The sequence below is a fragment of the Haliotis cracherodii genome, unplaced genomic scaffold (assembly GCF_022045235.1).
Source record: "Haliotis cracherodii isolate W230 unplaced genomic scaffold, xgHalCrac1.p SCAF_15, whole genome shotgun sequence".
In the NCBI taxonomy this organism is placed as follows: Eukaryota; Metazoa; Mollusca; class Gastropoda; order Lepetellida; family Haliotidae; genus Haliotis; species Haliotis cracherodii.
Genome location: NW_027266270.1, coordinates 8,401,071 through 8,545,249, shown reverse-complemented (window position 1 = coordinate 8,545,249; position 144,179 = coordinate 8,401,071). Strand labels below are relative to the sequence as shown.

At 38.7% G+C, this 144,179-nt stretch overlaps 3 protein-coding genes across 5 annotated transcripts; 1 reads left to right on the top strand and 2 right to left on the bottom strand.

Moving 5' to 3' along the window:
• Nucleotides 1-48,122: 48,122 nt before the first annotated feature.
• On the bottom strand, nucleotides 48,123-91,448 carry LOC139462231 (recombining binding protein suppressor of hairless-like). 3 transcript variants are annotated; one of them, XM_071243825.1, is made up of 14 exons: nucleotides 91,176-91,448; nucleotides 73,969-74,335; nucleotides 66,051-66,273; nucleotides 63,983-64,009; nucleotides 61,599-61,694; nucleotides 60,949-61,114; nucleotides 59,702-59,876; nucleotides 58,119-58,256; nucleotides 57,593-57,705; nucleotides 56,678-56,818; nucleotides 55,862-56,017; nucleotides 54,907-55,010; nucleotides 54,203-54,284; nucleotides 48,123-53,307 (listed from the first exon to the last, which is right to left on the bottom strand). In XM_071243825.1, the coding sequence occupies exons 2-14, from the start codon at nucleotides 74,225-74,227 to the stop codon at nucleotides 53,137-53,139; spliced, it is 1,851 nt and encodes a 616-aa protein (XP_071099926.1). In that variant the 5' UTR covers nucleotides 74,228-74,335; nucleotides 91,176-91,448; the 3' UTR covers nucleotides 48,123-53,136. The 3 variants fall into 3 exon arrangements, with proteins under 3 accessions (XP_071099926.1, XP_071099925.1, XP_071099927.1); XM_071243824.1 differs by lacking the exon at nucleotides 91,176-91,448 and adding an exon at nucleotides 90,283-90,606; XM_071243826.1 differs by lacking the exons at nucleotides 73,969-74,335; nucleotides 91,176-91,448 and adding an exon at nucleotides 67,577-67,691.
• LOC139462232 (ubiquitin carboxyl-terminal hydrolase MINDY-1-like) lies at nucleotides 91,437-139,510 on the top strand. Its single transcript, XM_071243828.1, has 9 exons — nucleotides 91,437-91,798; nucleotides 94,291-94,889; nucleotides 96,098-96,204; nucleotides 96,848-97,038; nucleotides 100,615-100,757; nucleotides 134,240-134,433; nucleotides 135,017-135,121; nucleotides 137,034-137,256; nucleotides 138,524-139,510. The coding sequence occupies exons 1-9, from the start codon at nucleotides 91,609-91,611 to the stop codon at nucleotides 138,536-138,538; spliced, it is 1,767 nt and encodes a 588-aa protein (XP_071099929.1). The 5' UTR covers nucleotides 91,437-91,608; the 3' UTR covers nucleotides 138,539-139,510.
• LOC139462233 (uncharacterized) lies at nucleotides 106,945-123,420 on the bottom strand. The gene is made up of 4 exons (XM_071243829.1): nucleotides 123,261-123,420; nucleotides 113,354-113,471; nucleotides 109,424-109,542; nucleotides 106,945-107,814 (listed from the first exon to the last, which is right to left on the bottom strand). Exons 1-4 carry the CDS (start codon nucleotides 123,322-123,324, stop codon nucleotides 107,729-107,731), a joined length of 387 nt encoding a protein of 128 aa, XP_071099930.1. The 5' UTR covers nucleotides 123,325-123,420; the 3' UTR covers nucleotides 106,945-107,728.
• Nucleotides 139,511-144,179: the final 4,669 nt, after the last annotated feature.

The following is a 144,179-nucleotide window of genomic DNA, read 5'->3' as shown; positions in this document are numbered from 1 at the left end:
TGGCGTCGTCCATCCTTGTCAGTACCAAACCTTCATCTGATTGGTTGTCTGGTGTCGTGACGTCACCAGGTGTCTGTGTCGTCAATGTTCGTGCTGAGATGACGTTTGTGTAGATATTGAGGAGAACGAGTGACGCTGCACAGAGGAAATCTGTAAAGTTGAAGGACAACATTTAATATACATTTTGGAGACACGGGTGGCTCAGTCGTCTACAGTGCCACATTTTGCTTTGAAGAGTTGTGTTCGTTATGCGTGCATTCTTGAATCAGTTTGGGTTTCCCTAAAATGGTAAAAAGCGGTTTTTAACCAAACTCACTCGTTATCAGTCATATTTTGACAAAACAAGCTTAAATGTCAAAAGAAGTCAAACTCGACAACTCACTGGTAGATGTCATCATTGTACGTTATTTCTTGCTGCTGTATAAGGTAAAAGTCGATGGAGTATTAACTTCAAGTCCTACTCTAGCAGTTACAACCAAACTAATGATGAGTCCTGTTCAGTGTATGTCTTTTATAGTCAAAATGAGGAAAACCTACAAATCTGTATTTAGTTATGAGACGGAAACCTCTCCGGGCATTCCCTGGTCTGGCTAATTCGTCCACATATCTCAAACAAGTGGAGGCTGGGATCACGGATGATGGTGGCTGCCAATCCTGAGTCCTGAACACACGGGCTGCAATCTGACTCGCTAGTCCTTTGATTGACATGGTGTTAGTTATATGGAGAGACCCATGGCTATCGATATAGCTTAATGTGGGCAGTACAATAGCATTGAATGTTTTTTTTAATAATGTTCAATGGTTTGCTTTTGGAAATGCGAACTGTTTAAAATACGATCTTCCCTATATGTGTTTTTAATTAATACACCTTTATCGAACGTTGTGTGATAATTTAGTTATGTGAAATGCTTTTCATATACGTCATTATTCCACTTAAACAAGGACCACAGGATGAGAGAAAGGGTACTGACCTTGCTGAAATATGTAACTGGGTTGATAAAATATCTTAACGGATTATGTACAAAATGCGAAGCTACGCTCTAACTTACAAACTCAACAAGTATTCATGGAAAATATTTCAGTAAAATTAGTCAGGCCAAGACAAATATCAATACGTCCCAAAGTGATATAATGTTTTGGGAGATATTGCTGTCTCATCCACGTTAAGACTTTAATGTACTCTTACTATTATACTGCTTATATTCGTATGACTTGTGGGTTATATCTTATCAATGTTATTATTTCCATATATGTGTTGTTAAGGGCCGACCATTTGATATTTGACACCACACACCACACACCACACACCGAACACACTACCGAATTGTTAAAGATGAATCACCTAATGCTCTTTCAATTAGCCCTTGCTCTGAAACTGATACAATATCTTACCATCAAGATTAGACTACGGTCGAAAGCCATGTATGATAAAAGGTTCAAACGTACTTTTATAGGACGATTAGGAAACATCTAGATCCAATGATCAAACGTTTTGCTTCGGACAATCCATGTCGTTCATGCTCCTATGTTGATCCTTGAGGGATAGTGACAATTTGTTTTTATGTCATGAACGAGTTTTGAATTCTAATAAAGAAATAAATGAACCACACCTCAAAGCCGCCTCAAATTGTACTATAGCTGTGTAAATCTGTTCGTGCATCGTGTTTCGTGTTTCGTATTTATATCCTTGGATGGTCAAAAAGTAACATTTGTTTTGTCAAAAAGAAACCTTAAGTTTTGTGTCTCTTCTTTGGGTGCTCACAAGGCAACACAAACAAAACAGGTATTTTTATTAACAAAATAAATTAACCACATCTCATGGCAGCCACACCTGGGCCCATCAAGCAGTGCGGAAATACGTCAGATAGACCGATGACTTTCAAAGTTCCATATTTAAAGCCTGTAAAGCGGAGAATATCAGAAATAATATCCGCATGTACTCGGGAAAACCCTGTCAAGATCTGTAATGGATCATCCCTGATATTATCTACCTAGCACCCCTTGTCATGATAATAGTCACAGCTGCCCAGTACATTTGTAGTCCTTTCATTTTTCGTTAAACAGGTTCGTTTCTATTTCGTTACAAAACACATCCATGTGGGAAAAATGAAACATAATATTTTAATGGAAGAATATAGATAGGATTTAATTAATTAATGAATAGATGATTAAGTTCCAGAACAAGCATATGATCTTTTATTGGATGTCTTTGCCGATGTCTGGGGTGTAATCTATAATTCTATAAAATGTTATACATTTCACGCATATATATTTTTATATCGTTTATTCCTAGTGCAGTTTAGATTCCATCAATGATAGTATTTTGATTAGAGGGGTATTATTGCAGGCTTTTCCCTTGTCATCATTAACTTAGCAGATATCAAATATCATCTGAGATTATGAAAAGAGGAGGTACGGGACTTTTGAAAACGAAAGATCGGTTAAAACATAATAACATGTTTTGACTATGCATTTCGTAAACCTTATAACATGGCATGTTAATGTTTCTTAAACACATTAATCAATAGGCAAATGATCATATTTTGCGTTAACCATCGAAGTGGAAATGAAGAATTCCAGAAAAGAAATATGCAAGGAGCATACATACCTGTTCACTTGGGCCCTGTTCAATAAAGCGATCGATGATGCAAGATGCATGCATACACATTCACCTGGGACTTGTTTAACAAAGGGATCAATGATGCAACATGCATACAAACACATTCACCTGGGACTTGTTTAACAAAGCGATTAATGATGCAAGATGGAAACATACACATTCACCTGGGACTTGTTTAACAAAGTGAATAATGATGCAAGATGCATACATACACGTTCACCTGGGACATATCTAACAAAGCGATTAATGATGCAAGATGCATACATACACATTCACCTGGGACTTGTTTAACAAAGCGATTAATGATGCAAGATGCATACATACACTTTCACCTGAGACTTGTTTAACAAAGCGATTAATGATGCAAGATGCATACATACACGTTCACCTGAGCATTTGCGGTGTGATGATCGTTCGTCCATTAATCGCTATGTTAAAGTAGGGCGTGCTGGTCACAGAGTTTACCTCTTTGGTGAAAACCACGACCATGAGTTGGTGCAGACAAACCTAGTAACATTATTGCGTCAAATCGAAATTTGAATCCACAATAATATGTTTCTGGCGTCCCCAAGGGACGCAAACCTGCACAGCGAATTGCGGTGCCTCCGACGACAGTAATTTTGGGTTGTGTCGCCTGACCATTGTCAAACAATTTCCCTGCTTCTCTGGTAGGTCAGGGTGTATTTAAAATATGTGTATATATTTAAATTCAAACACGTTTTTCTGCTGTTAATAATTTCAACAGTTGATGTATGATTATGAATGTTAAATGCCACAGTAACAAATATCTCTACAGGCAACATAAAACAAAAAACTACCTTTACTTCAAATTGACATACGACAATTGTAACTCTCAGATAGCTTTGTGGATCGGAGCTAAGACTACACATTGTCGACAAACATAGCACACTGGGGATCTATTTTTGCACCGAAATTCCAGTGCCATAAATATGCGATGGTATAAGTTTTGGAGAAATAGGTAAAACGAAAATGCATGAAAACATTTTCCAAGTGACATATCGCCTTCTTCGTTTCCGTTTCAGTCATAACAATCCCCCACCACCCCTTCGCAAAGTAATATTTCCTTACATGTGTCATAAGACTCTAATCGTATGGCATTAACGGATTAAATGAATTTCTAATTTAGACTTTTTCTCACCCTGAATTTGGGTCCTGTTTTCCGTCTGCGTGGGCTCAAAGGGACTGACTGTTAAAATACCACGTGAAGGTGATAACTAGGACCGCCCGTCGAAACACTTAGTTAAGATCTTGTTCAAACTGTCTCCAGATCACTTCAGACTGACAGTGCAGTTGATAACATGACCGTTGTGAATGGGCGCAAGACGGAAATTACTTTGAATATTGTGATGGCCATCATGACGAATGTATAATTATTAACGCATCATAATTGTAAAATGTATAGGTGTGACGGCTTGTTCATAATTAGAAAGCAAGAAATATTTCCTAAATATTTCCCTGTTGCCTTTTGATGGTCATATGACAGTGCAAGAAGTATATCATAACCATCCTCTTGGTCAGAAATCTCTCTAAAGATAATAGCGTGCTGTTATAGAGCTTCATAGTATACTGTCATCTCGTAAAGTAAGTATATGTCAGTGCCATCATGTTACGCATATTGTTTAGGATATGTCATCCTTCTAAGCATAGTTAAGCAAATTAACCATCAAATACAGATTTATCATACCTTCGTTTTAAAACAAACAGATCACAATCTCTTGGCAGCTCGATATTTATCCATATTAGTGTGAATTTGTGATCAGGGCTGAGCTACGTGTTTCGGTGACGACCGCTATTTTAATTTTGTGACAGCCAGCTTAGGTCACAAGAAAGTTGCTGGCTAAAGCTTAGCCTTTTGCATCATAAAGTTTTATTTAATCTAATGCATTATGTAAAAAGGAACCCAGAATCGTATTTGATCCTATGTCAAGTGTTATACCAACATGAATAAAAAAAGCTATCTCTTCCTTGAAAAGAAGTGTTTGGGTCCGGGCCGCTACAATCTAAAGGGTACCGATGGAGAAGCAAAGCGGCCAAGGTGTTCGATTTCCTGCATGATTGCATGATCTGAAAGCATTTCTCAAGTACCTTTCCTTTTGAGACACAGTCCCCAGTCGCAATTCGCCGTACGTCGAGTCAGTCATCTTTCAGTGCTGGACAACAAAGTATCAGATATATATTACTATTGTTGACACATATGTAGATGTCCGTTTTGAAAATATACAGGATGTTTACAGTAAGGTGTAGATAAGTCCATCTTACATTAAATTGGTCGATGGAGTGATCACCATGGTCCGGTGGCTTTGATAGCTGCTCATACTACCATCTCCTGTTCTCAATGCATAAGATGTCACTAAATCGACAGATCCACTGTCAAAGCAGAACCATGTCAAAGCAATGGTCATCTTTCCCATAATCCTGATTCACATGTAAGCTGAACGCTGATGGCTGGGTTTGAGCTAATTATTTATCAAAGTGTCGAAATTGCTCTGTTCGAGTGTTCATGATTATGTTTTATACATTGGCAAACACTTTACGACTTACCTGAAAAAACAACTTCTTGACAACTTATATTCTCAGAATCGCAGTTAAGCATCCACCATGTTTCATGGTTCCATGTGGAGGACATTTCCAAATTTAAGGCATGAGCGATGTCCCATGCAATTATCTATTTTGACTTGTATCATTTGTCCCGTGTTTTTTCAGGTGAACAATTCACTTGCCTTGTGTTTGTGTGACGCGTACCACCGGTGGAGCAGGATACGCTCACCTTTTCGCGAACACCTTGCATAGTGTACAAAATATTTGGTGTTGTAAAAGTAGCCATATGCCAAAAAAGCTTTCTTAAAGCCTATTTTAGGTTTCAAGTAGATGCGTTAAAAATACTCAGGGTCATTATTGAGGGGTCATGCAGATAATAAAGTATTGACTTTCACTTTCTGTCACTTCATTGGAGTATGAGCCTTTACAGTGTGAGGCCCAAACTGTATGAAACTGCTTGTTACCTCAAACGATGTAGGTCCAGAACTATACAATATTTAGTAGTGTGACTTCATTTTTACACTGACAGCCATACGACAACCAGCTGTATCGCGGAATAAAATAAATCCCCAGAAACAAAGAGGTGAGTGACATTAGCGCATACATACACAACTTACTCTTCAGCTGAGTTCAAGATTAAGGGCCTAAATGATGAGACAGAACGCGACTGTATGTATTCGTGCTGGGGAATTTCCAGGGTTTTCCCCAAGACTATGGCAGTAATCTGTCAGTGTTTACGTCATTTCAAGAACGTATGAACGTCAAATTATGTCGTTCATACACTTATGGGAACGACCACACGTCCAACTGAAAAGCCGTATATCGTGTAACCTTCAAATTAAAAAATCGTCGCATTTTTCACTTCAAGGAAAGCAGTTCAGTTGCATCGGGAATGAACCATTTTATACCCACATTGACTGTTACTTGTCATGTATGGCACGCGCAAGGGCTAAATCATTGCTTGCGTTCAGACGTGTGTTTGTGATAGCTGTTACATCACCTTTAATCGTTTACTTTTAATTCCTTTCAGTAGTCCTTGTCCATTTTTTCCAGTTTCATAAAGACATCCAAATAGTGTGACATAGGCAAAAACAACATGTTCTTCAACTGTTGATCACATTGTCAACATACATGAACTGACGCATTTTGACGTATGGTCATGTTATGACACTACATACCAAGAATATCTTTCAATTATGACGAACAGTGTAGTTTGGGAAATTATTTCCTCGACACAAGAATAATCCAAGCTTAGTCATTAATACTGAAAGGTAGATAACTCTGCGTTATATTTCAGATGATAAAATCAGATTCAAAACAGTTTTGTATCAAATAATTTATTATCAGAAAGTACAGACATGTTCTCTAAGATCAGAAGAATCTTCATTGAGATGCATTACAAAACCCATTTCCTCTAGAAAGAAACATCAACTGACAAAACTGAATCTCACAGAAAAGAAAAATATATTGAAAATATATAAGTAGCAAAAATATATAGACTTTCTCAAAACCTTTTCAGGTTTCAAATAGATGCCTTAAATCTGTTTGGGAGACTATGCCATCGAGACAAGAATGATTCCACCTCAGTCAGCTTTTCTGAACACATATTTTAGGTGATAAAATTAAACTCAAAACAGTTTTATAAAAAAAATAATTTACCGTCTCCACATTCAGGGACATGGTCTCATTACAAAACCCATTTGAGTATTGTAGGATACACAGGCACAAAGAGAAGAACAATGTCATAAATACATTGCAACTGCATTTCGGAGCTCTAATGAATTGATCAGGACGAATTGGAATGAATAACTTAGTTACAATACATGTTATAATGAAAACAAACGAATCATCTATATGTTTATGTTATTTCCACTCATATGTGTGTGAAACACCAATATCCAATAATACGGTATGCAATTTATGAAAGACATAAAACCTTATGTCAGAAAATGATTTCAATAAATAATGATGACGCATGCCAACAGAGATCTAAACTCCTCAATGCTGCCTCATGCTAGTATTCAATCATCCACCTCAAGCTGCTCAAACAAACTAAACCTGATGTCGATCAATAAATAAGAATGAATTCGAAGCATGAGAACAGATATCTACACCCCACTACTTGACTGCATTGACTCTTCTCAGGATATTCAACATTTGGATCCATGTATCATGTGCGGCAATGATCAACGCAGTGGGAAGACATGGATTCCAATAAATAATGGTTAATGTTATGTACACTGTATGACGATAACAGTGACAAAGGCTTCATGTTAACTTCAGTGCATTCTTCTCAAGGCGCTCACTATCTTATGTTTTATCCACACATGTGTGGATAACAGGTTGTGTGCTAAAAACCAATACCTCAATAATGTGTATAAATAACAAATAAATTAGACTTTGTGTCAAATGAATGATATCAATAAATAATAATGAGGCATGCGAACAGAGATGTACACCCTACAACGTGGATTCATGTTGAATTAATTTCCAAGGATTCTTCTCAAGACATTCAACATCTGGATCCATGTGTCTTGTGCGTTGGACAAAATGTACAGATCCCTTTGGTCTTGTATCGTGGGGTCAGTGATGACGTCATGAGATTCGGGGGTGGCAGTTGTTGGTACTGACAAACCGTTGGAGACAATCTGTAAAGTATATTGAAATAACTAATGTTTGACAAGCTATGAAACTTCATTTCATCATATTATAATAACATTAATAGATGATTAATGAATATTGGCCAATTCTTGTGAAAATATCCACAACTTCAAATCTTTCTGTGTTACATCACATGAACGATGACCGTTTTCACTGAAACTTCTGTACCACTGCAAAAACATTGTATTAAAGACAATTCCTAATAACTGTTTTAAGATCTCCTCTCTTTATTCTTTTATAAATAATATAGTTTGTGCTTTTTTTACTTACAGCACCAATAATAACTTCATCAAAAAATGCTTTAATCGGACAAAATACCAATCACTTTCTTTGATGAGACGTGACTTCCAGATCATAATGCCTTTATTTCAAACATGACAATGAAGGCAAGTCTCACCATTTGTTGCAAAATGAGCTGGAAACTGTAGATCCTGGTGGACAGAAGCCGAAGTAGACAGTACTTGGTGTCTCTTGTCCTCTGTGTCACACAGGAAGCACTTGATAATGGACACACACTTCCAACACACGCTCGTCTCTGGGTCTCCACCACCATCTGTTGAACTTGGAGCAGGTATTTGCTGGTTACAGAACATATTGTCTGAATCTCGTCCTGAAGTGAAATGAACGAAAAACATACACGGTTTTGTTTCGTTTCATTATATGTGATATGGGTAAAATTAAATGCGAGATATTCCATGGCATTTTGTTTTGTTTCTATAAATCTAACAAAAGTATCCATGCCCACTAACGGACTATTCTTGGCTGATAATATGAATTTAATATTGTTGACTTGTTTCATGTACAAGGATTGTTTACACACTTTACACAAACATATTGAAGTCAATTGAACTAAATATAGATACACACACTTTTCTGTTACCGACTTTTCATTCAGTTATTTATTCATCCATTCATTTACTTAGCCATGTTTATTCTATTTTTTGGTAAGAAGTATTTTGTTCTATTTTGTTGTAATCACTTTAATGTAACTGTTAACCGTTCGCTGGCACACTGCTGAAAAATCACGTACCAACTCTGCGACTGGCGTTTCTGTATTGGATGAAAGTGATGAAAGATCAGAGAAGGACTTGGCAGCCAGACGGATGTCATGGCAACATGTGCTGGACGAGTGGTAGGTGTCACAGAATGCTGTACACTGAAATACGAAAAACAGGCATTCATTACACTTCATCATATTAAGTCGAACATTATTTCAAGGTAGTGCTCTTTTGTCATTTTACAAAGTTATGACACAATTTGACTACTGTCTGGAGTAAAATACATTATGTATACACGTGCTGTATGTCTATCTATGTAAATTGTTACTTGACCAGGGTGCACGAATGGCTCAGTCGTGGTCGTAGAAATTCGCTGTGCGTCTTGATTAAGCTGCTATATTAGTCAACACAATACCCGTGTTCGCGTGCTTCCCCCCAAAATAGTTCACCGTTAACGACCTACATTATTTCGGGCTTAGCATCAACACGTGGTGACAAAACTAAAATAATGTGCAAAGTGCCATTAAACCCAACTCTCTCTCTCTCTGTCTTACTGGACTAACACACCATATATGGGAATACCTATAACCGTAGTATACAACGCAAAGACGGCGGTACGAAATTGAAGGTCTTGTATTAATGAAATGTGGTAGTAAAGCATACTTGGATATATTCCCAACGGATTTACAAGTATGCAAAGTCTGAATGGCGAATCCCTAATCAAGTAACCGGTTTTACTCACCAGTGTGTTGAAAGAGGTGTTTGTTGTATAATCTACATCTTCAAGGATGTTAATGGCGTCGTCCATCCTTGTCAGTACCAAACCTTCATCTGATTGGTTGTCTGATGTCGTGACGTCACCAGGTGTCTGTGTCGTCAATGTTCGTGCTGAGATGATGTTCGTGTAGATACTGAGGAGGAGTGACGCGGCACAGAGGAAATCTGTAAAGTAGAAGGATAACATTTAAGATATCTTTTGGAGACACGGGTGGCCAAGTCGTCTACAGTGCCACATTTTGTTGTGCAGAGTTACGTTCCTTATGTGTGCATGAACCGACGATCGTACGTTCGAATCCTTGAATCAGTTTGGGTTTCACTACAATGGTAAAAAGCGGTTTTTAACTAAACTCAGTTGTTATCACTCATATTTCGACACAACAAGCTTAAAAAAGATGTCAAAAGAAGTCAGACACGATCACTCACTGGTAGATTTCATCATGTTACGTTATTGCTTGCTGCTGTGTAAGGTGAAAGCCGATGGAGTATTAACTTCAAGTCGTACTCTAGGAGTTACAAACAAACTAATGATGACTCCTGTTCAGTGTATGTCTTTTATAGTCAAAATGAGAAAAACCTACAAACCTGTATTTAGTTATGAGACGGAAACCTCTCCGGACATTCCCTGGTCTGGATAATTCGTCCACAGATCTCAAACAAGTGGAGGCTGGGATCACGGATGATGGTGGCTGCCAATCCTGAGTCCTGAACACATTTGCTGCAATCTGACTCGCTAGTCCTTTGATTGATATGGCGTTAGTGATATGGAGAGACCCATGGCTATTGATATAGCGCAATGTGGGCAGTACAACAGCATAGGAAGGTTTTATTCTTAATTTTCCACGGTTTGCTTTTGCAAATGCGAATTGTTTAAAATACGACACACCACACACACACACACTACCGAATTTTTAAAGATAGATCACGTAATGCTCTTTCAGTAAGCCCTTGCTCTGAAACCGATACAATATCTTACAACCATCAAGATTAGACTACGGTCAAAAGCCATATATGATAAAAGGTTCAAACGTACTTTTATAGGACGATTAGGATACATCTAGATCCAATGATCAAACGTTTTGCTTTGGACAATCCATGTCGATCATGCTCCTATGTTGATCCTTGAGGGATAGTGACAATTTGTTTTAATGTCATGAACGAGTTTTGAATTTTAATAAAGAAATAAATGAACCACACCTAAAAGCCGCCTCAACTAGTGGTATAGCTGTGTAAATCTGTTCGTGCATCGTGTTTCGTGTTTCATGTTTCGTATTTATATCTTTGGATGGTCAAAAGGTAACAAAAACAAAACAAGTATGAATTCTGTTCATGTTTCGTGTTACTTCTTTTGGTGCTCACAATGCAACACAAACTAAACAGGTATTTTTATTAACAAAATAAATGAACCACATCTCCTGGCTACACCTGTAAAGATACCTGAGCCCATCAAGGAATGCGGAAATACGTCACATGGGCCGATGAGCGTGGACATTCAAAGTTCAATAATTCAGAAATAATATCCGCATGAACTTGGGAAAACCCTGTCTAGATCTGTAATGGATCATCCCTGATATTATCTACCTAGCACCCCTTGTCGTGATGATAGTCACAGCTGTCCAGTAAATCTGTAGTCCTTTCATTTTTCGTTGAACACGTTCGGTTCAACTATTATGGACACTTAATCCTTCGTTTCTATTTCGTTACAAAACACACATATGTGTGGAAAAATGAAACCTAATATTTTAACGGAAGAATATAGATAGGATTTAATACAAGTTCCAGAGCAGGCATATGAAATTTTATTGAATGTCTTTGTCGATGTCTGTTTTTTATAATTCTATAAAATATTATATATTTAATGCATGTATACTTATTTCTATCGTACATTTCTAGTGCAGTTTGGATTCCATCGTGGAAATGATGAATTTTAGAAAATAATATGCAAGTTCATACAAACATTTTCACCTAGGACCTGTTCAACAAAGCGATCAATGCAAGATGTATGCATATACATACACATATACATGCATATACGTTAACCAGGGACTTGTTCAATAAATCAATCAGTGATGCAAGATGCATGCTTATAAACTTATTCATTCGGATCTCTATTAAGGAAGTGAATTCTTTCTATAGGCATTAAAACCTATTGTGAGATTTTACTTTTAAAGCAAAACCTATTAAGAGGTTTTACTTTCAAAGTAAAACCCATTAAGAGGTTTTACTTTCAAAGTATAACCTACTGAGAGGTTTTACTTTCAAAGTAAAACCTATTATGAGGTTTTATTTTCGTTCTGGAGGTTTTACTTTGAATGTAAAACCTCAAAGCCCAGGTTAAACCAAGTAAATGAAAAAATGACTACAAGTAGCAATTCAAAATTTTAATTCAATTAAAATCGAATGGCATGTGTACAGTGAATGAAGACTTGGTAACAAAATGAAAGTCGTCGTCGCTCATCTTTCCACTTCAGAGTCTCTGGTGAAAGGACACCGAGGTTTCAAAGAACGTGCTTTTAAACAAGTGCTTATCAATGCTGCACAATTTGCACTGAAGTAACTGCTAGCCGTTACGTCACAACTACTTCTATGTAACAGTTGGATTGTTTAAAGTCGTAAATCTTGTAAAGCAAAAGACACCTTTTAAATTTGCGAATTTTCGTTTTGAAAAGTTTAAAAGAAGTGGAATATTGCAACAAAAACATTTAGAGACCGAAGATTTCACTTTCATTTAAAAGTAAGTATTTTAGTTGTGTTTTGTTGTTGACACATCGAAGTGCTCTTGAACGCCTGGCAAGTCAGCGAATTTCACGTGCAAGTTATGATATCACGTCTTCAAGGAAGTGCTATAATGAAGCGCCTCATTTATAGATGCTCGTTATAACATTTAATCAATATAGACGGTTTATAAGTATGGAAAAACATTTTCCCTCGGCTTTGGTAGACAGAGCATGCCCTGTCTACCAAAACCTCGTGAGCGTGTTTTCTCCCATCCATATACGTTTACCCGGTACTTGTACAACAAATCAATCAGTGATGCAAGATGCATGAACACGAGTTGGTGGAGACAAACCGAGAAACATAATCGGGGCAAACCGGGATTAGAACCGAAATCTGGCGTGCCCAAGGGACGCAACCCTGTACACCAACTTGCGGCGCCTCAGACGACAGGACCATCTGTGACCCCTCATGGGAACAAGGTAATTGTTGGTTGTCTCGTCTTTCAATTTTCAAACAATCTCCCTGCTGCTCTGGTCAGTCAGAAATCATTTTAAATTATGTTTATAAAAAAACATTAATGAATTGATAAAACTGTACATGTGGAGAAAAGACGATATCATTCACAGTTGATATATTTAAGTTCAAACACGCTTTTTATGATGTTAATGATTTCAACGAAAATTCATGAAAACCAAATTTTTCACATAGTTTTACAATCGTACCACAGTCATTAGACATCACATTTATTTTTTCCAAGTGACATATCGTCTTCTTCGTTTCCGTTTCAGTCATGACAATCCCCCTCCACCCCTTCGCAAAGTATTATTTCCTTACATGTGTCATAAGACTCTAATCGTATGGCATTAACGGATTAAATGATTTTCTAATTTAGACTTTTTCTTACCCTGAATTTGGGTCCTGTTTTCCGTCTGCGTGGGCTAAAAGGGACTGACTGTTAAAATACCGCACGAAGATGATAACTAGGATCGCCCCTTGAAACACTTAGTTGAGATCTTGTTCAAACTATCTCCAGATCACTTCAGACTGATAGTGCAGTTGATAACATGACTGTTGTGAATGGGCGCAAGACGGACATGTCTTTGAATATTGTGATGGCCATCATGACGAATGTATAATTATTAACGCATCATAATTGTAAAATTTTATAGGTGTGACGGCTTGTAAATAATTAGAAAGCAAGACGTATTTCCTTAATATTTCCCTGTTGCCTTTTGATGGTCATATGGCAGCGCAAGAATTATATCATAAGTATTCTGTTTTGAAATTCGTTTTGGTAAGAAATCTATCAGAGGATCATAGCGTGCTGTTATAGAGCTTCACAGTGTACTGTCATCTCGTAAAGTAAGTATATGTCAATGCCATCATGTTACGCATATTGTTTATGATATGTCAGTACCTCATAAGCGTCACTGTCAATAACGTGCCTGTCAAAACGATCTTGTTTACTTTTTCAAAAGTTTTCCATTGACCGTAAGAATTCACCCTTTTAAGCATAGTTACGCAAATTAACCATCAAATATAGATTATTCATACTTTCGTTTTATAACAAACAGATCACAATCTCTTGGCAGCTCGATATTTATCCATATTAGTGTGAATTTGTGATCAGGGCTGACCTGCGTGTTTCGATGATGCCCGCCATTTTAATCTTGTGACAGCCAGCTTAGGTCAAAAGAAAGTTACTGGCTAAAGCTTAGCATTTTGCATTATAAAGTTTATCTAATCTAATGAATTATGTAAAACGGAACCCAGAATCGTATTTGATCCTGTGTCAAGTGTTATACCTACATGAATAAAAAAAAGCTATTTCTTCATTGAAAAGTAGTGTTTGACTCTTTGTGACATCCAGATGATCAAGGTTTATCGGAAGTTTGGGTCCGGGCCGTTACAATCTAAAGGGTAGCGATGGAGAAGCAGAGCGGCCAAGGTGTTCGATTTCCTGCATGATTGCATGATCTGAAAGCATTTCTCAAGTACCTTTCTTTTTCAGACACAGTCCCAAGTCGCAATTCACTATACTTCGAGTCAGTCATGATTCAGTCCTGGACAGCGAAGCATCAGAAATTTATTACTATAGCTGACACATATATGTAGATGTCCGTTTTGAAAATATACAGGATGTTAACAGTAAGGTGTAGATAAGTCCATCTTACATTAAATTGGTCGATGGAGTGATCACCATGGTCCGGTGGCTTCGATAGCTGCTCATACTACCATCTCCTGTTCTCAATGAGTAGGATATCACTAAGTCACCAGATCCACTGTCAAAGCAGAACCATGTCAAAGCAATGGTCATCTTTCCCATAAACCTGATTGACGTGTAAGCTGAACGCTGATGGCTGGGTTTGAGCTAATTATTTATCAAAGTGTCGAAATTACTCTGTTCGCATGTTATGATTATGTTTTATACATTGGCAAACACCTTACGACTTATCTGAAAAAACAACTTCTTGACAACTTTTAATCTCAGAATCGCAGGTAAGCTTTCAAAATGTTTCATGGTTCCAAGAGGAGCACATTTCCAAATTTGAGGCATCAGCGATGTCCCATGCAATTATCTATTTTGACTTGTATCATTTGTCCCGTGTTTTTTCAGGTGAACAATTGACTTGCCTTGTGTTTGTGTTTGCGTACCTCCGGTGGAGCAGGATACGCCCACCTTTTCGCGAACACCTTGTATAGTGAACAAAATATTTGGTGTTGTGATAGTAGCCATATGCCAAAAAAGCTTTCTTAAAGCCTAGTTTAGGTTTCAAGTAGATGCGTTAAAAATACTCAGGGTCATTATTGAGGGGTCATGCAGATAATTAAGTATTGACTTTCACTTTCTGTCAGTTCATTGGAGTATGAACCTTTACAGTGTGAGGCCCAAACTGTATGAAACTACTTGTTACCTCAAACGATGTAGGCCCAGAACTATACAATATTTAGTAGTGTGACTTCCTTTTCACACTGACAGCCCTACGACAACCAGCTGTATCGCGGAATAAAATAGTTCCCCAGAAACAAAGAGGTGACATTAGCGCATATATACACAACTTACTCTTCAGCTGAGTTCAAGATTAGGGTCTAAATGATCAGACAGAACGCGACTGTATGTATTCGTCCTGGGGAATTTCCAGGGTTTTCCCCAAGACTATGGCAGTAATCTGTCAGTGTTTACGTCATTTCAAGAACGTATGAACGTCAAATTATGTCGTTCATACACTTATGAACGACAATTTCGTGGTCATGGGAACGACCACACGTCCAACTGAAAAGCCGTATATCGTGTAAACTTCAAATTTAAAAATCGTCGCATTTTTCACTTCAAGGAAAGCAGTTCAGCTGTATCGGGAATGAACCATTTTATACCCACATTGACTGTTACTTGTCATGTATGGCACGCGCAAGGGCTAAACCATTGCTTGCGTTCAGACGTGTGTTTGTGATAGCTGTTTACATCAATCGTTTACTTTTAATTCCTTTCAGTAGTCCTTGTCCATTTTTTCCAGTTTCATAAAGACATCCAAATAGTGTGACATAGGCAAAAACAACATGTTCTTCAACTGTTGATCACATTGTCAACATACATGTATTGACGCATTTTGACATATGGTCATGTTCTGACACTACATACCAAGAATATCTTTCAATTATGACGAACAGTGTAGTTTGGGAAACCATCTCCTCGACACAAGAATAATCCAAGCTTAGTCATTAATACTGAAAGGTAGATAACACTGCGATAACACTGAGCAGTTCAGCTGCATCTGGAACCATTTCATACCCACATTGACTGTTACTTGTCATGTGTGGCACGCGCAAGGGCGTTCAGACGTGTGTTTGTGAAAGCTTTAATCGTTTACTTTAAATTCCTTTCAGTATGTTCCATAAAAACATCCAAATAGTGTGACATAGGCAAAAACAACATGTTCTTCAACTGTTGATCACATTGTCAACATACATGTATTGACGCCTTTTGACATATGGTCATATTTTGACACTCTACATACCAAGATTACCTTTCAAATATTACGCACGGTGTAGTTTGGGAAACTATTTCCTCGACACAAGAATAATCCAAGCTTAGTCATTAATACTGAATGGTAGATCACACTGCGATATATTTCAGATGATAAAATCAGATTCAAAACAGTTTTGTATAAAATAATTTATTATCAAAAAGTACAGACATGTTCTCTAAGGTCAGAAGAATCTTCATTGAGACGCATTACAAAACCCATTTCCTCTAGAAAGAAACATCAACTGACAAAACTGATTCTCACAGAAAAGAAAAATATATTGAAAATATATAAGTAGCAAAAATATATAGACTTTCTCAAAGTCTTTTCAGGTTTCAAATAGATGCCTTAAATCTGTTTGGGAGACTATGCCATCCAGACAAGAATGATTCAACCTCAGTCAGCTCTTCTGGGCCCAAATTCCAACACATATTTCAGGTGACAAAATTAAACTCAAAACAGTTTTATACAAAAATAATTTATATTCTCCACATTCAGGGACATGGTTTCTGAGATCTGAGGACGCATTACAAAACCCATTTGAGTAGTGTAGGATACACAGGCACAAAGAGAAGAACTATGTCATAAATACATTGCAACTGCATTTCGGAGCTCTAATGAATTGATCAGGACGAATTGGAATGAATAACTTAGTTACAATACATGTTATAATGAAAACAAACGAATCATCTATATTTCCATGTTATTTCCACTCATATTTGGACTACAGGATGTGTGTGAAACACCAATACCCAATAATACGGTATGCAATTTATGAAAGATATAAAACCATATGTCAGTGAATGATTTCAATAAATAATGATGACGCATGCCAACAGAGATCTAAACTCCTCAATTTTGCCTCATGCTAGTATTCAATCATCCATCTCAAGCTGCTCAAACAAACTAAACCTGGTGTCGATCAATAAATAAGAATGAATTCGAAGCATGGGAACAGATATCTACACCCCACTACTTGACTGCATTGACTCTTCTCAGGATATTCAACATTTGGATCCATGTATCATGTTCGGCAATGATCAATGCAGTGGGAAGACATGGATTCCAATAAATAATGGTTAATGTTATGTACAATGTATGGCGATAACAGTGACCAAGGCTTCATGTTAACTTCAGTGCATTCTTCTCAAGGCGCTCACTATCTTATGTTTACAGGTTGTGTGCTAAAAACCAATACCTCAATAATGTGTATAAATAACAAATAAATTAGACTTTGTGTCAAATGAATGATATCAATAAATAATAATGAGGCATGCAAACAGAGATGTACACCCTACAACGTGGATTCATGTTGAATTAATGTCCAAAGATTCTTCTCAAGACGTTCAACATCTGGATCCATGTATCATGTGCGTTGGACAAAATATACAGATCCCTTTGGTCTTGTATCGTGGGGTCAGTGATGACGTCATGAGATTCAGGGGTGGCAGTTGTTGGTACTGACAAGCCGTTGGAGACAATCTGTAAAGTATATTGAAATAACTAATGTTTGAAAAGCTATGAAACTTCATTTCATCATATTATAATAACATTAACAGATGTTAAATGAATACTGGCCAATTCTTGTGAAAATATCCACAACTTCAAATCTTCCTGTATTACATCACATGAACGATGACCGTTTTCATTGAAACCTCTGTACCACTGCAAAAACCATTGTATTAAAGACAATTCCTAATATCTGTTTTAAAATCTCCTCTCTTTATTCTTTTAAAATAATATAGTTTGTGTTTTTTTTACTTACAACATTACTGATAACTTCATAAAAACATGCTTTAATCGAACAAAATACCAATCACATTCTTTGATGAGACGTGACTTCCAGATCATAATGCCTTTACTTCAAACATGACAATGATGGCAAGTCTCACCATTTGTTGCAAAATGAGCTGGAAACTGTAGATCCTGGTGGACAAAAGCCGAAGTAGACAGTACTTGGTGTCCCTTGTCCTCTGTGTCATACAGGAAGCACTTGATAATGGACACACACTTCCAACACACGCTCGTCTCTGGGTCTCCACCACCATCTGTTGAACTTGAAGCAGGTATTTGCTGGTTACAGAACATATTGTCTGAATCTCGTCCTGAAGTAAAATGAACGAAAAACATACACGGTTTTGTTTCTTTTAATTATATGTGATATGGGTAAAATTAAATGCGAGAAATTCCATTGCATTTTGTTTTGTTTCTATAAATCTAACAAAAGTATCCATGCCCACTAACGGACTATTCTTGGCTGATAATATGAATTTAATATTGTTGACTTGTTTCATGTACAAGGATTGTTTACACACTTTACACAAACATATTGAAGTCAATTGAACTAAATATAGATACATATACTTTTCTGTTACCGACTTTTCATTCAGTTATTTATTCATCCATTCATTTACTTAGCCATGTTTATTCTATTTTTTGTAAGAAGTATTTTGTTCTATTTTGTTGTAATCACTTTAATGTAACTGTTAACCGTTCGCTGGCACACTGCTGAAAAATCACGTACCAACTCTGCGACTGGCGTTTCTGTATTGGATGAAAGTGATGAAAGATCAGAGAAGGACTTGGCAGCCAGACGGATGTCATGGCAACATGTGCTTGACGAGAGGTAGGTGTCACAGAATGTTGTACACTGAAATACGAAAAACAGGCATTCATTACACTTCATCATATTAAGTCGCACATTATTTCAAGGTAGTGCTCTTTTGTCATTTTACAAAGTTATGACACAATTTGACTACTGTCTGGAGTAAAATACATTATGTATACACGTGCTGTATGTCTATCTATGGAAATTGACCAGGGCGCACGCGGTACGGATGGCTCAGTCGTGGTCGTAGAAATTCGCTGTGCAGAGTTGCATCCCTTAGTTCCCAGGACCCTATAATCATTGGTGCGTCTTGATTAAGCTGCTATATTTGTCAGCACAATACCCGTGTTCGCGTGCTTCCCCCCAAAAGAGTTAACCGTTAACGACCTACATTATTTCGGGCTTATCATCAACACGTGGTGACAAAACTAAAATTATGTGCAAAGTGCCATTAAACCCAACTCTCTCTCTGTCTTACTGGACTAACACACCATATATGGGAATACCTATAACCGTAGTATACAACGCAAAAATGGCGGTACGAAATTGAAGGTCTTGTATTGATGAAATGTGGTAGTAAAGCATACTTGGATATATTCCCAACTGATTTACAAGTATGCAAAGTCTGAATGGCGAATCCCTAATCAAGTAACCGGTTTTACTCACCAGTGTGTTGAAAGAGGTGTTTGTTGTATAATCTACATCTTCAAGGATGCTAATGGCGTCGTCCATCCTTGTCAGTACCAAACCTTCATCTGATTGGTTGCCTGGTGTCGTGACGTCACCAGGTGTCTGTGTCGTCAATGTTCGTGCTGAGATGACGTTCGTGTAGATACTGAGGAGGAGTGACGCGGCACAGAGGAAATCTGTAAAGTAGAAGGATAACATTTAAGATATTTTTTGGAGACACGGGTGGCCAAGTCGTCTTCAGTGCCACATTTTGTTGTGCAGAGTAACGGTCCTTAGGCGTGCATGAACCGACGATCGTACGTTCGAATCCTTCAATCAGTTTGGGTTTCCCTAAAATGGTAAACAATTTAAGCGGTTTTTAACTAAACTCAGTTGTTATCAGTCATATTTTGACACAACAAGCTTAAGTAACAATTGATATCAAAAGATGTCAAACACGATCACTCACTGGTAGATGTCATCATTGAACGTTATTTCTTGCTGCTGTGTAAGGTAAACGTCAATGGTGTATTAACTTTAAGTCGTACTCTAGCAGTTACAACCAAACTAATGATGATTCCTGTTCAGTGTATGTCTTTTATAGTCAAAATGAGAAAAACCTGTATTTAGTTATGAGACGGAAACCTCTCTGGGCATTCCCTGGTCTGGCTACTTCGTCCACATATCTCAAACACGTGGAGGCTGGGATCTATCACGGATGATGGTGGCTGCCGATCCTGAGTCCTGAACACACGGGCTGCAATCTGACTCGCTAGTCCTTTGATTGACATGGTGTTAGTGATATGGAGAGGCCCATGACAATTGATATAGCTCAATGTGGGCAGTACAATAACATAGGAAGGTTTTATTATTAATTTTCAATGGTTTGCTTTGGAAAAAGCGAATTGTTTAAAATACGATCTTCCCATATATATGTCTTTAATTAATATGCCCTTATCGAACGTTGTGTGATAATTTAGTCCTGTGAAATGCTTTTCATATAACGTCATTATTCCATTTCAACAAGGAACACCGGATGAGACAAAGGTTACTGACCTCGCTGAAATATGTTCCCGGGTTGATAAAATGTCTAAAACGGATTATGAACAAATGCGAAGCTTGGCTCTAACTTACAAACTCAACAAGTATTCATGGAAAATATTTCAGAAAATTTACCCAGGCCAAGACAAATATCAATAAGCCCCATTGTGATATGTTTTTGTAGATATTGCTGTCTTATCCACGATAAGATTTTAATGTACTTTTACTATTATACTGCTTATATTCGAATGACCTGTGGGTTATATTTTGTCAATGTTATTATTTCCATGTATGTGTAGTTAAGGGCCAATCATTTGACCCTTGAGGAGGGGGGTGGGTGATAAAAAATAATTTGTTTTAGAAACAAATGATTAAATCACGTTTTAAGCCAACTTGTTTGCTGGACAAGCTCGATCTCTGAAAAAATGTGACAATAATTGCATAGTTAAAATTGGTATGCAAACCTCAGAAAAGGTCAGTCTTGATACATCCTCACACTCCACGCACCACGCACCACATACCACACACGTCACACACACTACCGAATTCACGTGATGTTCTTTCAATAAGCCCTTGCTCTGAAACTGATACGACATCTTACAGCCATCAAGATTAGACTACGGTCGAAAGCCATGTATGATAAAAGGTTCAAACGTACTTTTATAGGACGATTAGGAAACATCTAGATCCAATGATCAAACGTTTTGCTTCGGACAATCCATGTCGTTCATGCTCCTATGTTGATCTTTGAGAGAAAATGACAATTTGTTTTAATGTCATGAACAATTTTTGAATTCTAATAAAGAAATAAATGAACCATATCTAAAAGCCGCCTCGACTAGTAATATACCTGTGTAAGTCTGTTCGTGTATCATGTTTCGTATTTATATCTTTGGAAGGTCAAAAAGTAACATAAACAAAGCAAGTATGAATTCTGTTCAGGTTTCGTGTTTCTTTCTTTGGGTGCTCACAAAGCAACACAAACAAAACAGGTATTTTTATTAACAAAATAAATGAACCACATCTCCTGGCAGCCACACCTGTTAATATACCTGTGCCAATCAAGCAATGCGGAAATACGTCAGATAAGCCGATGAGCGTGGACATTCAAAGTTCAATATTTAAAGCCTGTAAAGCGGAGAATATCAGAAGTAATGTCTGCAAGTACTTGGGAAAACCCTGTCTAGATCTGTAATGCATCATACTTAATATTATCTACCTAACACCCCTTGTCATGATGATAGTCACAGCTGGATTCAGTCAATATGGACACTTAATTCTTCGTTTCTATTTCGTTACAAAACACACATACGTGTGGAAAAATGAAACATAATATTTTAATGGAAGAATATAGATAGGATTTAATTCATAGATAATTAATTAATAGATGATTAAGTTCCAGAACAGGCATATGATCTTTCATTGAATGTCTTTGCCGATGTCTGGGGTGTAATTTATAATTCTATAAAATATTATACATTTCACGCATATATATTTATTTATATCATATATTTCTAGTGCAGTTTAGATTCCATCAATGATAGTATTTTGATTAGGGGGATATTATTGGAGGCTACTTTTCCCTTGTCATCAAAGTAATGTCATTAACTTGGCAGATATCAAATATCATCTGAGTTTATGAAAAGAGGAGGCACGGGACTTTTGAAAATGAAAGATCGGTTAATTAAATTAACAAATATATTTTGAATATCCATTTAGTAAACCGTATAACATGGCATGTTAATGTTTCTTAAACGCATTAATTAAAAGGCCAATGATCGAAGTGGAAATGAAGAATTCCAGAAAAGAAATATGCAAGGAGTATATATACCTGTTCACTTGGGCCCTGTTAAAGAAAGCGATCAATGATGCAAGATGCATGCATACACATTCACCTGGGACTTGTTTAACAAAGCGATTAATGATGCATGATGCATACATACACGTTCACCTGGGACATGCTTAACAAAGCTATTAATGATGCAAGAAGCATACATACACGTTCACCTGGGACATGCTTAACAAAGCTATTAATGATGCAAGATGCATACATACACGTTCAAGTGGGACATGCTTAACAAAGCTATTAATGATGCAAGATGCATACACACACGTTCACCTGGGACATGCTTAACAAAGCTATTAATGATGCAACATGCATACATACACGTTCACCTGAGACTTGCTTAACAAAGCTATTAATGATGCATGATGAATACACACACATTCAACTGAGACTTGTTTAACAAAGGGATCAATGATGCAAGATGCATACATACACATTCACCTGGGACATGCTTAACAAAGCTATTAATGATGCAAGAAGCATACATACACGTTCACCTGAGACTTGCTTAACAAAGCTATTAATGATGCATGATGAATACACACACATTCACCTGAGACTTGTTTAACAAAGCTATTAATGATGCAAGAAGCATACATACACGTTCACCTGGGACTTGTTTAACAAAGCGATTAATGATGCATGATGCATACATACACGTTCACCTGGGACATGCTTAACAAAGCTATTAATGATGCAAGAAGCTTAGATACACGTTCACCTGGGACATGCTTAACAAAGCTATTAATGATGCAAGATGCATACACACACGTTCACCTGGGACATGCTTAACAAAGCTATTAATGATGCAACATGCATACATACACATTCACCTGGGACATGCTTAACAAAGCTATTAATGATGCAAGAAGCTTAGATACACGTTCACCTGGGACATGCTTAACAAAGCTATTAATGATGCAAGATGCATACACACACGTTCACCTGGGACATGCTTAACAAAGCTATTAATGATGCAACATGCATACATACACATTCACCTGGGACTTGCTTAACAAAGCGATTAATGATGCATGATGCATACACACACGTTCACCTGGGACATGCTTAACAAAGCTATTAATGATGCAACATGCATACATACACATTCACCTGAGACTTGCTTAACAAAGCTATTAATGATGCATGATGAATACACACACATTCACCTGAGACTTGTTTAACAAAGCTATTAATGATGCAAGAAGCATACATACACGTTCACCTGAGACTTGTTTAACAAAGCTCTTAATGATGCATGATGAATACACACACATACACCTTGGACATGTTTAACAAAGCTATTAATGATGCAAGAAGCATACATACACGTTCACCTGAGACATGCTTAACAAAGCTATTAATGATGCATGATGCATACATACACGTTCACCTGGGACTTGTTTAACAAAGCTATTAATGATGCATGATGAATACACACACATTCACCTGAGACTTGTTTAACAAAGCTATTAATGATGCAAGAAGCATACATACACGTTCACCTGGGACATGCTTAACAAAGCGATTAATGATGCATGATGCATACATACACGTTCACCTGGGACATGCTTAACAAAGCTATTAATGATGCATGATGCATACATACACGTTCACCTGGGACATGCTTAACAAAGCTATTAATGATGCATGATGAATACACACACATTCACCTGAGACTTGTTTAACAAAGCTATTAATGATGCAAGAAGCATACATACACGTTCACCTGGGACATGCTTAACAAAGCTATTAATGATGCATGATGCATACACACACGTTCACCTGGGACATGCTTAACAAAGCTATTAATGATGCAAGATGCATACATACACGTTCACCTGGGACATGCTTAACAAAGCTATTGATGATGCAAGATGCATACATACACGTTTACCTGGGACTTGTTTAACAAAGCTATTAATGATGCATGATGCATACATACACATTCACCTGAGACATGCTTAACAAAGCTATTAATGATGCAAGATGCATACACACACGTTCACCTGGGACATGCTTAACAAAGCTATTAATGATGCAACATGCATACATACACGTTCACCTGGGACTTGTTTAACAAAGCTATTAATGATGCATGATGCATACATACACGTTCACCTGGGACATGCTTAACAAAGCTATTAATGATGCAAGAAGCATACATACACGTTCACCTGGGACATGCTTAACAAAGCTATTAATGATGCAAGATGCATACACACACGTTCACCTGGGACATGCTTAACAAAGCTATTAATGATGCAACATGCATACATACACATTCACCTGAGACTTGTTTAACAAAGCGACTCATGATGCAAGATGCATACATACACATTCACCTGAGACTTGCTTAACAAAGCTATTAATGATGCATGATGAATACACACACATTCACCTGAGACTTGTTTAACAAAGCTATTAATGATGCAAGAAGCATACATACACGTTCACCTGAGACTTGTTTAACAAAGCTATTAATGATGCATGATGAATACACACACATTCACCTGGGACATGTTTAACAAAGCTATTAATGATGCAAGAAGCATACATACACGTTCACCTGAGACATGCTTAACAAAGCTATTAATGATGCATGATGCATACATACACGTTCACCTGGGACTTGTTTAACAAAGCTATTAATGATGCATGATGAATACACACACATTCACCTGAGACTTGTTTAACAAAGCTATTAATGATGCAAGAAGCATACATACACGTTCACCTGGGACATGCTTAACAAAGCGATTAATGATGCATGATGCATACATACACGTTCACCTGGGACATGCTTAACAAAGCTATTAATGATGCATGATGCATACATACACGTTCACCTGGGACATGCTTAACAAAGCTATTAATGATGCATGATGAATACACACACATTCACCTGAGACTTGTTTAACAAAGCTATTAATGATGCAAGAAGCATACATACACGTTCACCTGGGACATGCTTAACAAAGCTATTAATGATGCATGATGCATACACACACGTTCACCTGGGACATGCTTAACAAAGCTATTAATGATGCAAGATGCATACATACACGTTCACCTGGGACATGCTTAACAAAGCTATTGATGATGCAAGATGCATACATACACGTTTACCTGGGACTTGTTTAACAAAGCTATTAATGATGCAAGATGCATACATACACGTTCACCTGAGACATGCTTAACAAAGCTATTAATGATGCAAGATGCATACATACACGTTCACCTGAGACTTGTTTAACAAAGCTATTAATGATGCAAGATGCATACATACACGTTCACCTGGGACATGCTTAACAAAGCTATTAATGATGCAAGAAGCATACATACACGTTCACCTGAGACATGCTTAACAAAGCTATTAATGATGCAAGATGCATACACACACGTTCACCTGGGACATGCTTAACAAAGCTATTAATGATGCAACATGCATACATACACATTCACCTGAGACTTTTTTAACAAAGCGACTCATGATGCAAGATGCATACATACACGTTCACCTGAGACTTGTTTAACAAAGCGATTAATGATGCAAGATGCATACATACACGTTCACCTGAGCATTTGCGGTGTGATGAACGTTCGTCTGTTAAAGTAGGGTGTGCTGGTCACAGAAGTTTACCTCTTTGGTGAAAACCACCAACATGAGTTGGTGCAGACAAACCTAGTAACATTATTGCGTCAAATCGGAATTTGAACCCACAATCATATGTTTCTGGCGTGCCCAAGGGACGCAAACCTGCACAGCGAATTGCGGTGCCTCCGACGACAGTAATTGTGGGTTGTGTCGCCCGTCCATTGTCAAACAATTTCCATGCTTCTCTGGTAGGTCAGGGTGTATTTAAAATATGTTTTTATGTTGAAATTCAAACACGTTTTTCTGCTGTTAATAATTTCAACAGTTGATGTATGTTTGTGAATGTGTTAAATGCCACAGTAACAAATATCACTAAAGGCAACATAAAACCATACACACTCATTTACTTCAAATTGACATACGACAGTTGTAACTCTCACATAGCTTTGTAGATCGGAAAGGTACAACGAAAAGTCATGAAAAGATAATGTTCAACATAGTTTTGCAATCGTACCTCAGTCATTAGACATCACATCTAATTTTTCCAGGTGACATAATGTCTTCTTCGTTTCCGTTTCAGTCATGACAATCCCCCACCATCCCCTCGCAACGTAATATTTCCTTACATGTGTCATAAGACTGTAATCGTATATCATTAACGGATTAAATGAATTTCTAATTTAGACTTTTTCTCACCCTGAATTTTTGTCCTGTTTTCCGTCTGCGTGGGCTCAAAGGGACTGACACGAAGGTGATATCTAGGACCGCCCGTTGAAACACTTAGTTGAGATCTTGTTCAAACTGTCTCCAGATCACTTCAGACTGACAGTGCAGTCAGTTGATAACATGACCGTTGGGAATAGGCACAAGACGGAAATGTTTTTGAATAATGTGATGGGTATCATGACGAATGTATAATTTCTAACGTATCCTAATTGTAAAATGTATATGTGTGGCAGCTTGTAATTAATTAGAAAGCAAGAAATACTTCCTAAGTATTTCCCTGTTGTCTTTTGATGGTCATATGACAGTGCAAGAATTATGTCATAATTATCATGTAAACTCAAATTTTAAAATTTGTTTTTGGTAAGAAATCCATCAGAGTATTATAGCGTGCTGTTATAGAGCTTCATATTATACAGTTATCTCGTAAAGTAAGTATATGTCATGCTATCATGTTACGCATATTGTTTAGGATATGTCACAACCTCATAAGCGTCAATGCCAATAACGTGCCTGTCAAAACGTTCTTGTTGACCTTTTGAAGATTTTTCCATTGATCCATTGAGGGATCTACTTATGAGAAAGCATTATGTTACGTGTTTACGCCAAATGGAATCTGTTTCAGCAGAAAATTTAGACAGGTTATTCTCTTGCATTGACAATTTATATTTATTTGAACGGATGTTTCTGCTGGTGGATTCAAGTCTTTGAGTTTCATCAGTTTCTCTTGCATTGACAATTCATCTTTACCCACCATATGAAAGCTTGTTATGCCCACATGAATAACAATACAACTATTTCTTCATTGAAAAGAAGTGATTCAGTGCTGGACAACGAAGCATCAGATATATATTAACATTGTTGACACATAGGCAGATGTCCATTTTGAGAATATACAGGATGTTTACAGTAAGGTGTAGATAGATAAGTCCATCTTACATTAAATTGGTCGATGGAGTGATCACCATGGTCCGGTGGCTTCGATAGCTGCTTATACTATCATCTCCTGTTATCAATGCGTAAGATGTCACTAAGTCACCAGATACACAGTCAAAGCAGAACCATGTCAAAGCAATGGTCATCTTTCCCATAATCCTGACTCACGTGTATGCTGAACGCTGATGGCTGGGTTTAAGTTAATTATTTATCAAAGTGTCGAAATATCTCTGTTCGAATGTTATGATTATGTTTTATACACTGGCAAACACCTTACGACTTATCTGAAGAAACAACTTCTTGACAACTTTTAATCTCAGAATCGCAGCTTCCAAAATGTTTCATGGTTCCATGTGGAGGACATTTCCAAATTTTACGTATCAGCGATGCCCCATGCAATTTCCTGTTTTGACTTGTATCATACGTTCCCTTGTTTTTTCAGGTGGACAATTGACTTGCCTTGTGTTTGTGTTTGCGTACCACCGTTGGAGCAGGATACGCTCACCTTTTCACGAACACCTTGTATAGCGTACAAAATATTTGGTGTTGTAAAAGTAGCCATATGCCCAAAAAGGATTTCTTAAAGCCTATTTTAGGTTTCAAGTAGGTGCATTAAAAATACTAAGTGTCATAATGGAGGGGTCATGCAGATGATGAAGAATTGACTTTCACTTTCTGTCAGTTCATTGGAGTATGAACCTTTACAGTGTGAAGCCCAATCTGGATGAAACTGCTTGATACCTAAAACGATGTAGGCCAAGAACTATACAAAATTTAGTACATGTTACTTCATGTTTACACTGATGGCCATACAACAACCAGCTGTATCGCGGAATAAAATAGTCCCTCAAAAACAAAGAGGTGACATAAGCGCATACATACACAACTTGCTCTTCACAAACATCTTACACAACACATGTATTCAAATGATATCACCATTAGATGAGAAAAGTCTGTTAAGAGCTACCTCAGTAAGTCAGTCACGGTGACAGCGAGTCGTAACACATTTATATCAACTACAAGACGTCAAAATAGCCAACACGATAAACGTGACGGGAGATATTTTGGAAATTGTTAATGGAGCTGTGCCGGTTACATGTTATAGTCATTATTGATCAGTTGGACAATCATTGAAAGGTATTCAAGATGTATCTCAATGTGTACCAAAACGCTGAGTTGAAGATTAAGGGTCTTAATGATCAGACAGAACGCGACTGTATGTATTTGTGCTTGGGAATTTCCAGGATTTTCCCCAAGACTATGGAAGTAATCTGTCAGTGTTTACGTCATTTCAAGAACGTATGAACGTCAAATTATGTCGTTCATACACTTATGAAGGTCAATTTCGTGGTCATGGGGCCGACCTCTCGTTCAATGGAAAAGCCGTATATCGTGTAAACTTCAAATTAAAAAAAAAATCCCTTCCAGGAGAGCAGTTCAGTTGCATCTGGAATGAACCATTTTATACCCACATTGACTGTTACTTGTCATGTATGGCACGCGCAAGGGCTAAACCATTGCTTGCGTTCAGACGTGTGTTTGTGATAGCTGTTCACATCACCTTTAATCGTTTACTTTTAATTCCTTTCAGTAGTCCTTGTCCATTTTTTCCAGTTTCATAAAGACATCCAAATAGTGTGACATAGGCAAAAACAACATGTTCTTCAACTGTTGATCACATTGTCAACATACATGAACTGACGCATTTTGACGTATGGTCATGTTCTGACACTACATACCAAGAATATCTTTCAATTATGACGAACAGTGTAGTTTGGGAAACTATTTCCTCGACACAAGAATAATCCAAGCTTAGTTATTAATACTGAAACGTAGATAACACTGCGTTATATTTCAGATGATAAAATCAGATTCAAAACAGTTTTGTATCAAATAATTTATTATCAGAAAGTACAGACATGATCTCTAAGATCAGAAGAATCTTCATTGAGATGCATTACAAAACCCATTTCCTCTAGAAAGAAACATCAACTGACAAAACTGATTCTCACAGAAAAGAAAAATATATTGAAAATATATAAGTAGCAAAAATATATAGGCTTTCTCAAAATCTTTTCAGGTTTCAAATAGATGCCTTAAATCTGTTTGGGAGACTATGCCATCGAGACAAGAATGATTCCACCTCAGTCAGCTTTTCTGAACACATATTTTAGGTGATAAAATTAAACTCAAAACAGTTTTATAAAAAAAAACATTTACCGTTTCTACATTCAGGGACATGGTCTCATTACAAAACCCATTTGAGTATTGTAGGATACACAGGCACAAAGAGAAGAACAATGTCATAAATACATTGCAACTGCATTTCGGAGCTCTAATGAATTGATCAGGACGAATTGGAATGAATAACTTAGTAACAATACATGTTATAATCATCTATATTTCCATGTTATTTCCACTCATATGTCTGTGAAACATCAATATCCAATAATACGGTATGCAATTTATGAAAGACATAAAACCTTATGTAAGAAAATGATTTCAATAAATAATGATGACGCATGCCAACAGAGATCTAAACTCCTCAATGCTGCCTCATGCTAGTATTCAATCATCCATCTCAAGCTGCTCAAACAAACTAAACCTGGTGTCGATCAATAAATAAGAATGAATTCGAAGCATGAGAACAGATATCTACACCCCACTACTTGACTGCATTGACTCTTCTCAGGATATTCAACATTTGGATCCATGTATCATGTGCGGCAATGATCAACGCAGTGGGAAGACATGGATTCCAATAAATAATGGGCACTTTATTGGGGTACTTATGAGGTACTGACATATCCTAATAAATAATGGTTAATGTTATGTACAATGTATGACGATAACAGGCTTCATGTTAACTTCAGTGCATTCTTCTCAAGGCGCTCACTATCTTATGTTTTATCCACACATGTGTGGATAACAGGTTGTGTGCTAAAAACCAACACCTCAATAATGTGTATAAATAACAAATAAATTAGACTTTGTGTCAAATGAATGATATCAATAAATAATAATGAGGCATGCAAACAGAGATGTACACCCTACAACGTGGATTCATGTTGAATTAATTTCCAAGGATTCTTCTCAAGACCTTCAACATCTGGATCCATGTATCGTGTGCGTTGGACAAAATGTACAGATCCCTTTGGTCTTGTATCGTGGGGTCAGTGATGACGTCATGAGATTCGGGGGTGGCAGTTGTTGGTACTGACAAGCCGTTGGAGACAATCTGTAAAGTATATTGAAATAACTAATGTTTGACAAGCTATGAAACTTCATTTCATCATATTATAATAACATTAACTGATGTTAAATCAATACTGGCCTATTCTTGTGAAAAAACTTCAAATCTTTCTGTATTACATCACATGAACGATGACCGTTTTTTATTGAAACCAATGCAAAAACATTGTATTAAAAACAATTCCTAATATCTGTTTTAAAATCTCCTCTCTTTATTCATTTAAAATAATATAGTTTGTGCTGTTTTTACTTACAGCACCAATGATAACTTCATTAAAAAATGCTTTAATCGGACAAAATTCCAATCACTCTTTTTTGATGAGACGTGACTTCCAGATCATAATGCCTTTATTTCATGACAATGATGGCAAGTCTCACCATTTGTTGCAAAATGAGCTGGAAACTGTAGATCCTGGTGGACAGAAGCCGAAGTAGACAGTACTTGGTGTCCCTTGTCCTCTGTGTCTCACAGGAAGCACTTGATAATGGACACACACTTCCAACACACGCTCGTCTCTGGGTCTCCACCACCATCTGCTGAACTTGGAGCAGGTATTTGCTGGTTACAGAACATATTGTCTGAATCTCGTCCTGAAGTGAAATGAACGAAAAACATACACGGTTTTGTTTCTTTCAATTATATGTGATATGACTAAAATTAATTGCAAGAAATTCCATGGCATTTTGTTTCGTTTCATAAATCTAACAAAAGTATCCATGCCCACTAACGGACTATTCTTGGCTGATAATATAGTTAGTTGGGTTTGTGTCCTTATCGATGTCACTGATTTCTCATTGCTGTCTTCAGATGTGTATGTTAATGATAATATAAGAAAAGTATGAACTTAATATTGTTGACTAGTTTTATGTACAAGAATTGAACGCCAAAAGTTGTTTGCGCACTTTACACAAACATATTGAAGTCAATTCGTGATTGGTTGAACTAAATGTAGTTGCATACACTTTTCAGTTACCGACTTTTCATTCATTCATATATTCATTCATTCATTTACTTAGCCATGTTTATTTTGTTTATTTGTAAGAATTTTCTTTTCTTTTTTGATGTAATCACTCTAATGTAGGTGTGAACCGTTCGTCGGCTCCTCACTGCTGAATCATCACGTACCAACTCTGCCCCTGGCGTTTCAGTATTGGATGAAAGTGATGAAAGATCAGAGAAGGACTTGGCAGCAAGACGGATGTCATGGCAACATGTGCTTGACGAGTGGTAGGTGTCACAAAATACTGTACACTGAAATACGAGAAATTGGTATTCGTTACTATTGATCATATTTAGTCGCACATTATTTCAAGTTAGTGCTCTTTTGTCATTTTACAAAGTTATGACACAATTTGACTACTGTCTGGAGTAAAATACATCATGTATACACGTGCTGTATGTCTATCTATGGAAATTGTTACTGGACCAGGGTGCATGGATGGCCCAGTCGTGGTTGTAGAAATTCGCTGTGCAGAGTTGCATCCCTTAGTTGCCAGGACCCTATAATCATTGGTGCGTCTTGATTATACCTATATTTGTCAGCACAATACCCTTGTTCGCGTGCTTCCCCCCAATACAGGGTACCGTTAAGGACCTGCATTATATCGGGCTTATCATCAAGACGTGGTTACAAATCTGAAATAATGACCAAAGTACGATTTAACCCAACTCTCTCTCTCAGTCCTACTGGACTAAAACACTATATATTTAAATACCTATAACCGTAGTATACAACGCAAAGACGGCCGTACGAAATAGAAGGTCTTGTCTTGAGGAAATGTGGTAGTAAAACATACTTTGATGTATTCCCAACTGATTTACAAGTATGCTAAGTCTGAATGGCGAATCCCTAATAAAGTAACCGGTTTTACTCACCAGTGTGTTGAAAGTGGTGTTTGTTGAATAATCTACATCTTCAAGGATGCTAATGACGTCGTCCATCCTTGTCAGTACCAAACCTTCATCTGATTGGTTGTCTGATGTCGTGACGTCACCAGGTGTCTGTGTCGTCAATGTTCGTGCTGAGATGATGTTCGTGTAGATACTGAGGAGGAGTGACGCGGCACAGAGGAAATCTGTAAAGTAGAAGGATAACATTTAAGATATGTTTTGGAGACACGGGTCGCCAAGTCGTCTACAGTGCCACATTTTGTTGTGCAGAGTTACGTTCCTTAGGTGTGCATGAACCGACGATCGTACGTTCGAATCCTTCAATCAGTTTGGGTTCACTAAAATGGTAAAAAGTGGTTTTTAACTAAACCCACTTGTTATCAGTCATATTTTGACCCAACAGGCTTAAAAAAAATTGATATCAAAAGACGTCAAACACGATCACTCACTGGTAGATGTCATCATTGTACGTTATTTCTTGCTGCTGTGTAAGGTAGACGTCGATGGAGTATTAACTTTAAGTCGTACTCTAGGAGTTACAACCAAACTTATGATGAGTCCTGTTCAGTGTATGTCTTTTATAGTCAAAATGAGAAAAACCTACAAACCTGTATTTAGTTATGAGACGGAAACCTCTCTGGGCATTCCCTGGTCTGGCTACTTCGTCCACATAAATCAAACACGTGGAGGCTGGGATCTATCACGGATGATGGTGGCTGCCAATCCTGAGTCCTGAACACACGGGATGCAATCTGACTCGCTAGTCCTTTGATTGACATGGTGTTAGTGATATGGAGAGGCCCATGACAATTGATATAGCTCAATTTGGGCAGTACAATAGCATAGGAAGGTTTTATTATTAATTTTCAATGGTTTGCTTTGGAAAAAGCGAATTGTTTAAAATGCGATCTTCCCATATGTATGTCTTTAATTAATATGTCCTTATCGAACGTTGTGTGATAATTTAGTAATGTGAAATGCTTTTCATATAACGTCATTATTCCATTTCAACAAGGAACACCCGATGAGAGAAAGGGTACTGACCTCGCTGAAATATGTTCCTGGGTTGATAAAATGTCTAAAACGGATTATGAACAAATGCGAAGTTTGGCTCCAACTTACAAACTCAACAAGTATTCATGGAAAATATTTCAGGAAATTTACCCAGGCCAAGACAAATATCAATAAGCCCCATTGTGATATTATGTTTTTGGAGATATTGCTGTCTTATCCACGATAAGATTTTAATGTACTTTTTCTATTATACTGCTGATATTCGAATGACCTGTGGGTTATATTTTGTCAATGTTATTATTTCCATATATGTGTAGTTAAGAGCCGATCATTTGACCCTTGAGGAGGGGGGTGGGTGATAAAAAATAATTTGTTTTAGAAACAAATGATAAAATCACGTTTTATGCCAACTTGTTTGCTGGACAAGCTCGATCTCTTAAAAAATGTGACAATAATTGAATAGTTTAAATTGGTATGCAAACCTCAGAAAAGGTCAGTCTTGATACATCCTCACACTCCACGCACCACGCACCACATACCACACACCACTCACACTACCGAATTCACGTAATGTTCTTTCAATAAGCCCTTGATCTGAAACTGATACGACATCTTAAAGCCATCAAGATTAGACAGCCATGTATGATAAAAGGTTCAAACGTACTTTCATAGGACGATTAGGAAACATCTAGATCCAATGATCAAACGTTTTGCTTCGGACAATCCATGTCGTTCATGCTCCTGTGTTGATCTTTGAGAGAAAATGACAATTTGTTTTAATGTCATGAACGAGTTTTGAATTCTAATAAAGAAATAAATGAACCATATCTCAAAGCCGCCTCGACTGGTAGTATACTTGTGTAAATCTGTTCGTGTTTCGTGTTTCGTATTTATATCTTTGGATGGTCAAAAAGTAACAGAAACAAAGCAAGTATGAATTCTGTTCAGGTTTCGTGTTTTTTTCTTTGGGTGCTCACAAAGCAACACAAACAAAAGGTATTATTATTAACAAAATAAATGAACCACATCTCCTTGCAGACACACCTGTTAATATACCTGTGCCCATCAAGCAATGCGGAAATACGTCAGGTAGGCCGATGAGCGTGGATATTCAAAGTTCGATATTTAAAGCCTGTAAAGCGGAGAATATCAGAAATAATATCCGCATGTATTTGGGAAACCCCTGTCTAGATCTGTAATGCATCATACTTAATATTATCTACCTAGCACCCCTTGTCATGATGATAGTCACAGCTGTCCAGTAAATTTGTAGTCATTTTTCGTTGAACACGTTCGGTTCAACTATTATGGACACTTAATCCTTCGTTTCTTTTTCGTTACAAAACACACATCCATGTGGGAAAAATGAAACATAATATTTTAACGGAAAAATGTACATGGGGTTTAGTACAATTTCCAGAACAGGCATATAAACTTTCATGGAATGTCTTTCACGATGTCTTTTTTATATAATTCTATAAAATATTATATATTATATAGTTTCAGAAAATAATATGCAAGATTCATACAAATATGGTCACCTGGGACCTGTTCAGCAAAGCGATCAATGCAAGATGCATCCATAAACATACACATATACATGCATATACGTTAATCAATCAGTGATGCAAGATGCATGCATACAGGTTCACCTGAGTATTTCCGATGTGATGATCGGTCGTCTATGTTAAATTATGGGCTCCAGGTCTCAGAAGTTACCACTTTGATGAAACTCATCAACACGAGTTGGTGGAAACAAACCGAGAAACATAATCGGGGCAAACCGCGATTAGAACCCGTAATCTGGCGTGCCCAAGGGATGCAACCCTGTACAGGGAATGTCGGCGCCTCAGACGATAGGACCATCCCTGACCCCCCATGGGAACGAAGTAATTGTGGGTTGTCTTGTTTGTCCATTTTCAAACAATCTCCCTGCTGCTCTGGTCAGTCAGAAAGTATTTTAAAATATGTTTATAAATAACATTAATAAATTAATAAAACTGTGCATATGGAGAAAAGACGATACCATGCACAGTTTATATATTTAAGCTCAAACACGATTTTTATGGTGTTAATAATTTCAACAGATGATGTATGTTTATGAATGTGTTTAATGCCACAGTAACAAATATCACTAAAGGCGATATAAAACCATACACACTCATTTACTTAACATTGACATAAGACAGCTGCGGCGCTAAGATGGCTTTGCGGATCCAACCATGACCACCCATTGTCGACAAACATGCGCACTGGGAACCTATTCTGCGCCGAAATTCACAGGGCCATAAATATGCGAAGCGTTACGTTTCGGAGAAATAGGTACAACTAGAAGTCATGAAATTATAATGTTCCACATCGTTTTGCAATCGTACCACAGTCATTAGACATCACATCTAATTTTTCCAGGTGACACATCGTCTTCTTCGTTTCTGTTTCAGTCATGACAACCACCCACCACTCCTTCACAACGTAATATTTCATTACATGTGTCATAAGACTGTAATCGTATATCATTAACGGATTAAAAGAATTTCTAATTTAGGCTTATTCTTACCCTGAATTTGGGTCCTGTTTTCCGTCTGCGTGGGCTCAAAGGGACTGACTGTTAAAATACCGCACCAAGGTGATAACTAGGACCGCCCGTTGAATCACTTAGTTGAGATCTTGTTCAAACTGTCTCCAGATCACTTTAGACTGACAGTGCAGTTGATAACATGACCGTTGTGAAAAGGCGCAAGACGGAAATGTCTTTGAATAGTGTTATGGCCATCTTTTTGAATGTATAATTATTAACGTATCCTAATTGTAAAATTTATAGGACGGCTTGTTCATAATTAGAAAGCAAGAAAAACTTCCTAATTTTTTTCCCTGTTGTCTTTTGATGGTCATAATTATGCTGTTTTGAAATTCGTTTTGGTAAGAAATCTATCAGAGGATCATAGCGCGATGTTACAGAGCTTCATAGTATACAGTCATCTCGTAAAGTAAGTATATGGCAATGCCATCATGTTACGCATATTGTTTAGGATATGTCAGTACCTCATACGCGTCAGTGTCAATAACGTGCCTGTCAAAACGATCTTGTTTACTTTTTCAAAAGTTTTCCATTGACCGTAACTTTGGAAGAATTCATCCTTCTAAGCATAGTTACGCAAATTAACCACCAACCATAGATTAATTATACCTTCGTTTTTTAACAAACAGATCACAATCTCTTGGTAGCTCGATATTTATTCATATTAGTGTGAATTTGGGATCAGGGCTGAGCTACGTATTTTTGTGACGCCCGCCATTTTAATTTTGTGACAGCCAGCTTAGGTCGGAATGAAGTTACTGATTTTGGCTAAAGCTTAGCATTTTGCATCATAAAGTTTATTTAATATAATGAACTATGTCCAGAGGAACCCAGATTTGTATTTGATGCTATGTCAAGAGGTGTATCAAAGTTACTGTTAAATCAGGAACTATGTAATCTTCGCTGTTTTCATGTGCAGCATTTAGCATCACTACTGTTGTTTTACTGTATTACCCTGACACTTGTCCATGCACAGTAAACCTTAAACCTCAGAGGGATCTACTTATGAGAAAGCATTGTGTTACGTGTTTACGCCAAATGGAATCTGTTTCGGCAGAAAATTTCTCTTCTATTGACAATATATATTTATTTGAAGGGAGTCGATGAGTCCCCGAGTCTCTTCAGTTTCTCTTGCATTGACAGTTCCTCTTAACCCATATGAAAGCATTGCTATACCCATATGAACAAACAAAGCTATTTCTTCCTTGAAAAGAAGTGTTTGACTCTTAGTGACATCCAGATGGTCAAGGTTTATCGGAAGTACGGGTCCGGGCCGTTACAGTCTAAAGGGTAGCGATGGAGAAGCAAAGCGGCTAAGGTGTTCGCGCGTTTTGCTTCAACCAAGAATCTATTTCCTGCATGATTGCATGATCTGAAAGCATTTCTCAAGTACCTTTCCTTTTGAGACACGGTCCCCAGTCGCAATTCGCCTTACGTCGAGTCAGTCATGATTCAGTGAAGGACAATGAAGCATCAGATATATATTACTATTGTTGACACATATGTGGATGTCCATTTTGAATATAAACAGGATGTTTACAGTAAGGTGTAGATAGGTCCATCTTACATTAAACTGATCGATGGAGTGATCACCATGTGTTGAGATTACTCTGTTCGAATGTGCATGGTTATGTTTCAAACATTGGCAAACACTTTACGAGTTACTTGAAGAAACAACGTCTTGACAACTTTTAATCTCAGAATCGCAGTTAAGCTTCCAAAATGTTTCATGGTTCCATGTGGAGGACGTTTCTAAATTTTACGTATCAGCGATGTCCCATGCAATTACCTGTTTTGACTTGTATCATTTGTTCCCGTGTTTTTTCAGATGAACAATTTACTTGCCTTTCCATGTGTTTGTATGACGCGTAACACCGGTGTGGCACGATACGCTCATCTTTTCGTGAACACTTGGTATCATCACTATTTGACAGTGATTCATAAACACATGCTCGTGATATAGTCGGAATCGTACAGTTGACTGTGCTTTCAGCAGAGATTTCTTATCAAACCAGATAACACTTTGCATTATAATGCCAGCAAAGCTTGTCAAGGGATATCATCCCACGCGACCTCTACTAATCATGTGTGACATGTCCCCATTGTCATATATGTTGGACAGAATGGCTTATGGCATAAGACAATATTGTGGTATGCGTGCTTCACATACGCGTGTTTCAAAGACATATCTAATGTATCACATGTGCTTTACAGTATGTTTCAGAAATAAACACCTATTGTCCAATAGGAGTTCACAAAATATTTGGTATTTTAACAGTAGCCATATGCCAAAAAAGCTTTCTCAAAGCCTACTTCAGGTTGCAAGTAGACGCGATAAAAATATTCAGCGTCATTATTGAGGGGTCATGCAGATAATTAAGAATTGACTTTTACTTTGTGTGAGTTCCTTGGCCTAGGAACCTTTACAGTGTGAGGGCCAAACTGTATGAACGTTGGTGCTTGTTACCTCAAAGGATGTAGGCCTAGAACTATACAATATTTAGTACGTGTGACTTCATGTTTACACTGACAGCCATACAACAACCAGCTGTATCGCGAACTAAAATAGTTCCTCAAAAAGTGAGGTACCATCAGCGTATGTATGCACAACTTGCTCTTCAGAAACATCTTACACAACACATGTATTCAAATAATATCACCATTAGATGAGAAAAGTCTGTTAAGAGCTACCTCAGTAAGTCAGTCACGGTGACAGCGCGTCGTAACACATTTATATCAACTACAAGACGTCCAAGTGGCCGACACGATAAACGTGACGGGAGAGATTTCGGAAATTGTTATTGAAGCTGTGCCGGTTACATGTTATAGTCATTATTGATCAGTTGGACAATCATTGAAAGGTGATTCAAGATGTATCTCAATGTGTACCAAAACGCTGAGTTGAAGATTAAGGGTCTAAATGTTCAGACAGAATGCGACTGTATGTATTTGTGCTTGGGAATTTCTAGGGTTTTCCCCCATGTCTATGCTGTTTACGTTATTTCAAGAACGTATGAACGTCAATTTCGTGGTCATGGGACCGACCTCTCGTCCAATGGAAAAGCCGTATATCGTTTAAACTTCAAATTAAAAAATCGTTGCATTTTTCACTTCCAGGAGAGCAGTTCAGTTTCATCTGGAACCATTTCATACCCACATTGACTGTTACTTGTCATGTGTGGCACGCGCAAGGGGGTTCAGACGTGTGTTTGTGAAAGCTTTAATCGTTTACTTTAACTTCCTTTCAGTATGTTTCATAAAAACATCCAAATAGTGTGACATAGGCAAAAACAACATGTTCTTCAACTGTTGAACACATTGTCAACATACATGTATTGACGCCTTTTGACATATGGTCATGTTTTGACACTCTAAATACCAAGGTGAGCTTTCAATTATGACGCACGGTGTAGTTTGGGAAACTATTTCCTCGACACAATAATGATCCAAGCTTAGTCATTAATACTGAAACGTAGATCACACTACATTATATTTCAGAATCAAAACAGTTTTGTATAAAATAATTTATTATCAAAAAGTACAGACATGTTCTCTAAGATCAGAAGAATCTTCATTCAGACGCATTACAAAACCCGTTTCCTCTAGAAAGAAACATCAACTGACAAACTGATTCTCACAGAAAGGAAAAATATATTGAAAATATATAAGCAGCAAAAATATATAGGCTTTCTCAAAGTCTTTTGAGTATTTGAGTATTGTAGGATACACAGGCACAAAGAGAAGAACTATGTCATAAATACATTGCAACTGCATTTCGGAGCTCTAATGAATTGATCAGGACGAATTGGAATGAATAACTTAGTTACAATACATGTTATAATGAAAACAAACGAATCATCTATATGTCCATGTTATTACTACACATATTTGGACTACAGGATGTGTGTGAAACACCAATACCCAATAATAGGGTATGCAAGACATAAAACCATATGTCAGTGAATGATTTCAATAAATAATGATGACGCGTGACACCAGAGATCTAAACTCCTCATGCTAGTATTCAATCATCCATCTCAAGCTGCTCAAACAAACTAAACCTGGTGTCGATCAATAAATAAGAATGAATTCGAAGCATGAGAACAGAGATCTACACCCCACTACTTGACTGCATTGACTCTTCTCAGGATATTCAACATTTGGATCCATGTATCATGTGCGGCAATGATCAATGCAGTGGGAAGACATGGATTCCAATAAATAATGGTTAATGTTATGTACAATGTATGGCGATAACAGTGACCAAGGCTTCATGTTAACTTCAGTGCATTCTCCTCAAGGCGCTCACTATCTTATGTTTTATCCACACATGCGTGGATAACAGGATGAGTGCTAAAACCAATACCTCAATAATGTGTATAAATAACAAATGAATTAACTTTTTTGTCAAATGAATGATATCAATAAATAATAATGAGGCATGCGAACAGAGATATACACCCTACAACGTGGATTCATGTTGAATTAATTTCCAAGGATTCTTCTCAATACGTTCAACATCTGGATCCATGTGTCCTGTGCGTTGGACAAAATGTACAGATCCCTTTGGTCTTGTATCGTTGGGTCAGTGATGACGTCATGAGACTCGGGGGCGGCAGTTGTTGGTACTGACAAGCCGTTGGAGACAATCTGTAAAGTATATTGAACTATCTAATGTATGACAAGCTATGAAACTTCATTTCATCATATTATAATAACATTAACAGATGTTAAATTAATGTTGGCCAATTCTTGTGAAAATATCCACAACTTCAAAATTGTCTATACTACATTACATGAACGATGACCGTTTTCATTGAAACTTCTGTACCACTACGAAAACCATTGTACTAAAGACAATTCCTAATATCTGTTTTAAACTCTCCTCTCTTTATTCTTTTAAAATGATATAGTTTGTGCCTTATTTTACTTACAGCACCAATGATAACTTCATCAAAAAATGCTTTAATTGGACAAAATACCAATCACTTTCTTTGATGAGACGTGACTTCTAGATCATAATGCCTTTATTTCAAACATGACAATGATGGCAAGTCTCACCATTTGTTGCAGAATGAGTTGGAAACTGTAGATCCTGGTGGACAGAAGCCGAAGTAGACAGTACTTGGTGTCCCTTGTCCTCTGTGTCACACAGGAAGCACTTGATAATGGACACACACTTCCAACACACGCTCGTCTCTGGGTCTCCACCACCATCTGTTGAACTTGGAGCAGGTATTTGCTGGTTACAGAACATATTGTCTGAATCTCGTCCTGAAGTGAAATGAACGAAAAACATACACGGTTTTGTTTCGTTCCATTATATGTGATATGGGTATAATAAATTGCAAGAAATTCCATGGCATTTTGTTTCGTTTCTATAAATCTAACAAAAGTATCCATGCCCACTAACGGACTATTCTTGGCTGATAATAAAGTCAGCTTGGTTTGGGTCCTGATCGATGTCACTGATTTCCCATTGCTGTCTTCAGATTTGTATGTTAATGATTATATAAGAAAACTATTAATTTAATATTGTTGACTTGTTTTATACACAAGAATTGATGGAGGAATAAACGCCAAAAGTTGTTTGCGCACTTTACACAAACATATTGAAGTCAATTCGTGATTGGTTGAACTAAATGTAGTTGCATACACTTTTCAGTTACCGACTTTTCATTCATTCATTCATATATTCATTGATTCATTTACTAAGCCATGTTTATTTTGTTTATTTGTAAGAATCTATTTTTATTTTTTGTTGTAATCACTTTAATGTAACTGTTAACCGTTCGTCGGCTCCTCACTGCTGAATCATCACGTACCAGCTCTGCGCCTGACGTTTCAGCATCAGTTGAAAGTGATGAAAGATCGGAGAAGGACTTGGCAGCCAGACGGATGTCATGGCAACATGTGCTGGACGAGTGGTAGGTGTCACAAAATACTGTACACTGAAATACGAGAAACGGGTACTCTTCATGATATTATATTTACAAATTTATGACTGAATTTGATTACTGTCACAAAATACTGTACACTGAAATAAGAGAAACAGGTATTATTCATGATATTAAGTCGCACATTTTTTCAAGGTAGTACTCTTTTGTCATTTTACAAAGTTTGACTACTGTCTTGAGTAAAATACATCATGTACATGCAACGAGCTATGTGTCTGTCAGTGGAAATTGTTACTGGACCGGGGTGCAGGGACGCCTCGGTCGTCGTAGACGTGCAGAGTTCCATCCCTTGTGCTGCTGTATTTGTCACCACAATACCCTTGTTCGCGTGCTTCCCCCCAAGAGAGGTTGCCGTTAACGACCTGGATTATTTCGGGCTTATCATCAACACGTGGTGACAAAACTAAAATAATGTCCAAAGTGCCATTAAACCCAACTCTCTCTCTCTCTCTGTCTTACTGGACTAACACACCATATATGGGAATACCTATAACCACAGTATACAACGCAAAGACGGCCGTACGAAATAGAAGGTCTTGCCTTGATGAAATGTGGTACTAAAGCATAATTTGATATATTCCAAACTGATTTACAAATATGCAAAGTCTGAATGGTGAATCCCTGATAAAGTAACGAATGTCACTCACCAGTGTGTTGAAAGAGGTGTTTGTTGTATAATCTACATCTTCAAGGATGCTAATGGCGTCGTCCATCCTTGCCAGTACCAAACCTTCATCTGATTGGTTGTCTGGTGTCGTGACGTCACCAGTTGTCTGTGTTTTCAATGTTCGTGCTGAGATGACGTTCGTGTAGATACTGAGGAGGAGTGACGCGGCACAGAGGAAATCTGTAAAGTAGAAGGATAACATTTAAGATATTTTTTGGAGACACGGGTCGCCAAGTCGTCTACAGTGCCACATTTTGTTGTGCAGAGTTACGTTCGTTAGGCGTGCATGAACCGACGATCATACGTTCGAATCCTTCAATCAGTTTGGGTTTCCCTAAAATGGTAAAAAGTGGTTTTTAACCAAACTCACTCGTTATCAGTCATATTTCGACACAAAAAGCAAAAAAGATGTCAAAAGAAGTCAGACACGATCACTCACTGGTAGATTTCATCATGTTACGTTATTGCTTGCTGCTGTGTAAGGTAAAAGACGATGGAGTATTAACCTTAAGTCGTACTGTAGGAGTTACAAACAAACTAATGATGACTCCTGTTCAGTGTATGTCTTTTATAGTCAAAATGAGAAAAACCTACAAACCTGTATTTAGTTATGAGACGGAAAGTTCTCCGGGCATTCCCTGGTCTGGCTAATTCGTCCACATATCTCAAACACGTGGAGGCTGGGATCACGGATGATGGAGACTGCCAATCCTGAGTCCTGAACACACGGGCTGCAATCTGACTCGCTAGTCCTTTGATTGACAGGGTGTTAGTGATATGGAGAGGCCCGTGGCTATTGATATAGCTCAATGTGGGCAGTACAATAGCATAGGATGGTTTTATTATTAATTTTCAATTGTTTGCTTTTGGAAATACGAATTGTTTAAAATGCGATCTTCCGTATCATATTTTTTTTAATTGATACGCCCTCATTGAACGTTGAGTGATAACAACGCCACACACCACAACTATGCTTGCCGTAAAAGGTGACTATGCTTGTAAGAGGCGACTAACGGGATCGGGTGGTCAGGCTCGCTGACTTGCTTGATGCATGTCATCGTATCCCAATTGCGTGGATCGATGCCCATGATCTCAATCACTGGATTGTCTGATCCAAACTCGATTATTAACAGACCGCAGTCATAAACCTGGAATATTGCTGAGTGCGGCGTTAAACAACAAACAAACAAACTTTCGTGTATTTTGTTTCGTGTTTCTTCTTTGGGCGGTAAAAAAGTAACACACGAAAAGTATTAATTCTTATAACAAATATATGGACCAAAACTCATGGCGGCCACACCTGTAAATATACCTGTATCCATCTGTTCTGAAGAAATGCGGAAGTACCTCAGATAGACCCAATAGCCTGGAGGGTCAAAGTTCAATATTTAAGCCTGTAAAGCGGAGAATATCAGAAATAATATACGCACGTACTTGGGAAAACCCTGTCAAGGTCTGTAATGAATCATACCCAATAATATCTATTTACAGTCTGCTGCAGAATCTTACAGATGAAATGCAAAATAGATAAATATCCGAAAGAAACAATTCGTCTTAAATGGCATAAAAGTTACTTATTTGTCCACACCAACTCGTCACCATAATTTCAGACACTGTCATGAAGTGTAGACAAAAGTTGTTCAGGAAACTCGCATGTAATTGTTTTCACGAGCACCTGGTGTCTATACTGTTTGATAGTGATTCACAAACACATACTCATGATGTGGTCGGAATTGTACAGTCGACTCTGCTTCATGCAGAGATTTCTATTGGACATGGAAAGGGTTTTGTCGCTTTAGTTAATAATGCCTGTTGTTACAAGGGGGTCTACAATGTTAACTGAACAGCCCTACATTCATATGTGAAATTCACACGTGCTAGGCTCAACTACTTCGATAATTTCTGTAATAAAATCCTGTCAAATGAAAAGTCTAAATCAGAAGATTATATTTCTGTTGCAGTTATAAAACGGAATATACAACGAGAATCTTTTGCGCTATGAGTGAGTGAGTGAGGTTTTACGCCGCTTTTAGCAATATTCCAGCAATATCACGGCGGGGGACACCACCAATGGGCTTCACACATTGTACCCATGTCGGGAATCGAACCCGGGTCTTCGGCGTAACGAGTGAACGCTTTAACCACTAGGCTACCCGACCGCTCTTTTGCGCTATGATCGTATGGCTATGTTAAAGTATGGGAGTACGATCGCGCCACTTGTCTGTTCTTCTACAGGATACACTGAACAATGTATGCGAAAGCATGTTATATAGAAAATCATATTTAAATATTTGTTTGCTCTACCTTGATGAGATATATAATAAATACACTAATTCTCAATACGTGCAAATTCTCTATCTTGCATTTTCTCTGGTTCAAGCAAGCACAGTGTTCATGTGAACGAGTGAGTGATTTGGGTTTAACGCCGCTTTTGACAGTATTACAGTTATATCACGGCGTGTCAGCTTAATGCGGGAGGAAAGCCCGAAGTGATACAGGTCTCAGACGTTTACCACTTCGGTGAAACCCACGAGCACGCGTATGGTGCTGACAAACCTAGAAACATAATCGGGGCGAACAGGGATTCGAACCCTCAATAATAGGTTTCTGGCGTGCCACCCGTGCCCTCTCATGTGAACGAAGGGACTATAGGTAGTGTCCGTCAGACTGCCCGTTCGTCAGGGCCATGGTAGTTTTAAAAAAAGATATATTGTGGCAGGGCGTGGAGTCGTCCCACAGATGACATCCTTACCATGTCAGTTTGCTGACGGGGTTAACCTCTTTGGTCATGTGGACAAGGCGTCCGACCTCGGTCAGAAGGTCCGTGGTTCGAATCCCATCACGGGACTCGGAAATTTTATGGCCGCTACAATATCATGCACAGTTTATGTACTTAAGCTCAAACATGCTTTATTTCACACTGTTTATAATTTCAGCAGTTGATGTATGTGATCGAAGACAGTTTAATGCAAAGCCATGCAACAATTACCATCCGATCGTCATTATTCGGCTCTTGCCGTCCGATCCACTATTAGTCGGCTCTAGCCTTCCGATCGTCATTGGTTGACTCTACCCTTCCTATCTTTATTAGTCGCCTGTAGCCATTCGATCTTCAATACTTCGGCTCTTGCCATAAGATCCATATAAGTCGGCGACAAACGTGGCGCACTTGAGACCTATTCTGCACCGAAATTTCCCCGGAGATAAATAGATATACGAAGGAATATGTTTCGGAGAAATGAGGACAAAGAAACCGTAAGCCGTCACATCGTTTTACAATCGTTCCATAGATTTTTCCCGTGACATTACATCGTTTTCGTTTCCGTTTCTTGTCAATGGCAATTCCCCCACCCTCGCAACATAATGTTTCCTTACATATGTCACAATATTGTAATCGTAAAGCTTTATTTGATTGAACGAATTTTTAAATTAGAAATTTGGTCACCCTGAGTTTTGGCCTTCGTTTTCCGTCCGAGTGGGCTTAAGGAACTGGCTGTCTAAATGCGGAAGATTGGGGATGATAACAAGGACCGCTTGTTGAAACACTTAGTTGAGATCTTGTTCAAACTGTCTTCAGATCTCTTCAGACTGACAGTACAGTTGATAACGTGACTGTTGTGAACAGGCGCAAGACGGAAATGTCTTTAAATACAAAGGGTGGCGATGGGGAAGCAAGGAGGTTTAGGTGAGGTGTGGTGAAATGGGGTTTAACGTCGCGTCCAAGATTATTGCACTTATATAGCGACATGCATGCACGTGTGTGTGTGTGTGTGTGTGTGTGTGTGTGGCTGCTTGTACTAGTCCGGACTGATGCCGATTTATAGTGCTAGCCCACTGAGATACCATGCGGCAGTTTAACACGAATACCCCACTCAGACACAGTATACTGACTCCGAGCCGACCAGTCCTTGTTTTAGCCCCTTAATGCCGAGCGCCAGACAGGGTAACAACAAGTACCATCTTTTAACGTCTTTCGGTATGACGCGGCCGGGGATCGAACCCCGGACCTTCCGCTCTCTGGGCGGACGTTTTTTGTAAATTGTTTGCTTGTTGTTTAACGCTGCAGTCAGCAGTATTCTAGCTATTTGACGGCGGTCTGTAAATAATCGAGTCTGGACCAGACAATCCAGTGATTGGCACCATGAGCATCGATCCACGCAATTGGGATACGATGACATGCATCAACCTAGTCAGCGAACCTGACCACCCGATCCCGTTAGTCGCCTCTTACGACAAGCACAGTTGCCTTTTATGGCAAGCATGGGTTGCTGAAAACCTATTCTATCCAGGATCTTCACGGGTCGGAAAGTTGTTTCATTTTGGTTAACCAACGATCATTGCTATGATACTGCCGACAAACCGTGGAATCATCATCATTATCATCATCATCAGGGCCAGTGGCTATTCAACCCACGTTCAGCAGAACCTGGCACGACTAAGGGACGCAGCTCTGAACAGCGATTTTCGCAGTTTATGCGACTAGACCATTAATAAGATGTATGCCTAGTGTCAAATAATACTTAACTTATGGTTCATAAAAATCTAAGCTTGGAAGTTATGACCATCAACAACACATGTTAATTTATTTGAGTGAGTGAGCGAGCCGCCTTTAACGCCGCTTTTATGTTTCTAGGTTTGTCTGCACCAACAAAAGCGGGATTCGAACCCACAATCATAGCTTTCTGACGTGCCCAAGGGACGCAATAATATATTTGAAATCAAGATCCTCTTGAGATCCTAAATATTGAATAGTGGGTGAAAGAGTTTAGCATTTCGTTGAACAGTCGTTTTGTTGGCACTGCGAACCAACGATCATAGGATCCCGGCTCACCCAAGGGACGCAAGTCCCAACGTATTAAGACACCTGGGACGAATGGGCTAAACGTGCCCCTTCAACTGGGATTAAAGTGTCAAATCTAAACATAATAACCCTTACGAACAATCTCAAAGACAACACATACGATGTAGAAATGTTGATCACATTTTAATAAATCTTATACAGAAGGCAATTACAAAAGCTAGGTCTGAAACTGTCTACACGTGTGACATATTTTGTAAGTATGTACACTTGGGAGGCATTAGAAAGTTTCACGGAACCCCCTGATTCAAACAACGACGAGGTTAAAGTTACGTTCTCTGTACACATAAACAATGCATAAACACAATAAAAAATGATAATCAGTTAAATATCGTCAATACTTCAAGGGTTTCTGTACACTATGTTCCTCGGTCACCCGTGAATACATGCGACCTCCATGTTGTGTAGTAGCTATTTTCAACCAACGAGACACGGTCTAGTTCAAACTTGGGGAAAACCACCGATGGCTCAGACCAATGAGCGCTCAGTTTACATCGAACAGTGACATAGCTTTACAATCATCAGCTCTACACTTACTTGAATATCAAGCAATGATAAAGTTCACGCAAAGTTCATGCACAAAATCGAACCAATCGACTTCCTTGGGTGATAAACGACCTCATATCATAAGTGACTGAAAATTTACGTCACTATTATGACATACGTCACTATGACGACGTATGTATTCACGGGTGATGGACGAACGTAGTGTATACAAATCCTGTGAGATACTGACGATAACGTAACAGCGTATGTCAATTAAAACACAGTGGAACCTTGCGCCCTGGGTCCCATTTCACAATGGCATCGTAACTCTACAACTGTCGTAGTAAGACCGATGTACGACAAGCGTAGCGCTACGATCCCTTCGTGAAACAGGGCACTGGAATGAACTTTGCCATGTATCCTATAAATATATAGAAATAGACATAACAAAACTGCTTACGTTAAAGCCAGTAATACAAAAATATCTCCAATGTTAATTAATCCTCAACTATCCTAAATTGAATCATGACAAGAAAGTCTGCCTATGTTGTCTACAACTTATTCTAATATACAAACCAATATATCAAGGTCCACTTAAAACCTCTTACTGACACTTAATCATAACAATATAATTATATAAAGTGTAGCACTAGGTATTAATTATCATGGTCAACAAACAGACTTAGCAAAGATTCTTTTTACTACGATGCGTTTATTCCAATCTTAGAGCAAAATCTTTGGGCAGACATCTTCGTGACCAAGCTGCCTGACCTATAAGCACATGGTGTGTCTATGTGACCATAAAATGAGCACTGTTTTTTGTTGTTACGATATGATGGTCCTCAGAGAAGACAGTAATATCATCTCAGGGAAAATATTCGGCACTTTATCACTTGGCTTAACCCTGCTTTGAAAAGTATTTCAGCCCGGAGTGATGCAGGTCTTAGACTTTACCACATGGGTTAAACCCAGGAGCACAGTTATGGTGCCGACAATCCTAGAAACATAATCAGGGCGAACCAAGATTCGAACACATGATCATAGGTTTCTGGTTTATCAAAGGGATGCAACTCTGCACTGCAAATTGCAGGGCCTGAGATGACTGGACCACTCGTGACCACTTTTAATGGTTAGTAGGTCTAATCTGTGAAAGGACAACATCTAATGGTGTACTGGGTCTGACCCTGTTTGGCACAGTATTTCAGTTATATCACAGGGTGTCAGCTTCATGTGGCAGGTACTATAATAAGCATCCCTGACATTCATCACTTTGGTGAAAAGCACGAGCACTGGCATGGTGCTGGCTGACAGACCACGATCAAAATCTGGGGAAACCTAATGGCTCCTGGAACAAGGAAGGGAGCTTACTCTGGGCACTGAACATCACTGCCTGTGCACTTCAATTTCTTAATTAATCCCACCTAGCACATATCTTCTTAATGGACACCAAGACACACTATTGCTACGATAATTTCTGTAACAATAAACATAATCCTATGTTCCTCAACAAATATCGTCCTTATCTACCACAAGCTAAGATACAAAAATGTGGTCTTGTTCAGATGCTGGTGAGTGAGTGAGTGAGTATGGTTTTACGCCGCTTTTAGCAATATTCCAGCAATATCACGGCGGGGGACACCAGAAATGGGCTTCACACATTGTACCCATGTGGGGAATCGAACCCGGGCTTTAAGCGTGACGAGCGAACGCTTTAACCACTAGGCTACCCAACCGCCACTCAGATGCTGGTGAAGCTACATTGGTTAAATATATGCCGACAGCAATAATGGGACTGAATTGATACTCTGGAAGGTGCCTATGTCATCTTCTTAAAAATAATTAGATCCATAAATACTAGAAATTACAACTTTGACTCAGATCTCACAAACAATAATGGTTCATTGGACATGCTATATGCCCTGAAAAAATGAAATTATTTGGCTTCTTTCTGGAAAAGAAATATGTGCCCAACAAATACTCCAGCGCCCTGAATTTTAAATGTTTGGTTGCTGACAGGACTCTCAATACAATATATCATTACCGTGGAGTAATAATAAATCTTAGTGTGACACACACAGACATGCCCTTAACAATTTGTTATCTCCACTACTACACATAAATAATTATACAAGTGAGTGAGTGAGTTTGGTTTTACATCGCCTTTAGCCATATTCCAGCAATATCATGGCAGGGGACACCAGCTGTGAGCTTTACACATTTTACCCATGTGGGGAATCGAACCCGGGACTTTAGCCTTAAGAGCGAACACTTTAACCACACGGCTACCCCCCTGCCCATAAATAAGAGTAACCAAGTGTATTTGAATATAAAATACTTAACCAAATAAATACATAACAGTTTCCATGTGCTCAAGAATATGTCTGCAAGTTAAGAATCATGACAGAAGTACAAGCACAACGACTATCTGTCTGTAAGATAAATGTGGCGTCAATTCAATGTGCTACATAACAAGACTGTTAAAATGGAGGTTGTCGTAAATAATAACCATACATATATAAATACCAGGATGATAATGACATAACTTGATAATATAAAACTGAAACCTTTGTGGTACCAAATACTGATATTGAAATTATCAATACTAATAACCATGATTTCTTTTGGTGACAAATGGTCATATAACATACATGATAAGCGATGATCACAAGAACAGGTTAAAGATGTTTCCCGTTTTTTAAAATGCAAATAACTACAATCTTAAAAACATTTTAAATTTGAAAAAATTAATCCCTTTGGCACAAACAATGAAATATCAACTTACAGAAATAAACTTCAGATAGATTTTCATAATTATCTACAAATTATTCAAGCTTTGGTGAAATTATTCGAGATTTAGCCAAGTCCACTACATAGAGTAACAAGAGTGATCTCCCTTACATCATGAAACCAAACGGTTTTCATCAGAGACCTGGTTTTAATATCCTGCCAACGGTGGCACCTACAGGAATGATGCCTAACAATATCGACATAAAATCTTGTACACAAGTGAATCCTAAGACATTGTCAGAAGTACAGCAAATGTTTGGTTCAGTCAGCATGATCTGTATTTCTTACAAAAGGACTGACTACTTCACTGTTATGAGTCAGTGGGTGAGAGAGAAAGGTTTTACTCTGTTGTTGGCAATATTCCAGTGATATTATAGCAGGGGACACCAGAAATGGGCTTCACACATTGTACTCGTGTGGGGAATCGAACCAGGGTCTTCAGTGGGACAAGCGAACACCTTCACCACCAGGCTACGCCATTGCCCCACCACTCTAATGAAGCCCACGAGCATGTGTCTGGTGCCGACAAACCTACATGCATAACCATGGTGAACAGGGGTTTAAACCCATGATCACAGGATCCTGGCACACCTAAGGGCGACAACTACACAGTAAATAGCCAGAGTCATGTCACCACTGAACCAAACAGTTACACATACTGATAAGCTAACAATATTAATGTCACAATCCAAATGATTACTGATGAAATTTATTTATTTTTAAATAAACAACTACGATAGTAAAACAGTTAAAAATGAGATGCTTCACATAATAATCTTATGGTTGTTTGAATCAGGGCGAATCTCCATTCATACTGTTATGACACACCTACCGATGTCTTTAAATACATACATGGTACGGCAACTTTGGTTGCCTATTTCATAGACCTACATATATATGGTAAAAATAGAAATTCTTCCATTTTACTTTTGTACATAGTAATGGCACAAGTCTTTATACAATTTACATGTTGCCCTTCAGGAAATTAGCCATGTACACAGCCGAGCTGTCTCTAGAGGCGCTATCAGCCAGGTTAGTACAGAGGGTTCGTGACGCATGGGAAACCTGCAACGATTGGCTGATTCTTGGCTGCCAAGTCACACCCCTTGTCCAAGGCACCCAATCACAGTTCTTCATATATACAGCACGGATGTGGTGATGTATGGAGCTTGGATAAAACAGTCTGGCATTGTCTGCAACCACAACCAAACTGACGGGGGTAACGAGTCCGGGTCGTAGACATGATTGCTTGTCGGTTCAACTGGCTTTCAGTGTCGGATACAGAATCCCAGCCAAAAGGCCTCTAAAAGAAATCGGTGACGAGGCCAGGAGGATGAGTTTAGCACTTATATATACGCCACAAAGTCTTGAGTTTTCTCCCATAAAGGCACTGTGCTACCAACAAAGGCACAGGAGATCGTAGCGCCGTCTACCAAGACCACACTCCCATTCACCACTCCAAGAGTCGTCTCCCCTATTTCCATTATTTACATGTCAGTGTTTTTATTTACAATTTATTCATAAAATACCATTATAAAAAGGCTATTCCTATATTCATAAATATTAAATACTTTTAAAAATTTGAATTTTGAAATCAAATTTCTAAAGGGAAACTAATCATAGTTACAATATTCTTTTCAAAATCCATATAAAAAAGTATCGATCTGTCTATAAAAAATAACCTACAACTCAAATGTAACTCTTTACAGAGGAGGAACATAAGAACTGGCAACAGATGAAGATGTCATAGGTGGACATATATCCAAATTGGAGGTGAGAACAATCGATGATTGTTAGTGTCACAACATTGTGATGGCATATCAGTTCTGTCTGTCCAATCACTGTGAGAATAGCTCCATCAGTCTTGTCACAACTGGTTATTGTAATTTGATGTAGAGTCCGGACTGGCCGTGGTGTTCCTGCCAAACAGTCGATCCACTTCTCGACTGTGTTGTCTGGGACCGGGCTCTGGGGTGTACGTGAAGGTGAGTCCCGTCGCGTAGATCACACCGTCGTTACGCACGAGGCATACAGGCACCTGCAGAAAGACGGTAAACATACTCACAAAAAAATAAAAATTATATTTAAAATTAAAATTAAAAGAGATTTTGAAACTTTTGAAGAAAAACTGTTTCAGGGGATATGAGACAAAGGCTTCAGCTTGAAAGGTCACATTCAAATTAAAGCCTGCTGTGATTGTTTGTTGTTTAACACCACACTCAGCGATATGACCACTGTCTGTAAATAATCAAGTCTGGACCAGACAATCCAGTGATTTGGCATAATGAGCATCGATCCACACAATTGAAACATTGTGACATGCCTCAAGATCAAAGTTCTAATTTTGCACATGTTATTTTTTATAACTAGGAAGTGTGTGAAGACAAGCAAACTCAGTGTCAGTCAGTGATTTTTTTAAACTATAAATGCATGTATTGTAGTTGACAAGGAAGGTTGGAATTGTATGTTTATCTAATGGTAGTTACATATGGACTTGTGGATTGGTCGGTGAGACTCGTGACTTAGCTGATTGTGTTTATAGCTGTCACTCCTGTGTAACAATAACAATGTGTGTACATAGATTGTGCTAGACTCCATACTCGAGGTGCGTTACCCCACTCATTGCATCAGCAGGCACTCCTTTATCATTCTCAGCTCCCTGGGGAGTATACAACCCAAGCTGCCTGTGAGGCGCAAGAAGGTTAACTGCCACACTACCATCTCAACCTACTGGGTACCAACATACTGCTGGGTAAACAGAGGCCGAGTTGAACAAAGTTGCTTGACTAAGGAGGCACCACATGTGCTGTATGTGCTTAGTGTGGGTCGGGACCAAAGCTCAAGAAACTCTCAGGAGTCAGCTGCGGTCACCCATACAATTATTCTTCGCGACCGATGTTGCTAAGTTCACCTGATTTGTGTGTAAGACTTACATGTAACTGCTGTCTGACCCACTTCCAGCCGGCGCGGAAGGCAGAGATGTCGGGGACTACACACAGCATGCTCTCGTCACTCCTGAAAGCATCAACATCAATATCACCATCAACAACATCAACATCCATATCAACATCATCATCACCATCAACACCACATCAACATCATCACCACCATCAACATCAACATCATTACCACCATCAGCATCAACATCATCTGCATCAACATCATCTGCATCACCATCATCCGCATCAACATCTTCCACAAGGAAGAGATTTAATAGATGTCAACTTCTTGATAATGATGAACACAACGTGCTTACACCTTCATCAGGTGAAGGAGTAAGTACTTACTCCGAAACATTGTGTTCCTCATAATAAAGAACCGCATCACAGTGTGCAAGACTTGCTGTTAGTCTGAACCTGGTTCTAACCAAATGTCACTCTGTCGCGTAAGCTGAGACAAAAAATCTATGGTTTTACGCCGCAATATTCCAGCAATATCTCAGTGGGAGTCACGGGAAAATGGGATTCATTAATTGTACCCATGTGGGAAATTGAACCCGGGTCTTCATCATGACGAGCCAACACTTCAACCACTAGGCTACCCCACTGCCCAAACATCTACAGGTAATGAGACAGGAAGAAACATTATGGGAAGTGCAATGTTACCTGTACATTTCCTACCTCACACAGTCACTAACCTGAACATGGTCTCTGCCTCCACATCGCCGAACCACACTTTGAGAGCAGGGGTAAAGTTCTCTCCGTTCAGTTCCAACATTGCAACATCACCGCCTCCATTCAACTGAAACACAAAGTTTACTCCTCTATTATGTGTTTCTAAATGACCATTTAATCACAAGGAAACTGTAATCATATTGGACTTCAGAATCGCATCTGAAGACGTCAAGAGTTGTCTCCCTTCCCATAATTCTACAAGACCAATTGAGTAAATGTTTTTGCTTACTGTGGTCTGCTAATCTAAAGCTGAGTCTTGCCCAAGGCTAGACGACAAACAAACCCTAACACCCGTCCTCTGCAGTGCCGTACCCAGGGGGGCAGTTTCCCCACCCCTCTGGATTTTTTATAGAATCATGAAAATACAAGATTGGGACAAGTGATACTTGTACAAATATTTGCCCCCCCCCCCTGTCAAAAAAAGTTAACTACGGCCTTGCTCTGCCAACTTAACTTTGCTTTCAATAACATTATTTTCGTGTTCATGATTACTTGACAAGAAAAAGGCACGTGCATGGTGATGTTAACCAAGAATCATAATCAGGTCAGATCTGGGTTTCAAACCTATGATCAAAGGATCCTGGCAAGCCTATCAAAGGGACACAACTCTTCATGACCAATTGTAATCAAATACAAGTCAGGGGTCAACTTAGCAATACAGAACATTCACAAGGGCAACCTGTTATTGAAAAATGAAACCTGATATTCATAAATACATGCACATAGTGCATGTACAAAAAATATTGTGTCTGACTGACCTCTTTTTGGGGGGGGTCAACACAAAATTGATTTTTGAACACGCACAATGCCTCTAAAGTTTATTTATCATACTACATCTTGCAATGTCATGTCATGTCATGTCATGTCATGTCATGCTTGAGGTCATGCTACATCCTGCAAGACCTGCAGTGTACTCACGTGTAGGCTGTGTACGACCGGGACAGGAGTTAGCGGGTTCTTCACTGGACCCATGCCCTCGAAGAAGGTGTATTCAGCCTTGTCCGTGCTGATGATTGTCCAAGATGCACCATCATTAATCATTTCCTTGTTTGGCTCTTTAGGACATGGAGTTGCCTGGAGGAGAGAAACATGGCAGCATTCAGGAACCTGGCACGAACATATCACCTCACCCTTCAAAGCTAATAACAAAACTGTACACTTTAAGACTAAACCTTTGTCGTAAGTAGATCACCATTTGTAATTAGCTCACCATTTGTATAATCTAATTATGTTTTAATTTTAAAATATCGCTACTGGGAACGTAGCGTAAGCAGTAATCTGAAATGGGACTTTTCATTCCATTTTGGAAGTCTTACAAGAACTGTAGGCCTGAGGTTGAATGCACCCTTAAATTGAGGAATAATATCTAGAATAATTGTTAAACATTATCAACATGATTCACAGCATGGACTTGGTGAAAATATATCATCTTTGGTGTTTCTGGTATATACTACTCAAAAGAAGTTAAGGAACACCCCATTCTTTCATATTACTTCAGTTAATGTGTCATCTTTTGGATTTACAGTTTACTATATAATTCCTTCCAATCACAAGCTAAAACAAGTGATTATTAATCAATTGTCAGTGTTAATTGGTTGAATGTTCGACAATGACTGCATTGAGGCCTATATCTAGTTAATAACATGTAATGATTTTTTTGACAATTCTGAATATATCTGAATTAATGGTACTGGGTGAAGTTACCCATAGTATGACCAGCCTCTGTACACTCACCTGAAACTGTATGATTCTTTCCTGAGACAGACACAGGTACATCCTCTCCGTGTCCTTCAGGTAGAATGAACATTTGTGCAGCTGTGACACAGGGTCGTCCGCATCTAGCAGCGCCGTCTGCTTGTCAACCTTACGGATTATCTGAAAGAAGAATTACTGCAATTGTCACAATCACATCAAATGCACATCTGGTGATTGGATTAATTGGAGCTGAGCTCTTCAATAAGCTCTGCAGATCGCACATGGATTTCTTAACATGCACATCTCTTGAACACTGTGCAACCAAAAGCTACATCTAACAGTAAAGATCCTTCACACACACACACACACACACACACACACACACACACACACACACACACACACACACACACACACACACACACACACACACACACACACACACACACACACACACACACACTTTTAAGGATACTGCACTTTTCTGCGATTTATAGCAGTAAACATGGCAAAAATTCAGGTACTTGTACTTGTGTGGTGGCAATAGGGCTTTCTTTAACTTAATAGAGCAGTTCTAAAGTTCAATGTACGATAAAAAGGTTATTCCCTACATTTTGAGACGTCCACCATCCAACGTCGAACTTAATTGCAGAAATATGGATATCCTTGAAGCGATTCTTTTGTCAAGCAAATCCTACGTAACAATGATTTCTGACAGTGAAGCAGAACTTTCGATAATATCAGGTTAACTGATTAGTTGTTCTTTTCAAACCCAAAATAAAAACGTATGTTTAAAAGCAAAAATATCAGAGCTGTTATTAATTTAACCTTGTAAATCCCAAGAAAAGCTGATTTTGTTGGATGGAAAACTTGACCATCTCTCAAAGAAATAAAGAATCGTATCTGACACAAACTGCTCTCCAATTATTCTACGGCAACTGAATCATAACTGACCAAGCGGGGCAGCGCCATGCCGGTGACGGAGCAGACCAGTTTGACGGTGGAGCCGTAGTGGATGTAGCCGTCCCTGACGGTGAACTCTTCAGACTCATCCTCATTGTCATCCACTGAAACAGGTCAATAAAGGTCAAGGTCAAGGTGAGGTTCAATCAGGTTAAATGTCTCGTTCCAAGATTATTGCACTACATAGCGACGTGCATGCATGTTTGTATGGCTGCTTGTACTAATCCTGACTAATGCCTGTTTTATAGTTCTAGCAAGAGATACCATGCTGCAACTTAACATGAATATCCCACTCACACATAGTATACCAACACTTGGCTATATTCCAGCAATATGATAGCGGTCTGTCAATAATCGAGTCTGGACCAGACAATCCAGTGATAAATATTATAAGCAACGATTCACATCTTAGGATTATGATGAGAGGGAATCAGCAAAGTCACCAAGTCTTACCACCTGCCCCAGAAGCAGCAAAAGGATATTAGACAATCAGAGCATGTTGTTCTCTGTGGCTTACATAAGTGTATTGTGAAGGCTCCCCACTGCGTAGAACTTGCATGGAAGTTGCCATTTTCCACATGGAGGTAGCGAGTGCTCACAGTCTGGGACCTCAGTCGGTTGAATAATGCAACTTTGGTCCCTGAAGCTATACATACTGAAATAAACAAACAACAACAAACTTCACAACATGTTTGCAGAGTGAGAGGACATCATCGTGAGCATCAAACACTTTCATCAACATTATCACACTTCAGACAAATCATAGATTCACATAAGAATTGAGTTATCTCCCTTTGACCATCCAGTCGAGTACTGAACTACTGAGTTGGACTATGAAGTACTTTTTTTTATTAATTGTAGCTTTGAAATACTGATATAAAATGTCTGGACAAAATTCTCTAAAAACTACATGCTAAATATCCACAAGAATAAATATTTACCTACACAACGAAAGTTGCTTCACAAATCTTAACATAAAAGACCCACGGAACAAATTACATGTCCAACACAAATTATTGATTCCGCAATTCAATAACATAACTGTTATTACAGAAAACATACCTCAAGATAACAACTCACTTGCATAATATTCTCATTTGAAATTAGGTTCCCTTGATCAAATTGAACATTTTAAAATAAACAAGTTTGTTAATAAGCCCATGTATCTGATCTAACCAACACTAAAATAACATTACCTAATCTCTTAGATATAGACACACATGGATTACAAACCAGCTTCTTATCAATAGCATGACTTAACAAAACTCTTCCTCTAGGCATATATGGAGACCAACAATTTCCAGACCATCCTCTGTTATCCAGGGTATTTTATCTCCCGTCTATTAGGATAAATACCCTGAGCCCACTCATCTCAATTTCTTTGTTGTAAGTCTGGTTCAAATGATGTGAAGCTAGTAATAGTCTTTTATGATTCACACAAGCAGTGATATCACCTATACTTGACTTTCACAAGCTGTCTCAAATACACTAGGTGCACAAGGACTTCTCCCACCGACCTCACTCCCCTATCAGTGTACTCAAGAAAACATCTTTTACAGCTAAAAGATCACTTGTAAGTCTTCTGATTTTGAATAAATTAATTTCAGGGCTTGCTTGGAGGAGGTCGTAATATTGAATGTATGTCTGAGCCGAACTTGCTTTACGAGGCATTTTCATTAGTTGTTGATTTCAAGCTGATGTGCGAGAGAAGTTCCGTGGTAAGTTGGAGATATGAGAGATGACGTTGGTGTCGTCACTTCAACAGTGAGTGACTGGGTTTGATTTACTCCACTTTTAGCAATATTCCAGCAATATCACGGCGGGGTACACCAGAAAAGGGCTTCAAACATTTTACCCATGTTGGGAATCGAACCCAGGTCTTCAGTGTGACAAGCGAACGCTTTAACCAATAGGCTACAAAACTGCCCCTTGAGTATTTATCAAAAGAAAATGGAGATATAACACTGGATAACAAGTGCTACAAACTGCCCGGCTTCTGTTGACATTAGACATCGATGCTAACAACAACATTATTCTTCAATGTAATGTAAAAATTGTGAAAGGAGAACTCTTGGAAAGTAATATAATGATGCAACTTACAATCTGCATTTTTAAGTGACTGCTTTTTCTTCGAGGGTTTTGAGATGACCTTAATCCGTTTACTGTGGAACAGCCCAATGTCTTGCCCATTTCCATGAAACATTTTCACAGACAACATAAAGTGTTTTCTCTTATCAGAGTCCGATATATACAAGGTTTTAGCTGCACAGTAATTCTGAAAAACAAGCCAAAGAAGACAATGTATTTATATACCAACAGGACAATGTATTTATATACCAACAGGACAATGTATTTATATACCAACAGGACAATGTATTTATATACCAACAGGACAAGGATGATTAAACAATGCATAACATGCAAGATTACCCAGAGCTACAGCTCATTAAAACCTTGTGAATTTTTAAGTACTGTTACCATGGTTACAGAATCACTCCTCTTGTATCAAGAATGTGAAGAAAAGTAAAAAAGTCTTAGATGTTTAGCACTATAGTGAGAGCAACACCTTTGACAACTGCCCCCATGGTATTATTGAGTTGTTTTACACAAGTCAGTAAAACCCACAAAGCCCCTCCTGTATGTCCCCCCTTCCCGTAAGTCTCCCACTCTCCCGTAAGTTTCCCCCTCTCCCGGAAATCTCCCACTCTCCCGTAAGTCTCCCCTTCTTGTAAGTCTCCCCATCTCCTCCAAGTCTCCCCTTCTCCAGTGAGTCTCCCCTTCTCCAGTGAGTCTCCCCTTCTCCCGTGAGTCTCCCCTTCTCCCGTAAGTCCCCCCCACTCCAGTAAGTATCCCCTTTTTGTAAATCCCCCCCTCTCCCTTAAGTCTCCCCTTCTCCCTTAAGTCTCCCCTTCGCCCTTAAGTCTCTCCTTCTCCCTTAAGTCTCCCCTTCTCCCGTAAGTCCCCCCTCTCCCTTTAGTTTCCCCTTTTTGTAAGTCCCCCCTCTCCCGTAAGTTTCCCCCTACTCCAGTAAGTCTCCCCTTCTTGTAAGTCTCCCCCTCTCCCTTAAGTCTCCCCTCTCCCTTAAATCTCCCAATAGTCTCCCTCTCTCACGCAAGTCTCCCCCTCTCCCGTAAGTCTCCCACTCTCCTGTAAGTCTCTCAACTGAACAAAATGTCTCCCCCTCAAAAAGTCTCCCACTCTCCTGTAAGTCTCTCAACAAAATGTCTCCCCCTCAAAAAGTCTCCCACTCTCCTGTAAGTCTCTCAACAAAATGTCTCCCCCTCAAAAAGTCTCCCAATAATCTCCCCTCTCCCGTAAGTCCGCCTTCTTGTATGTCTCCCACTCACCTTGCCCTCGAGGTTGAGTTGCACCATCTCCTGGTCGGAATTGCCGATGCCCATAAAGGCACACACTTGTGTGTCCTGCTCCGACGCCCCGTCTTCCTCCATCTGCTGCTTCTTCCTCTTCCACCCGTTGCCAAACAAATATATACATGGTGGCGGGCAGAAAAACCTGCACACAACAAACAAATATATACATGGCGGGTCTTCAGCGACATGAGCGAACGCTTTAACCACTAGACTACCCAACCACCCCAAATCATTAGTAGTAATAGTACATCAAGATAGCAAAATATATGCACAGCTGATATCGATTTCTGGCTTATTTCACACATCTGGCTTATTTTTATATGTTTCATTTCATACAGAGAGTTACCCACTCTCTGTGCGAGGAAATTGCAAGTTTCAGAAAATACTTGGAGTAAGTATGTCAAAAAAGGGAAGATACGTAAAACATGGCAACTGAACGCCAAGAGGAACACATCACCCTAATCCAGTTTGGGTTGAAGATTCCCGAGTGATTGTTCCCGATATTGCACACATTTGCAGTGTCCATGTAGCAACTCATCCGTCTCACAGCACAACAAATTGTATATGCTAAACACACACATCATATGTCCATTTCTACTAAGAAGTAGGTTGGTTTTAATAATTACCTTTTCTCATTTCCGTACGATTTCTGCGCCACTTTGGCATGTAATATCACAAGGATCTGATCTCCGCGATCTCGTAAGTACTTCCTCATGTTCTCTCTGGAAGACATCAACATCAACATCATATTAACATCACATCTAAAATACAAAAGAATTTAATTTTTAAAGGGTCCTATGATTTTGTTTGTGTATTTTGTAACATTAAACTCAATAATATTTCAACAATATGACGGCACATAGGAAATAATCCAGTGATTGAAATCATGAGCATCGATCCATGCTACAGAGATATGATGACATGCATCAACCAAGTCAGCGAGCCTGACCACCCGATCCAATTAGTCGCCTCTTACGACAGGCATAGTTGCCTTTTACGTCAAGCATGGGTTGCTGAAGACCTATTCTAATCTACCCCGGATCTTCACGGGAACGGAAAATTCTGAATGAAGGTCAAACGTCATTGTCACTACCCTAATTAAAACAGGAAGAGATGTAAGGGGTCCCCGAGGCTCAAATACTATAGCAGTAACCTTCCAGGACCCCAGCCCCTGCCAACAAACACCATAGCAAGGCGTGTGAGTGGTGACCATGGTGACGGTGACATTAGTCGTAGAGAAAGATGCATCAAGTCCTATCTACAGCTGTTACACTGACTACTGCTGGGTGAATAGAACACCATCTGTTATCAGCGACGAGATTATCTCTGTGAAACCCATGTACTGTGTCGGAAACAGTGAGGGGTGGGGAGGGCAAGCAGGTTGATTCTACGCTGATGGTAGCAATATTTCACCACGATCACGGCACGGTGCGTGACAAATGGGTTTCACACCACACATTGTATCCAGTTGAGGTTTTGTTGGTTGGTTGGTTGGTTGGTTGTTAAACGCCGCACTCAGCAATATTACAGCTATATGACGGCGGTCTGTATATAATCGAGTCTGGACCAGACAATCCAGTGATAGATATCATGAGCATCGATCCAGGCAATTGGGATCGATGACCTCAAGTTGAGGAGTCGAACCCAGACCTTCAGTGCCCTGAAGGAATGCTATACCCAGTGAGGGAGAACCATGCTTGTATAGCATTGTCTTATACTGGCATCAGTACACTCTTATAGCTTTCTAAATATGTGAATGAATGTTGTTTTACAACCTAGGCAGCAATATTCAGATGTCATGGCTGCCTCAGGGATTTATATTCAAATTGGGGGAAAAACATTATTTTGTTAACAAACAGGATTTTCTTTGTTTGCTCTATTGGTTCTGATACAAATCACCTCAACAAAGCCACAACTGAAGTTAGAACTATAATAACAGGGCTCGAAACATCCACTCGTCCGTTTGTACTGATAAGTGGCAGCATGTGCCAGGCGTGAAAGAAGTGAAGAAATGCTTGTCCTTCCAGATAATTCGAACCTAAAATATGTTTTCGTTTCGCGTATGTTCGTAGTCATAATAAGTACATGTCGCTCATATCATAATTAGACGGCATACTTTGCAACTGTCTGCTGAAGAAATAAACTAAAGTGTGTTTGCATAAGCAGTCTCAAAACAATTTTAAAGGGATGCAATTTTATTTATCATTTTGTTGTAAGCGACTCATTTCTGATTCTCAAAATGGTTGTTTTTAATTGGGAATGGTGGGGTTGACAAGAAAAAACATTATTTAATTACCAAACAGGCCAAAAAATTATTTTATTTTTAAAAAAAGTATGGCTGTGAAAAACAAAAACAAATGTTCATGGTTGAGTGACGCTGAACGGGCGAAAAAGAATGGCAGTGACTGAATTTTTTTGCACTGTCTGTTGTATATATATATACTCTCAACTCCATTACAGAAAATTTTAAAAATAACCGAGGACATAAAACTGTATTAAATTTAATAGGACAAGTGAACATAAAGCAGGAGGAGTACAGATTGATATCAATATGCCCTGCAGGACAAGATGGGTTTAAGACATTTTTCGAGCCCTGAATAATGTGACTTGGGGAAATTTGTAATCCCAAATTACATCTGGGGACAAATATTAGCTCTGAGCAGGTCTGAATAAATCATTGGCGTGGACATGGAGGTGAGTGAGTTATGTGAGTAAATACTTCAAATCACATCTGTCCTATCTCAACCACCTAGCAGCATGACACAGGTCGTTAACAGGTCTCAAATAGTGAAAAGATAAACACAGAACTACTGTGCCTTAGACCTGTTAAATGTCGAACATTTGAAAAAAACATTACAGTGTTATTAGATATAAGTACACAGCAAGCGTGGTAACATTGGCCTATTGGCCTTTTATCCCTGAGAACTCAACAGCTACAGTGCTACTCAGAGATAAGAGACTGGTCCAGTTTTATACTGTTAAAATATGGAGTAGGAACAGAAGCACTTACTTTGTTAATTTCATGTCTTGAAGAGCACTGAAAAAGGAGAGAATTGATTATTATCACAACGCTAAAATTTGATGACTGAAACACTTTTGTTGAGGAAGTTAATAATTCTAATTAAATGAGCTTATTACAGTACCAAATTCAGCTACCATAAAAAACTTTATAGTGACTGAGTGTGGTTTTACGCCGCTTTTAGCAATATTTCAGCAATATCACAGCGGGGGTACCTAACATGGGCTTCACACATTGTACCCATGTCGGGAATCGAACCCGGGTCTTAGGCGCGACGAGCGAACGCTTAAACCACTTGGCTACCCGGCCGCCCCAACAAACTTAGTAAGTTAGTGAGTTACTTTATCATATCCTAGCCATATCACAGCATGGACGTCAGACATGGATTCATATTTATTATCGACAACAGAGAATGGAACCCAGGTCTTAGGCATTAGGGTGAAACAACACATCAGTGCAACGGTGCATCGCAAGTTTTCGTGCGACAATACGATACACGATGTTTTCTTCTGTGTCAATACAAGACAATACACTTGATAAAATATATTACTTAACTCATTCAATAACCACCCAGGAATTCTGTACGTCAAATATCGCAAGATGTAATTTAATAAGCATTCCAAATTCTTTACTAAAAATAGTAGCACGGAACGTGTCTACAAGTAGCTCTTCATTCAGAACATGCTTCAAAATATTTATAGTCAATACGTTTCCATGCAATTTGAAGTAAATATGTGTATCGTGATACGTATTGTACTGTGACCTTACAGTATCATTTCATCCTAATTAGGCATGAAAAGCTAATTGTGTCTGGACCAGACAATCCAGTGATTGATATCATGAGCATTGATCCACGCAATTGGGATCGATGACATACATCAACCAAGTCAGCAAGTCTGACCACCCGATCCAATACGACAAGCATAGTCGCCTTTTACGGCAAGCATGGGTTGCTGAAGACCTATTCTACCCCGGAATCTTCATGGGTCGCAATAACTCAGACACCCATGCCCTGTTCTTTTTCCTTAACAGATGCGACACAAAGAACGCCCTACGCTCATTGTGATACTAATATAGGAAATCAAACACTTCAGAAGATTTCTACCCAACAATTAATAGTCAAGGGAACTAATATATCAGTTCACAACAAAACCTATAAAATAATCATCCACCATTCTAACACAGGTTCTAATTGTCTCCATTATCAGTTATTAACCAGCAGGCGTGTCCTTCAAAGGAGAAGTTAGCAAACACAAGATGTATCACGGATTTCACGTGGACGCAATGTCACACACGTCTGTCATGTGATACATCTGTGATTGTGACAAGGGGTAGCGTGACACCCTTGAGGGACAACCTGGACATGCCAGGCACAAAGCAGTTGAGAGTGATGACTCAGTTTGAACATGGCTTGGATAACTGCAAAAATAACATTCTCCTTTGCATCAAATGATTTTCAGAAAAAGTCATCGTGAGAAGAAGCTAGACACAAAACCAGTCCACAAATATTCCAAAGTAAAGTAAGTTGCATAGCTAACCAACTTCTAATGCTTAAGTGGAGGCCACAGTTGATATTGTTAATGTCAACATCTGACTTACATAATTCATTACTTTCTAAAGCCTATTTGAATTTGTTGAGATGTGACCGAACCGGTTGTTGTGTTAATGAGATTCCCATGACAGCATTTTCCCTTGTTCCATTGTGAGATTTATTATAACCATGGTTACCATCAAATGAGAACCAAAATCCATTTACAAATAAAATCTATTTTCCATTTCAATTAATCTCAATCGCTACAATTATAACAAGATAGTAGTAACTAACTAACAAATGCCTCCAAAGTTCTATTTTCAAATTGCCCTAAAAATATATATGATACAAGTAAATTTCAAAACATCATTAATTTGAGTTGGTGGAATTGAGAAATCAACAAAACGTGATGAAGGGTAGGCTTCCATTTGCACCATTTCCAGACTCAAACCAGGTATTAACCATTACAAGTGAACACACAACCTACTGCACTACCTCACAGAGACTTGAACCAACATAAAGTCTTACCTTGGAGGTGAGGGGTTATTGTAAGCTCCTGTGTGTCTGGGATCCATGTCGCCATGGTGACGCATCATGGGGGGTGAGGGGGTGGGTAGTGGGCTAGGTGGGGCCTGCATGGGGTGGGTGAGGGGCCCAAGCCCCATGGGGCTGGGGTTGTGGAGGGGCATCAGGTCACCATTGATCTTGTCTGGCGGCGTCAGGGAGCCTGTCATCAGATGATGGCTTCCATCTGAAATGAAAACCATTGACGTAAGACATTGATAGCTTCATGGTGGAGGATGGTGGCCCAATCACCCAAGGCACAAGAATTTGCTGTGCCAGAACCTCTGATGTCGGGTTTGAATCTTGGTTTGCCCTGCAGGTTTGTCAGAACCATAGCTGTGCTCATGGGTTTGAACAAAGTACTAAACATCCAAGGCCTGTACTTCTTTCGGCTCAACTTCCACATCAAGCTGACACAACTTGATACAACTGAAATACTATCAAAACAGCCTTAAACCCAACTCAATTGACTGTAATTTAAAGATTATTTTCTACTCATCAGAGAAGTTCATCCTTGTGAAGTTACAAAACATCATGTACACAAGTTGCATCAAGAAAAAGTCTTCACATAACGGCAGATCAAGTATTACTTGCATTCAAACATCATGGACAACATTCACCACTTATGTAATTACTAAACGTGCCTTTTACAATATTGGAACCAGTCATCAAGAACCTGGCTTTCTTTCAAATCCTACTCTTTTACATATTGTACAAACAGAACTACTGCAAATATCAAGCACTATTAAAAAAAAGTATAATGAATTTCTTAAAACAAATATCAACCGTCTTTCAACAACAAAAAAAGAAATTTGATCAAACCTGAACTAGGAATAAAGTCCCACGAGGAAAACGCTGATTGACTGAGACCGCTCCAATCCATTTCAACAAATTTCAAGAAAAAGTTATATACTAACACTCAATCATTATTCCACTGAACTTCCGAATGCTCACCGCAAGGAAATATGATCAAATGAAGAGCTTATTAAAAGCATTGCTTCATATAAATCCAATTGATCCTGTTTGTATTGTCCACGAGAAAAAAGTACACAGGTCAATTATCTTTCTACCTGGTTTAAATTCTTCACAAAATACTACGACAAAGACGACCTCTGATAAGATCAACGCGATCATTGCATTCCTGGCTCAAAGCAATTAGGCCGAGTGAGAAAATGCACATCTGAAACTTATAATCAATCCCCAGATTCACATCACCCAAAATAAATGTATATAAACACACAACACTGGACACTTTCTCAGAGCAAAATAGTTATTGGACAAAAGCAGGGTTGAACAACGATGCACGCATCTAGTTCCCACACTATCTTCGATTCTGCACACAAATCTCAACGAAACTGCGACAAAAAGACATTGATAGAAAGGAAGAGACAGTTCAGCATTGAAGAGCCATATGGAGACATTGCCGACGTCAACAAACGCACAAGTCCACAGCTGCCCTCTCCGTTTTTGATCTGGTACACAAATTTTACCTTCAAGAACATAGTGCTGAAAATCCTCGTAAGGAAAGTCGGACGATGTGGACATCATTTTGACGTTCACTTTACGCCAGTTGTGACACCCTATGCAAACCAGGAGCAAAAATATCTTGTCGATATTTTGTACGGATTTCGATTTTTCGAATGACTAAGTTATCTGCAAAGGGCCAGCACAGAGCAGTGGGTTTATCAGGTATTGACATTTCTGGTGCATCTGGTAGCGGGGCAAATTTTCCCACACCTCTTAGGCCTTCTCCTTGGATACAGTCGTCTAATGCCAGCCATTTACGACAATCTTGGCGGCGTCTACAACCATGCCGTATATCGTGGCTGAGTAAAATTAATTGTCATAATTAAAATCATACAATGGATCGCTGCTTTTAAATGGCCTCCTTCAGGATAGAAAAAGGAACTCCCCCTATGAATTTTCTCCTAAGCAGTGCTTCCTGATTGATCCTGTTATGGTTTATTTATGAGACCTGCAAGTGGCAGTAATTATAGTTAATCAATAGTTCGTGTTGTTTAGTCACAATTAATACTTGCAAGCAGAGCCTTTGAAATTCTAACGATTAGCTGGTTCACTAGTGGAGAATAGCAAATTTACACTGCATCCAATGGCAGTAATCTCTTCCCGTCCAATGGAGATGCCATCCGCTTGGCGGAAACATAAACCGTCAAAAAAATTATCAATGACTAGAAATTGCTTGTGATAATACTGAAAGACACCGCAAAAAACAAGCATGTGAATTTGAGCGGGCAGAGTTAAAAACATTCAATTAGAGTTTGATCAATAAAACTTTGTTGTTCTGTTTGGGTTATTTCATGTCAATATAATCATAATAATCATAATGTAATAAATAAATTTTTCTATTATTATTTATAAAAATTAAAATGGTATGATGATAAATGTTTTATTAACATCACAATGAAAAGTGCTCATATTATGAAGAAATTAAAACGGTCAATTCTTTAAATACCAATATATAATCATTAAAATAATTAGCGGGACGGTGACTGGTGTTGCATGGTGTTAGACTCTTTTTGATGAGAGTAGGAAATATTTCAAAGGAATTTCCTTCTGAACAAAGAAACAATCAAATCTTTCTTAGGCCAGACCTTTCTTTTTGGGGAGTGCTTTTTTTCTGACTTTTATAGTAAAACATTTGGTAGGTATGTCGGGGGGGAACAGCATTGTAGAGTATTTCTTTTATATTCTTAAAGTTTGATTTGAATTGATAAGATGATAAAAATATATGTGCCTATTTATCATAGGAAACAATTGTTTTAGTCACATAAAAATCTCTTGGATTATTTTTATTGTCAATGTGATATTTACCATTGGTGGTATAAAACATATATTTTCTTCTGAATGTTCAATTATTAATGTCAGTGGACCCGTGAACCAAGTGATAAAAATGTAAGGCCTTAATTGTATTAACCTTTTGGCAACTTGTTTTTCATGTCAGTCAGGCAATACTTAAATGGGCTGGATGTAGTGCAACATATTGAGCTATTTTACATTTAGTACCCATTACTTCCAAATTATTGTTATCAATTCAAGATCTCTCAAAAGGTTTTAATTCACTACAGATTCACAGATTTAAAGATTCGGGTATTTTCATATTGTGGAGTAATATTGATACAGATAACTTGTTCTAGCCTTGCTGTTGATTGGCTTCTCATCCGATGTAATACTGATGCAAGTTTCCTACTCTTCATGAAAACGGGGCGAATCTGCAATTCTTACACACATTCAAAGGTTTCTGGCAAGCAGTGCTTGAGATCATTTGGCCTCCTGTATCCCTAAAACCATCAGTACTTGAATGGAACCTTGTGTAAATTGGACATGGTGCTTTTGTCCTTTTCGCCAATAAGTTAACGAATACACCAGTCTCATACAGTTGTAAAACATTTCTTGTTGAGGATCGAATGTCAAGAGTCCCCACGAACAACCCTTGCTAAGTAACCTCCAATAATGACCTTTTGACAAATCTGCGTTCCCGCTGGCTTTTGAAACTAAGTCCTGGTGGAATGGCAACTCTAAAAATTACCAGTCCCCGTTATTTTTATCAGTCACAACTTTCAAACTTTCAAACATATGAATATTACCTGGTTTTAATTCTTTTAAAATCATATTCATTGCAAAGTATGTTCATAGCTGACAAATGTAATGATTTCATCTCTGAAGTAACTTAGAGCTAAACGTCATTCATGCAAACTTTAGTCACAATTTTCTCTCTGTCCTTGAATACTTCACTTTGGTTCAAGACGAGGTTGCTACAAATATACATTAAGCCTCAAAGCAAAGGGAAATTGTTATTTCCTAGACAAGGTGAAACCCTGATGGTTATACAAGCCGACATCCTTGGAAAAATATACTTATATGAATATCACCAATGTTTTGTTCAACAAAGACTTCTGAGGTACTTTATTTGCCGGCCCTCATGTGGATTACTAGTCCAAGCCTAATTTTACCAGCAAAAACCCTGGTAATTACTGGTGAACAGAACACTGCAAAGTGACAAGAACAGAATGAATGGATCCTGACCCATGCCAAAATGACATCTGCCCGGTGGGCCATAGAGAAGGAATGTCAATACACTTGGCCACTCTACCAACACGGAGCCTGAGAAACTCACCTTTTTTTTCATCTCTTCAGCACAGTTTTACCAGATGCAAAATGATGTGTCCCATACACTTACAAACTGAGAATGGGCTAAAAAAAACTTACGCTGCAAGTCATGTGGGGCACAAAAAGGCGATAAGGAGGTAAGGAGCTTTATTTTTCATTTCTGGTTTTAGGGTTCCCGCGACATTGTAAACGCCAAAGTCAAAATAGAATAAATTGACTATTTTCTTTATATTTGTTATTGCAGGAGAAGGTATAACAATTCTCTGAACATGTAGTTCTGAATTGTCTTCGAGGAAATTCAGAAATTATATTACAAACTGTCAATTCAGCAATCACACTTTTAAATCTGGAGGAAAGTATTTTATACATTTTCCAACCACATACATGAAATCTAGAAGCAAACATTTTGCTAAAACAAATTGTCAAAGGAACTCGCTCATGATTAGGGCTGTCAGTGGTTGATTATGCTTTAAATATCCCCATCAGTAACTGGTTAAAGGTTCCTGATCATGTTCAAGTCTGGAATCAACTCAAGTGTGCCACATGTTCATGCCTTTTTTCGACACCCCAAATCTAGGACTGAGAGTCCCCGGGATTCCAAAACAGAGAGACTCAGATAGATCCCGGAGTCTGCCTAACCTAAGTCCATATGTTTAGCATAAAATCTTTTAAAATGATTAGTCAAATACATAATATAAAATGGAGCCATAGCCATAGGTTTTTAAAGATATAGTACATGTATCTTACTTTACGGACTTTAACATGTTTAACACAGTTTTTGAGTGAGGATGGTTTTACTCCACTTTTAGCAATATTCCAGCAATTTCACGGCAGGAAACACCAGAAATGGACTTCACACATTGTACCCATGTCGGGAATCGAACCTGGGTCTTCGGCATGATGAGCGAACGCTTTAACCACTAGGCTACCCGACCGCCCCCCCAGTTTTTGAAGTAAGATGTAGTGACAATTAGAAACACAAATAAATGCATCTTATAAACAGGTATTTGGCTAAAATGTACCATATTTTCTTGACTACAATGCACACCCAAGGATAATATGTGTACCCTTCCCCCGTCTTTAGGGGATGCAGTATTTTGGGGAATATTTCATTATGCCCAGTCAAAAATTACATCAAATCCAGTGAACGAACAGTTAATAACAAATTTGGTGAACAAAAATGTGAAACTTGCGAAAAAACATGACTAGACATTTATCATTAAAATTGTACTTCTTGTTCTGATTAAGATTAGAGATTAAGATTACCATGTGATTTTCGCGAAGACTAAGCCGGAAAGAACAATCACCTGGACACACATTTTCTCCTAGACGCTCCAAAGATTCATTCAAAGATTACTCAATAAAAGTATTCTGATGCAACGATGGCAAGAAAATGCATCTGAAACTATGACAGTTCTAAATACAAAAGTTGCATATGCAATTTATTCATCAGCATGGATAGGCAAAAAATGTGATGGCGGCCTAACACCAGCAAGAAGGTGCTTCGGGATGGTAGTAACAGTCAATACCGGTAGCTTACTGTAACACTAGCCAACACTGCTGTGTGCTAATCCCTACTGTTGAACTAGTACTGGTACATTGGCCTTAATGCCAGGCTTGACAAACACGCTGCTTCCCAGCACACATAATAAAGACTCAAGCCAGATCAGGTTTGAATTCCATATTTATAGGGCTATTTATCATGTGTTGGCTCACTTCCTCGGATCGATGAATAACTGAATGAAAATCTGGGTATATGTGATACATTTGACAGAGCTAGGATGGATTTGGGCAGTTTTTATCACTGTTATGGAGGAGGGATATATTTGTGAGGGGGTGGCAGGGTGGCAGAGGGAGGATGCACACATGCTTCATCAACTATGAAAATCACAGAAATCGTGTGAAATTCTGATACCCCTACCTCAGCTCGTCCACTGCATAGCTCTGGCCTGTTTACAACCAGTGCTGTCACAGTCCATCAGAGTGAGTGAGTGAGTTGGGTTTAACACCGCTTTTAACAGTTTTCCAATTATATCTCGGCGTGTCAGCTTAATGTGAGAGGAAAGCCCGAAGTGATGCAGGTCTCAGACATTTACCACTTCGGTGAAACCCACGAGCACGGGTATGGTGCTGACAAACCTAGAAACATAATCGGGGCGAACCGGGATTCGAACCCACAACCAAGGGACACAACTCTGCACAGCGAATCGTGGCACCTTAGATGACTGGGAATTTTTCAAGTGAATGCAGACTCTGTTACTCTTATGATGTGTAGGCACTATAGAAGCGACTAGGGGGATCGGGTTGTCAGGCTTGCTGACTTGGTTGATGCATGTCATGGTATACCAATTGCGTGGATCTATGCTCATGATGCCAATACGATACGATCACGAGAACTCCACTTTCATTAATTATTGTTTGCAAGACAAAATGGACTGTATGCTGCTTCAGAATGCAAGACTCAAGGATTCATCATGCACACAACTGGAGAGATACATTTTTGCCGACGCGTCAAATCTCACGGTCAATACAGTGGGACAGTAGGTACTGCTTGTACTTTCAAATGGCGATGTCAAAGTTGTCATTTTTGAAATCCGTGTTTTGTAAACTTTCAGCCCTATTCCATAATAACTCCTGCCCTTAATGACTGTCTACATTCCACGACCTGTTTCGCCCATCAAGAAGTAGTTGTGGTCACGTTTTCTGCAATCATCATGTCACATAAAGAGACACCATCAACGGTGAAACCTAACGGCCACTGCAAACAGAGGCTTGAAATGTTCATGTTCACTTCACATCAATTGTACAATAGGAATTTACCTGCGTCTATTTACTGTAAATCTTGAAATTAATGCGAGCGTGAATTATATGCTAAAAATGTGAGTGGTTTTCCTTGCATTTTTAAACATCGCATTCATATCAACAATAAGACATTTTGGATAGCAAAAATACCAACTTAGACATACGCTGATGTATTCCACACCACTGTTTATTGAGCAGCACTTGTATATAAAGTATATAAACAATGTCATTCAAACACTAATTACATCCTCTGAATTGGCACTGCTGGGGTCAAGACAAGAGTTCTACTCACTTATGTCATCACTGATCACACCTGCAAGTCCAGACAGACGCCATACTTTGTTCTTTGCGACTGCGTCAAAGGCCGCATGTATTGTTTTTGCGGAAGTACTTTACTCAGCGCTAATAAGCGGTGCTATTTGGTGTGTGATTGGATTAATGTAAGGTTGGATTAAGGTGAGGATTCTAAACCTGACTGAAGACATTTTTAGATAGAAATCCACTGATGCTTGAGAGGAGGGGGTGTCGCATTCGCGTTCTTTTGGAGACGCATTAATTTCACGATTTACAGTATATGCTTCACTTCCAGGGGACTTTCAGTAATAAATGTTTGGGGTAACTAAACATGGAGGTCCCATGCTGGTGACATGAAGGACCCCCCACTTGACTTCATTAATACATGACCACATTGCACATGCTCTGAAGGTTTTTTGGCCGCTTTTAGCAATATTCCAGTACTGTTACGCAGGGACACCAGAAATGGGCTTCACACATTGTATCCATGTGGGGATTTGAACCGTGACTTCAGAGTGACGCTCTGAGCGAACATTTTAACCACTCGGCTACCCCACCACCCCAGAAGCCTTAAGCCTATCATGGACGTGTCAAATCTTATTTGCTTTGGAAGTCCCCTCACATATGAGGAGCCACAGAAAAGCCTCAGGATACCTACCTAGCATACCATGTGACTGATCGGGGATTCCGACCGTCACCGACGACGTAACGCCATTGTGAGTGTTGTGGTAGGCAGCGTGCCCTCCAAGGCGCTGATCCCCATACAACTGCTCCTCTTTAATATAACCATTGAGGGGCGTCACTTTCCCATTGGATAAATCTACTGGATTGTCTATGTTTCTTTGCGCCATGTGGCCATTAAAGCGGCGTTGATTAGTGTTCACACAAGACACCAGAGGGTGCTGGGGTGTGACCATGTAACCGGCATTCTGCTGTGATGTGCTGAAGGCCTGGGCGCCCCGAACGGCGTACTGGACTCCATTCTGTGTGAGAACTTGCTCCTCGAGGTTCAGGCCGTACACACTCTGAAACAACAAAAGTAGAAATGTAAAAGAACACTGTACCAACACAGGCCAAATACACATATACTTTAAGCAAATATTGTTCCAAGCTGAAGTTCACAAGACATGTTTTGTTTGTTTGTTTGTTGTTTAACGCCACACTCAGCAATATTCCAGATTTATGATGGCGATCTGTTAATAGTCCAGTCTGGACCAGACAATCCAGTGAATAACATCATGAGCATTGATCCACGCAATTGGGATATGATGACATGCATCAACCAAGTCAGCGGTCCTGACCACCTGGCTGATCCTGTTAGTCTTTTACAGAAAGCATGGGTTGTTGAAAACCTATTCTTCCCTGGATCATCATTGTTGCAGCAATAGAAACTAATTGTCTAATCCATAATGATGATAACATGTAGCTAACTATACCTGTAACATGCTATGACCTTAACTACTGGACAGTTTGGCAAGGACTATAAGACTAGCGCGGAGGTTGAGAGTCGCCTTCTTTACTCCACTAGCTCTTTAAACGTTTGAGCTCGACATCATTCTACAAGCCTGCACTTTGACTGCCATTAATAATATACCCTGCAGATGGTTTATCCTTGAATATCAATTTCAACATTTGAAAGAAAAGTATAAAAAATATTTTTTTCTGTTTATAGATGCCAATTTCTTATCACATTCATGTTATATACATTCATATTCATATTACTTTGACGATATCAAACTATGTCAAATTTAAGTGCAAAAACTAATTGAAATTTAATTTATTTACGTCTAGAAAAGTCGAACATGTTTCATTTATGCCTACAGACTCTTATCGACTGCGATAGCCTCCCTATAAAAAACAATGGATATATACAACTCTAGTGGCATTAATTACAAATCAATACAAAGATAGAACGATGTTTTTTTAGCATCCGATCATGATTATGGGAGGCACACCTCATTGAAAGAGTCGATATAAATATGGATTAATGGCAAGTGTTTAAAAAAACAGTTCAAACAAACATACTGTCAACTTGTTAACTCAAACACTTTTGTGCTACTGCAGGACAACTCTGCCAACATTAAACTGTCCGTCCGTCACCTTGAATTAGTGAGTATGGTTTTCGCCGCTTTTAGCAATATTCCAGCAAACATCACTGCGAGGGACACCAGAAATGGGCTTCACACATCAGAGCTCCAGATAAGCTTTTAATGTTGTGGGTATTTTTCCCCATGCATTTTAAAATCATTGGGTATCAGTAATTCTAAATGGGTATTCAAATTCCTGTTACCCACTAGTTTTTACACATGTGGGTATTTAAGTTAAATATTTAAAAACACTATTATCTAGTCCCTGCAAACTGGTGTCGTGTGGGTTCGAAAGCTTTATAGGAGTTTGGCAAGGTTGACGGAATGCCTGTTTAGAATTTCAAAATAAGTTGCGAGCTTGACAACCAGATTCCATTGTCACCTCTTACCACAAGCACAGTCGCCTCTTACGGCAAGCATGGGTTGTTGAAGACCTATTCTACCCTGAATCTTCACAGGTCGTGTTTCCTATTTCAGCCAATCCAACAACAGGATAAGGGTAGGTCGGGTGTCTTTTTGGTTCTTTTTTCAATTAAAACATTTATTTGCAGTGACATGTCTATACCCAACACACGACATCGTCAGACTGAACTAAACTGCAACATGGAGATTGAGAGCACTCAGCAATATTACAGCTATATGACCGCGGTCTGAAAATAATCAAGTCTGGACCAGACAATCCAGTGATTGACATGTGCATCGATCTCGGCAATTGGCGTAAGATGACATGCATCATCCATGTCAGCAAACCTGACCAGCCAATCCCATTAGTCGCCTCTTACGACAGGCATAGTCGCCAGAGATTGAGAGAGGCTGACATACGAACACAAAGGCAGAAGAAAGACACTGTAAACACTGCACCTGAAGTTGGGTTTAAGATGAGGCCCATTTCCTACTTCATTGTCCCTTATACAATACAGAAAGACCCTCGCGCAAAAAGCTATCTTAATTGTTTCTAAAAAGACAGGCCTCACGTGCATAAATGTTATGCATATGTTCTCTGTATGCTTATCTGTGTCTAATCAAGGATGTTATATTATTGCTTGTAGATAGTAAATTGTAGTTATGTTGTACTCTGCCCTATTTGGGTGTTTGTGCAATAAAAAAATATTTTACCAAATACCTCATCTTGAGGTCTTGAAATTATCACAGTCTTTGACCTACTGGCTTGCTTAGAACTCCTGATTACATCCTTGCTAGTTTCAGCAAACAAATTACATCAATATTTTACAATGAACTTCATAAAAACAGATATCAGGGACTTATCCAGGATTACAAACTAAGTGCCCTGGCAGGCAAACTGAGCAAAAATCTTGATATTGTTCAAAACTGGATTTTTATAAATATTCTTATTTTCGTAAATTCTAGGCAACTGGGAAAGTTTTAATTTGAATGGGAATTTTTAATGTCAATGGCTGCAGACTGAGCAAGTCTAGATATATCCCTGGATATGAAAAGAACTGCATACATACTGTGGGCACAGACACTCATACAAGCTACATTCACAATATCCACATAAAATCAGGCTAGAAAGACTGGCCTAATACAAATACTAGGACTAAATACTTGGAGTAAGGGCCTGGAGATTCTGTTTACACTGGGCCAGGAGCCCTGGCTGGTATGTATTGGACAGTGTGATTGACAGTGTAAATGACAGCAATAGACATCTGTGTTAGTATCACACCTGTATCACGATTCCCCCCCTCCCCTCCTAACAGATGGTGGAGCCCATCCAACAATCTCAAGGACAGTGTAGCTTGTTAGATCATGTTTTATAAACATGCTGCCACTATTGTATTGACCGCACCTTCCTAACTCATAGTAACCTTGTGAGTGCTACTGCCTTCAAGTGAGACATGCTCAGAGATTTTATTTGAATTGAAAGACCTAGGTTTTACAACTGACATTTTATAAACTGGCCTTTTTTATATTAATATAATGTTGACTTTTGATCGGTTAAACTAAAAGAGTCCCATTTTTTTACACAACGTGAACTGAACACTCTACCTCACTTATCGTGGTAAGTTCTGTAAACCAGGGCAAGTGATGAAAGATTGTTCAATCTTACATGTCATGACTTTCGTTGTGTGCAGGCTGCACATGATCTTTCTCTCGCACGTTTTGATGGATTTCCTTTTATACTGTGCTACACTGTATTGTATCACTATAAGGTATCTCTATGTTTTCTTATTTTTGCTAGTATTTCTTGAATTTAGATGGTTCATGAGTTGTGGTTTTACATTTTCAACCAAAACCAAGGAGTGTGTTATCCAACTCATGAACTATCTAGATTCACGAAACACCTCAGTCGTGTTTAATCCTCAATGTAGATCTGGAATGGTGGTGATTGCACAAAAGTCATGCTTACACTTTAAAAAAAGGCTTTCACTGTTTATATCTTAATAATCCATGAACTTGGAACATGTCAGATGATTTGTTTGTTTGTTGTTTAACGCTTTACAAAGCAATACTCCAGCTATATCACAGCCATCATGAATAATCAAGTCTGGACCAGACAGTGTTGAATGAGCATGATGAGGGTAAGACTTTTTTCAAATATTGGACCTGGCAGCTTTAGCAGTCCTGATATCAAAACACAAATTTCCGAATAAGTAACTTTAAACACACCTTCAGGACGTACTCCAATACAAATTTTGAGCTTTTTGAATTGTAGAAACAGGGCACTATCTATTTAGATGCCCCTACCATTTTGTAAAAGATCTGTATATTAACCCATGTATTGAGTGTGTGATGACGCTGGGCGAGAACGACACACCAAACGCCAGGTAATCTGTGCTTATGCCGCCCACTAAAATTATTCTGTAATCATCCTTGCTGATGACACAGCCCATATTTCCTACTGCAGCTAGACTAGGATGTGTTAAGTCCTCTTATCACCTACTGCGATGTTGACTATTTACGTGCCATCCCTGTTTCACCACATCATGCTGAGTAAATTGTTAGCATTGTATCTGCTGTCCACATTGAGCTTATACAGGGCTTGGACAAATTTCAAAACGTTAATTCTCCGAAATGAAAATGAAGATTTGTCACATTAAACTGTTTTGTAATATAATAGTTCCTTAAACAGTTCCTGGAAGTGTGACAAACTATTTGCCAAAGTAACGTAGATGTTGGTAGTTTTTGAACATTGTTTCTTTCAGGGCCTGTATACAAGACAGACAGTAAAGCATATTTTTAAATATAACAATGGACAAAGAAATCAAGTTCAGTCAGTTAACAAATCCAAACATTAAAGACAAAAAGAGTTTTACTTTTATTGGGTCAGGTATAATTTCAGGAAATCCCGACTGGGCCATGGTCTGTCAGGCAACATGAGTGAGTGAGTGAGTGAGTGAGTGAGTGGGGTTGGTGGGTGGGTGAGTGAGTGAGTGGGTGAGTGAGTTAGTGAATGTTTTATACACAGATTTCAGCAACATTCCTAGACTAACATCTAGTCTCTGAAATGAACATATCGTACAGAAAAAACTCAGTTGTTCCATTATCTTAATAAAAATATAATAAAAGGGAGCCCAGAGACTCTCTTCATTTTCAGATACTGCTGTAATCTAGACTTTCCAAACATTATAGTCTTGCATGGACTGTATTTGATATATTTGTATCAGGGTCTGTAAGACAGTCTACAATATTCCAGGAATATCACGGCTGGTAACACCAAAAACGGATTCCACACATTGAATCCATGTGGGGAATCGAACCTGGGTCTTCCACATGATGAGCGAACACATTAATCACCAGACGACCCCACTGCCCCAGTCAACAATGGGTGCCTTAAAGGTCTTTTAAGCTAATGCATACTATTCAACTTTTGAAAGGGATAATCAGCTATGTCATACTAAATAAATATATGAGAATCAGTTTTGTGCATCATGGAAAGATAAAAAACGCATCGCTATCAAAAGTGGAGTAACATATTTGAATCTGGAGACCTGTAACGGACATTTAATTTATGAGACCTTCATTCTGATTCTTCTTTTTTTCGAACACTGAGAACAGTGACAAAGTAGCTTGACCAACTCTGAGAAGTTACTGTGCTCGGGCATCAGGCAATTGTGATTTGTAACCCCTGCGATCTTGAATTGTTTTTCCAAACGATCACCAACTGTTAAGATTCTTCTTGTGCTGTTAAAATGCATCAACCACTTTACACTGATGCATCACCCAGATCACACTGATGCAGGTTCTAATAGATGAATGTCAATACATGAAAACCCCTGATAAATTTCAAATTCAATTCCACCAATTAGACCATGTAGACACTTAAACCAGTAGCATTTGCCAACCTAAAACAAGCCCCCATTACAGTGAAGCTGACCTTTGATTTATGCACCAACACGGTAGCCAAGGAGGGGGGGTAATTGCACAGCCCCTGGGGTGGCGCGGGAACCAGTCTGCCATAACTTGCCTGGGAATGAGGCTGGGACCCTCAGCGAGCTTGTGCAGGGAAAGTTCTCACCATCTAACTAGACTGGTGTGACCTCTGACCTTACCATGTTGCCATCACCGGCTCAATTGATGTGTATATGTGTGTGTGTGTGTGTGGAGATGGTTGAAAGCTCTCTTCCAGCTCTGTTATGATATGTGGGACATGCAGATGAACACCACCACCACCAACCAACCAACTGCAACATGGATATGTCACGTAGATTTCTCACAGCTGTTTCATGTCGCATTTCAGCTGTCAACTAGGTCACTGTGATTTAGCAGCTTTTAAAACTTTAGTCCACCTATTCCATTGTCAGTTTTGTTGTCATTTGTGGGAACGGGAAGGGAAGTCTTTTTGAAGTTGGTTTAATGTTCAGGGTTCCTCTCCATGAGGAGAAGCAGGGCATTCAAAAGAAAATTTAATTGGAGTTTTTAATCAAAAGCACGTCTGAAATTCAGAACCCAGGGTCTCCTCAATCCATTAATTTTTTAACATCCTTATTCAGATCGGTGAGAAGAAAGTGTCAGCAGAGAATGTGAAACAGACAGACTGTGATATGATGCGTAATTTCATTATGATCATCACGATGAGGATCGCGCTCGGATCATTACAAAATATTGTCATGAGTGATCAATCACAATAATATCTGCCTGAGTGGCTGGATCAACAGCAACTGTGTTGTGAAACTTCAGCACTTATCTTTCGTTAAACAGCACATACAGGAAGGCAACATTCCTCTTCAAAGGATGCCTGTGTATATGCACTTTGAACCTTCAACCTTGAGAACTACTAGACCAATCCTAGACTGGCATAGAGTAACCAAAATAAAGGCTAGAGACAGTACGGTTTTAAAAATATTAACTGGCTCCTCATATCATTGAAACTGTTTGTATCTAATTAACCGTATTCATAATATCAAAATATTCAAAATATTCAAAACATTTACAATACAAGGTTCAAATGTTCAAACAGAACAACTTGCTCAATAATATTTCCTGACTAACATTCATTGCATTATTTCCTGTTTCCCATGGATGTATTTGATTGACGCAAATGAAAGTCACATGAGACCGTAAACAATGTAAACAGTGTAATTTACAACTAGTTAATGGTGAATACATCCTATTGACACCCTGTCAATATTGATGTTTTCATAAATGTAACTGCAAATGATTATTAGTAATATTAAACTAAAAGCTAGAAGCCAGAAGCCAGAGTCTAGTTACAAAATTTATTTAATCATGCTAACAATATTAATTTGAAAAAAAGAAGAAAGAAAAAGTCAATTTCAGGTTTGTAGACTGACTCCTTTTTGGCACAGATTGCAGGGTTTTTTAAACATGTTAAATGTTTTCATCATGTTGCAAATAGCCATGTAGTCCAAGGTTTAGCAATACATCTAAATGCTGCCAGTCTTCTTCACCATTGTCAACATAAAACTAATGTACAGACTCAATATACTAATAGGTACTGACGGATCCATTTAGATATACAAAACATGCACCAGTGCAACCTATTATTGATAAATGCAACGTAATATTATGTCTACAAGCACTAAGTGCATGTAAAAAAAATCAGATTTTTGTCTGCCAACGGTTACTTGTCCACACAAAATTGATCTTTAAACACCCTGAATACCTGGAGGTTTTACTTACCAAACTACATCACTAATCCCCTGTTGTGTGTAATTCAGAGACATGAGACTTTACTTTTTTAGACAAGTTTATGCGTCTGTGGGTCAACTTTGATAAATTTATGGGATAAGGATGCAACCTAGATTTGTCTGGTGCAACCTAGATTTGTCTGGTGCAACCTAGATTTGTCTGGTGCAACCTAGATTTGTCTGGTGCAACCAGCTTGTCATGGCAACATGCACCTGGTGCAAATTATATCAAGTTCCTTAAATAATGCCTTGACTGATAATCTATTACAACTCATCCCTGACAGTTACTTATTGTCTGAGACTTACAGGCAATTGGTTATGTCTATCCATCTTAGTAAAGTCAATACTAAACTTATCAGTCTCCGCTGTATTCCGCAGTCGAGAAATAGTTTGCAGAAATGCCCACTCGATGCAGAAATGTACCTTCCTCACAGAAAATCACTTTTTGTGCAGAAGTCATGCCAATTTTGCATTTACCTGCCACAGAATTTGTCAAATACACTGCAGAATTTTACCATGTGAAACAAAAGTTGGTTTTAAATGTGTAAAAAATGCATCAGTGAAACGAAAGTATTATTTGAATTGTGCATTGTACTAATTAAGTCATTCCAAATAATTATTTGAGTTTTTTGTGTTATAAAGTAGACAAATATGGTAGAGTGAGTGAGTTAAAATTTAACATGGCATAGGCATTATTTCCGCGATGAAGGATTAACAGTACCAACAATTATCATACATGACTCTACATGTATCTTGTATGATAAATGTTCTTACCGTCAATCTTTCTCCAACCATATATAATTCTGTTTTCATTATTCAGTCTTGATAGACACCAGTATAAGGTTCTACAAGGAAATGTCGCTATTAACTGTAATACAGAAGTTATTATCCATAAACTCTTGTCTACTTTGTCATCTGTCAACTTCTAAGAAATGCCTGTGATTTGTTTGTGGTATAAGGAAACAAACGATACCTAAATCGATTTCTAAAACAATTTACATTTTGAAAAATTGTTATATGAAATCAATATCTTGATTTTGTTTGAAGTTTTGTTGACAATTGTATTATTGCTTACCGAAAGTGCGTGTCTGTATGTTCACACTAGTGATCTCCAGATTCACTTTAATAAGTTATTCTAGTTATGCATAAGTGTATCAGAAAAATGCCTGCCACAAGTCAACAGGTGCAAAACAACGAAAATTCGAGTAAACTAAACTTTCAAATTTGCTTGCAGAATTTACAAAAACATGACCACAAATTGTTTATGTATATTGGCCGTTAAATACAGCAGGGACTGTGTTGTGGCTTGTCATGGTTTTAGAGGTGTCTCGTATTTCACTGATAACAGGACCAATCAAGAGACTTTAATGCTTTTTTTAGTTTTACATTATTGCAATGAATGCAATATTAAAACACAATGTCAAAAAAAACCTCTAGAATTTTTAAGTCAAATAATCTTCGGAAAACAAATTCTTTTTAGCTAAAACAATTTTCCCCCCAACTAACTTGCCAGTCATAGGCAGTCTAAAGTCCTACATAAATCCATGCAGCTATTCCAGTCTAGTCCTGCACCATGACCGTGGAATATTTTTTTTATGAAAAAATAATAATCTAGAAATGCATACAAAAGCAAGTTTAGCCAGCTCAAGCTAGCTCTATTCCACATCAGCAGAGGGAAAATATTTTATTTTAAGAGTCAAGAAGGATATTGTGTAATATAAGATTTCAGAGACTAAATGTTAGTCTAATTCCAGTCCTGTGCAGGACACAAAGTGAGTGAGTGAGTTGGGGTTAACGCTGCTTTATACAGTATTCGAGTTATATCACAGCATGTCAGCTTGATATGGGAGGAAAGCCGAAGTGATGCAGGTCTCAGACATCTACCACTTTGGTAAAACCCATGAGCACAAGTATAGTGCTGACAAACCTAGAAACATAATCGGGGTGAAATTGGAATCGAACCCGCGACTATAGGTCCCTGGCTTGCCTAAAAGAGGCAACTCTGCACCTCGAATTACAGCGCCTCAAACAAATGGGCCACCCGTGCCCCTAGCACACAAAGCAGACCTCTTAATCAGCGTGTATGTACAAAGTGTAACATTGCCATGATTACCATTCACGTATTATTATTACTATCATCACAATTATCCTTCTTCGGACACAAATCCACAACTTTTCAATTTTACAACAAACACCTGGTCATGAATAACAAACAATTGACAACATCAAAGCCCTCGAGCAGATGCAGACCTTCAAGAAACGCAGGTGAAACTGTTGCAGATAGTGAAATCTTATCAGCATCAAGCAGCTGTGTATGATCGGGTGCTGGTCATCTCGTAAGTTGATAGGCCTTGTCAAGCCTGTAATATTACAGACTTACAATGCCTGGCTTTGATAAGACCCAGGTCAGTAAGCAGTGAACTGTAGGGCTACAATCATGTTGTGTGTAGGAGGGTCATTATAAGCCAGGGTATATATAATGATGGGCCGAGTGTCGCCGCTTCAAAGGGAAATAATTATTTCATGACCACTACCATAATTCATACAGCTACAAGAGAGATTATTCGTAGTTCCCAGGCGCCGCCCATACTTGTAGAATACCCTGGCATCTAAATTAACTTCGCCGGAGCCATATACTTTCCTTTTTGAAAACAAACAGCATTTGTGAGATCAGTGAACATGAATGCATGAACAAATTCCAACTATTCCAATCAAATAACTAATGTGAATTATCAATTTGTGTTCTTATTTAGAAAAATAAAGTTAATGCATGACAAATCTTAAAGCTATTACAACCAAATAACTGATATGAACTTTTTATTATTATTATTATTATTATTACTTAGAGAAATAATGTTAATGCATGACAAATCTTAAAACTATTACAACCAAATAACTGATATGAACTTTTTATTATTATTATTACTTTGAGAAATAATGTTAATGCATGACAAATCTTAAAACTATTACAACCAAATAACTAATGTGAACTTTTTATTATTATTACTATTTTGTGTGTTTGAAAAATAATGTTAATGCATGACAAATCTGAAAACAATTACAACTAAATAACTAATGTGAATTATCATTTTATTATAAAAATAATGTTGAGGAAAGATGTGATATATAATTAGAACCAATCCAATTAGTGCCCCATGTCCTTGTTTAAATTGTTAGCATCAATGTATGAATGGAATGGCTAACACATCAATGGCATACATATATTTGACATGTCAAGTACAAGAAAGTTGCATGGCGACTTTAATGAACGGAAGTAAGTGTTCTCTATTTAGTGTCTGTAAGTGTATTGAAAGACTTGTTTGTATTAGGTTTGGTTTGTGAAGGAGCGAGGTGGCAACTGAAAATAAAATTGTGTGCCTGATTTAGTTTTATGACACAAATGAGATCAATTTCATCATTAATAAAACTTAGGGGCCTGTATTAAAGTTCATACCAACCATGTCAAAAAAAAAAGATTTTTGCTTGTAAATTTATTCAATTGTATAACCTTTTCTAACCAAGGTCCCCAGGATGGATCTAACAACACACAAACATGTTCTTTGAACAGTTTCAAAACACAGCGTGTCAGCTTAATATGGGAGGAAAGCCTGAAATGATTCAGATCTTAGATATGTACAACTTCGGTGAAACCCAATAGTGGGTATGGTGCAGACAAACCTAGAATCACAATTAAGGTGATCTGGGATTCAAACCCACAATCATAGTTTCCTCCAGCATGCTAAGGGACACAACTCAGTATGGCGTATTGTGATACTCTCTACAGACTTTTCGCACAATGTTTTACTAGGTATGAGAGAACCAAGCCCATCCCAGTTGAGGTGAAGTGGGGTCTTAACGTCACATTTAAGATTATTGCACTTATATAGCGACATGCATGTGTGTGTGGCTGTTGTGTTTAGTCATTGTAGCTATATTAATTAATTATGTTCAATGATTCATTACTGAACAATTGTGTTCATAATGCAAAAAATGTGCGAGTAGAGCAATGAAAATGGGAATTAAAATCGATCAAAACTGCATATCTGGGTTGTTGTTTTTGCACTATACAAGGTGACAAATCTTATTACTTGCTGTAATATGTTGCTGCATCTCCAAATGGAACACTGAATGATGCACACACCCTCCAAATTTCATTAAGATATCTTCCTTATTAAAAGTTTTATGTCCAGTATTGCGCATGTCATTGAAGGACCGATGAAAAATGATAAAGTTACATTACTTTCATGATTTTTTTAAATGATAATGAAGGATACATTTGTTTGTTTTTAAACTTTTTTTATAGTGAATAAATATTATTGTTGAATGATATTAGTAATCTTAAATTGCTAAGAAATTGTTAATGCATTACTAAGACCATTCAAAGTGTGGTAATTTTGGCTAGATTGCTATTTTCCATGTTTTGACATGTCAAAATTAAAAGTTATGATACAATCAAAGATCATAAATGGTTTCGTTGCGATTATTTTTTCAGATGAATATTATATCAAAAGTAGAAAAAAACTTCAATTTGTTTTCCCTGTGCTTTTTAATCCTGAAATGTATGCAAACTCAATGATAGCCATTTTGGAAAACACAATGGCCGCTTTTTACACTCCTTCAAACAGACATAAATCAAAAAGGAAAACTGTTTCTTATTAATTTTTACATGAACTAAAAGTATAAACCTGAATAAAATAAAGTATTACAAAAGTAGCCTGACCTCCCCAGTGCAAGTCCACAGAGATACCATGCCATAGTTTAACATGGAAACCCCACTCAGACATAGCATACTGACTCCGTTTCATCCCCTCAATGTCAATTGCCAGGCAGGGTATCAACAAGAAACATCGTTTAAAGACTCTCTGTATGACAAGGCCGTGGGTGAAACCACTGACTGGGCATCTTCCCAAGGCAAGGGAGGTAACAGACCGTGAAAGTCCGGTTTCCACCCTTACCAAACTACGCTGGAATTTCTGGGCTCGATGGTAGCGCAATGAGTGGTTATTACGAGTTATGTCCCTTTTATGTTTTCCTATTGACCAATCACATCCTACCTCTCATATTATGTGCATTTGCTTCAATCAAAAGGACAGCGCCCAGTCAAGACGATCTGATAGATAATCAATATGTATATTGTAATAAAACAGGTCTTACTTCCCAAAGTGCATCAGGTCATTGGACCTTGATTAAAAACATGAAAAGATTTGGAAAATATCTGTACACCTGCTTTACAAAACCTGCAATCTGCACTGCAGTTTTTGAACCAGGTGTCGGTTTTATTATGTGATTTTGATTTCGCAGTACATAAGACTCATTAGTCAAGCCAAAGTATAACTCCGTAATTCCAGCCTAGTTCGGCAAGGGTGGAAACTGGACTTTTATACTCAGTTAACCCCTTGCCTCGGTAAGATGCTCTCCATGCCAATGCTGATCCTACTACACCACGGAAGCAGTCCCCAGAAAGACAATGCAACACATTTCACATGTGAAATCTGTGACATGTTCTTCAGGCCAGTAGACTCCCGGTGCATCGATAGAGTCTTGCAGAAACATGATCCGATACAGTTCCCATTGACCCAGTCAACTTAGTCTCCAGACTAACATATGGTCTTGTAGACTTGATCCCTGCTGCAGGGAATGATTGACATCACGATCAATTGTCAAGTGTCTGTCAATTTCATACACAGCCCTTTTCACATAATGCACATTATATTTACGGAATCAATAAGAAAAATATCAATATTGCCAAAGAAATAATTGGTGTTTGGTGCGATGGGACTAAAAACCGTCAATTTGTGTTCTTTCAAACACTAAGTGCAAACCATATAAATTAGAAGCTTCCTTACAGAGATCAATCCTTTGTGTCAGTCATTCATCAAATACAACAAGTGAACTATAATATCTAAAAACTATCTGTCAATCCTCCCATTTTCCATTTTAACACTTTCATGATCTTTCTCTAAAAAAATTAAAAACGTAACAAAACCTTAGTAGAATTCTTAAACCAGAAGTATATTTCATGATTGTCTTTTCAAAACTTATTTCCTTGATATAAAGTGGGATAATAACACTTAACAACTATGAATTAGCTAATACATATTTTCTTATTACCACATATATGGCCAATTGAAATTTGTAAAAATATTGAAAATTGAAAAAAATCTATGTTTTAGTTAGTTAAAGATATACTAAAGTGTACTTTAAAGGTAATATGTACAATTTCAAGTAGACTGATCATTTTCAAAATGAAAAGTAACATTCAGTTTGATTCTCAAATAGTCCTGGTTACTTGGAAAACCAGTTTGTTTTATTCAGATTCATTATCAGTAAAATCATGTGCCAACCAGTATTCATCATGCTGGTTTATCATTAATAAAAATCAGTTACACTTATGGAACGATCAATCATAAAATCGTCACAAACAATATTTATTCCCTATACAATAGCTACAGTAAGACACCGATTCTACAGTTTGCAATAATCTGTCAATGATGTAATAAAAAATATGTCCACGTGAAACAGGAAATAATGCAATGAATGTCATTCGGGAATAATCGTAGAGCAAACTGTTCTGCTTGTACAGAAGCACCTTGAACTGTAAATGTTTTGGAACTTTTGACAACATGAAATCTGACAAAAAACAAGTAAGTACTTACTAACCTTATCAACTTAACGTCATCATCTGACATCACGAAATGCAGACATATTATGAGTCAAACAACAAATTCAAAAGACAATTTACATTTAATTATACACATACTAACCCCCACACATGTATTTTTTCACATAGAATCTATTGACGATGTAAAGATTAACGAACACAATGCTAACTTATAGCAATCAAGAGCTGTTTGCTTCAGCTGGACAAAGCATTAATAATTCATCTAGAACAATTACTCCAACTGGCTGACTGTGAGGTTGATATTCAAGGGCATTTAATGGTTTGGTAGGAACACTGTATCTTATTTTAGCAAGGAAGGACAATGTACTGTGGTGAACAATCAAATGTATCACTAACAATTACACTACAATGTAGCCTTGATTACAGTGTGAAAGGGGAGTGAGTGAGTGGGTGTGTCTGAACATTGTTCTACTTCCATCAGGTAAGCACCATGTGAGAGGAAGGACAGAAGTGATGCAGGTCCTAGATGATAATCACATGAAACCACGATCGCAGTACAATGGCGACAATAACGAACCAAGAATCATGTTTAGGGCGAAACCTTGACTGCCAGATCCTGCACCTGCTGAAGGAGGCAACTCTGCAAACACATCTCTCTCGCAAACCACAGAGCATACACGAATAAGAATTGGCACAAGTCATATAGTCCAAGTTCAAATCATTTCATGGGCCTAAAGTACCGACAGATGAAGAAAAACACTCCTCTTTTACTTGATGAATAAACAATCCGAGTCCTACCCAACATTCCTGCTTCGTGTGAATCACATTCACCAACATGTAATGTTCTCAGATTTCTCAGATGCCTTGACCATAAATGACCTGTTTCCTTTAAATACATAAAACATAAACCCATGAAATGCCTTATTTTTTTAAAGTTTAGATCAAAATCTAATAATTATGACCACTCTACAGCAAGCTAAATATTCCAATAGGCCTGGGGAACACTGTCAAATGTCATATGAAAAATTAAACTCTGCCAATTACAAATAGGTCAAATAAATAATTAACATGCTTAGCAAGGTGATACTTATTTCCTTTGTCTATAGAGAAAACTGTACATTCTTGTTATGTTTATTGGGTGGACAAATATATAACTGTGCCAAAAACAATACAATCAAAACAAGAAATATGAATAAAACATTTCATCTTTTTTACATGAGCTGTTCGAATAAAAACATTCATGTTACGTTCTTTCATCTCACTGCCATGAAGAGAACCTCCAAATCCACAATACCCTACTACAAAAGATCATTCTTTCCTGATTTCGTGGTTCAACAACTGTTAATATTTTATACATTCACCTTTTTAATATTCTCCATTTTCATGAAATGATGTGAGTGTAGTTATTTATTTCTTGTTATACATGTTCAGAGAAGTGAGATTTTTAAAGACTACTCATGTATATACAGTAATACTCAGTTCCCTCCGAACAGTACTCAAGAATGTTATGCAATCAAGGTGATATACTGGTCTTAATTAAGCTTGATGGACAGGTGTCAGTTTGTGTTCCACTTGAGTAGTTCATGGCCCTTTGAAATAGACAAAATGGTTTATGACAGCTGATCATGCTGATTGTTAACTATTTAATTGCCATGAATGCCATTTCATGCTGCACATCTCATAAATGCTACTTGATATTAGAACAGTGTCAACAACTGTCAAATTACAAACATTATTTTAAGATCTGTATTGAAAGTAAACCTGAGAACAAAAATAAACAACATGGGAGAAACTATGAGCATAACAAATATGCTGCCGATATGTAGAAAAAGGGAAAAATTTAAAAACAAGTTTTGAAATTATCAAATGTGAACAAAAAGACCTGGTGTGGTTGTGTACATTGTTTGTTAAGAATGCAAAACCAAGCGAGATGCACAGTATGGCTACCCCTCTGATCAAACAAAGGGGAGCCTGGCTCGTGGGAAAATTTGCTCATGCGTCAGATTGGACCACTTTAATATGCATCATCAGGATCAGGAAGTGGTTTCATACACTCCCTTTCCTATTGACAGTCCATCTACAAATTCATTTAAGCCATAAACTTGATGCCAGAAATATTAAGAAAGTGAGTTGAAATCACAACAAATGCCTACCTGTGACAAGTATCCACCATTCTCATTCATGGTGAAAAAATCTGCCACTGGCTGCTTCACCAGTGTAATGAAAATTAGTCTGTGGTTGTAAAATTTACTCTAAACTCCTCTTTTGACACTAATAAATGATCCAGTCAGCTCTCTGTGTCGGGTATAGGTACTCCTTTTGAAACACATAGGTAGAGATGTTCCTCATGGGTACAGTACAACAACTCTACTACCAGTTATCGCGATGCTGGTACTAAACTTTGAAACGGACACTCGTGGGAAAATACAGTTGTAATTGACATCGTGAGAACAATGATGGCCGGCTGTTCCGCCCTTTGCTGGTACTCCCTCGGTAAAACAAAAAGTGCACCAAGAAGCGTTGAAAGTTTCACTGAGATTGCAGGTCATACATTGACAAACGCATAAACTTAATTATAACATCGTAATCATTACAAAAGTGAAAAGACATTCAGATCCAAGTTGGTGTGTGTTCATTTTACGTAGGAGGTGTATGGAATAGCCAGTTTCCCAAGTTCGGGACAAAGCCCATTGGTACTTTCCTTATATGGAAAGCAGGTGTTCCCACGGCTAGTCAGCGTGTTTTGGTCCAATGGATTTCGATAACAAATAAGCCATAAGGTCGACAGACCCCCAAGTTAGCTTTGCCCGTCAGTCGGCGTAAAATAATCTGACAATTAGGAGAGCAAAGACGTGTAAAATAGCTCTGACACAATTCATTCAAAATGTAGCCCAACGACTTGCAAAACAGTGGCAGAAATATTTCGGTATACATGCATAACAATTATAGCAATTACGCCTGCAACAGATGCACTGACCAGTCACAAGTGTAAATATCATACGGACCGATTATATATAAAACAAAATGCAGACGTTGTATCACTCACCAGTTTATAAGGACAACGCCGCACTTAGTCAAATAATTTGTCGAGTCGGGACTCGAGTGAAGTCCAGAGCTGTTTGACAGTTTACCGAAAGTCAGAAAGGTTAATACTCCCCCATGAAGGAAGGGCATGTGGCGTCACAACTCGATTTTCATCTCAGACAATAATACATCTCGAAACCGTCAACGCAGTAGCCCAATATTTCGTGGCGTGATAATATAAAGATATAACTTTTTCCAAATTCAACTAGAAAGTTACAGCCAATATGGCGGACATTACATCTGCCCATGCGCTTGTTTTGGTTCCTACTTCCGGTCGGGATGCTGTGAAGTCTGGGTGTTAGTGGATATTTAGTACGCAGATGTGAGCGAATTTATGTCAATTCGTATATATAAGTGACAGAGTCAATGTAGATCTGAAAGTAGTTTGGTGAGAAATGTCTTCAGGCAATGATCAGAGTTCCAGAAAAAGTGCAGAGGGTGGATCTGAGATGGAAGCGAGCCAGACGCAATCTACAAGTGACAGTTCACCTCAGGCCAGGCCTGACCAGAGGGATGGAGATACAAACAACTCCAATGTGTCAATGCTGAATGAAAAAGCTAATACTGAGAATTCTGATAAAACAGGTGAACACAGAAAACTTATGTTAACTTATATGTTTCAAAACTGGACAAGAAACCCTTTAAGATAGTCTAATTGAATTACAAACTTATCACATTAATGATATAGGCCTATATATGCAATATGGTTCTTGTGAACCATTTGTGAGGTGATCAAATCCTACAATCATCGGTAGAAACTAACAGGTTTGATCCACTAGTCCTTATGAAGATAACGCATAGCAAAACCCTTAAAAAAGGGCAAATTTCTACTAGTCCTTATGATACCTTAACTATTGGGCAGTTTGGAGAGACTACAGGACTAGTGCCAATTTCTAACGCTGACAATCTTCTTATTATTTTTAAGAAATGTTTTGTTTCCATGGTACTGTGAATATTAGGGTCCAGTGACCAGTACCACAAATCTATCTTAACTAAGATTGTCGTAAGTGGGAGCAGGGATAGAATGTTTCCAAGAAAGTCTACTAGCCCAAATAGTGATAGCATATAGGAAGTAGTATAGATGATGGGGGATCTATCACACCCCCACCTGGGCCATACCTAGACCCTAACAATAACGCCCTAACTTCAGCAGTTGCTACATTTTACCTGGCAAAAATGCCACAATCCAGTCACAGTCATCACCTAATTCGCATAAACTTAACACCCCTATGGAAGGGTTGTTAGGGTCTAGGTATGGCCCTGGTTCCCCAAAATGTTCAATATTCTAGTAGCCCCTGGGATACCTTTAACATTTGTGAAACTTTATTGAAACAAGGACCAGGAGCAATATTGTAGGTAATAGTATATGAATGACAAGAACAAATTGAACACTACCTGCAGTGTTTGAAATTAAAGAGCATCCTGGGTTCACTGAGATTTGCTCCTATAGTATTTGAGTTTAGCACTTCATCAATATCAAATATTCAACATCAGGTTTATGACAAGGACTCCTTGATGTCCCTGCTTAATTTCAAACACTGATTTGGGTTTAATTTCCAGAAATCAGTGTCCCAAACCTTAAATGACAGTGCAGGAAAAGGCAGTTTCAACTTTTTGCCATCCTGTTCATGTGTTATAGAAAAGAGGCTGCTGGAATGTACGTGGTAACTCATGGCTATACTCATGGCATTCACAATGACAACCGTAAGGCACATCCTATCTCCTGAATAACTTTGTCACTGCCACCAGAAATCAGCACCATTATTTCCAAACTTCCGTTGCATTTCAAGCTTACAGATGTGTTCTAGGTATATGGTGTATGACAGGGATAGATTTACTTTCAAACATCTCTTGCCGATATATATATATGAAGCACTATAATGAGGTTCATATTTCTTTGTTACATTTTTTCTTAGATTGTAATAGTTCTTATTTTTTATTAATGTGAAGGAACTGCCCTTTTTAGTTTCCTTTAGGCACCATGCTCTCCACTTGACTTAGGCCATGGCTGTCAGTGTCGTAAACATTAAATTTCCCCATAACTGCTTATGAAATACATATGATACTTTACTCACTTTACTTAAGATACCACCTCATACTATTCAGCTCAGTAGGCAACTGTGTCATGGCATTTATTCTGGGATTTATGTATGATTCCAGTCACAGTACCCATGGCAGAAAAATTGGGATTTGTTTTTGTCTTGTTCAATATATTTATTTTTTTTAGTTCTTATTTTCCTAATTTAACCGATATAATGACATTGTATTTTAATGTTCAATTCAATGCAAAAATTTAGAATCAAATATTAACGCCTCTTTCTCTTTATTGGTCCCGTTATAATACAAGTCACCTCTGTAAAGATCATAACATCAATAAATACCGAATCAACATGTTATATTTGCCTTTGGGGAATATTTTCTGACATTTGCTGCAGATATGGGGTTGAATATCGGCCTCTGAGCAAGTCTTGATGAATCCAGGTTTTTTTAACAGTTTCATCTTGTCATAACTTTAGTTTTGTCTTGTTGATCTTAATTATGTTGGCTTCACTGCTAGGGCTGGGATGAGTCCAAATTTACTACCTTGGTACCAACCCACCTATTTCCTGACCCTACCCGGATACACGCTGTAGGTCTTGAGAGATAGGTACAAAATGTCCGATGGCGAAAGGTTGGACGGTACTCCTGTCAAAATGTATTTAGATACACATATAAACTGATCATGTTATGCATGTACACTAATTCGACTGAAGTATTATCTTTATGCAAACCTATAAAGTCGGAAGGAATGGGTGCATAGTCAGGAAGAAATGTGAATATTTGTCTCTTATAGTATAACCATTGAGTTCTAGATTCTTTTTGCCATTTAACAATATAACTGTGTGACTAACCATGGGTCCAGGCAGTCCTCTGGGTACCCGGGTCCTACTCAGTACCCACCCGTCCCGAGTATCTGAGTTACCCGTCCTATCTCTATTCACTACGTCACTAATGTTTTTGACTACCAATTAGGATGATACACATATCTCAGACGAAAAGAAAATCAGTATTAGCTCACCAATGAATTTTGTTTTCAGAGGGATCAAATGTTCAAGCAGCAAAACCTGATGCAGAAGAAAGTTTGATATCACTTGAGGCAGATCAAAATGGCACACAAGCAAGCAGTCAAGGACAACCTGAAGTCACGCCCATGGACCAAAGTGGATCTGGACAACCAGAGAGTATGGACATTGAAACTGATGCACAGCCAGAAACTGTAGAGTTACCTCCCCCTGATAACAAACCAAATGCGGAGTTACCTCACCTTGATGAGAAAGCTGCAGCTGAAACATCACCCACAAAAGAAGGCGAAACACCTTCAGCAGATGCAGCTTTGAGCAATGTGGTAGAGTTGCCTCCCCTTGATGAATCGTCTAGCGGGGAAGCTTGCGCCTCTGCTTCCAGTGCTAAAGATGACTTGTCAGGACAAAGTGTTTATTATATTAAATGGATTCACTACAGACAGAACAAAGTGCCAATTATAACTCAAAATGAAAATGGACCCTGTCCTCTCTTGGCAATAATGAATGTTCTCTTGTTGAAGGGCAAGGTCAAACTTGCGCCCATGATTGAGATGATCACATCTGAACAGCTGATGACGTATTTAGGGGAGAGTATCTTAGACAGCATGCCAGAGGTAGGTGACATACGTTTACACAAATTCATTTCACATTTGTTTTGTTTGTTGGTTGTTTAACGCCACACTTTGCAATATTACAGCTATATAATGGTGGTCTGAAACTGATCAAGTCTGGACCAGACAATCCAGTGATTGACATCATGAGCATCGATCCACACAATTGGAATATGACATGCATCAACCAAATCAGCGAGCCTGACCACCCGATCCCGTTAGTCAAGGGACATAACTCCAAAGTTGTGATGCATGAATGTGGATTTTGTTTGTTTCTTCATTGTTTGTTTACCTGGGAAATGATATTCAGTAGTAATAAGTGTAGTCTTTGCTTTTTATTATTTTGTCTGGTTCTGTTGATTCAAGCTGGTAAAGTAAAAACATAATGTACAGCATGGTGCTGACAATTGAGCAATGACACATGTTTGTATGAAAAGAAACTTTTGCCAGACTTTTGTGGACCTCTAAACGTCATATTTCTCTGGTGTATATTACATATTTCTTACAAAAACCGGAGTGCAGAAGGGGAATATAGTGGCAGGGATTTATCTAGGATTCCAAACTAAGTGCCTATGGCAGGCAAATTGGGTAACACATTGTGATATTGTAAACAATTTGATATTTTGATGTTCATATTTTTTTAATTCTAAGGTATTCAAATTACTGACATTTACTGCAGACTTGGAGCAGAATATTTGCCTCTGAGCAGGTCTAAGTAAATCCCTCATAATTGCTTTGTAGCTGTTATAAAAAATGTTTAGTTTGTTCACAACTGATTGATGGCTGACAACAAATTCAACTTGTTGTGTAAGTTCAGATAAGCTCTATAGTAGAAGACGCCAAGGAGCCAGGAACCCCCTTAATTTTGAACATTCCAGGGTTTTATCTAGACAAATTTGGAAACATCGTTTTGTCCAGAATTCTTTTCTTTCTTAACTTCAGATATAGTTTAACATTCATGCATTTATTGCAATAACGTAAAAGTAAGTATCACTGTACATGATCACTGAAATACAAGGCACCTTTGTAAAGCCAAGACATTTGGAAGACCTGAATTTGGAAATTTGGAATTCCAACATCGAGCATAAGACTATTTAGATGAACTCAAGTCTTATGATTTGTGTACCTGACCAGGGGAGATAACTCAGATCTTCACTTCTCGAATGCATGTTGTCTTCATTCCTCCAATTTTATTATTGTCTTTTTTTCAGAATCTCTCCGAGTCTGTTCGTGCCAACTATGAGCAGAATATGCAAGATGCGATGTCTGTGATGTACAAACTCCAAACTGGCCTTGACGTCAATGTTAAGTTTTCTGGGTAATGTATTTGAACTTGAACTTTCTGTCTCTTGAACCTACAACACATGACAACCAACCTGGCAACCTGTGACATAGATTGAATTGTGTAACTTTTATTTATCCAAGCAATTTCCCATTATTCACCGAGTCCTTGAAAGAAGAAATCAGAAGATTTAGGAACCAACCATTTTATAATCACTACATGGTCATTCGACCTCCTCCGTGGTCTAGAGGTAGAGCGTCTGACCGGAGAGCAGAAGGTCAGGGGTTCGATCCCCGGCCGCGTCATACCAAGATACGTTAAAAGATGGTACTTGTTGTTACCCTGTCTTGCACTCGGCATAAAGAGGCTAAAACAAAGACTGGTCGGCTCAGAGTCACTATACTGTGTCTGAGTGGGATATTCGTGTTAAACTGCGGCATGGTGTCTCAGTGTGCTGGCACTATAAATCGGCATCAGCCCGGACTAGTACAAGCAGCCACACACACACACACACACACACACACACACACACACACACGTGCATTCACATCGCTATAGAAGTGCGAGAATCTTGGACGCAACGTTGAACCCAGTTTCATCCACATGCTAGCTCGCTCGCTCACTCACTCACTCACTCACTCACTCACTCACTCACTCTCTAACGTGTTGCGCCTTGCAGTGTATCAGACTTCGAGTACACCCCCGAGTGTATCATCTTCGACCTGCTTGGCATCCCACTGTACCACGGGTGGCTGGTGGACCCCCAGGACCCTGTGTGTACCTCCGCGGTGGGCCTGTGCAGCTACAACCAGCTGGTGGAGAAGATCATTGCCCAGAAGAGTTCCGAGAGGGAGGAGACAGTCACTGAAGGTGAGAGGAAGGAAAACATTCTCCCAAGGGAGGCAGTAGGGTAGCCAAGTGGTTAAAACATTCACTGGTCACACTGAAAACCCAGGTTCTGTTCCCTCATAGGTACAATATGTGAAGCCGTTTCTGGTGTCCCCTGTTGATATTGCTGGAATATTACTAAAATCAGTGTTAAAACATACATATTTACAATGGATGTGGCACAGTCATCTCAACTACTGCAGATTGTTGTGCAGAGTTGCATCCCTTAGGTGTGCTAGGATACTATAATCATAGCTTTAAATCACAGATTCGTCCCAGTGTAAAAGACTGCAATGTGCTGGTCAGGGGTTGCCTCTCTTTGACCTTTCAGGATCCTATGATCATAGGTTTGCCTTCAAGATTTGCAGTGTCTATGATCCTGGGTTTGCCTGAGTCATAACGGCATTATTCAAGTGGTACACCTCTAGGACCTGTGTCACTGTGCACTCGACCCCTTCATGCCAGTGGTTTGAGATAAGTTCATTTTGTTGGTAGACTTATTATTAGTGTCCTAAAGATGGGTTTTGAATTTGGAAATGATATGAAAGAAAGTCCTTTACATAGTTGATACATGTCGTATCATTAAAATGTCCCTGTACCATTTGTCTCTTCCTGCTTGTTCAAAAAGTTATCTATGTGGACCAGCTGACAAAAAATGAATAATAATATAATATTGCTGAAAACTTGCTGATTGATTGCAGTAAAATGAAGAGAAATTGTTAATTTTGTAGAACACATATAGGCAAAGAGTTACCTCCCTTCAACCATCCATTGGTGTGACTTTAGCAGATCATCTTCAGCTGAGTAGAACCAGTTGAGCTGTATGATCAGTAGTTTCCAGTAGTTAATCATTCATATTTATTGAAAATATAAAAAAGGGAATTCCAACTTAAATGTTTGCTAAAAATAGTGTCAGAAAATGATTGGGAAAAAATCTGTCTCTATGCATAACATAAAAGTGAAGTGAGGTGAATTGGGGTTTAACTGACAGAATATTGTACTTGAACAGCAGTGTGGCGGCATGTACTAGTCTACTTTCTTGTTTCATTCAAGGATATTTAGAGAATTCAGAGAATGCACAATTTTAAGTTAATACGGATTCTTAGAATTCTTGGAATTGTTAAAAAAGGAGCATCTTCTGAGGCAAGGGAGTTAACTGACTTTAAAAGTCTAGTTTCTACCCTTGCTGAACTAGGCTGGATTTCCTGAACTCTATCGTAGGGTCACCAGTGGCTATTACGAGTTATGTCCCTTTTGTGCCTCTCCTATGGACCAATCAGATTCCACCTCCTGTATCACTTGCATTTGCTTCAAACAAAATGGTGGCGCCCAGTCAAGATGATCTCATCGATGATCAAGATCTATTTTGTGATAAAAAAGGGACTGACAATGCGAAGTACATCAAATCACGCAAGCACCTTGATTAAAAACATGAAAAGATTTGGAAAATATATGTTGACGAGTTGGCGGTGCACATGTTTTGCAAATCCTTCAGTCGACCGAAATCTGCATGACAGTTTACGAACCGGATTTCGATTTCATTGATTTTGATTGGACTATGCATAGACTCGTTAGTCCTGCCAAAATGTAACTCCATAATACCAGCCTAGTTTGGCAAGGGTGGAAACTGGATTTTTAAAGTCAGTTGACTCTTGCCTCGGAAAGATGCATGGTTCCCATCTTGAACAGAACCAGGTGGTCAAATTGATGACCTGTCAGTTCCATACTCAAATATGAATACAAAGAATCCATTTTTAAGTTGTATTAATTTTAATTTTTTCATGTAGTACAGCGTGCATGATTTGTAGTCAAGGGGAGACAATCGTTGGAAAGCAACATCTAATAATCTCCTCTTTCACTCAAAACCCTCATCGTTTGAAAACAAATAGAAATGAAAATGTTTGCTTTGCAATGACTTTTGAATGATCTTTTTAATTGGATATGGGATGGGGTCTTTATTTAGCTCACCAAGTCAGAAGCTTTTTCTTTGCAGACTTGTGGCTTTTTACTTTTTCTCCAAACTGGCTTAAGGGATGAAGCTGAACTTTGTGTCGATAGCAAGCAGTAAAACTAATGTTACCTTTGTGGGCAATTTGAGTTTTAAATTGTTTGAAATGAAACTTTGCTATTTGTAGCAGCACAGAGGTTTCCCATTTTTCTTTGAAAATATTGATTTTGTTCAGAATCTTTCCCTGAAACCACAAGGTCTCGAGAGTAGGTACTGATTTAACATATGTAGGACTATATGCTGTGTTTTTTCAGGGATTTTTATTCTAAATTAAAAATATATATCAGATTTAGAAAATGTTTAAACCATATCTTTTCAAAGAGTAACTACAATTCCCAGTGAGCTCAATCTTTGTGTCATTACAATCAGATTTGAATATATAACTTAAGTGGTTAGGTGATATTGGTCTTATTGCACTATATTGCATATGTAGGTGTGTGGCTGCTTGTATTTGTCCAGACTAATGTCAAATATATAGTGCTAGCCCACTGAGATAACATGCTTCATATAGATGATACCCTGCTCAGACACACCATGTGACTTTCTGTCAGTAACCCAGCATTAGAAATTGGCATTAGTCACACACGCACACGTACATGCAAATCGCTATGTAAGTGCAATAATCTTGGACATGACGTTAAACCCCATTTCACCTCACCTCTTCATCTCCCTTGAGTGAGTGAGTGAGTGAGTGAGTGAGTATGGTTTTACACTGCTTTTAGCAATATTACAGCAATATTACGGCGGATGACACCAGAAATGGGCTTCACACATTGTACCCATGTCAGGAATCGAACCAGGGTCTTCTGTGTGACAAGCGAACACTTTAACCACTAGGCCACCCGACTGCCCCATCTCCCTTGAGACTATGAAGCCCATGGAGCTGAAACTTTGTATGAATGATCCCAGCTCTAGTGACTGCTTCTGTCAGACTTGCTCCAGTAGTTTCTTCATAATTATACCGCTTCTGTGGTCTAGTGGTCGAGCGTCCGCCCGGAGAGCGGAAGGTCCGTGGTTCGATCCCCGGCCGCGTCATACCAAAAGATGGTATTTGTTGTTACCCTGTCTAAGCTCAGCATTAAGGGGCTAAAACAAGGACTGGTCGGCTCGGAGTCAGTATACTGTGTCTGAGTGAGGTATTCATGTTAAACTGCGACATGGTATCTCAGTGAGCTTGCACCATAAATCGGCATCAGTCAGGACTAGTACAAGCAGCACACACATACATGCACGTCGCTATATAAGTGCAATAATCTTGGACACGATGTTAAACCCCATTTCACCTCACCTCTTCATATCCCCTGAGACTATAAAGCCCATGTAGCTGAAACTTTGTATGAATGATCCCAGCTCTAGTGACTGCTTCTGTCAGACTTGCTCCAGCTGTTTCTTCATAACTAAGGAGAGATGCAGTGCATGTGTTGGATCAGTGTGATGGTCCCTGTAATGATTTGGTGTCCTTGAAAAGTGCTTCATTTTGAATTCCAACTATCAGAATGAATGAAAATTTGTATGAAATTTGTGGAATCCTTATTAGGGTGATCTTTCAGCACTGGTGGCGGAGCAGTTCCTGGACCGTACAGCCTCCCAGCTCACCTACTACGGTCTGTGTGAGTTGAACACGTCAGTGAAGGAGGGCGAACTGTGTGTCTTCTTTAGGAACAACCATTTCAGCAACCTCTACAGAGTCAATGTGAGTAGCAATAATAATAAGACCAACTATCGTGATGATGATGATGATGATGATGATGATGATGATGAAGAATAGTGGATTTATGTACTGCATTACTTCCACCTTAAACAGGTTCACAGTGGCACTTGATATGGAAAATATGGAAAAGCTCATTTAAGGAGATAGGTGTTGAGAACACAGATTCTGTTTGGGCATTTTTGAGATCTCCAGGAATTGAGTTCCAAACCCTTGTATCTGCAGCTGAGAACATGGAGAATTAGCATTCCCCAAGCTCTGTTTTGGTACTTGACAGAAAGATTCTGTTGGTTTCGGATCGTGACGACCAGTAGTACTAGTAGCCTGAATATGTTCCAGAAGCTCCTTCACATAACCTGGTGAGGTGTCCGTTTGGGACAGAATCTTGAAGCACATCCCCATATGATGTTGGCTGTACCTCAGTCATATGGTCCCTTTCATGCTGGAGTGAGTGAGTGAGTTTGGTTTTATGCCGCTTTAAGCAATATTCCAGCAATATCACGGCGGGTGACACCAGAAATGGACTTCACACATTGTATCAATGTCAGCTTTCATACTGGAACCTCACCCTTCCAGATTATTATTACCGTATTCAACGTAATAAGCGCCCAGGGCGCTCTCAAAATTAGAAATAGGGGGCTCTTATTAGAATATTATTTTGGTGGAAAAAACAGAGTTGAAAGATACATTTCGTGGTTTATGCTGATGGCCTGAACTGTTTATATACGACAGATATTTTTTTCCAGAATTTAGTACCATAATTAAGGGTGCATATAACACACGAGTGGGTATTATACACGAATAAATAAGTCTTGTGTACATTGATCGATCGGAAGGGATGCTAATTGGGATTGTTCACTTGCGAATGTATTAGCAAATATCGCCGTGGCGCTTATTAGAGCCGGACGCTTATTACGTTGAATACGGTAATATGAATCTGTGGCATTTCATCAAGCAAAACATTAAGCCACGCCCCCTCAAAAACTTATGGTACCTGATTGGCTGATAATAGAATGAGTGGACAAAATTAATTGTAAACTCTTTGATGGTAGCGAACATGTTTGAGTGGGTTAATGATCTAGAACATGAACATGAAAGAACATGTAAATTGCCTAATGGACTGTACGTAGAGAATACTACTCTCTTTCTCGTTAGATTCCATTGTATCCAAACGAGTGGACTTTCTATGGTATCTGACCGAGCGTAATGAGTGTGGTATTATGTTTAATATCCATGTTAGATATGCAATTATGTGTAAGTACATCCATGATCAATCAGCTGAATTTATGTTGTGTGAGTACCATTTTGAAAAAGGAAGTCAGTGCTCACCAAAGACGTTCATGTTAAATGTTCGACCATATACTGAAGAAGTGAAAATCAAGAAACGAAGGGCAAGGTACCATCACAATTATAAAAGACACCTATGATCTAATCACAGCATTTTAAGCTAGATATCAATAGGGAATGTTATTGTTCACATTTGGGATGTTTTGTGACACAAGATCAGAAGTCAGGAACACTTCCACGGAGATTTCGATTTGATGTTTGTTTGGTAAATAAAGTGTTTGTAAACGTCTCTCGTTTTCATGAGATTCTTTCTGTTCTGTCTCAGAGTAGTGAAGAATTTTGTTAAATCGATGAGTCTCATGATATTTTTGTGAATGAAAAACGTCGTTCAGGTGTGGCAGAGGTTAACCACAAAAATAAAACATGGTCAACCTTGTATGACACTCATGTGACATATGGATTTAGTATCTCACACCTGCATTATATGTGGGTAATATATGCTCATATATCGCCAAACAGAAAACACTTTGAAGTTTGTGGAACATATTGAGTAAAGTTAAATGGAATCCAGTGTTTTGAGTAGGTTGTGGATCTCAATGGCCGAATACTGTACATGCTGAAATGAAAAGGACGTAAAGTAAGGACATAACGGTCAGATTGTAATAGCACCGAAGCTCTCTGTTGTCCCTAAACCTTGAAATAATTAGTTGATTTATCATTTTGTTTGCCGAAAATATTTGCCACACATAGTTTGAATGTTTTCATTGCAACTTGGCATTTTGTAACCTAAAATTGTTCATGCCTGTCTCCACTTTTCAAAATACCTACTGACAATGATTGGTAAAAAGACAAACATTCCTATTAGAGCTCTAGCACTCATGCAAGGTCAATCAGCTGTTTCAATGAAAGGTGGTTAATGAATAGTTGAGTTAATTGGAGTATGAACCTTCATAGAGTGAGGGCCAAACTGTTTGAATATCGGAGCTTGAGATTTCCGAAGTTGTTAATGAAACTGTGGCAGTAACATGTGTTGGTCATCTTTGATCAATTGGCTGATCATTGAATTGGGATTGTAAAGATGTGTCCAATAGATACTAAGGTAAATACACAGATTGCTGAAAACTGTCACTCTCAACACAGATCTCATCAGTACTACGATAGTTTGGATGTGCATGTCTTAATTTTTTTCTCTAGGATGGGTTGTAGTGAGGATAGTCGTAAACAATCATGTAGTCAAACTCAGTATCGTTTCTCAATGTATGCTAAAATACTGAGTTCAAGATTAAAGGGATTAAATTATCAGAAACAATGCTTCTGTGTGTAGTCATGCCAGGGAATTCCCCGCGGTTCCCCCAGGAATTTGATAGTAGTCGGTCAGTGTTAACGGCATTTGAAGAATATGGTGACAAGTCAGATTGTGTTGTTCATACACTAACTCAATTTTGCCGCCATGTGACTGACCTCTCGTCCAATGGAAAAGCTGTATATCGTGTAAAGTTCACATTAAAAAATTATTGTGATTTAAGAACTCTGATTTACCAATAAGAATGAAGTATTTTCCAAATTCATGGTAGACTATACATGCCATATTCTGCATAGTTGTTACTCCGGATCATTTCCCTGGGAAGAGTTACCGGACATGTGATTTCTGTGCATAAGACTTCCAGGCACTTGTCCACTAACTGGAGCTATTGTTGATGTTAAAGGTATCCTGAGTGCTGGTGGAATTCTTGGCTCTTAAGTGGGTATCCTTACATGTAATCACTGTTCAGGCTAGTAACTGTTTCAGGTTAAGATACAAGGTTTCAGACTGCTTGACTGATATTTGTTCTGTATCAAAATTTCTTCTGGAATCAAATTACGGAGCATGTGATTTCAGCACTTTCATTTAAATACTTTATTCGAATGTTGTGATATCTTTTCTCTCAGGAATTGATTTAATATGTTTAGAATAATTGATATTCGCAAACAGATCGAGATAATCTTTTGAAAATGTTTGAATTAAAGATTTTATGATTTCTCTAAATTGGTGTTACACACATTGAAGCCATTGTGGCGCCATCCAGAGCACAGCAGGCCTCAAAGTTGGGACTAAAACGGTCGCCAATGCGACCTAAATTTCAATTTGTCTATTGACTAAAATTCAGAGGTAGTCAGATGACTACCTTGAAAAATATCTGTGGCGACTAAATTCTGTTTTATTTTAGTTGATAGTTTGCAGCGGTAGAAACTAACAGTTTTAGTCCACTAGTCCTTATAATGATAGCATATAGCAAAACCCTTAAAAATGGCAAATATCTACTAGTCCTTATGATACCTTAACTATTGGGCAGTTTGGCAAGGACTACAGGACTAGTGCCAATTTCTAACCCTGATTTGTATAGGTATATCCTTGCTTATCCAATAATCTTGTAACATAAATTGCATCATTTTTCAAGTCACAATTAACAAAACTGAAGTACAGTTTCCACTCATATAGAATAATAGTTATTTGATAAAAAATAATTTCAAATTCTTTTGGCTACCTACACTATTGGCTCGACTTGTTAATTTTACCACCAGCTACCTGGAAAAAAATACTTGTGGTCATATGGCTACTTGGTAAAAATTGAAACTTTGATGTGTTCACATAGGTCTTGGGGACCAGGGTGGCACGGCATCTATGGCACCACATTTCACTGCACAGAGTTGTATCCCTTAGGTGCACCAGAAGCCTGTGATTATGGGTTCACATCCCAGTTCACCCTGAGTATGTCTCTAGTTTTGTCAGCACCATACCATGCTCATATCTTTTTTAACAAAGTGGTAAATGTCTAAGTGGTAAATCATTTGGGTTTTCTTCCGACATCAGACTGACATGACACACTCACTCACTCACTCACTCACTCACTCACTCACTCACTCACTCCAAGTAGTATTCTCAACACCAATAAATCCATTGCTGTGTGGCTAATTCACCAACGGTCTCCGTCATGTCCACGACTCATGCACAATGCAACATAGGTCAAGCCATCAGCCCAATAAACATAATACATTCTGCATATAAGAATTATTTTATTTGTTTTGTAAAATGTTCAAGTCAAGATGTATGAAATATTTACACTTTGTACACATATTAATCTTGTTGAACTACTGTTTGAATAAGCCACAGAGAAATATGAGTAAAATCAATACTCAAACTTTGTACCTGTTGTAATTGTACAATCTCAGCAGCAAAGTGCATTTCACAGAGTGTCATATTAATTATACATGTAATATTTGGGGAAATTTGGGAAAAAGCAGTGAATGGAATAAAAAAGGGACCAATTTCAAATAACTTAAAAAAAATATCAGTACTTGACAGGTGTTTTTTATTCTATGTTCCTCCATCATCCATTAATACTATAAATCTGGAATGCTTTGAGCCATGAAATTATTACAAGTGTCTAAAACTAGCCTTAACTGCGTCTGGAAATTGCAGCGACACCCTGTTGATGAGATTACCAAATATCAAAGCTACATCTGCAGGTGTTATTTTTCATAAGTAGGAAGCGCGGCATGATGAACGGGTAACTCAGTGTCAGTCAGAAACTATTGCCAGTGTGTGTCACTTGTGACAGGCAGACTTTGTGTGAATTTGAGAAGGAAATCTATTTCTGCTGCTACTGCTATTTCTGCAGTCAAGCTCCTGTGAACCTAATTTTGACAGCCATATGCTGATTGATACATCACTGACATCAGCTCTGCTGTCACAGATGTCACACAGGGTGACAGTGGTTCTGGTACTGATACTCTGCATCTGAAAGTCCCTTTGTCTCTTGAAGGTCTCTGCCTGTATCTTGTGCGAGTCTCTTTGTCACTTGAAGGTCACTCCATGTATCTTGTGAGAGTCTCTTTGTCACTTGAAGGTCACTCCCTGTATCTTGTGAGAGTCTCTTTGTCCCTTGAAGGTCTCTCCCTGTATCTTGTGAGAGTCCCTTTGTCACTTGAAGGTCACTCCATGTATCTTGTGAGAGTCTCTTTGTCACTTGAAGGTCACTCCCTGTATCTTGTGAGAGTCTCTTTGTCCCTTGAAGGTCACTCCATGTATCTTGTGAGAGTCTCTTTGTCACCTGAAGGTCACTCCCTGTATCTTGTGAGAGTCTCTTTGTCCCTTGAAGGTCACTCCCTGTATCTTGTGAGGGTCCTATTGTCCCTTGAAGGTCACTCCCTGTATCTTGTGAGAGTCACATTGTCCCTTGAAGGTCACTCCATGTTTCTTGTGAGGGTCCTATTGTCCCTTGAAGCTCACTCCATGTATCTTGTGAGAGTCCTTTTGTCCCTTGAAGGTCACTCCCTGTATCTTGTGAGAGTCTCTTTGTCCCTTGAAGGTCACTCCCTGTATCTTGTGAGAGTCCTATTGTCCCTTGAAGGTCACTCCCTGTATCTTGTGAGAGTCTCTTTGTCCCTTGAAGGTCACTCCATGTATCTTGTGAGAGTCTCTTTGTCACTTGAAGGTCACTCCCTGTATCTTGTGAGAGTCTCTTTGTCCCTTGAAGGTCACTCCCTGTATCTTGTGAGGGTCCTATTGTCCCTTGAAGGTCACTCCCTGTACAATGTGAGAGTCACATTGTCCCTTGAAGGTCACTCCATGTTTCTTGTGAGGGTCCTATTGTCCCTTGAAGGTCACTCCATGTATCTTGTGAGAGTCCTTTTGTCCCTTGAAGGTCACTCCCTGTATCTTGTGAGAGTCACATTGTCCCTTGAAGGTCACTCCCTGTATCTTGTGAGAGTCCTATTGTCCCTTGAAGGTCACTCCCTGTATCTTGTGAGAGTCACATTGTCCCTTGAAGGTCACTCCATGTTTCTTGTGAGGGTCCTATTGTCCCTTGAAGGTCACTCCATGTATCTTGTGAGAGTCCTTTTGTCACTTGAAGGTCACTCCCTGTATCTTGTGAGAGTCACATTGTCCCTTGAAGGTCACTCCCTGTATCTTGTGAGAGTCACATTGTCCCTTGAAGGTCACTCCATGTTTCTTGTGAGGGTCCTATTGTCCCTTGAAGGTCACTGCCTGTATCTTGTGAGAGTCCCATTGTCCCTTGAAGGTCACTCCCTGTATCTTGTGAGAGTCCCATTGTCCCTTGAGTCTTTGTTGGTTTGTGTTACTAAGTCTGCTTAGCATCCATCTGTTGATGCATAATATGTGTGTTATTGCATCTGTTGGTGTATCTGTTACTGCATCTACTACGGCATAGATCTGTTAGTGCATCTGTTATGGCATCTGTTGGTGCATCTGTTATGGCATCTGTTGGTGTATCTGTACTGCATCTGTTAATCATCTGTTGGTGTATCTGTTATTGCATCTGTTAATCATCTGTTGGTGCATCTGTTACGGCATATGTTAATCTTCTGTTGGTGTATCTGTTACTGCTTCTGTTAATCTTCTGTTGGTGTATCTGTTACTGCATCTACAACTGCATCTGTTGGTGCATCTGTTACAGCATCTGTTGGTGTATCTGTTACTGCATCTGTTAATCATCTGTTGGTGAATCTGTTACTGCATCTGTTAATCTTCTGTTGGTGTATCTGTTACTGCTTCTGTTACAGCATAGCTTTGTGTATCTGTTACAGCATCTGTTGGTGTATCTGTTACTGCATCTCTTGGTATATCTGTTGTGTATCTGTTACTGCGTCTGTTAGGGAAGAGCTGGTCACAAGAAGCTGTAGACTGATGCAGTCAGTAACGGCAAGGACAGCATCAGGGGAGACACATGGAGGGACGGCGCTGCTGCTAGCACTGAAACACGAGAGATAGGAGATGGTACTTTGAGAACAGGCCAGGGAGAATTGTTTATGTCAGATATACTTGATACCTACACGATACCATTCCTAGTTCCATGATGTACAGCATGTGCAAGCATCGTGTGTTTTGTATTCTGACAATCTCATTCAAATCAGATCTTAGTTCTCTGCACCCTAAACAGAGATCTGAGGACATCCCGTCTCATGGCAGAAGGACGTTCATCTGACAAATCAGGGCATCGCTTACCAGATCAAGAAAGTGACAGTCGAAATGTGTTTTCATACAACTTCTTAAAGGTTAACACGGTACTCCAAACAACTGTTGTGGGTTGTATTCCTGAATCCGTCAAGATTGTCTATCTTTCCGTTCAATGAGTTCAAAATATTTGAAAGGGGAGAGAATTTGCATAGCCCATGTCAAGTACTGCCAAACAATCTCAGCCATCTATTCTATTGTTTAGTTTTCAAATTTTTAGTCAAGAACTTTGTCAAAATGTTTTTCAAAGCATAGTCTCGAATGGAATGCCGCATAGCTCGAGAAAGCTGCTTTTTGATTGGCTAATGTTGACTTCTTGTTGGTCGTTTCATTGATGGGTCCAAGTTCACGAAAGGTCAGACTGACTTGACACGTAATGGGATGTCCTCAGATATTTATTTAGTGGAAGAAAGAACTAAGATTTTATTTAATGAGATTGTGTATTCTGATAAGGGCACTGAATATGTCAATTATCAGCTTAGTTTGATTAATAATTCTCAAAGTGTCTGCAGGTTACATGTCTTGGATATTTTCAAATTTTCGTCTTTTGTTTTAAGGACATGGCCGTCCAAAATTGCCAAATGTTCCCACAACTGACACAGTGACCCCCAATTTATTACCAAACAAGATATCAACAATATAATAGAAATAATACTGATATGTAATTGATTGATAATTGATATTAATTAATCAATTAACTTTTTCAATCATAGTAAATGATTATTCTCAAGCAGGAAACAGTATTTTCCAGTAAATGGTAAATGTATTTACAGGGAAAATAAGATTTAAGATGAAAATTCTATGTCTATTTATAAGGAAAATATTGATTGATGAGGTGTCCTTCAAAACAAGTTAAGGGCTACATGGAAGCCGAATTTCACAAGGTTGCATGCAAGGTTGTGTTTCTTAGGCATCACAGAAACTTATGATTGTGGGTTCAAATCCCAAACATGGTCTGATTATGTTTCAAAGTTTATCCGCACCAAACATGTGGTCCGTGGTTTCACCAAAGTTATAACTGTGTAAGACTTACATCACTTTTGGCGTCCTCCCACATCAAGATACCATGCCAGGATATTACTGTGCCAAAAACTTTTGAGTTTGTTCGAGCAAGAAATTGGTTCTTAGTACATTTTAAGTACCTTTTAAGTACCTTTTAATGTTATGTGGATTATATTAGCTAACCGCCATGATATTGCTGGAATATTGCTAAAAGCGGCGTTAAACCATACTCACCCATTTTTTTAGCTCAGCTAACTAGATTTTACAAGACGCTTCAAACTAGTGGCTACAGTCACAGACTGAAATACTGTTGAAAGAGGCGCTACACCCTACATGTCAGCCTCACCTGTGCAGTTGAAGCCCTGTCCTGTGTAATACTCTTTCTGTCTCCGATATGCTTCCGTTGATTCCCCTTGACACTCCCCGACCCTCGGGTCCATGCACTGCGAGAACGCCTCGAACACACTGAACAGAAAAATAAACTTAAATATTTACCCCAGGGAATTGAGCTTCACAGATCTTGGTCGTAACGCACATGCAAATATTGAATGAAGGACTCGTAATAATTCCGACAGCCAAACCACAAATCCAAACAATGCTTCTTCACACCAGTATTGTTTTAGAACACACTACCCTCTGCACGCCAACTGCCGATCGGGCCAAAGTTCGCGAGCACATTACACATAGGCCATGCTACAGTTTACCGAGAGTGAAAAATGTGGATTGTTTTTCAAATGATCTTGTGTCAACATCAGGTGGACCCCTTTTTTTCAGATCCTGATTGACACGTTTTGTAATCGTTCCTTGAGGGATTGTCTTCAGGTGACTGGAATGTAACTTGTGTAATCGTCACATTCTTGAAACATTTGTGTCGCCTGCAACTTGTCAGAATAGTGTACAGTTTGAATTGACTTCCTCCCTTAACTCCCCATCCCCCATCCCTCCCCCTCCATGCCCATCCCAGGCCCTCCTTTCCCTAAAAATGAAAGTTTGTAAAGTCCCACGGGAACTTCCAAGTCTTTGACCCAAGATTATTTCGCCACATTTTCTTTAATTCCACCACCTACATAAATCAACTTTTGTCTTGCTTATGTGAAAAATGGGCTTGCTCATAACTTCATAAGATGAGCCTGTTCGATTTATTGAAATCTGTCATATGTTTCAGATTCTGAATAAAAAGAAATTGTGTAAATGATGTCATGAAACAAAACTTAATTTTTATACCTCGACCTTTTAGGTCAGGGGTGTATAGTTATACCATGGTTCCGTCTGTCCATCCATCCGTCCGTCCGAAAACTTTGTCCGTGCGATTTCTCTTAAACTATTCAGTGGATTCATCTCAAACTTAGTACATATAATCTGTGTCATATGGAGGGGTGCAGTCGAAAGAAAAAAATTGTTTTTATTAATTTTCTATTTTTTTAATGAATTTTTCAAACCCTAGCCCTATCCATTATTTAATTTGAAACTACTGACACACTTGGCGGGTCGGGGGTATTAGTGAGCCACGCTCACTTTTGCCCTTGTTATTACAAGTATTGATATAAACGCAAATAAAACAAAGCATTGCCTCTCATTTGTATTCATTGTGGACCCAAAGGCAGGTCTCATCATCTTTGTGTAAGCACGATATGTTTACAAAGAATTTTCCTTTGAGTACCGTATTCAACGTAATAAGCGCCCAGGGCGCTCTCAAAATTAGAAATAGGGGGCTCTTATTAGAATATTATTTTGGTGAAAAAAAACAACAGATTTGAAAGATAAGTTTCGTGGTTTATGCTGACAGCCTGAACTGTTTATATACGACAGATATATTTTTCCAGAATTTAATTGCCCATAATTAAGGGTGCATATAACAATAGAGTGCATAATAAATAAGTCTTTTATACATTGATCAATCGGAAGGGGTGCTAATTGGGATTGTTCACTAGCCAATATATTGGCAATATGGGCACTTAAATTCAACAAAACGTTGCTGTCCCACAGACTAGAGGTGATTCTGTAAACACGGAATCCTCCAGCATCATATTAAGCAGAGATTAAGTCCTGTCAGCCATCAAGAGTCTCTTGTTTCTATAGCAACAGCACAGAGGGGGAAACTTTTGTCAGTATTGACCCGTGATCACTGTGTCTTGGCAGTCCCGGGAATGTCATCATCCCCAGGCAAGGGAGGTAACTGACGTCAAATTAGGCTAGAATTATGGAGTCATATTTTGGCGGAACTAGTAGGTCTATGTTTTGTCCAATCCCATAACTATATCAACAAAAGCAGTATGCAACTACTATGCCAAATTTGTTTGATTGCAGGATTTGCAGAGCATGTGTGCTGTCAAATGGGCCTTTACACATATTTCCAAATTTTTTAATGTTTTTAATCATGGTAGTCAAGTGATATGATGTGTGTGGTAAAACCCATTTTATTACAATAAGGATCTTTATTATCGATCAGATTGTCTTGACAGGGCATCACCATTTTTTTTAAGCAAATGCAAGTGATATGAGAGTTTGAATCTGATTTGTCAGTAGGGGGGACAAGGGAGGGACATAACTCATAATAGCCACTGGTGACGCTATGATCGAGTGCAGAAATTCCAGCATAGTTTGGCAAGGATGGAAATTGGACCTTTACATTCAGTTAACTCCCTTGACTCGGGAAGATGCTGGAATGTGTGTGACATGGCCACAGCAATCACATATGTAGATATTCCTATGTACTTTACTTACTTTAGCAACTTTTGGGAGGTATTTGACAGCAATGTTTGACTTTAAAATTCTGCTCCCCTTAGAAAGCTCAGTTTCATAAAAGCTCATAAATAGTCCATGAAATTACACTATTCCCCCTGGGAATTCTGGGTTAGAACCGGTCCCCAGAAACCTATGCTAACTTAATGGATCGCATAGTTTACCGGTAGGCTTGCTGACTCTTGCCAACAAAAGGAAATACAACAGACCCACAGTTCTGATCCATCTTCAAACTCAGTGGATATCTTTTTACGTCAACTACAAGGTTTGATTGACAAGTCCTGAGCCTCGCATAGAAGGAATTGTGTTATTGTGAAATCTTCAGTTGTGGACATTCTGCAAATACTTGAAAAACTGCACGTTCTTGAAGATGTTCTTGTCGCAGCAGAACAATTTGCACAATTGACTCAAGTTTTTTGTGGCTAAATCAACATCATGTAACGTCCCCAACGGCGTCCTCCCATCAGTCAGATAGCTTAAAACAACAAACTACCTGGCTGATTCAGCGTTAGAAATTGGCACTAGTCCTGTAGTCCTTGCCAAAGTGCCCAAAAGTTAAGGTATCATAAGGACTAGTAGAAATTTGCCATTTTTAAGAGTCTTGCTATATGTTATCATTATAAGGACTAGTGGAATAAAAATGTTAGTTTCTACTGCTGCTGCACCGATAGTCCCCAACTGTTATCTGTATCAGGATTAATTCCTTCACGGATTCTTCAACAAAAAATGTCACTAAAATGCAATTCCTTAAATATGAGGCTTAGAACTGATCAATCAACCCTCCTAGATAATAAGCAGCTGTAATTAGAACGTTGGCCATCTTCATTTCACTGAGGCTGATGATACCCTTTTCAATTTCTGGGAAATTTTGGATTTTCCTTGGAAGGTGTTTAAGAAGTATTGGATAACAATGTTTGGCTTTAAAATTCTGTTCCCTTTAGTAAGATCAGTTACCGTATTCGACGTAATAAGCGCCCACAGCGATATTTGCTGATATATTGGCTAGTGAATAAGCCCTATTAGTATCCCATCCGATTGATCAATGTACACAAGTCTTTTTTATTCGGTATAATACGCACACGTGTGTTATATGCACCCTTATTTATGGGAAATTAAATTCTGGAAAAATATATCTTACGTACATAAACACTTCAGGCTGTCAGCACAAACCAGGAAATATATCTTTCAACTCTGTTTTTTTTTTCACCAAAATAATATTCTAATAAGAGCCCCCTATTTCTAATTTTGAGACCGCCCTGGACCAATACGGTAATAAAAGTCCATGTAATAAGTTAATAACACTGGGGATTCTGGGTGAGAACTGGTTCCCTGCAACCGATGCTATAATGGGTGACGTAATGGATCGGGAGGTCAGGCTTGCTGACTTGGTCGATGCATGTGATCATTTCCCAACGGCATGGATCGTTGCTCAGAATATCGATCACTGGATTGGCTGGTCGGACAGGATTATTTACGAGTGCCATCGTAGGCTGGAATATTGCTGCTTGTAGCATTGAACAAAAAACAAACTTACGAGCATATATGTGTGTGATTGCTGTCGTGCCGGGTCGCAATACTGTTAAGCTCCTCCCTCTCGTGCCGACATTCCTCTAGGGCGGTCAGCACGGTCTGAATGTCACAGCTGGTCACCACTGCAAGCAACAACGTCAACATCACGATGAACAATGGGAGGGTAAACCTGGGGTGTTCAACAGAACAACATGTATTATGTGTGTAGTGAATGATAGAGGCGTATGTACGGGATTCATCTAGACCTGCCCAGAGGCAAATATTTGGTTCAAATTCTGCAGCAAATGTTTATCAAAAAAATGCCCAATTTATATTGATGTACTTCTAACATCTAACTTCAGTATTTCACTGATATCAGTACCAATGATAGTGAGGATGCTTTAGAGTACTTTAACATTGTTTCATTGGATACAATGATAAAATACAATGTTACGTCTGAATTTAAGAAAATACGAACTTGTCAGTTTTGAACAAAATAACAATTTGCCTGTCAAGGGCACTTAGTTTGGAAACTGAGATAAATCCCTTATATACTTTAAGGACATATAGTATGGCAATACAGCATGAAACCGATGATTCCTGAAAGTACTGATTTCCAAGGCAAAGGTTGGACCACTGGTGCCATGTCTAGAACAAATACAAATGGATTTCTTGTTAACCGGAATTGTTGCCTTTGAGTGTAGCCAGATATGATAGTACATGTTTGAGCTCTAGCTATTATTTTGTTTTTGCCTTTTGTCATTTTGGGATTTTAATTAGGATAAGAACATGTTCTGAATTTAATGGACACGTGAAGATTCCGGAGTAGAATAGGTCTTCAGCACTCCATGCTTGCCGTAAAAGGTGACTATGATTGTCGTAAAATGCGAGTAACAGGATCTGGTGGTCAGGCTCGCTGTCTTGGTTGATGCATGTCGTCGATCCCAATTGCGTGGATTGATGCTCATGATATTAATCACTTGATTGTCTGGTCCAGACTCGATTATTTCCAGACCACCGTCATATAGCTGGAATATTGATGAGTGCGGCGTTAAACAACAAACCAACCAACCAATCTGAATTTAATGGATTTTTTTAAGTGTGTGCCTCAATCAGCAATGTTCTAGCCATATAATGGCTGCTTGGGAATTATTGAAGTTGGGTCAACAAATCATTTATTGAAAGCATGAGCCATTTGGATATGATGACACACAATCAGATTGTACGTTTTGTCCACCCAATCACCATTCATGAACTTTCTGACAGGCATACCAGATGCACCATACCCCTGACTAACTTCTGGACCAATCTGTAAGTGATCTTATACACAGGCAAAACATTTACATGACAGTCCATATGTTCTTGTGTATACTTCACATTTCTTACACATGTACAGAAGTTCTGACTTTCAGAAGCTATAACATTACTGCTAGACTGATAACAGAAATGTCAGAAAATGCTTTAATTTCATTGACGATATAAGTTTGTTCTCTTGGGTCATCTAATTTAAATAAGCACCCTTTTGTTAATTTTCTAAGTGCCCATTGTGCTTACAGCAAATACAGTATATATCAATCTTGCCTTGTCATGAAATTCTGCAATATTTCTGATTCAACATCTCACCAATATTTACCCAGTATCAAATGTTGCTTCGAAACAGAGATCCGGAAAGCAGTGTACTATGTAGCCCGAGGAACAATACCCCTAAACTGACATAAATCCCCGGGTCACCCAAGTAGCACCATTTTTAATATTGACGAAGATGGCGAGGGACCTTGGGAAGTTTCAAATAACAAGGTAAAATGTTAATGGAATGTGTCAGAACATATGAATCTGGTGCAAAACCTTCACGCTTCCACAAGAACCAAGATAATATTTGTCAAGGCTTATCAATCTCCCCAGAAACATCTAGCCAAGTCCTTTTCATCATTTGTCACCAGTTTAAGTTCTTTCACAGAGAATAAATGAAAAATACTCAATCTTGCACCCGGCAATATGCACTCGCTCGCTCAAAAATGCAATTGACTTTGTCCTCCAAAAACTAGTTTCAACAACTGTGTTGAACAAACGGTGCAAGCATTCCAGATTTCTTATGAAATATATTTGACAGTTCATGTCAACAGCATGATATGTTTAGATTTTACCAAGTCTGGGTTTTTTTTATTTTTCATCTGCCTATGGGATGCTAACTATTCTTAAAAGATGTCCTATATCTTCATGTCACAATATGTCATTACAGAACAATTTGTTGAGGTGTTTGTTCAATGCACACAAGCATCGAACATCGTGGTCAGATTGGTTTTAACCAAGTTGCTTTTTCACTCACTGGAACATAAATTTTCATTTGTGAAACTGTATCACATTTTGTTTAATGCATTTTTTATGTCACATTTTGTCTTTTTGTCTATGTCCTTGCTAGACTGAATCATGCTTTCTCTTCTCACCTAGTAGTAACCGACTTCTGTCTGTTTTTTATCATTGACATCACAAGGTTTGTAATCTGATGACAAACATACTGGTTTGTGAGTTGTCATTCTCATCCAAAAGCAGATATTTTTTAATATCATTATTATTATTGTTATTGTTGTTATACATTAGAGGGGGCACGGGTGGCCCAGCCGTCTAAAGCGCTGCAATTCGCTGTGCAGAGTTGCTTCCCTTGGGCACATCAGAAACCTATGATTGAGGGTTCGAATCCCGGTTCGCCCCGATTATGTTTCTAGGTTTGTCAGCACCATACCCGTGCTCGTGGGTTTCACCAAACTGGTAAACGTCTCCGACCTGCATCACTTCGGGCTTTCCTCCCACATAAAGCTGACACACCGCGATATAACTGGAATACTGTTAAAAGCGGCGTTAAACCCAACTCACTCACTAATACATTAGTGTAACACACTTATCCAGATACTAGTATCTGCTCAAATGCAGTTAATTTGTTTCCCATCCAGTGGATCCAGTTATCATTCTCAACTCCCTGAGGAGTATACAACCCATAATAACTATTGACTGTACATCATAACCTTTAAAACTGATATTTACCAGTCCAGATTCTCACATTTTGCAAATGTTTTTTAACACAGATATCCACAAGCTGAAATATATTGTTTCCATAACATTACTTACCAGTATTTATGTTTTTTCGGTAAAAATTAGATTTCACCAGATTATTTGCCCAAGGACAAGTGAACATTTTGTTCAAAATCCACAACCCTGAACTGTTTACTAGTTTTACAGTGTTATGGGACAACCGAAGCCAGGGATTCAAATGGTTTTGTTTTTGTTAAATGTGCCACTCACAAAGGATAGTTAGGTGTTCCTTGGGAATCTGAATGTGCCAACAAGAGGAAATACTGCAGACCCACAGTTCTGATCCATCTTCAAACTCAGTGAATATCTTTTACCGTCAACTACGAGGTTTGATTGACAAGTTCTAAGCCTCGCATACAAGGAATTGTGTTATAGTGAAATCTTTAGTTGTGGACATTCTGCAAATACTTGATAACTGCATGTTCCTAAGTTTGTCCTTTTTCAAAAATTCTCAGACCCTGCTTATTTTAACACAAAAAGACCAAGTTATGAAATTACCTGGTTTTAATTCTTTCGACATCATGTTCAATGCACTGTATGTTAGGGCTTCAACGAGTACTCGAGTACTCGGGGCCGGGTCGTTTTTACTGGGACTTGAGTCCGTTATCAAGGACTCGAGTACTCGATAAGGGGAGATCACTCTGTTTCAATGTTCAATTGTTCATCAATATATTGATTAAAGCTTCAAAAAATATTGTTTGAATAATGTATTCTTTGTAAAAAGTAGATGTACATTAGAACAATTGAGAATGTCACATAAAATAGACGTAATTATTGTTTTTCCTTCCCGACTTTAAGAAATTGAATGTATCAAGGTGATTATTGCTTCTTTGCTCCGACATCAAATGCCAAGTGTATTCCCTTACACAGATTAACAACTGACTAGCTGATATATATGTGTTATTTCAGTGCTTACAAATCAAGCGACAGGTCGACAGTTTGGTACAGTTTGAAAACGTGACCAACTCATGAATGAATGAACTTATAGTACTACATTTCCATATTTAGCGACCTTAGTCTTGCAGCCCAGCAGCTGTGTATACGTGTATATCGTGATGCACATTATCGATTTTCTTCATGAGAATTATTGTTCGTGCTTGTTGGCAGGTATCGAAAGAAACGCTGATCGTCAGAAAAAAACAAACTTGGTTTGTGTTCAATATGTACTGTAGTATTTGTAGACGTGGCGTAATGTTTTTGAAGGTCGTGATTAAGATTAGTGCAGTTACAAGCAAACATTAACACTGAACACTTCCATACACTTTGACAGATAAACAAGTTCTGTGGATGCTTTCTATTTACATTTCAGTGCAGTTCAATTATACTTATAACAAGTTTTAATCTGTTTAGATGGCAATTTTGATCTAATGAACCAATATTCTTAAAGGACGTCCTATTTCGGGTACTCGAGTACGAGTCGAGTTTCAGCCCTCGGGTACTCGAGTCCAAAAATTTGGACTTGTGGAAGCCCTACTGTATGTTGATGGCTCACATATTCAACGACGTCATCCCTGAAGTAACTTGGTTAGATCTACACGCCATTCACACAACGTTCAGTCACAATTTTTCACTTTTTTCACAGGAATATTCCACTTTGGTGTGAGACGAAAGTCGCTACAAATGAATATTTAACCTCGAAGAAAAGCAAAATGTTATTTCCTTGCACTAAAAATAGACTACGGGACTTTATTTGACGGTCCACAGGGATTGCCAGTTCCATGAATTACCGGTCCAAGCCTAATTTTACCGGTTAAAAACTGGTAATTACCGGTAAACGGGAACATTGTTATCAGTCAGACAGCTAAAAACAACAAACTGCATGATTGCACAGATAGTCCCCAACTGTTACCTGTATCAAAATTGTTTGGCACAACAGCTGGTGACAGAAAAAAACAGAAAGATCATTGATTATTTCACTTTTTCTTCACAAAAAAACTTTCACTAAAATGCAATTCCTCCTTTGTGAGGCTTGGAACTGATCAATCAACCCTCGTCGATAATAAGCAGTTTTTAATTTGCCCCTTTCATTTACTGAGGTTGATAATACCCTTTTCAATATCTGTATCCCATCAGTGTTTGAAATAAAATATAAAAGCCAGCCTGCCATCGATCCACAGAGTTTAGGACCTGCAGGCCCTGACTATATCGTTCAGGGGGTCATTTACAAAACTGCAGCTTGTTGTGACAGATGAATTGATTCATAAAGTTACTGCAGGCAATAAGGACCCATACAAATTTGAGTGAGTGAGTTCAATTGAAAGTCACGTTGGCAATATTTCAGCCATAATGTGACTTGAGTAAGTTATACAATATTTATAAAAACTGTCGACGACAGTATAATAACTAGCAATATATCACAGATTGACTTAAAACTAGTTGTAGAAAATTAAAAATAACTGATTATTGAGGTACGACACAATATAAAAATGGGGCTATAGATCGCCAGCGACAAAGTTAAAATCACCTTACTGGGGACCAAGGGGACTTACGGTTCCTCTGCTACCTGCATGGTTCCCCAGCAGGATTTACACTTCCCCAAGTTACTGGCGATTGTTGTGAGTTAAGCCAGAGCTTAAAAGTGAACAAAGATTCTGCAATTAAAATAGAGGTAGATATAAATATACTTTGAAAGAGGTGGTCTTACATACTCTCTCAGGGGGACAATAATTTTCTGCTACTTCAACTCCCGTCGAGTGTATAGCCACGAACAGTCTCAGTTACTAATTATATACTACCGACTTATAAAATACATAACTTTTTACATCAAAATGTGTGAATGAGTTCTATATCTTTTAAAAAGTTGATGATTAAACGTGAGTTAACTTGGCTAAAAAGGTCCATAATGGTTTTCACACTGAAATATTTATCCCTTGTGATACAAATTTGAAACTAGGGGCCCAAGACGAGATTTACCTGTCACGGGCTACAGGCAGGTGCTTGTTTCGAACACTGTATCCCATGCACATTCACTTCTCATGTTTGTCCTCTTTACTTGTTTATTTGTTTTGAATACTTGTGGCTTCATACAATAGACTTTCCACAAGGTATTTGTGTTTATAGAATAATAATTTTAAGTATAACCTTCAGGCATAGGAACTTTTGCCCTCAGGATTTTGTAGTGCCAGGATTTAATAAGACTTTAAATCCCTGAAACCACAAAGTTTATCCCACAATGAGCAATCAAGAGTTAGAAACTGGCACTTGCCTTAAATAATTGTCCTTTCTGAACTGACCAATATTTAAGGTATCCCATGGACTAGTAGAAATTGGTCCATTTTAAGGGTTTTGCGGTATGTAATCATTATAAGGAGAAGTGGGCTCAAACTGTTACCGTATTCAACGTAATAAGCGCCCCGCTCTAATTAGCGCCCACGGCGATATTTGCTGATATATTGGTTAGTGAACAAGCCCAATTTGCATCCCTTCCAATTGATTAATTTACACAAGACTTATTTATTCGGTATGATACGCACATGTGTGTTATATGCACCCTTATTTATAGGCAATTAAAATCTGGAAAAATATATCTGTCGTACATAAACATTTCAGGCTGTCAGCATAAACAACAAAATTTATCTTTCAACTATGTTTTTTTCACCAAAATAATATTCTAATAAGAGCCCCCTATACGGTAGTTTCTATTGCTGTCAATATGACAAATTATGTGACAGAAAAATCACTACATTCTCCCGTCAGTTCTGCTAGGTAAAGTGTAAGTGCAATTTCCGTCTCCGACTTGGCTGTTTAGTTTTGACACTACGGCAACATTGTACTTGATTTTGTAGATGGTGCAGTTAGTTATATCACAAGTTGACAAACACTCCGCTTGTTTATATGTGGACATACTGCAGGGGCAATATTGAGATACCAAATAATAAACGGTGGTGCCAATTACATCTTGTTTGTAATAAGATAGACAGGGCATTAAATGCCCTTTGATTGGAATGCTTTCCTTAGGAGTGTATTTGAAAGAGATGATATGTTTTATTTTTGCATATTTGATCAGTGGTATAAAAATGATTTTCAATGGCCCTTTTTGGTGCAGTAATGAAGAATACATTTCCTTGATTTGTTAGGGTCTTGGAGAGGGCTGATTGTGCACATTTGTCTGTTGTGCAGGTGGGACAGTCCTGCTGCTAATTTGAATTCGGGAACTACCCAAAGGGTTTTATCAGAGTAAAAATATCCCCCAAATTATAAGTGATTGTCCAAAGACTCACTAACAATCAGCCACAATCAGCCACAGGTAAATTCCTGGTACTGTCCCAAACTATAGAGTTTCATTTTTGAGAATCTAGAATGGAACTCTTAAAAATAATTCAGAGCTTTCAATTTGAAAGTTATAAAGAGCAGATGAATCTCTTTCTTCTCTATTGTGTTAATACAGGGTGCATATAAAGATAACTTACAGATTGGTCTTACAGAGGGGGACTTTTATTGAAGAGGGCCACTTGATACGACAAATCAATAAATTTAAGAGATTTGATGGGGAATTAAAATTACCAAATACTCCTCAGTATAAATGAATTTATTGCTTGAAGGTTCAATAATGACATTTACAACAACAAAATTCAGTTTCAGAATGCTGCAGTATGACAGTGGTTGTTGGGGAATTAGGAGCATTCTAGACATAGAAGTGTTCTTAGATTCTGGGGGCGGTCGGGAAACCTAGTGGTTAAAGCGTTCGCTCGTCACGCCGAAGACCCGGGTTCGATTCCCAACATGGGTACAATGTGTGAAGCCCATTTCTGGTGTCCCCGCCGTGATATTTCTGGAATATTGCTAAAAGCGGCGTAAAACCATACTCACTCACTCTTAGATTCTGATATTCAGATCCAGATTTACAGAAGAGATTTAGAAATTTCCAAATGGAATTAAAAAAACTATCCGATCCCTTGGACATGATAATTTATGGTTTTGTTATAGTTTTGCAAAGAATGGAGTGAGTATGGTTTTATGCCACGTTGAGCAATATTTCAGCAATATCAAGGTGTGGGGACACCATAAATGGGCTTCACACATTGTACCCATGTGGGGAATTAAACAGAGGCACTGCAGGCGGAGAAACTCACATTTTTAGTTCACTAGTCCTTATGATGATAACCTATAGCAAAAACCTTAAAAATGGCAAATGTCTACTAGTCCTTATTATACCTCAGCTATTGGGCAGTTTGGCAAGGACTGTTTGACTAGAGCCAGTTTTTACCGCTGGGCAGTGGGCTAGCCAAGAGTTCAAAGCTTTCACTCATCACGGTGGAGACCCGAGTCTGATTCCACACATAGGTACGATGTTTGAATTCCATTTCAGATGGCCCTCTCTGTGATAGTGTTGGAATATTGCTAAAAGCAGTTTAAAACCCAACTCACTCACTGATAACAGGACCAGTAGGGGAAAAAACATTAATACTTACTTTTATATTATCACACTGAATGCAACACTAACATTCCTGTGCAGTTTGGAAATAAGGCCATTCTAAGTTTGGACAAAGCAATGTTTTTGTCCCATTTTCCCTGTCACAGCACTTGATATTAATACTATCCATGGTAATATTGTACTTGTTCAGACAACAGAAAGTCTGGCTTGAACAGTACCGCCAGATCTGACACTTTCAAGGGGGCACGGTTGGCCCAGTCGTCTAAGGCGCTGCGACTCGCTGTGCAGAGTTGCGTCCCTTGGGCACGCCAGAAACCTATATTTGTGGGTTCGAGTCCCGGCTCGCACCGATTATGTTTCTAGGTTTGTCAGCACCATACCCGTGCTCTCGGGTTTCACTGAAGTGGTAAACGTCTAAGACCCGCATCACTTCGGGCTTTCCTCCCACATTAAGCTGACACGCCGTAATATAACTGGAATACTGTTAAAAGCGACAAACCCAACTCACTCACTCCGTGAAGATCCGAGTTAAGTTGGGTCTTTAGCAACCCATGCTTGCCATATAAGGCGACTATGCTCAATGTAAGAGGCAACTAACATGATCGGGTGGTCAGACTCACTGACTTTGTTGAATTGCGTGAATTGATGCTCATAATATCAATCACTGGATTGTCTGGTCCCGACTCAATTATTTGCAGACCGCCGTTATACAGCTGGAATATTGCTGAGTGTGGTGTAAAAACAACAAACAAGCACAAGAGGTGACTAAATTGATCAGGTGGTGAGGCTCGGTGACTTGGTAGACTGCATGTCATCATACCCGGATGGCATGGGTTGTTGCTCATAATATCAGTCACTGGATTGTCTGGTCCACAGCACAACATTTACACACTGTCATATGGGTGGAATATTGCCGAGTGAAGGTCCGGGGATCAATCCCAGGCTGCTTCATACCAAAAGACGTTAAAAGATGGTACTTGTTGTTACCCTGTCTGGCGCTCGGCATTAAGGGGCTAAAGCAAAGGCCAGTCGGCTCAGAGTCAGTATACTGTGTCTGCGTGGGGTATTCATGTTAAACTGCGGCATGGTATGTGAGTGGGCTAGCACTATAAATCGTCATCAGTCCGGACTTAGTCTTTACAAGCAGCCACACATACACACTCACACACACACGTGCATGCATATCTCTATGTTAGTGCAATAATCTTGGACACAACGTTAAACCCCATTTCACCTCGCCTTACCTCCGCTCTTCACAAGTATTGACCACTCATGGTCACTCCTGTGGGTCATTGAGGGCCCGTCTAAAAATCGGTCGTCTAAAGACGTCACATGATGCCCAGAATGAATCTCACAGGGACAATTTCCCACTTATCGACCAGGCGTTGAGTATTAAATAATTATTCAGTTCTAAATATCTACTTCATTTGTAGTCACACCTGTTCGTTAATCCCTTGACTAGGAAACTCACCTTGAATAAGACAGCTTAAAGCAATGGCAACACACACGTAGATCCTCTCATCTCTGTAATCCATTTCTAACGACCACACTCCCAACGTGAAAAGTTTGAAGCCTATTTGCACCTAGCAAATCCTCATAAAAGGAATCCCCTTCAGCACGAAATTGGCCGCTCTCCGACCACGTCTTATGAGCTCTGAGTTTAACCTCGGTTTGCTGCCGGACCAGACTGTTGATAGTGTGTGTGCCCAGTTTAGCATCCAGCCGACACACGGGAATTATTTGTCAAACGCTCAAGGGCAAACAACTCTGTTTATCAGCTGTTCTTGGAAAACAGGAAATTTAGATACCTGGTTGCAGGGATTACATCATATATATTTTTATTTAAATTAATTATTTGTTTGGGGAACAAAAATTTTGCTTTTGTTTTAAAGAACAAATTCAAATTTCGATGTGTTTGTTGTATTTGAAGTGTGATAATCTTTCCTGAATCCTTTAAGTTCTTTATTTGTCTTGGAGGTGGTCAGTCTTCATTTTGGCAGCACAGTGACATCTGCCCATTGAAACCACAAAGTTTGGTCAGAAACAATACTGGTAATCAGGTCATGTATATATCATTGCAAGGGTCTCAGCCCCATGATGCCCTTGGTTGGAATAGGTCCCTAGCACCCTGGACCCTGTTCCACAAAGCGACCTTAGTGCTAAGTTGGTCCAATACCAACTTTACCATAGGCTTACGATCAACGTAGCACTATGATCGCTTTGTGGAACAGGGCCCTGGGCTGGTTGTAGGAGGGACTTGCTGGATCAGGTGGTCAGACTCAATGCCTTGGTTGATAGCATGTTTTTGTACCCAGATGGCATGGATCCTTGTTTGTAATATTAATTGCAGAATTTTACCCAAGTTTGCTTGCTCGCTCGCTCGCTCACTCACTCACTCACTCTCCCACTCACTCACTCTCCCACTCAAGCAGCCACCCAATCACCCACTCACTCGACTACTCAACCACTCACTCACTCACTAACCCACTCACTCAACAACTCAACCACTCACTCACCCACTCACTCAAATACTCAACCACTCACTCACCCACTCACTCAAATACTCAACCACTCACTCACCCACTCACTCACTCACTCAACCACCCACTCACCCACTCACTCAAAGACTCAGCCACTCACTCACCCACTTAATCAAATACTCACCCACTCACTCAACTACTCAACCACTCACTCACTCAACCACTCAACCACACACCCAGTAGGCAAAATTTCAATTTTAAACCATTAATAGATCAGCCTAGTTCATATTTAGCATTACATTGATAAATTACAGTTCCACATAGGTGACTCCTAACTGTACACATACAGAATAATTAATTACATTATTAATTGATATACCTTTATAGTTTTGAGTCAATATGTCAATACTGAGAGTTCCAATCAATGACACCCTACTCAACGCTACTCAATCGTTGTGGAGGAGACAGCTTTCCCATACAGAAACATTTAACCTCTATCAAAGATGCTGCTGTATCGGGCCAAAAATAAATGTTAGGAATTATGAAATAATGACACTTTTGTTACATTTATAAGAAAAAACCCATCTCAAGCTGTTTTTGCTAATAATAACACCACTCACCTCATTCCATGCAACAAAAGACTGTATTAATTTTGTCTCCTTTGCAATATGAATGTTCACATAGTTCTAATCTTGTCAATATGCATGTCTTATAACAGTTTAATGGCAGGTGTGACACCTCTTCTTTCAAGGGAAACTGTAACTGACATTGACATCCTTTGTTCATTTCAATTCCTTAGGCATCTCTATCGAAATTAACCAGTTACCCTGCATGGTTAACACTTTCTCTCGATGTTTGGTTTCCATAAAAAACACATTAAAAACCTGCTATGACCTGTCCAGGTGTGGTTTTCAGTCCGTCCTAATTGTGTACGAAGTCTCTGTTATCCTGCGATCAGTGTTTATTAGCAAGGAGAGTTTTCACAGTGTTTGTTTGTTCAAGCTGCATCGAGCAACACTGTTTTCACGAACATTGTTTCAGGGTATCAAATAAATCTCGGAGCAAGAAAACAGTGGCGTTTCTACAGATTAAGAAAATATTTAACACTCCTTTGTTGCGTAAGAAAGTATTCAGTCTGTTAATCTTTTGTTAGAATTTCCAGATTATCATCGGGATAATTAATCACGGTGTAATATAATAATTTATTCATATTTGCTCTATTGATAGTACAGTGTTGTGTTTGTGATATTCTGGTCTTTTTGCCCCAAAATATTGTATTTGCTTGAATTTTGTGTGCAAAGCATACATTTAACATGGAACTTGGCATTTGTTCTTCATTGTTCACATGAGAGATGCTAGAAAATATTTGTGTAGGACATTTTGTAGTCTTTAAAAGAGTTCATTAGATTTATGTAAAGTTTCATAATAATATGACCACCTCTGTGGTCTAGTGGATAGAACATCTAGGAGAGTGGAGATCTGGAAAGTGAAAGGTTGGTGGTTCTATCCTCGGCCGTGTCAGATTAAAAGATGCTTGGCATTAAGGGATAAAACCAGGTGAGGTGAGGTGAAATGGGGTTTAACGTCACGTCCAAGATTATTGCACCTATGTAGCGACGTGCATGTACGTGTGTGTTTGTGTGGCTGCTTGTACTAGTCCGGACTGATGCCGATTTATAGTGCTAGCTCACTGAGATACCATGCCGCAGTGTAACATGAATACCCCACTCAGATACAGTATACTGACTCCGAGCCGACCAGTCCTTGTTTTAGCCCCTTAATGCCGAGCGCCAGACAGGGTAACAACAAGTACCATCTTTTGACATCTTTTGGTATGACGCGGTCAGGGATCAAACCCAGACCCTCCGCTCTCCAGGCGATGCTCTACCACATGACCATGGAGGCAGTCGATAAAACCAGGACTGGTTGGCTCAAATGAGTATGCTATGTCTGAGTGGGGTGTCCATGTTAAACTGCAGAAGGGTATCTCAGTGGGTTAGCACTATGAAACCAGTATTAAGTTCGGACTAGAACAAGCAGCCACACACATGAATGCACTTCGTTTTATTAGTGCAATAAACTAGAACATGTCTTTTAATCCCATTTCACCCTAACACATAATAAAATGTTAGATTAGGGATATCAAAAATGTTACAAAATGTATATTGGATGGCACTTCTGTTGTTGCTGATTGTCCAGGGAATGTATTCAGGACGTCAGGATTCATTTATGTATCGAAACATCGCAAATTTACACCTGCGGAGACAGTACAGAAAGCACCCACAGGGAAAGACACCATTGGTCATCCCCAGCCCATTCAGACTGATTTATGTAAAATAACTGGGGGAAAACATCCAGTCCCTCCAAATTATCACTTGTCTCGGGCCGACGGACTAGTGGTCATATCTGTCCCTAGCCTGTCTGTGTATCGATTCATGTTTTGAGATTGTATCAATTTTGGTCGTGTAATTTTTACAAAGTTTCACAAATAAGACAGCCTGATAACTACTCATGTTCATATTACCTTACCACATGTTGTGAATGAAATTCTGTATCGGATTGCATAATGTTTTAAGAATGACACTGAATCAGCCAGTCATTCGAGTTGAGAAACTGGTTGCCATCGACAACCTCGTTAGCTGGCTCACCTGGTCTTATAATTAGTGCTGGGACGACACACCAACTGTGCGATCCGATACGTATCATGATATCTTACTCACGATCTGAATGTATCACGATACTTGCATGTGCTCTTAGTCTTATCTGTGGTGCGTAAGCCATGTTTTTCATAGACAGGATGGCCAAATACCTGGCATACTGATGATTTACAGTTGGCAGTGTCAAGTATGGCACAATGGATTAAAATATTTATGTTTTCATTGCACTACTGATTAGTGTTTAGTGTTCAGTTATTAAAGCAAACATTTAAGGTCAGAATCGATATTTTTTACTAAGTGTGCGACTGTGATAGATACTTGTATCAAGAAGTTAAAAATTGCAATCCACCGATGCATAGATGTATCATCCCACTACTAATTATAGTTCATGCAAAATCAGCACAAATTATGTATCACAATGTGTATCGTATCATGACTTCAGTATCAAAGTGTTAGGCAGCATCCTGAACTGACTCCTGCAGGAGATATCGCGTACTATTTTGGATGGTAAATAGAATCTGACCATGTATTTTGACATCAAATATATCAATGCTTATCATTGGAGTTTTTATCTGTTAATGACTTGTGTTAATATATTGTATATCAGAACACACTCGGGTGAGATTCTCAATGTAGCGACATGTGAGGTAGTTGTATCAGGACACCTTGAATTATCTCAGGTTTTGTTTGTTGTTTAACACCAGACAATCCAGTAACTGATATTATGAGCAACAACCCACCCCATCAGGGTATGATGACATGCAGTCTACTAAGTCACTGAGCCTCACCACCGGATCAATTTAGTCACTGAGCCTGACCACCTGATCAATTTAGTCACCGAGCCTCACCACCGGATCAATTTAGTCACTGAGCCTGACCACCTGATCAATTTAGTCACCGAGCCTCACCACCGGATCAATTTAGTCACTGAGCCTGACCACCTGATCAATTTAGTCACCGAGCCTCACCACCTGATCAATTTAGTCACTGAGCCTGACCACCTGATCAATTTAGTCACTGAGCCTGACCACCTGATCAATTTAGTCACTGAGCCTGATCACCTGATCAATTTAGTCACTGAGCCTGACCACCTGATCAATTTAGTCACCGAGCCTCACCACCGGATCAATTTAGTCACTGAGCCTGACCACCTGATCAATTTAGTCACCGAGCCTCACCACCGGATCAATTTAGTCACTGAGCCTGATCACCTGATCAATTTAGTCACTGAGCCTGACCACCTGATCAATTTAGTCACTGAGCCTGACCACCTGATCAATTTAGTCACTGAGCCTGATCACCTGATCAATTTAGTCACCGAGCCTCACCACCTGACCTTTAGTCACTGAGCCTGACCACCTGATCAATTTAGTCACCGAGCCTGACCACCTGATCAATTTAGTCACTGAGCCTGACCACCTGATCAATTTAGTCACTGAGCCTGATCACCTGATCAATTTAGTCACCGAGCCTCACCACCTGACCTTTAGTCACCTCCTGTGCTTGTTCGCTTGCTTGTTTGTTGTTTAACGCCGCACTCAGCAATATTCTAGCTATATGACAGTGGTCTGTAAATGATCGGGTCTGGACCAGACAATCCAATGACTGACATGATGAGCATCAAACTACACATTTGGGATAAGGTGACATGCACCAACCAAGTCAGCGAGCCTGATCACCCAATCCCGTTTGTTGCCACTTATGCCATCAGTCGCTTTTTATGGCAAGCATGGGTTGCTGAGACCTATTCTACCCCAGATCTTCACAGGTCACAACTATGCCTAGCGTACAGTAAATACAATTGGAATTGTAAATCATCTAGTCTAGTGATGTTTTATATCACTAATTTCTCCTGTTAGTTCACCTGAAGCCATACAATGTAGTTTTTTACTCTGCATAATGCTTAAAAAATCTTGTTTTCCATAATACTGCATCCCCTAGATGGAGGTGTGTGCATTATGTTTGGGTTGGCACTATAGTCAAGAAAAAGTAATGTATCACTCTGAAAATTGTCATAAATATTCATAAATTAAACAAAACAATAATTTGACTTGTTTAACCAACAGCTTCACCAGGAATAAGATGATTCTAGGACTTTGAGAATGCTTTCAGCTTCATCATCGTGTCAAATGATGCAAGGAAATCCCTTATATTTTGTCATTTCTTTTGACTCAAAAAAAGGGCTGTGTCCACTTGAGAATAATGGTCACTATATCAATGTGAGATATTGTCTCGGAAGAATGCTGTTTCTTTTTAATCTTTTGACTCTCCAAAAAAGGGCCATGCCCAATTGAGAATAATGGTCACTATATCAATGTGGGATATTGTCTCAGAAGAATGCTGTTTCGATTTATTCTTTTGACTCTCAAAAAAGGGCCATGCCCAATTGAGAATAATGGTCACTATATCAATGTGGGATATTGTCTCAGAAGAATGCCCATCCAATATGTCTATGCAAACAAGTGTCTCAAGAGAATACCTCCAATGTCCAAGTAATCTTTTCCCCACAAAGTCAAGCCTCCAGTTAATTTACAAACAAACACAACATATGGATAGGTCTTAGTGGCCCCTGGGTGGCATTATCCTGGTAAATCAGCCAGATCTTTCTGTCCATGGACGGAATATAACTGGCACAGGAAATATGTGTGTGTGTCAATGTTGCCGGTAGCTCCCTGCATATTGGTACTTCTGTGAGACATGAGGTAACATCATTGAGAAGATCTTCTCACAAATTACCTGGAGTTTTCACATCAGGTTGAGGAATTTCGGCCTCATGGTTTGTTTACATGTGGATTTCTGCTCAATAAATAGTTAATGTGCTGTTTGAACAAAAATCAAACAATTAGTTCAGTGGTCAGTGTACGAGTATTTTATGATCTGGGAGTCACCGTGACAAGTTTTTGTCAATATTGTTGTCATCTCTTTGCTAAAAAGATTTAATGCTTCATTTAGTAATCCTTTCTATTCATGCAGTAGTCTCTCCCCATGGCATATATGTAATACATAGTCGCCTCCATTCCAATCTCAAACCCTTCTCAGCCCTAGCAGCCTCTACTCATCCCCTTCTCAGCTCTAGCAGCCTATACTTATCCCCTTCTCAGCTCTAACAGCCTATACCCATCCCAAACTCAGCTCTATCAGAATATACTCATCCCCGTCACAGCTCTATCAGAATATACTCATCCCCTTCGCAGTTCTAGCAGTCTATACTCATCCCCTTCTCAGCTCTAGCAGCAGCCTATACCTATCCCAAACTCAGCTCTATCAGAATATACTCATCCCTGTCACAGCTCGATCAGAATATACTCAACCCCTTCGCAGCTCTAGCAGTCTATACTCATCCCCTTCGCAGCTCTAGCAGACTATATTCATCCCTTTCTCAGCTCTAGCTGCTCAATAAATAGTTAATGTGCTGTTTGAACAAAAATCAGACAATTAGTTCAGTGGTCAGTGTACGAGTATTTTATGATCTGGGAGTCACCATGACAAGTTTTTAAAAATCTGTCATGAGTATATGAATGGTCTGAGGTTTTGTCAATATTGTTTGTCATCTCCTTGTTAAAATATACTGTAACAGAAGTAGCAATCAGTTGATCCAGATCTTGTTGGGTTCAAGATAACAGAGTTTGACTGTATATCTATTCATGCTCACTGATGTCACTGCTACCATGTGTGTGTCCCATACATGTCAATTGGTGGGGAGTACAGGTTATAGAACAGGTCCCCAGCAACCTATGCTGGTTGTAAGAAGCAACTTAATTAATAGGGTGGTCAGACATGGTTACTTTGGTAATTTGGTTGATTGTGTGTGGTCATTCACTAATAACATGAATTGTACCTTTAAATATAGGTATTTAAATATATAAAATCACTGGATTGTCCAGACTTAGTTATTTACAGACTGCAGACACACAGCTGGAAAATTGCTGAGTGTGGCTTTAAACAACAAACAAACAAACAAACATCTTTCAAGCTCCACGAAAAAGGAAGTACCTTTGAAAGACAAAACAAATTAGGTCCTCAATTTACATCCCAAGTCTGCGATCTTGCAAAGCATACATCATGCCCAAACTAAAATTCCAACTTTGCTCGGAATTCTTCTCTTTTTTTGTACAGCAATGTGAAGTGTGTTGGGTGAAATCATTTCACTGTTGACCTACTGCATGTCTGCCACTCTCAAATGTCACGCTAAAGGCCTGTCCATCTAGAAAGAATGTGGAGTATTTGTGACCTGAAAGACGTACATGCTCATTTGTGATATCAGCATTTGTCTTCTTTGAAGCTCGCAGTGGTGCAAGTGTTGCCTCCCGAACTGCTAAAACACCTGTGTTTCACACAGTGCTTGTGCACCCATTACAGTATTTTCATGAGTATAGTGCGCACCCATGTATAATGCGCACCCCCCTCTAGCGGATTCAATATTTTGGAGAAAAAAAAATATTTGAATACCAAGCGCAGAAAAAAAATTACACCGTACCCCTGTAGCGAAGTCCGGCAAACGAAGGGTGATGAGAAACTTGGTCAGTACAAATTAGAAATTTGAGATAAAAAATCACCAGACATGTTGATTTACCATTTAAATTGTATTTATTGTTCTGCTAAGCATTGTTTTATATCCAGGGATTAAGATTACCTTGTGTATTTTCTCGTACACTAAGCCGGACACAGCAATCAGCTGTACACACGTTTTCTTGGAATCTACCGGTGATTCGGTCAAGACACACCCTATGATATAACTTTACAGGATTTTCATGCAAGGATCCTCAAAAATTGTCTTGCTCAAGTGGCACAGATTCCTAAACATGTTCCATCATCATTACATGTATCGTCATCATGAACAGAGATGCTGATTTTAAGAGTGTCAGACCCATGAAGATCCAGGGTAGAATAGGTCTTCAGCAACCCATGCTTGCTGTAAAAGGCTACTATGCTTGTCGTAACAAGCGACTAACAGGATCGTGTGGTCAGGCTCGCTGTCTTGGTTGATGCATGTCATTGTATCCCAAATGCGTGGATCTATGCTCATGATGTCAATCACTGGATTGTCTGGTCCAGACTCGATTATTTACAGACTGCCGTCATAGAGGTGGAATATTGCTGTGTGTGGCGTTAAACAACAAACAAACAAACTTATGAGTGTCAATTTCAAAACACACCTGTCAGATTTTGACATTCTTGCCTTCATGATGATAAAAGCTGACATTATTTGATTATCAGTTGAACTGAAATTACTCATGTCATCAGGGGGCATGGTTGGCCCAGTCGTCTAAGGTGCCGCGATTCGCTGTGCAGAATTGCGTCCCTTGGGCAAGCTAGAAACCTATGATTGTGGGTTCGAATCCCGGTTCGCCCCAATTATGTTTCTAGGTTTGTCAGCACCATACCTGTGCTCGTGGGTTTCACCGAAGTGGTAAACTTCTGAGACCTGCATCACTTCAGGCTTTCCTCCAACATTAAGCTGACACGCTGTGATATAACTGGAATCCTGTTAAAAGCGGCGTTAAACCCAACTCACTCACTCACTCATGTGATCATGGTGCAAATTGTGTTTGATTACAAACTGCCGTCTTGATAAGGAACACATACAACAGTTTATTAAGGTGTTGACAGCCTCGTGTTCTATTGGTAAGCATCTGCCCAGAGAGTAGAAGGTTGGGGTTCTATCCCTGGGCATGTCATATTAAAAGCTGTTAAAAGATGGTACTTGTTGATACCCTGCCTGGTACTTGGCATTAAGGAGCTAAAACAAGGACTGGTCAGCTCGGAGTCTGTATACTATGTCACTATATAAATCTTCAACCCAACATTTAACCCCATTTCACCTCACCACGAGGTGTTACATAACATTGACTTAAGTCATTTGCATGGCTCCCCCAGAAACACTCGCCTAAGTCCACCTGCACTGGGTGTTATTTACTTCAGACAATTCGCTCTGTGCTGCTGAGAGAGAGGAGATTTTTTATTCTGAATGTCTACTTGTTTGGGGTTATTTTTAAACTGATTTTTTTTTCTGGTGACCTTTATTTAAAGGTGTATCATTATGTAATCAACATTGTTTGAAATTAGCCTTACTCTGCTCATCTGAGGCTAGTAAGCTTCAAGGAGCTCTCCTACCATGTAGGCACATATACATTGCAAGTCTGTAGCAGGTGAATTTTGCGTAATAGTGAAAATAAAGTTAATTTCTAAGCATTCATGTGATTCAGCAATAGACATTGTGTTCCTGGGGACTGGGTTAAGTTTGGTCATGAGCAGATTTTTTTTTTTGAGGTATGAGGTTTGAGACCTTTCTCATCTAATGGGGATATTATTTGAATACATGTGTTGCGTAAGAGAAAGTTGTGCATCCATACGCTCATGTCACCTCTCTTTTTGAGGAACTATTTTATTCCACGATATAGCTGGTTGTTGTATGGCTGTCAGTGTAAACATGAAGTCACACGTACTAAATATTATTGTGTATAGATCTTGGCCTACATCCTTTGAGGTAAGAAATTGTGATAAAATCTTTATAAGAATTGACTTTCACTTTGTGTGAGTTCATTGGAGTATGAACCTTGAGTGAGGGCCAAACATTGTATGGCCCTCACTGTATGAAGGTTCATACTCTTATGAACTCAAACAAAGCGAAAGTCAATTCTTAAACAGTCACCATTTGAGATACGATTGACGAAGTGTTCAAAGCAGTATTTTACCTAACTAACTCAGCCAATATTGACTACAAACGGGGACTCAGGTGGTCCAGTGGACTTAGGTGTCCTCTGTTCTTGTTCTGAACTGTACACCCTTGTATTCTGAACTGTACACTCTTGTATTCTGAACTGTACACCCTTGTATTCTGAACTGTACACCCTTGTATTCTGACCTGCACACCCTTGTATACTGAACTGCACACCCTTGCATTCTGAACTGTACACCCTTGTATTCTGAACTGCACACCCTTGTATTCTGAACTGTACACTCTTGTATTCTGAACTGTACACCCTTGTATTCTGAACTGCACACCCATGTGCTCTCAACATTGTTTCTTTGTTTCTTTATTTACACAATATTCCAGCTATATGACAGCGGTCTGTAAATAATCGACCAGACTGTCCAGTGATTGACATCATGAGTATTGACCTACGCGGTTAGGATGCGATGAGATGCATCAACCAAGCCTGACCACCCGATACTGTTACTTGCCTTTTACGACAAGCATAGTCGCCTCTTACAGCAAGCATGGGTTGTGAAGACCTATTCTACCCCAGGTCGTCACGGTGGCTCTTAACTATAAACTCTTGTGTTCTTATCTGTAAACTCTTGTCTTCCAGAATGAACTTTTCCTGCTCGTGACGGACCAGGGCTTTCTGACCGAGAGCAGCGTGGTCTGGGAGACGCTCTCCAACGTGGAAGGGGACTGCCACTTCGTTGATGCCAACTTCCGCACGTACACCAAGCCGGAGCCTGTAGGCAACATCACCCCGGGTAGCGTGCCTGTTGGCAGTGATCAACAGATTGACCAAGAGTAAGCAGCATTTCCGTTTTCCGATATATACCGTTTTTTTTGACAGGGAAAATATGGCTTGGACAGGTATATTCTGGGCCTATCAGTCCCTGTGGCAGGTAGAAGGTTGGACCTCTACTGTAAATGTGCTTTCCGTTTGCCGTACAAATCAAATACTGGCAGACAGATGATGTATCTGGTTTTCAGGGATCCATTCATATATTTTCACCGTTATTTGCCTTTTAGGCAAGTGGAAACTGTTTTGGCGGATCATCGAGACTGGTTATTCTCTGGCATTGTCATTTTCTGTTTCATTGAGATAGTTTTTCCAGTCTTTGTTTCCTCTATACTTCTTGAAGGTTCTATTTTTGTTATTATTTTGACCACCAACCAAAGATTTTGAGAAACCAATCCATAAACATTCTAATGAAAAAGCATGCTGCCTGTGTCATCAGCCAATAGTCTGAATCTCAAGTCTGGTAAAACTTCATTTGGTCTAGCAAGACTAAAATGGTGCTGAGAGACAGGCTTGAAGACTCAAAGTTTTGGTACAGACTGAGACGGGCCATAGGACAAGGATATATTTGTGTCCCATTGTTTCCAGCTACCAGGTGGCGCTGTCTCTGCAGCAAGAGGCAGAGTTACGGGAAGAGCCGGAGACGGTATGGGGGCAGTACACGCAGGAGAGCAGTGCATTGCAGATGGCTGAGTAGGTTTGATTCACAATAACCTGTCATTAAAGCAGTCCAGGCTCTGTTCCACCAAGCCCCGTACTTTAACATACGATAGTCATACTGCTAAGATTGATTTGTGGAGAACGGCCCCAGCCAGATTGGTTACATCTGGTAGAGGATTCTTTGGATTCTTTGGATTCTTTTTGTACAAACATTTTGCTGTGAAACGAAAGGTTAAAATAAGATGATTTTACTATTAAAAAGAATGCATCAGGGTCCGGAAAAAAATCTTTCAGAACATTAGCCATCAGTGCGTTATAATAGGTTGTGTAAATTGTGTGTACAAAATGAAGTACAGTATTTGATGTAATAAGCGCCCCGCTCTAATAAGAGCCCACGGCGATATTTGCTAATATATTGGCTAGTGAACAATCCCAATTAGCACCCCTTTCGATTGATCAATGTACAGTTATTTATTTGTGTATAATACGCAGTCATGTGTTATATGCACCCTTAATTATGGGCAATTAACTTCTGGAAAATGTACCTGTCGTTTATAATATGCACAGACCTTTCTTTTGTATCATTTCAGGCTGTCAGCATAAAACTTGAAATTTACGATCTTTCAATTCTGTTTTTCTTTTCTCCAAAATTGTATTCTTTTAAGAGACCCCTATTTTTAATTTCGGGGCCTCCAGGGTGCTTATTACGTTGAATATGGTAATAGAAACTCGAAATCTCGTACTCTGACAGATTAACAATAGTAATAGAAAAGAATCTGGTGTTCTTTGATTTCTTTTGAGGAGCATATATGAAAAAGCTAATAATACATGATTTTGTTTCAATGATGAGGTTTGATGTTCAACATAATTAGTTGTATATAAATTTGAAGGTATTGTGTCATCCTGTGAATACATTTGAGTGAGTGAGTGAATGAGTTGTGTTTAACGCCGCTTTCAACAGTATTCCAGTTACATCATGGCATGTCAGTCTAATGTGGGAGGAAAGCCCGAAGTGATGCAGGTTTTAGACGTTTACCACTTCCGTGAAACCCATAAGCACGGGTATGGTGCTGACAAACATAGAAGATAATCGGGTTGAACCGGGATTCGAACCCACACTCAAGGTTTCGGGCATGCCCAAGGGACACAACTCTGCACAGCAAATTGCGAACTTAAACAACTTGGCCATCTGTGCCCCTTGAATATGACCTTGTTACAGTGTAGTGTCATGATGTATGCCCCTTTTCGTCAGTTCTGAAATGAGGTGGTGAATAACTCCGATAAGCCCAGCTCCATGCATGAACTCTGTGGGACCCTACGATTGTCCAATGTCTAATTATGATTATGGGTAGAGTTGATGGGTGACTTTCAGTACATTTAGGGGGTTCATGGCATGAATATGGGGCCTAGGTTGGCGACCTGTGACACGCTTCACTTCATTTCCGGGATTATTCATGACATATCATTGCACATGCTCGGGGTTCCGTTCCACAAAATGATCTTAGCACTAAGATGATCGTAACTCCCATGCTTTAACATAGGCTTACGACTAGCGTAACGCTAAGATCGCTTTGTGGAACTAGGCCCAGAAGGCTTATGATAGATAGGGCTTGTAATGTTCGATTGAAAGTAGTCAACCACTGATACACTGAACTTTGAGTGTATTTCTTACCAGAATAGAATGTCAGTATATATGTTATTTTGAACTATTTATTGTTATTGTTATTCACAGTACTTGCAGTGTAAGTTATTTGAGTCCGTTCTCAATTTGTATGCATATAGGATGCATTACATTGCATTTTGGCATTTCACAAAGGCTGACAACAGTCATGGAGCTATGACAGCTTTGTGAAAATGGACAAAGATAGAATGTTGCTGTCGTGATAAAACTGCGAAATTGCTGAAAATGCCACAAAAAACTCTTCATGTGCATTTTGACTTCCAGTCATGAACTTGCACGCCGTCTTCAAGAAGAAGAAGATAGACGCGCTGCTGCCGCAGTCAATGCAAGTCAGCAGAGAGCAGCACAGCAGCAACAACAAGGTCAAGGTCAAGCTCAAGCTCTAGCTCAAGGAGGTCAAGGTCAGCCTCAAGCAGCAGCAGCAGCACATTCCTCCAACAGCCGCCAAGGCCGCGAGAGGCCACGGGAAGAGAAAAAGGATAAAGATGTAAGATATGGCAGATGCTACTCAATATTAAGACTCAAGTGGTAGAATCATGTGAAGCAGTTTCGGTCCTAGGACCAAGCATATTCTTGTTAGTCTGACATTCCTTGGCCAAGGACAAAATAAGGTCAGCCTCAGTGAACAAAGCATTCCTAGCACTAGAACTGTCAAGACTCCCTAGACTTGCCATAGTTGTGGCACTAAGATTGTATTGCTGAACAAGGCATAGGGTCTTATTCCACACAGTCAACTGAGCACTAGAACTGTCAAGACTCCCTAGAAGTGCTGTTGTTGTAGCACGAAGATTGTATTTCTGAAAGAGGTATAAGGCTATTCCACACACTGAACTGAGCATTAGAACTGTCAAGACTCCCTAGATTTGCAGTAGTTGTATCATAAACCGTTTATTATCCCCTGCCCAACAAAGTTGGCAGGGGATATAGAAATGGGCTCCGTCCGTCCGTCCGTCCGTCACATTTCGTTTTTGGAGCATAACTCATAAACCGTTCAATATTGTTTCATCAAACTTTGCAGGTCTGTCAGGTACATGCTGAACTGGTGCCTTTTGCTATTTAGAAATTTTAGAAATTTTTATTTTTTTACGTTTCCATGGAAGGAAGATGGACTAAGGTTCCAAACTCTTCTTTTTTTTACAATTTCCATGACAAGTTCCACCTCGGATAAAAAAGGTTAGGGTTTGTTTAGACTTAATTATTTCATAAATTCTGCAACAGGCGCGGGGGATATAGCCACTTTGTTGGGCAGGGGATATAGAAATGGGCTCCGTCCGTCCGTCCGTCCGTCACATTTCGTTTTTGGAGCATAACTCATAAACCGTTCAATATTGTTTCATCAAACTTTGCAGGTCTGTCAGGTACATGCTGAACTGGTGCCTTTTGCTATTTAGAAATTTTAGAAATTTTTATTTTTTTACGTTTCCATGGAAGGAAGATGGACTAAGGTTCCAAACTCTTCTTTTTTTTACAATTTCCATGACAAGTTCCACCTCGGATAAAAAAGGTTAGGGTTTGTTTAGACTTAATTATTTCATAAATTCTGCAACAGGCGCGGGGGATATAGCCATGTTAGTGGCAAACTCTTGTTCAAATTCAACTGCTTCATTAATGCAAGACTAAGAGATTTTATTAATTTGATCATTTACTAGATATGTTCTCATTGTATATTTTAAATTTTTAGAAAATGTGAAATAGAAATATATGCACCATGTTTTGAAATTAATAATATTGCTTCCTTTCATTTTCATTTTCAGTGTACAATATTGTGACACAACTGGCCTGGTTATGGAGAGAGAGCGACTGTGATAATCTCTACCATTTAAATCACTGCCGCAGGCTCATCAACTGTTAACAGCATTGCTGAGGACTTTGATAAAGGGAGATAACTGTAAAACATGTCTGCATACAGGGAGATAACTGATTAGTTGTTGCTGTCACTTAGTAGAAGTGGGACATTTGCTATCATATGATGCTATGTATTTTCAAGAAAATACTTGTCTACAATACCATTGATAAATGTCAGCCCAGTAACTCATGAATATACAGAGGTAATGCATATAAAAACAATTTACAGTTTTTAAACAGAACAAGTTTACAGTGTGGATGTAAGTGTAAGTGAAAAACACCATGGCATTAGATCATTTGTCATCACTTAGACCAGGATTACTGTAAAGGTTAGTGTTTTCAAAATGGCCGATCAGAGGTCCACAGATTGTTTACTGGTACACACAGGAGACCATCTTCATCAAGTACTTCATTTCCCATGGGTAAACTACTTGTAAAAAGGGGCGGTCGGGTAGCCTAGTGGTTAAAGCGTTCGCTCGTCACGCCGAAGACCCGGGTTCGATTCCCGACATGGGTACAATGTGTGAAGCCCATTTCTGGTGTCCCCTGCCGTGATATTGCTGGAATATTGCTAAAAGCGGCGTAAAACCATATTCACTCACTCACTCACTTGTAAAAATTTAATGTACCCAATTAGCTTCCTCAAGAACTGAATGTCGTACAGTGGGTAGTGTGACTCATTCGTGACCAACTTGTGTTATACCGGGACAAGCCGAAAAACGACTCCTGCCCCTCTCATGGCCATTTTTGCGACCAGGTTCGGTCTTAGCGCAAACGGGCATACCTAAAACAATTGTCAACTTATTGTGTAATGGGTCACAAATATTTCCCCATGTATTATATACTACTCAAAAGAAGTTAAGGATCACCTGATTTTTTCATATTACAATAGATAATCTCTCATGTCATGACAGATTAACTTTACCAATATGAAAGAATCGGGTGATCCTTAACTTCTTTTGAGTAGTATATATATTTCGGATGCAATTTAAAGAACATTGAGACATGCGGAATTTTCAGTATGATTGAACACATTTAACTGTTTGTTGGGTATATATTAAGATGCAAGACAAAGACCCCTCTAAAAATATTTGGACATTTTCACTTTTGGCAAATGCTTCTTGAACACAGCTGTGTCTACCAGTAAATGACCATGTAGACTGGACATTCTCTACTGTTGCCATGGTTACCTGAGATGGTTATTGAGAATCTCTGGACCATGTTTGCAGGAATCTATATTGTGAGAATATACTTCTGGCCGTGTTGATTTACAGTACAGATAATATTGTTGTTTTTATACCTAGGTTGTTGATATTTTGAAGTGCCAGTGTTTGACAATTTCAAACAATGTGTTTCTGTTATGTTAATGTTTAAAGAAAGAGCATATGGTGGTTATGAAATATCATATGCATTCTCTTTGATGTGATGAAAGTCATTTTGATAAGCATGAAGTATCTAAATAAGAAAACATTCAACTTTAGGGATAACAAGTTCTTGTTTAATGTATTTAGCTACGTTTTGATGTAGATTCTTACACCGTCATCAAGCTGGACATATATATGCAATATACCAGAAGATGCTGTCCATAAAGTTGTATGTTTTCTTATTTACTCACCAATTTCTGGAATTCCAATCAAACAGTTTATCTGTTTATGAAGTATCTGTTTTACTTTGGTTTATGCATGACAAGAACATCTGGTTAAAATCTGGACATTCAAAGATGAATGAAAAAGTTCGAATCGCTGATGTATTTATAGTTCGACCTCAAGTAAGCGAGTTAGACTAAGATATGGTCCCCGAAAAACTTATCTATAAGGTTAAATAAAAATAATTCTAAAGAAGGAACAATTGTTTAGGAACCCTCATGTCTCCTATTTTCAGCCCAGAGATGAAAGCAGGGGTCGATTTAGCTGCTAGCCCATTTTCCCGTGGCCAGTTAAAATTACAAATGGCTTTCAAACGTAAAGAAAATGACCCATCTGGCTACAAAACTTCACCCCTTCTCCATGTATGTTTAATTTTTTTATTTTGATCATCTCGGTACAATGACAACCTGCCATTTCGTTATGTTGTGTACAACAACATCTTTATTTGCTCATAAATTACTATGAAATGAGGTGAATCGAAACCAAGATTTAGTCTTAGAGTGCAGGAAAAAATTTTTTTAGGGGTGAGGAGTTCTAAAATTGTCAGAGTCCTGCTAGGTAGCTACATGACCTCAGACTCGGTCAGTCGGTCACTTCGAGGCCTCCACCATTTAGTTGTAGGCCGGTTAGTTTGGAGAAGGGCCAGTAACTCTTAAAAAGGAGCAAGCCCTGCTGTCTACATAAAAAATTGTTGTTAAATCTATCCCTGTGAAAGGGTAATGAATATAGGATGCTGGTTCTTTGAAGGGATGAGAATGGAATGGTGGTGATTGTTTTATAAAAATTATGCTGGGGAAGGCGTAAGAGAGACAAGTGAGGGTTTGGTTTGACTTGATTTCTTATGGCAGATGTTGCTAAAAGACCATAGATGATCCCAAGATGCCCCAAAGATGCCCCCAAGATGCCCATTCTAAAAAACCCTGAAGAAGGTATTGACCTGAAACCTTTTTCCTTCCTTTTTTTATATTTATCATTTTTATTCTATTTATTTAGCATTTTCAGTTGTTATGGCAATGTTTTCAACCATCTTCTGCATGACTGCTTCAAAATATTGTGTCAACTTTGTGATGGAATAATATTTGCTTGACCGATTGGGAGCTGAAAGATTAATTGTAATCAGATCCTAATATCTCTATACAGATATGTGTGAAAGGTGGCACAGACACAGTGTTAACAGGGGTTTACCTGGACATTCTCAGTCGGCCCCAAATCTGCAACAAATGTCCGCAAAATTTCCCAAATGGGAATTGAATATTTCCCCGTTCCTGTTAGTATTGTTAAAACTAATGTGATGGCTGGGTCAAGGTGACCTGTGACCAGGACCAATGAGGAAGAGAAATGTTAAAAAATATTAAATTCCAATTTTTGTACAAAAGAACATTTTTTTCCCTAATATGCCTGCCAAGATTTCTCAGTTTGGAATGCTAGATAAATCCCTAGTTAAAGTTTATTTTAATTACGGGGTAGCACCGTAGCAAGGGACTGTTGCTAGTGACGTGCCAAATAAACCTGGCAGGTTTTTCAGGGTTCGAAACTCCTTGTATTATAGTGCCAATGGCATGGTTAAAATAATGCATGATTCCTTGCAGTCTGTGCCCTCCATCCCTGTCTTTCTTTGTGGTCATTTATCAGCATTGATGGACGATAACACAAGTTCAGTTTGATACCCTTGTCTTTCAGGTTTTTATTTATTTGTCTGGGTGAAAAATCATAAAACTGGATTTTAGACATTTGGATTGGAAGGCGTATGGTAGATATGTGTGGACATTTGATTAATGGAAAGGCATTCGAAGAAGGAAGCATTGGAACCTAAAATATTCATGTCTAGTGGCTGAGGATAATTACATAAGTGTCACGATAATTGTCTGATGGTTGTAGTTAATTGCCAGATTTGGCCCGCTTTTAGTTACTGATGGTGACTAGTCAAAGAGAGGTTAGAGAAGGAAGGTTATACACAGACACGTATGCAGCAGAGTATGTTATATCTAGTCACTTTAACTAGGGTATAATCACTTTGATTCAATAAGCCTTTACAATATTTCACACTGACTCTGAAAAACAAAAAAAACAAAATTAAAGGTTATATTTTAATAAATATTAAAGAATTAACTTAAGATGTTTGAAGGAACCAGTAAATCAGTGGTAAGTGATAAACATATTTATTGGACAATCACGATAGTGTCCAACTGGTATGCCTCTGAATTCTAATGGTGTACAAGCATCTGTTGAAACCGTAAACCAAGAAATATAAAAACAATCCAACTAACTGTCTTCAGAATACCTGCGACTGGGAAACTGACATGAAGGATAGGATCACAATATAAATCATTGTTCTCTTGTATGTCCGTAGTTGGGGCTTATTGACATTCTTTGTGGTCAGGGATCGGCAAGAATTTCAGAGTAAGTTCTCATAGCAGGCAAATTGGGGAAAAGCATTATTTAGTCGAATTATTGTGACTTGTTTTGTGTGGAGGTCAATTTTCTTATTTTGAGTGGTATTTATGTTTGGAATCAAGTGTGGTGATGTAAAACTTAGCATTAATGTCTTTAAGGAATAGAATTTGTGGATGTCAACTTCTTTATTATGAGGAACAAAACGTTTCAGAGTAAATGCTTACTCATTCATCAGGTAAATGGATCCATTCACCTTATGTAGGAGTAAGCATAGATTCCGAAATGTTGTGTTCCTTATAATAAAGAAGTGGACATTCATAAATTCTCTTCCTTATATATCACTTCTAAATGCCTTTCAAAGACATTTATCTCTTTATTGGTGATGTCAGTGAAAGTCAACTTTGCGAAGCTGAAACATAACAAAATTTAAGGAAATCCTAAAATTGAGAAGAAGGAGATTTCTAAATGGAAATTTACCAGCGATCTTTTGACAAAAAACATGTTATAATCCTAGAAAATCTGAAAAGGAAAACTGCAATTTTGGAGTTTTTGCTGACATTTGTTGTAGACTTTGGGTCTCATATCAACATTCTGAGAACTGCATTGTTTGATAGGCATTACTTTGATGTTGACGGATGACAAAATAGACACAATTTATGGATAACAACTTCTTTATTTTACTGGAATGGCGACGTTTCGGTATAGATCTTTATACCGATGTCAAGCAAGGCTGAGAACCCCTAGATAAATCCTTAGTAGTATTTACTTTAAGCTTGATCTAGATTCACAAAGAACATCCTCAATCAAAAGCCTCCACTGCCCCCTTGGACAACTCTGATCTCTGACCTCTGACCTCTACCTTCTGACCAGCAGTCAGCATTCAAATCCAGCATTTTTGTGCCAGGTTTGTTTCTTATGTTTAGAGAGCGTCAGAGGTCACAGGTCATGTACTGGCAAACTTTGCCAATTTGGCTTCACATGCCTTTCGTATGGTGATGACTGTCCAAAATGGCAATTGGTAAATAGATCGTTTCGACAATAGATTCTTGTCAGAAATTGGGGAATTATTTAGAGGTTGTCAAATGATAGTGAAACCAAAATGTAAGAACAGTTCGCTGCCAAGAGTTTGCAATTCTGCTACTGTTGCATGGAATGAATTTGGAAGTTTTATGCTTTATTTATATTTATATTTATATTTTATTCCAAGCTACATTTACTGGGCCCCTTTAGTTATTAACAATAAACTTGACTTACTTATGCCTTTGCTTGTACGAACAATCATCTGCTCACTGGCTGGAACTGATCAACACTCAAATTGAAAACTAGGATTTAACCAAAATATGATTTGGAAAAGTAGGACTTAACCAAAATATGATTTGGAAAAGTAGGATTTAACTGAAATAGGATTTGAAAAGTAGGATTTAACCGAAATAGGATTCGGAAAAGTAGGATTTAACTGAAATAGGATTTGGAAAAGTAGGATTTAACCGAAATAGGATTTGGAAAAGTAGGATTTAACTGAAAT

Coding starts and splice junctions, on each gene's coding strand:
- LOC139462233 (XM_071243829.1), bottom strand. CDS start 123,324: ATGGATTACAGAGATGAGAGGATCTACGTGTGTGTTGCCATTGCTTTA. Junction 113,472..123,260: donor TTTAAGCTGTCTTATTCAAG/GTGAGTTTCCTA, acceptor TGTTGCTTGCAG/TGGTGACCAGCTGTGACATT. Junction 107,815..109,423: donor ACAGGGCTTCAACTGCACAG/GTGAGGCTGACA, acceptor CTCGTGTTTCAG/TGCTAGCAGCAGCGCCGTCC.
- LOC139462231 (XM_071243824.1), bottom strand. CDS start 90,312: ATGAATGAGAATGGTGGATACTTGTCACAG. Junction 66,274..73,968: donor TCAGTCACATGGTATGCTAG/GTAGGTATCCTG, acceptor TTTTCATTTCAG/ATGGAAGCCATCATCTGATG. Junction 55,011..55,861: donor CGGTCGTACACAGCCTACAC/GTGAGTACACTG, acceptor TTTGTGTTTCAG/TTGAATGGAGGCGGTGATGT.
- LOC139462232 (XM_071243828.1), top strand. CDS start 91,609: ATGTCTTCAGGCAATGATCAGAGTTCCAGAAAAAGTGCAGAGGGTGGA. Junction 96,205..96,847: donor GTCAATGTTAAGTTTTCTGG/GTAATGTATTTG, acceptor TGCGCCTTGCAG/TGTATCAGACTTCGAGTACA. Junction 134,434..135,016: donor GATCAACAGATTGACCAAGA/GTAAGCAGCATT, acceptor CATTGTTTCCAG/CTACCAGGTGGCGCTGTCTC.